At 37.9% G+C, this 122,993-nt stretch overlaps 1 protein-coding gene across 3 annotated transcripts; it reads right to left on the bottom strand.

Moving 5' to 3' along the window:
- Nucleotides 1-6,632: 6,632 nt before the first annotated feature.
- Nucleotides 6,633-122,223, bottom strand: exoc2 (exocyst complex component 2). 3 transcript variants are annotated; one of them, XM_031903541.1, is made up of 28 exons: nucleotides 122,115-122,223; nucleotides 108,043-108,199; nucleotides 103,293-103,469; nucleotides 100,573-100,699; nucleotides 94,196-94,309; nucleotides 91,303-91,427; nucleotides 88,545-88,625; nucleotides 80,107-80,252; nucleotides 78,716-78,797; nucleotides 77,553-77,655; nucleotides 75,595-75,713; nucleotides 65,455-65,580; nucleotides 63,742-63,866; nucleotides 55,194-55,262; nucleotides 43,633-43,790; nucleotides 43,335-43,456; nucleotides 41,339-41,400; nucleotides 38,157-38,237; nucleotides 36,368-36,427; nucleotides 34,426-34,487; nucleotides 33,581-33,647; nucleotides 28,865-28,981; nucleotides 26,583-26,724; nucleotides 11,744-11,799; nucleotides 10,372-10,494; nucleotides 8,970-9,031; nucleotides 7,661-7,720; nucleotides 6,633-6,924 (listed from the first exon to the last, which is right to left on the bottom strand). In XM_031903541.1, exons 2-28 carry the CDS (start codon nucleotides 108,158-108,160, stop codon nucleotides 6,831-6,833), a joined length of 2,778 nt encoding a protein of 925 aa, XP_031759401.1. In that variant the 5' UTR covers nucleotides 108,161-108,199; nucleotides 122,115-122,223; the 3' UTR covers nucleotides 6,633-6,830. The 3 variants fall into 3 exon arrangements, with proteins under 3 accessions (XP_031759401.1, XP_031759403.1, XP_031759402.1); XM_031903543.1 differs by having other exon boundaries at nucleotides 122,111-122,207; XM_031903542.1 differs by having other exon boundaries at nucleotides 122,075-122,204.
- Nucleotides 122,224-122,993: the final 770 nt, after the last annotated feature.

Genomic DNA, 122,993 nt, shown 5'->3' with positions numbered 1-122,993 from the left:
AATCATGGTAAATTTGTATGACATTTACTTCTGCCATAATAAAAATTGCAGTTTTATAGTTTATTAATTATTTTAACCATTGGTGCTACTCAGCATTCTAATATGTTTCAAAATCATTTGGCAAGTGGATAATTTAGTCCAAATATAAAGGTGACCAATTTATTCACTACCTATAATTTTTTGTCATTCAAATTTACACAGAAATAACAGATAGTCTAACACAGAGGCCCCAACCTGTTATACCCATGATTAACATGCATGGGATTATCAGTTTTTAAGCTTCACATATCGAATGTTGCCTACTTATCAATGTCGTAAACTCAGTGTGATTAAAAAACCTCAAATACCTCAAATTTTCGTAATTTACAATATCTCAAATTGAAAATATGGCTTGACTTTGCCTAGAACAATTCCCATTGACTTCTATAGAGACTCACAAGCTTTTTAGGCAAAGTTTTAAATTCGATTTTTTGGGTTTTTTTGCACTTAATAAAGGCTAAAAGACTTGTAAAAAAAAAACTCACACTGGAATGTTGATCAATCTTCACCTAAAATATAAAAAAGTTAAGAGAGCAACACAAGCGTGAGAAATGTTCCTAGGGGGTTGCTCATGAGCCACTGGTTGGGGATCTCTAATCTAACAAATGGACTAGACCAGTTTGAGAGCTAGTTAGCTGAAAGCATGGGTTTGGCAGTCTAAAACTGCCAATATCTCAGCAACCATTAAATAGCACACTGGGTAACTTTACATTAACTTTCTGTTTGGGTTTAAAGATATCCTTTAAAACAGTGCTGTCCAACTAGTACAGAGGACCTGAATTTTTCTGGCCTGCATAGTGGAGGGCTGATAATTGAAGCCAGTTTTGACCACTCCCCCTTTTTAACCACACCCACTTCAAACCACACCCATGTTATCACAAGAGCTTTTAAGACCATACTCACATTAATGCTGGTAGCACAGCAAAGACCCAAATGGTTGGTACTCACTGCAAGGATATCACACTTCATTTATATGTGAAAGAATTCATATGCCTCTTCCTCCCCTGTGGATAGCACCACAACCCCCAGCACATAATTACACACCTTAGGAACCATATAATGACTATTTGCAAATGCTAACAAACTTCCAGAACAAACCCATGCTAGGTTCACCTCCCACAGGCAGAGTAAGGCACATAGGGAGCATAGGGTAGGCAGAGTATGTCACACACAGGCAGGGTAGGGTAGGCAGAGTATGGCACACAGGCAGGGTAGGGCAGGCAGAGAATGGCACACACAGGCAGGGTAGGGCAGGCAGAGTATGGCACACTTAGGCAGGGTAGGGCAGGAAGATTATAGCACACAGACAGCATATGCTATACTCTGCCTACCTTACCTTGCCTGTGTGTGCCATACTCTCTCTGCCATATGCTGTCTGTGTGTGCCATACTCTGCCTACCCTAGGCTGCCTGTGTGTGCCATACTCTACCTGCCCTATGCTCCCTGTGTGTGCCATACTCTGCCTGCCCTATGCTGCCTGTGTGTGCCATACTCTACCTGCCCTACCCTGCCTGCATGTGCCCTACTCTGCCTGCCCTATGCTGTCTGTGTGTGCCATACTCTGCCTGCCCTATGCTGCCTGTTTGTGCCATTCTCTGCCTGCCCTACCCTGCCTATGTGGACCATATTCTGCCTGCGGGTGCCATATTCTGCCTGTCCTATGCTGCTTGTTTGTGCCATACTCTGCCTGCCCTATGCTGTCTGTGTGTGCCATACTCTGCATGCCCTTCGCTGCCTGTGTGGGCATAGGGCAGGCAGAGTATGGGACACACAGGCAACATACTGTGACAATAGCTGGCACTGGTCCTACAGTCTGCCTGAGCTGTGAACAGGTCAACAATCTGGGTGCCAGACAGGTGGGGGGCCACAGGCCGGATGCTTCCCACAGGCCGCCATTTGGACAGCCCTGCTTTAAAGAATCAAGTGGTCCCAAAGTGGCACAAGTCTTAGGTATGATGAGAGAAAAGGTAAAGCATTTACCTGGCAAATCAAACGTAACATTTGCGGGCTTATTTATCAATTTACAAGTCTGTAAATTCAAGAGTTTTTTTCTAATTTAAATAAACTTGCATTTAAAAAAAATCAAATGCTTACTTATTTATTAATATGTATAAAATCTTGAATATGGCTTGACTTTGCCTAGGACAACTCCCATTGACTTCTACATAAACTCACAAGCTTTTAGAAACTGAAGTTTTATATCTGAGCTTTCAGTTTTTTGTATTTGATAAATCTAATTCGACCATTGGTAGATCACCCACTTGACATGTCCTATACTCTTATCTATGGTGCTAACATTTGTAACTCATTTTATGTTATTTCTATCCCGAGTTCATTATAAGCTAAAAAAGGTCACATTTATTACTCAGGGAAAATAGTCCAAAAACTGGATTGATCAGTTATGTATCCTGCAAATCACGTTGGCATGCCTGATATAAAAAAACAATCTAGTCTTGGTAACACTTAGGGGCGGATATCACATCCTATCACCAAGCAAAAGGTGTTCAGTCACTACTAAAGGTGTTTTTTTTCTGTGATTGTGCACATATTGATCATTTTATCTGTTTATTAATAAGGGTTTTAAAGGCTATGGGGCGTGTATAAGTGCAGGCCAAAAAAAGTTGGTGTACATTTTTGGCATTATCACCTCCATTTTGCTTGCGATACTAATGTTGGAATCATAAAGATGGAACTATATAGGCAGAACTTCTATTACTCCTGACTCCCAGAGTCCTTTGCACTGCTGTTCTTCCCTCTACAGCCCCAATGGTCTTGCACACGCAAATAGTGAAATACAGCATAGCAAAGCCGTATATAAATAATATCCTGTGGGCCTTTAGGTCTATTTTGGTAACAGATATTTTGGAGTACAATGATTTTAGTACTTAAATAGGTGTCATTTGGCAATAATGGCTTTCTGCACACTGGGTGAGCAACCCTCTTCTACAGAAAAAGGGTAGAATGGGTGTAAAGTTGAGCATATTGACACCATTCATAAAAGTGAAACAAACTTGCTACTTGCACCTGGGCATATATGTACTGTGTCTGTTCGGCGTCTTCTGATGAACTGTGAACAATGCGCCTAGTGACACTGAAACCCAGGAGTGGCTGAATGCGGCTGTACGAATGGGCCCCCCAGACTTGAGCCCTGGGAATTATATGCTAATGGTGTTTTAAAGCTGCATGCTGGAAATCACATAAAACAAAAACACACTGTTTGATTTTATGCTTCAGCCACAATTGTAGCTGCCATCATAATGGCCACAAAATAGGATTAACATACTATGTCAGGTCTACATAAGAGTGAAAAAGCCGGTAACGATGGGGGAACCACCTTACTCAAAAAATGAAAGAGAAAAGAAGAAAACTTTGCTAGCACTTGAGAAAATGTGAGTAATATTGTAGTAGGGATTTCTCCCCTGGTATGTGTTACATTTACTGCTGAAGTGCTGCTTTTTATAAGCAGGGTTAGCTTTTATTATATTGAATTAAAGAGATATAGCCATTTGTAATTTGTCTAAAGTAAGTTACCCCACTGCCTGTCTCAGCATTAAAGGTGGCCATACACATTCAGATTTTAGTCTTCTTCCAATGAAAGTTTGGATATCAATTGTACGTTTAAATGGAACCATCTAAAACTAACATTCAAACTTAAAATGTAGGATAGAGTGTGTATGAACAAATTTACACACCATGTTATGTATGTATGTATGTGTACAGGTCCTTTTCAAAAAATTAGCATATTGTGATAAAGTTCATTATTTTCTGTAATGTACTGATAAACATTAGACTTTCATATATTTTAGATTCATTACACACAACTGAAGTAGTTCAAGCCTTTTCTTGTTTTAATATTGATGATTGTGGCATACAGCTCATGAAAACCCAAAATTCCTATCTCAAAAAATTAGCATATTTCATCCGCCCAATAAAAAAAAAGTGTTTTTAATACAAAAAAAGTCAACCTTCAAATAATTATGTTCAGTTATGCACTCAATACTTGGTCGGGAATCCTTTTGCAGAAATGACTGCTTCAATGTGGCGTGGCATGGAGGCAATCAGCCTGTGGCACTGCTCATGTGTTATGGAGGCCCAGGATGCTTCAATAGCGGCCTTAAGCTCATCCAGAGTGTTGGGTCTTGTGTCTCTCAACTTTCTCTTCACAATATCCCACAGATTCTCTATGGGGTTCAGGTCAGGAGAGTTGGCAGGCCAATTGAGCACAGTAATACCATGGTCAGTAAACCATTTACCAGTGGTTTTGGCACTGTGAGCAGGTGCCAGGTCGTGCTGAAAAATGAAATCTTCATCTCCATAAAGCTTTTCAGCAGATGGAAGCATGAAGTGCTCCAAAATCTCCTGATAGCTAGCTGCATTGACCCTGCCCTTGATAAAACACAGTGGACCAACACCAGCAGCTGACATGGCACCCCAGACCATCACTGACTGTGGGTACTTGACACTGGACTTCAGGCATTTTGGCATTTCCCTCTCCCCAGTCTTCCTCCAGACTCTGGCACCTTGATTTCCGAATGACATACTTTGGACCACTGAGCAACAGTCCAGTGCTGCTTCTCTGTAGCCCAGGTCAGGCGCTTCTGCCGCTGTTTCTGGTTCAAAAGTGGCTTGACCTGGGGAATGCAGCACCTGTAGCCCATTTCCTGCACACGCCTGTACACGGTGGCTCTGGATGTTTCTACTCCAGACTCAGTCCACTGCTTCCGCAGGTCCCCAAAGGTCAGGAATCGGTCCTTCTCCACAATCTTCCTCAGGGCCCAGTCACCTCTTCTCGTTGTGCAGCATTTTCTGCCACACTTTTTCCTTCCCACAGACTTCCCACTGAGGTGCCTTGATACAGCACTCTGGGAACAGCCTATTTGTTCAGAAATTTCTTTCTGTGTCTTACCCTCTTGCTTGAGGGTGTCAATGATGGCCTTCTGGACAGCAGTCAGGTCGGCAGTCTTACCCATGATTGCGGTTTTGAGTAATGAACCAGGCTGGGAGTTTTTAAAAGCCTCAGGAATCTTTTGCAGGTTTTTAGAGTTAATTTGTTGATTCAGATGATTAGGTTAATAGCTCGTTTAGAGAACCTTTTCATGATATGCTAATTTTTTGAGATAGGAATTTTGGGTTTTCATGAGCTGTATGCCACAATCATCAATATTAAAACAAGAAAAGGCTTGAACTACTTCAGTTGTGTGTAATGAATCTAAAATATATGAAAGTCTAATGGTTATCAGTACATTACAGAAAATAATGAACTTTATCTCAATATGCTAATTTTTTGAAAAGGACCTGTATATCTTTATAAAGCGCTACTTATGTACGCAGCGCTGTACAGTAGAATACATTAATATTAACAGGGGGTTATTAAGATAATAGATAAATACAAAGTATTACAATAAGCACAAATAAATAAAAGATACAATTGCAATAAGATAAGAGTCAAAGACACAAGAGGATGGAGGTCCCTGCCCCGTAGAGCTTACAATCTGAATAAGGTAATGAAGGTGAATGGCATTATTTTCTTTTCCTGTTTCAGCATAATAACACCTGTATAATAATGAGCAGAGTGAAGTCTGTACAAAATGGGGTTACTGAGACAAGAGAAGATGACTTGCACAGATGACTGCACAGAGCCCTGACCTCCTCCTAACTGACTACCCGTGGCATAACCTGGAACACCCGGAACTGTGAGCTAGACTTAATCCCCAACCTCAGTGCCCAATCACACTAGTGCTCATGTGGCCGAATAGAAGCAAATCCCATAACAATGTTCAAGACTAACGTCTACTAGGAAAGACCATTTTCACGCTAATGCTGAAGTAAACTTTTGGTCTCAGAATGAGATATTTTACAGGGGTTGTTGGGACACTTTTGGCCTTATAAAGTATAGCTAGAAGAGCAGGCATTATTTTAAATCAGCAAAGACTGTATTCTTCCAGAATCAAAAGGAGAAGAAATGGTAGAATCACTGGGGGAGGGGCATACCAAGTTGTTGCTTGTTTTCTGCAAAAATGACACTGACCCAAGGTACTTTCCTTTGAGTGCCATATCACCATATTGTTTCAGTGTATCAGACATCCCCTGCACCACCCAGGCAAGCGTATGCATAATACAGACCTTCTCTGCTGATTTCTGTACTGCTTATGTGGAGTGCTTCAATAAGAGCATTAGGATGCCTGGGAGACTGGAGCAAAACAGTGACATGACACTCAGAAAAAAAAAACTAACGGTGGGGTTTTTTTTTTTTTTAAATATAGGAGCACAGGCTTGTCTTAGCAAGTAAGCAATTAAAATCACTGGGAGAAGCCTAATAACTTGGAACCCCCTGGTTCCAACAATATCTAACTCTAATCTAACTATAAAACTGCCACTGACTGATATGTCAAATATGTCAAAAATGTCTAGATCAATCACATATCTAAAATGAACCTTATACTAGGAAAGAGCAGATATCAGTGTAGGGCACTGTGTGTGAGAGAGGCATGGGTAGATATTGTGCTGGGTGGGTTCTTACAGTTGCACAGAAGCGGTGAATGACGGAGGTTCATTTCATTGTACAGAGAGGCAAAGTAACAACAAACAGAGACTGCGATGAAAACTGCTGAAATTTATTTAAGCTTCCTAACAAAATATAACATGATGAGCCAATATGCACAGTAAGGTACAGTAAGGGTTAATAATAATATGTGTGTGCATATACAGGCAGGTTTAAAGCAAATGTATATGTAATGAAGATACTGGCACGGCAGTGTTAAAGCCACAGTCAAACTGAACCTCCTCATTTCTCATGTTTTCAGGCTCACAGAGGATGATGACTGAAAGCAGGTTAGCTGTAGGTGCATGCTGCTTTTGAATTCATTCAGTAGTTCTTCTAATAGCCTGTGAAGCAGAGAATTGTGTTACATATATTCTGTTGGCATTATGAATGGGATTTGTAGAAGGATGGGCTCTGAGACTGACATTACTGCTCTAACACATATGACCAGGCCCATTCAATAACTGTATTCTCCCCCAAATGAATGACTTGCCATCACACTATGTATGGGTAGAAGTAAAACTAGAGCTAAACCATGTATTTGAAATCAACTGGTTGAGCTGAGCTTTTATTAACCAAATGGGTTTGCAATTATGTAAACACAAATAAAATCCCATGTTAGACTGCAGATGTGGTGCAACCCTGAAGTAGCATGGGTTGGGCCATAGTTCCTGAATAGGGGACTCCATGGCAATGCATTGCACTAGTTTTTCCAATTAATGGGGTAAAACCCATACAATCCAGTTGTGCTTACATGCATTTTCTGGGTTTTATACAAATTCTGGATGCAAGCTAGAAGCCAGACGTGGTCCTGAAGAAGGAAAGGGATTATACAGTGTGCTAAGGTTGCCGCACAATAGCAATTCTGCAACCACCCAAGACCATATAATTACAATATATTCTAAATTAGGGATATGCACATTTTTTCACCATTTTTTTTTACACAATTTTTCACTGGCAGCAACATTTTTTTAATCCTTTTCAGTCAAGGGCTATACAAAATGCATGTCTCAAATGTTCATTTGTTCCATTTACTTGGGAGGCACTGGAGCCAATAAGGTTTATATGTGTTTGACTCACTTCTTATCACTTCCACTTGGCAGCTGCGGCAGGGCTTCCACGGCATGTTTGAAGCTGGATCTGTAAATAGAAATGGGTCCATATTACACACAGCAGAGCAATACAGTTTGTTGTGTGTCTTTCTATTCTCTTCAAATAATTCTTTATAATCATAATTTATTGGTGCACATAGCATTGAGAGACACACACACATTTATTTATTAATGCATAAGACACAGATACAAGGTTTATTGTCTTAAGAGAACAAACTGCAGAAAAACACCAAATCAGGGTTTAGTTCTCCATTGAAGAACCCCATTTTCTAGCTTCTTCTCTGAAATGGAAAACAGAAATGGAGAATAATGTATCACTATGCCCAAATGGCTTGACTGGTTTGAGCTTGAACACCTTTATTTTCAAAGGTGGATTTTTGTACAAGAACCAGCCAATTTAAATCCTTAATCCTGATGCAAATCAAATGGAGAAAGGACGGAGACATTAAGCATTAAGTTTAGAAAAAAACTGTTTATTTATCATTTAATTCTACATTAATGAACATTTTTACTTTTATTACTTTGGCCCTGTGGAATGTGCTTAACAAATTGCCACCCCTGTGATTATGCCTTTTCTTCTCCCTATAAGTGTCAGGTATGGATACTACTGATTTTATCCTCTAAAATTTGTTCATACAATTGTGAAAAATAGTGGCCTATGAAGACCTGAAGGCCTATGGACACAGCTAAAATATTCATGCTGCAATATTGAAAGAAAATGATTAACTTGGGCAAGGAGTTGGGAGGAGAGTCATGCATGTAGGAGAGGGAAAACATCGACATTGGAGAAGATGGGATGGGATGGAAGGCATGCAGGGTCAAGGTACAAAGGTGAGAGCATGAACATCAAGGAGTGGGAACGAGGTTAAAAGAATATTGAGACATTGTGTTTTTATGTTTTTTATTGAAAATTTCACAAGAAAAGATTCACATAACTCAGACCGACATGCTGGCCAATAATTCCAATTTACACTATACAATCAAAACTGGAGGGGTGTAGAGAGCAAAGACATTGCGGTAAAGTGTGTGGGAGGGGCTGAGAGCATGGATACAGAGCAGGGAGGAGAGGGTAGGAGAAAAAGTAGGAAATAGTAGATGGGAATAAATGCTTTGGCTTTGCCTAAGGAACAGGATTCATTTCCAAAGATAACAATCAGCAGCTCTTCTACTTATTGGCATACTGGTATTATTTTTTAAATACAGACGAACAAATAAAAGTTAGGATCCCCTGTCATTACTTACATGATTTAGTAATTTAATAAAGGAAAAAAACTTACTTGCTGTCATTTGTCAGGTAGATAGCAATAGCATCTCTCAGAGCATAAAGCTCAAGTCTCGCCTACAAATAAATCAAAAAAGTGACAGATATAAAAACAATTAATGTGTATTCATTTTATACGATTTCTCACCCTCTGTAATGCCACTAATAATGGTGCCACAAAATCAATGAACACACAAACAGGCTAAAAGCAATTTATTGATTTTTAGCTATTCTTAATTAAAATGTACCAAGCAATATGGCAACACGCGACCAATAGGATAAAATATTTTAGTGGTTGCCCAAATGGTTAGTGTTGAACATGGACATTCGCACAGTGGATTGGGCTGTGAGAGGCTTATAGCACCCTACAAGTGCAACTGGGTTGTAGGTGGGTGCAGGTAAATTTTTTCTGCATAGATCCCATTAGAAATTACTCTTCTTGTTTAGTCAATGACGCACTTAACAATGCATCTAACTGTAATTTTCTTTAATCCAAACAGATTTCAACAGGAAAGCATACTTCATTTTTGCTAATTAAGTTTCCAGGCATTTATTTATTACTAACACACTATGCAGTGTTGGGGCTCTAAAGAAAATCCTGTTTGCTGTCAACGATTGTGCTCGGACTACAATTATATATGTTTATACTTTTATAACATGGCCAGATTCATTTTGAGATGTTCATATTTTGATTATATATTTATATTGCACCACTGTGGTACACACTGCTTTACAAGGAGGGAGCGTAAACAGAGCTATAGGTAAAATATATACTTTAAACAATAAGAATAAAGTCAAAATATCTAGGTGTTGCAATACACTGTTTGAATATGGTCCCTGCTCTGAAGAGTAGTGATGAGCAATTTTACCCTAGGCTGAATGGGTTGGGGCTGATTCTACACACTTTCTTTGCAGGTGGTGGGCGAGTTTGGGAAGAACTATTCCTTCTTCCCACCCCCCCAGACCTTAGTATGCTCCACTTCCACCTCCTGCAACCCCTATTCATGTGTCTGCCCTTCATGAAGTCAGAGATAGGTGGGTCATGGAAGAGTCTAAAAATAGGTCTGGCATGGGATGGGAGCAGGTGGGTATGGGCTGATGCAGATCAATTTTCTTTGAACCTGCACATGACTACCGAAGAGCCTACAAGCAACGTACAATATGCTTTTCACAAATAGAGAAGCATACTATACAGATTATAAAATATTGCCCCCACCTCTATGAGGTTTGTTTTTAAAAAACTGAAACCATGTTCTAGAAAAACCTCTTGGGATAATTCAGCTTTAACTAGGAATACTGGCCAATGATGACAAAAAACATTAGGAACATACATATTGTATATGAATGGAGCTATATGATTTGATAAAGATGCAAACTAATTTTATTATTAAAGAAGAACTGATATAGCACTGATATACCTGCAAAGCCCCATTTCTGCTGAAGGAGGACACACACTGCATTAACCGGCTCAGTTCATCACCTACTGCTTCTACAATCCTTGCCATTACTCTGGGCACCAGTTCTTTGGAAACTGCAAATACCTGAAATTACCAAAACAAAATGAAGTTCTGCTTTATGGAAAACACTGGAATATCTTTACAGGGTTAAATTACAAATAGATTTATAGCTATAGAAGACTGTAAAAAAAAAAAACCCAGCTCACACATGGCAACTATTTGTTCATTAAATAAAATAGGTTGGAGAATAGTGTCAAAGATAGTGCAGGATTTTTTACATTTTTGGTGAAGTGGGTGAATATCTACAAATGTTTACACTCTTTACTGTGTATAAGTATTCTATAGCAGTTATGGCTTTTAAAATTATTTAACTTTTTCTTCAGCGATTCTCCAATATGGAGTTTGAACAGCTATTTAGTTGTTAGGGTTCAGGGTACACTACTACTAAATAGTGGTTTAAATGACAGACTGGAATATGAATAGGAAAGGGCCTGAATAACACATTCTAAATAATAAAAAGTAACAATACCAATAAAATGGTAGCTTTAGTTTTTGGCTGCAAAGTTCAGTGACCCCAGTAAGTAAATAACATGTAAACTACATAGGCAGAAGAGGAAGGCAAATAATTCTAAAGCTATAAAACAACCAAGAAAACCAAGGAAGCTGCTGATATCGGACGACTCGCCGATCGGACCAGTTTGAAAATTTTGATCGGGCGCCATAGAAGGCGCTTGACCAAAATTCTCCCTTCAGAGCTGAATCGGCAGAAGGAGGTAGAAATCCTATTGTTTCTACCTCCTTACCTGCCGATTGAGCCCTGAATTGTGTGGCGGATCTTACGATGTTTCGTGCGACCGACGGTCGTACGAAACATCGTCAGATCGCCACGTGTATGGCCACCTTAAAAAATAAAATAATTGAGATCCTATTGCTTGTTGTAGGTGTAGTTTTACTAAACTAAAACTAAAATATAAATTGTAAAACATACTTGGAGACACAAAGGGGCCGATTCATTAAAACATGAGTTCGAATCCCGAATGGGAAAAATTCGGATTGGATACGATAATTTCTGAAGATTGCAAATATCACTAGAAATGCTTACGAAAAAATCGTATTAGTCACAATAATATCTTATTGGCAATCCGAAAGTCACAAAATTTTCGTACCGAATTACTGTAAACAGCGGCAGAACCTTTCCGAAATTTTCGCGCAGGACTACGAAAAAGTCGCGCAAGCATGAAAAAATCTGCGAAAATAAGCTCGTGTCTTAATAAATCTCCCACAAAGTTTTAAATGTTTCACCAGACCGCTCAGCACTAATAGACCAACTCACCTCTGCATGTACAGCAATGATGTTCACTAGTGCCTCCTTCAAATAGTTTCTAACTCCTAGGTAATAGGGAAAAAACAGTAATTGATTTATTGACCAGCTGCACTTCTCACAATGTTATTTTATAAGCAACTAATTTTTAGGGAGTGGGATGAGAGAGTAAGGCTGTAGTAAGGATAACATGGACAGAAAAATGTCAGGGAAGAATATAAAACGTGTCTGCATGATTTTTCCTATGTGGAATAGTATGAGATATAATGCACTAGAAAAAACAGGAATGTTTGTACATTAGCATGACTTGCTGCAAATAAGTGCAGTATAATGAGGGGAAACAGGTAGCGGAGCTAAAGTTGGTGGTAAGAACTGAAGTCTCTCACTAGTATAATTATAAAATTTAGACATATTAGTGTTTAATTAAATATTTGTAGACAGCATTAAAATTGAATATTTAAAAGCTCAAGTCTGCATTATACATTATTTTAACATTTCCTGCCATTGCTATCAATACCTTCCTCACATCTAGCCCAGCTAAAAGGAACTGAAAGCAGCAGTGTGTATCAATCCAGGTTAACCTGTAGCTACCATCACACACAGATGTAACAGTAGTTACACATGGAAATATAGAAGCATTCATTCACTAAAACATATACTCAACAGTAAGCTCAAGCAATAACTAAATACAGCAATATAAACACATGAACTGTTGTATGCTAAAATACAGAGCAAAATCACCCCACATTGCATATAAAGTAAAGTAAAATATGCACTGAACTTGTATATGCTTGGGGTTGCCTTTGAGACATTTCTGTAGTACTAAAGGTTTCGGACAAACCCTAAATGTGGCTTCTTTATAGAAGCTTGTTACCAACACTTTCACATTTACAAACGCTGTAACTGTTTAAAGGAACAGTAACACAAATAAATGAAACTGTATCTAAGTATTAAAATATAATGTACTGTTGCCCTGCACTGGTAAAAGGTGTGTTTGCTTCCGGAACACAATGGTTTATATAAATAAGCTGCTGTGTAGCCAAGGGGGCAGTTATTTAAACTGATATAGAGCTAAAGGCACAAGTTACATTACAGACCAGATAACAGATAAGTTCTGTATTCTACACAGCTGATCTGTTATCTGCTTTGTGACCTGTGCCTTTTCTTCCAGCTTGAATTGCCTTTTTCTCATTAAATGGCTTCCCCTATAGCTAAACAGCAGATTATTTATATACCTATACTAATGTTTCTGAAGAAAACAAACATATTTAACAGTGTAAGGCAACAGTACATTATATTTTAATTTTTAATATAGAATAAAAAATTTTAAATTCATAATGTAATTACTTACACTTTCAAAGCACTCATTTTTTGGTGTTACTGTTCCTTTAAGAGCCCTGTCTGATATCACTATGCTCAATGTGAATTCCTCTTAAAGAAGGAGGATAGGTAAAAACTAAGTAAGCTTTATCAGAAAGGTCTATGTAAATACAGCCATAAGCACTCACAGAAATGCTGTACTGAGCTCTCTATCAAAAGAAAAAAGATTTCTTGTCTCTTTGTTTTCCTGTGCCAGAGACACACAGCACTCTCCCCTCACCTCCAAGAATGCTAAGAACTCCTCATAGTCTTACAAACTGCTCATGTACGAGTATCTTGGTCTTGGTGCAGGAGCGAGGCATTATGGGAACTTTCTTTACTGAGCTCAGCGGTTGAGGCTTTTGATCATCTGATTGGAGAAATATGGGGAGACTAAAGGGCACTATTGAGAGAACTGAAGGTATGCCTGCAGCTTGGGATTAACTCTTTATTGGCCTTTCCTTCTCCTTTAATCAATATAACAATTTGGTTTGAGTTTTAAGGAACAAAAAAAATGTTGTTATATATACACATACAACATACTGTAGTTGTTGGTATTTCTGAAAAACCTCAAAAGGTTATGTGTTGGGATAGGCATTTTTGTTAGCTGCAATTATATTGAGTCCAGAGGGAACCAGTCACTTGCAGCCACTCGATTTCTGAGTGAAACAGTCATCTTTTCAAGTACAAATGCAGGAAGCACTTTAATAAGAAAGCTTTTAGCAAAGGACTTTCTAGTAATATGAACTTCCAGCAACATGGTACCTACATCTCCAGGTATAAAGCTGCGCTAAGGCAAAAGCATGTTGTTAAGCAATGCACAGTTCATAAAACATAATAAATCTATGCCATGTACAGGGTAAAAGGAACACCAAAATTTAAAGGAATACTGTCACGAGAAAACATGTTTTTTTAAAACGTATCAGTTTTTCACAAATGCAAACAGATTTTTTTTATATTTAATTTCACATGGGGCTAGACATATTCTTCATTTCCCAGGGTGCCACAACCATGTGACCTGTGCTCTGATAAACTTCAGTCACACTTTACTGCTGAGCTGCAAGTTGGAGTGATATCATCCCCCTCCTCGCAGCCAATTAGCAGAACAATGAGAAGGGAGCAAGATAGCAGCTCCCAGTAGTTATCTGAATAGCACTCAATAGTAAAGCTGGCCATACATGCACCGATATCATATGAAACCTTTGTTTTGTTCGATATTCACTGCGTGTATGGCGGCTCGATGAGGTGACCGGTATCGCAAAAGGCTGTGGATATCGGTCGACTCGTTGATCGGGTGGGTTAAAAGATTTTGATCAGGCTCCATTGAAGGCGCCCAAACAAAATCTACGTTCAGGGCTGAATCGGCAGAAGGAGGTAGAATTCCTATTGTTTCTCCCTCCATATCTGACGATTCGGCCCTGAACGTCTGTGGAGGGTGGGAACGATCTTTCATGCGACCTTGTCCAAGTCTGACTTGGGACTCTTCCAGTTACATGGGAGTAGGAAAAACAATAGGTTACCTGAAAGCAGCTCTATTGTGTAGCACTGGCTCTTTCTGAAAGCTCAGACTCAGGCACAATGCATTGAGATGGCTGCCTAGACACCAATATTACAGCTAAAAAAGAAATATTTGTTGATTCAAGAATAAAATGGTAAATAGTAGAGAATGATATGCTATGTAAACAGTGTAATTTAGAAATAAAAAGTACACCATACAAATCATGACAGAATCCCTTTGAAATTATTTATTTGTAAATAACATACTGTTTATTGCCACCCTAAAGCCATTATCCAGAAATCTACAGGAAGGCCCATTTTTCTTAGACTCCATTTTAATGAAATAATTACAGTTTTTAAAAAACAATTTCGTTTTTCTCTGTAATAATAAAACAGTACCTTGTACTTGAACCCAGCTAAGATATAATTAACCCTTATTGGAGGCAAACATTCATATTGGGTTTATTAATGTTTAAATCCTTTTTTGGTAGACTTAAGATATGGAGATCCACATTATGGAAAGACCTCTAATCTAGAAAACCCCAGGTCCCAAGCATTCAGCTCCTATACCTGTAAATAAATTAAAGCACTTTTGTTTAAGTAAAGGTCCTGGTTTTTATTCCACCATGTTTGTTATTAACCTTGCTTTGTTTAGCCATATTTTACAAGTTAAATAAAGGTTTATTTAAAGAGGTGGTTTACCTTCAGGTTAACTTTTGATATGTTAAATAACAGCCTATTCTTAGCAACTTTTCAATTGGTATATATATATTTTTTTAATAGTTTTTGAATTATTTGCTTTCCTTCCAGCTTTCAAATGGGGGTCACTGACCCCAGCAGCAAAAACCTGTTTGGAGAGGCTAGCCGAAAAACGCTTGCCGAGAATACGCCCCGCTACGCTAGATCTACCCTACCTTATGCCTGCACCTGAATGAATGAAATACGCTGGGGTGTAGGCACACGTAGCTGATATCCGCCAAAAAACACAAGACTTCGTATCTTCGGCGGATATCGGCTTTGTGTGCCTGCACCCGAGCGTATTTCATTCATTCAGGTGCCAGCACAGGTAGGAGCGTATGGCGATATTTTTTTTTCCGCTTGCTGAAAATATACGCCATATGCTGTGTGTGACATCAGCCTAAAAGCTAAACAATTCAAAAACTGCTAGTAATAAAAAAACCCCAAAACAAATGCACATTGTTTCAGAATATCATTCTCTACACCATACTAAAAAGTAAATTTCAAGGTAAACAACCCCTTTAATTTTGTATTCTCAAGTGTCACCAAAAGCCTTACCAAATAAACTACAAGTACTTTCAAAAACCATACATTCTATATAAGCCTGTGTTTCAGATGTGCAGACTAAATGAGCATGAAAGTAAAAGCTTTTAAAAAAGTACTTTCATTTTCTGCAGTTAGTAGCACCTTAAGCACACACACTTTATACAGGGAAGTAGTGGAGGGCGTTTGCAGTCTACACCATGCATACAGACTGCCAGTAATTTCAATAAATATGCACAAGGCAGAACTTTCAAATAATAGGGGTTGGCCCAGTCCTATGCCCCCTGAGACTTCCAGGTCTTAATAGATGTTGACTAATGCCTCCCACCCTGACTTGTCATTTACTATTATTCAAGTCATCTAGTTATAGAATCTCACATTCTAGAACTATCAAAGCAAAGGTTTCCCTGAATTACAAGAGACAATCTGCCACTCCTACCCTCATATTTTTCTTGTATACAAGCCAGAATTATATATAAAAAATATATATATTAATTTCCATATTCATATCATGTAGCCTGTTGTTGTTTTACAGGTAACTGCAATGTGCTTCTCACCATTAATAAACAAACCACATTCTGAATTCTCACGACATTTTGAATGATTAGAATTCCCTAACCTTTAAAATTCTTTTACTCAACAGGTGGTCAGAGGCTTAAGCAGCTGTGCTATGCTACCTGTTGGTGACAACACCATGTCTGACTGAACTGTCCCCACCCACACATCCCATTATCAGCACTGCTCGCCCACTTGTCTGCTTACAAAGTCACACATGGGATTTCCCCAGGAGCATATAGCAAAGAAAAACAACTCTACACCGAACATTACAGCATACTCCTCCCCTCACAAGGTCTTCCAGTAAATCATAATCAATTACCAATCCAATAAACATAAATGAAATGCGCCCTGTGTTGTGGAGAAGAGCATTTCACTGCCCTTTTTCTCTCTTCTGCTCACAGTTTGCAAGCCAGCTTTACACAAACAGAAAAACCCCAAAAGGAAACATTCTGGTTGTGGCAAGGAAGTGTGACATCAAGTATTTTTAATAAACACATTTGTCACAATTTGCTATTATGCACACATGTATAGTGAATGGAACATGGAAAGGTAACATTTGTATGAAAAACAATAGTTCTGATAAAGCTATCTTGTTCCCTTTAATTACACCAACAATCAGCATTACTGAAACCAGCAGACAGAATCGGTTATTAAATACCCCGCCCCCACCCCCTTTTAAGGGATTGTATTTTATGTTAACAACAACTAGGGACAAATTCAAGAAGAGATGAAATAATTCAAATAAAAAGTGGGTGAAAAATAGTTGTGGAAAAGCTGGTGCGATGCTAATTTTACACTGATGCAGAGCCATATCTTCTGTATAGGCACCCAAAGGTCTGTGCCTAAAGCCTGGGCTGGAACCAGGGATAGGCAGAAGGTGCCTGGGGTGCAACGGTGGGCGGGGACAAGCTATGTGCCTTTTAGTCCATGCCCTCGCCCCTCCACTGCTTCTTTGTTGCTTACCTATGCCACCAATATAGGCAGGCACCCCTACATCTGCTGCTGTAGGCGGAGTTGACCCATCACCCCCACTAGACTTGTGTGCATAAGCAAGTGTTGATTATAGGAGGGGGAGTAAGGTGGCTAGTGCTGCCTACAGTGGCAAACTTGTTCAAATGGACAGCACTTTGTCTCGGCTCTTGAAACAGGTGCAAGGTAAAAGAAAAATACAGCCAAAAAAAAAAAAAGGCCCGCAACACTGGGAATTTTCTCAAAAAAAATTTACAGTTGTAACCACTTTAATGCTTGGTATTTGTAAAGTGAGCAATGGACTGTCACATTTTCTGGCTGCTCAATACACATAAGAGCTGATGAATGAAATATATTAGCACACCATTTTATTTTGTAAAAACAGCTTGCCTGCATCAAACACAGGGAGAGAGTAAATGCTAAATTCACTAGGTGGCCAGAAAATGTAACAGACAGCAGCACTTAAGTGCCCAGTTGGACATGCGAGTTCAGTTCACGTAGGTATTACAAAGCCATGACACAGATTAAATGTACGGTGGGTGTGCAGCTTGACATTATCAATTACATCATTTTAATACAGGACACATACACATACAATAAAACCACTAGAACCGAGTTAGTATTTGACCTTGCCAGCAATTTAGAATATGAACGCATTCAAGATTGCTCATTTCTATAAAAATATGGTGGATTCCAAAAAATCATAGAACAAATGTTAAAAACAATGTAGTGTAAAGGTACTACATAAAAATCTCCTAAAATGAAAATCACTGTATTGCAGTCTGGATAAAATACAGAATGTAAGGGAAGAACAGTGCCCACTGCATAATAATGACTATTTCTTTCTATTTCCTTCATGCATAAATGCAGTTAAGAACACAAAGGTAACTGAAAAACAGCTTTTACCTTACTAGCACTTTCATTCACTGTTTTTACACGACTTTATTACGTCTAAGTAAAGCCAAATTTTGGAAACACTTTTGGAACATACCCACTTGTTTAACCACATTTCCTGTTTTCAGCAATCACTTGTCAAATCCTCTGCTGAACAGAACTAAAATTAGATACATCAGCATGTTATAAATAAAAAAGGTACTTTTTTTGTTCATAAGAGACTGGTAATCTATCAGTTAATTTATTTTCCAAAACAAATGAAGCTACAGTGATGCTTTACATTTATTGTAAAAGACATCATATTTTATAAGACATCTGGAAACAGTCACAAAAATGTTTTGCACACATATACAGTCATATGAAAGAGTTTGGGAACCTATCTCAGCCTGCATAATAATTTACTCCACTTTCAACAAAAAAGATAACAGTGGTATGTCTTTCATTTCCCAGGAACATCTGAGTACTGGGGTGTTTTCTGAACAAAGATTTTTAGTGAAGCAGCGTTTAGTTGCATGAAATTAAATCAAATGTGAAAAACTGGCTGTGCAAAAATCTGGGAACCCTTGTAATTTTGGTAATTTGAATGCATGTAACTGCTTAAAGGTGACCTGCCATCCTAAGAAATAATTCGAAATTCTTTTCTATAGTGTTTGTTAAGCAAAATAAACTTCACTTATACTATATAAGTAATATAAATCTTGTTTCTTTCAGTCCTGGAATTACACAATCACATCAAGAAGGTGCTATTTTGTGGACACTGTTATGAAGGCAAACTTTGTATCACCCCAAAATCTGGTGTATGCACCAGAATGGGGACCTGATGCCCAGGCCCATGCACTGGCTACACAATTAGATGGTTAGGAGGGAGGGGGGAAGTGAGAGCTGAATTGAAAGTTTAAGTACTTGCCTGCCCCGCCTCTATGCCTAAGGCATAGAGGTGGGGCAGGCAATATATGATTGACAGCTGGGATTATTAAATGCCTTTATAAACAAAAATTGAGTTCATAAATTGAGGTCATAACAAAAAGCGCTTTGCATGGCAGAAGAAGAACACCACATTCCAAGAAAAGCACCTGCTACCTACTGTCAAATTTGGTGGAGGTTCCATCATGCTGTGGGGCTGTGTGGCTAGTTCAGGGACTGGGGCCCTAGTTAAATTCAAGGTTCAGATAAATTCAACCCAATACCAACAAATTCTTCAGGATAATGTTTAAGCATCAGTCACAAAGTTGAAGTTACGCAGGGTTTGGATATTCCAATAAGACAATGACCCTAAACACAGAAATCTACAAAGGCATTTATGCAGAGGGAGTACAATATTCTGGAATGGCAGCCACAGTCCTCCGACTTGAATATCATGGAAAATCTATGGGATTATTTGAAGCAGGATGTCCGTGCTTGGCAGCCATCAAAACTGAACTGGAGAGATTTTGTATGGATGAATGGTCAAAGATGCTGCCATCCAGAATCTCATTAAAGGCTAAAGGAGTCGTCTAGAGGCTGTTACATTTGCAAAAGGAGGCTTAACTAAGTATAGACATAATATCTCTGTTGGGGTGCCCAAACTTATGCACCTGTCTAATTTTGTTATGATGCATATTTTTTGTTAATCCAATAAACTTTATGCCACTGCTGAAATACTACTGTTTCCATAAGGCATGTTATATATTAAAAGGAAGTTGATACTGTGAAAGCTCAGCCAACGATAAACAAAACTCCAAAGAATTAAGAGGGGTTCCCAAACTTTTTAATATGACTGTACTTCTTGGTCTACAAAAAAAAAATGTTTTGCTTGTGTAACTATTACAAAAAACATCCACTTGGTAAATACTGTGGGAGGAGAAGCAGGGCTGTGGAGTCGGAGGCAATTTTGGGTACCTGGAGTCGGAAAAAAATGAACCGACTCCGACTCCTACTAAATTTAAATGGGAATAAAAAAAATAAAAAAAAAAATAAAGCAAGTTTAAATGTCCCAATTCACAAACAGTCATAATTAATTACTTCTCTGCTATAAGAATAAAGCCCAATGCAGAGCCAGTAGTTCTGTGGTTAAATGACATGTATGTCTCCTTCCTTTCCTTCAATGAATGGAATAAAATACATTAGCATATTAAAAACAGAGGAGTCGGAGTCGTGGAGTCGGAAATATCAGACACTGAGGAGTCGGAGTCAGAGAATTTATCTACCGACTCCACAGCCCTGAGGAGAAGGAAATCATTTTTCTGCTTCTGGAAAGCAGGATAATGAACTTTGTATAAAAATGGGCTTCTCCTTTTGGGGTTGTGTCTTCTGGCTGGTAAATCAGTAGAAACTCATTTTACATCATGGTAATAAACTACATGGAGAGGGATACTGAGACAAAATGGGAGATCATATTCTAATTGTGTGAAGGTTTCGTTTGGTGCCATAAATGTAGACAGCTGTTAATAAGCCCATGATTTAAAAATGAAAACATAAAATTAATGAAATGCTAAAAAGGATATCATTATTCAGTGAACAAGAGGAAAAAAATCTCTGCCCTGAACAGCTAACATACTAGCAGATAAGTAAATGTTGTAAGCGCTTAAAAAGTGTTAGGATTATTTCTTTTTAGCATTTATAGAGGTTTTGGCTAACGGGGCTCATTCTCAGATAATGCCTCAGGGGGCTGATTAGCCTCTTCACTGGTACAGGTATAGGACCCGTTATCCAGAATGCTCGGGACCAAGGGTATTCCGGATAAGGGGTCTTTCCATAATTTGGATCTCCATACCTTAAGTCTATTAAAAAAAAAAAATCAATAAAACATTAAACCCAATAGGATTGTTTTGCATCCAATAAGGATAAATTTTAAATTAGTTGTGATCGAGTACAAGGGACTGTTTTATTATTAAAGAGAAAAAGGAAATCAATTTTAAAAATCTAAATTATTCGATTAAAATGGAGTCTATAGGAGACAGGCTTTCCGTAATTTGGAGCTTTCTGGATAACGGGTTTCCGGATAAGGGATCCTACACCTGTATCACCCTTCTCCTGTAACTGCACCCGGAGCTACAGCATCAGGTTGGGCACGGGCACACTGAGTGGATTTGAGTGTCAAAATGCAAACCAATGTCTTTTGGCATCAAAATCGACTCCAATGTACCTGTACCTGGGCCAACGCATTGTCTCCAGTGGGCTGGGGTGCTGAGTTCAATCCCAGCCAAGGCACTATCTGTATGCTCCCTGGCTCTGTGTGGGTTTCCTTCGAGCACTTCATTTTCCTTTGAGACTTCAAAAACAGACAGGCAGGTTAACTGGCTTCTGACAAAACGGAACATAGTGTGTGTGAATGTGATAGGGACCTTAGATTGTAAGCTCCTTTAGGACAGGAACTGATGTGAATTATCTACAATCTCTGTTAAAGAAGAAAGAAAGGCAAAGTCACTTGGGGGTGCCAAAATGTTAGGCACCCCCAAGTGACTTAAATCGCCTACCTTTTACCCCGGGCTGGTGCCCCTGTTAGGAGAGAACAGCACCAGCCCGGGGTACCTGCAGAGCTTCCTCCTTCGCTCGCTCGCGCATGCGCGGTAGAGTGAAAAGCCGAACTTTAACAGAGAAGTCGGCTTTTCACTCTACTGCACATGTGCCTGTCGTGTAGTCCTTACAAAACGAAGCACGAAGGAAGAAAAGCGTTGCGCTATAGGTGCCCCGGGCTGGTGCTGTTTTCTCCGTACAGGGGCACCAGCCCGGGGTACAAGGTAAGTGATTAAAGTCACTTGGGGGTGCCTAACATTTTGGCACCCCCAAGTGTCCTTGTCCTTTAAGTGTTGCAGAAATGTGTTAGTGCTATATAAATGACAGTGGGGTGTTAGCAGTAGTAAATAATGTATTTAAAAACTGCACATTGCACTGGGCTGGACTGGACACTGCACTGGACGCAAAGTTTAGGTTGTTAATACTCGTGGCAGCTTTCAAAATGCATTACATCACCTGTCTAATCAGTAAGTAATCAATTTTAACACTCCATGTGACTTTTTTCTCCTCCTGCCCATTTTCTTCCAACTCACTTCTCTGACCCTGCTGATGTCAGTACGGAAACTGGCACTCCTTTATAAATGAACACTTTGTTTACGAAGTATTAATCCTTCTAAATGTACTGGATGATAAAAAAGGGGCTCCAAGAACTCAACTCTGTATATAAGTCTATTGAATCTAGAGTCTCTGCAGAGTTTGGAATATTAAAAATATAACGAAAAGTCATAAATAGATTATTCAAACTAAACACTACTTTGAAAAATGCAATAAAAAACTCCATACAAAAATACAGCTGCCTTTTACTGAAATTACAGATTTTCTGAATGTGTTTCAATATGTATTTTACTGCCTTTCCATGCTGTACAATAATGGTCTTAAGACATGTTAAAGACAAATGGCCCCACAATGTAAAGTGCTACAATTTAAAACAAAAATGGTTTTTTTATGGTTTTGCATACTGGGAAGAACAGTGTTTTTTTTTTTTTTTTTTTTAAACTGCACAGTAACCATAGCGTGAACATCTGGTATCCCACAAGAGTTCCACTTCTTTACCTCTGCACCTTAGAGAATGTAGTGGTCAATTTATTTGAACTTCAATTCCTTAACTGTGTGATAGCTCTGAATATTTCTATCTTTAACTAAATACTTTTCCATTGTTGTACCTTTAGTTACTGATCATGGTGAACTACCAGACTGATACCCACCACTGAATTTTACATCATTGTACACAATCTTGCCTTATGTATGGGCACATTATTAGAGGAAAATGCAGCAGAATCCTTCTTGGCCTGCATAATGACATTAAACTCACATGCAGATCTCCCTAAACTTCTCTGATTATACAACTACAAACAAACAAATAGTTTTAGAGGGCACACCACAATTGCTAAAGCAGAAATAGCTGGCTCTAAAACAAAGACGGCAAGAAAAAAAAAAGAAAAAGAAAAAAGGGTGCAAATAGAATATTAATACAAATCAATCAATTACTCAATGCACACCTACTAACCACAAAAAGGCAGCAAATGGTATGTTTAAAGGAACAGTAACACCAAAAAATTAAAGTGTATAAAAATAATTAATATATTATGTACTGTTGCCCTGCACTGGTAAAATGTGTGTTTGCTTCATAAACACTACTACAACACCCTGCTGTGTAGCCATGGGGGCAGCCATTTAAATTGAAAAAAGGAGAAAAGGCACAGGTTACCAAGCAGATAACAGATAAGTAGCATAGATTCCCATTGTATTCTACACAGTTTATCTGTTATCTTCTTATGTAACCTGTGCCTTTTCTCCTTTTTTCAATTTAAATGGCTGCCCCCATGGCTACACAACAGCTATTTCTATTAACTACAGTAGTCTTTCTGAAGCAAACACACAACTTTTACCAGTGCAGGGCAACAGTACATTATATTTTAATTATTTTAAAACATTTTTATTTCTTAGTGTTACTGTTCCTTTAACATATAATGCTTTTTATATGGTAAGTATTCACAAAACAGTAAATACAATTACAATGCATAATATACATACCACCAGTTGGACAAAATGTAATAAAACAGAAAAAGCAGACACGTGGATTGAGAAAACCCCAACGTTTCGAACACAGTCCTTTGTCAAGGGAATTCTGATGTGCAGACATTCTATGCAAGTTTAAATACCCATAAGACACACCTCGTTTGGTACTGCAAGCGTGCGAAAAAATTGAGTGCTGTCACTTCCGTTGTCATTTCCGCCTATTTCAGCGTTAAAGATGTGGTAAAAAACAGTCACGCGTCAGAATGGTCGCAGGCTGAGAAAACTGACGCATATCGAAAAAAGCTGAAAATATAGTTTCTAACTAACCCACAACAAGGGTGCCATACAAATACTTTATACACAAATATAACTTGAAGCAGTTACCAATAACATTAACAATACACAATGTATTTTATTCCACATAGTGAAAATGTTGGGGACAAAACATTTTCAAAACAGAGTCAAAAATCTGGTGTGCTAAACATACCATTTGCTGCCTTTTTGTGGTTAGTAGGTGTGCACGGAGTAATTGATTGATTTATAGAACTACAAACACCCAATGACAGATTAAATTATTTACAATACAATATGTACACAGTACTTAGAATGTTACGGGCATACAAAGGTTTTATTAAGTATATCACAATTGTGAAAATCTAGGAAGTGCTGCCTGGCCTGCAAAGCTTGTATATGGATATTAAAAACATTTATCATAGTTATTTTATTTTTATAATTTGAATCAGCTGTGAAGAGCCACACTGGCAGTAAAAACAATGGGGATGCTTACCTTTACATTAAGTTTTAGTATGATCAGAGAGCAATTGTTCTCTCCCTGCCCAGTTGTTTGTTCATGTTTTTCGAAAAAATTTAACAAAGTTTGTTTTACTTAATGATTATGTTTGGTTGACCACTCCATACAATCTTCCCGCTTCTTAAAAAGATTTTGTGGATATCTTTAAAAAACATCTGGCTAGACTATAGTCTCAACTCCCCTATGACCTTGCTCCTGGGACTAAGCCCCAATCCAAGACATAGCTTACCATATATTTTCTTCTAAAAACCAAACTATTAAAGGTTCAGAACAACTTTCAGTGAGAGTTTATCTGGCCACCCGCCTCTCCTTTTGGGGAAGAAGCTTCTTCACAAAGCACTGCTTATAGGGGCTTCAATTAAACCATCAAAATATGTCACCCCCTTGTCACACCTTAGAACATTTTGGTCAACTGGAAGAGGAAGGATTTTCAACAATCTCATTCTAGAGCGCATGTAACCTTATTTTTATCTGGGATGATGAAAGGAATCTTTTAACACAAGAGATGTGAACTATGAGGTCATTGGGGCTCTCCAATGCCTCTGTTGTCTTCCAAGTGTTGTTAATAGCTTATCTTCTGGGGGTGCTCAGTAGTCATCTATCTAGATCACAACACTGCAGCACTGTGACTGCATTATATGCTTAAGAAAAAGAAACCCAAAGGATAATTTGTTATCCAAATATATTCTATTCTGTTAGTTCAACTAAACTGGTAAAGGTGATGAAAGATTTAAACTATGAGGTTAGAGTTAGACTGTCATGGTTGGGGTTGTTTTCTCTGGAAAAAAAGGCACTTGCGAGGGGACATGATTGCCCTGTACAAGTACATTAGAGGGGATTAAAAGCAGATATAGTGTTCCTTTTTCCCATAAAAACGATCAGTGCACTAGAGGTCACCCCTTTAGATTAGAGGAACAGAGCTTCCATTTGAAGCAGCGTAGGTGATTTTAACGGTGAGGGCAGTGAGGTTGGGGAATGCCCTTCCTAGTGATGTGGTAATGGCAGATTCTGTTAATGTATTTAAGAGGGGCCTGGATGAGTTCTTGAACAAGCACAGAATCCAAGGCTATTGTGATAGTAATATCTACAGTAAGTAGTGATGTTGGTATATATGGGTTATGTATGTGTTTGTATGAATAGGTCGGTACAGGTTTGTGTGTGCTGAGTTTACTTAGAAGGGTTGAATTTGATGGAGTCTGGACTTATATAACTATGTTGTTCTAAGTCTGATTTTACATTTGATACCCATATTGACAAGATGACTCATGATGTGCAAAAGTGGGTTCTGCTCTTGGTTTGGTATCCTATTTCCTAATTTTAGTGTTCTTTCCCCTTGAAGATTCCTCACCCACTACTATAGACGCTATATATTTACTTGTGTCCCTATTTCTAAATAAAAAAAAAAAAAAAGGAATTTCTTCTTTGTGCTCCACAATTTGAACCTGTAAAACATCAGCATCACTAAATATTAAGACTAGCTATACAACAAATCAAACCATAAACTCAATTGTTGTCTGTATCTTAAAAAAAGCACAGTAAAGGATCATGATGGTGCTGCTTTATATTTAAAACATTTGGTATTTTATAGCTGGAACTATTTTAAAACACACTTTAAACTACTCAAAACTAAGCCTAAGTATGGAGCCAAAATGATGGTCTATCCTACTGATATCCAGTTAGGGATGGCCAAACATCTATCGGACAGATTTGAAAATCCTACCAGGAGAGGCCAACATCAGCTCTCTGTGTAGGTCCTTATTATGATGTCAAAAACAATAGAATCAGACTGATTTGGCCTACTGCCTGGGTGGCAAAGATCTGCTCATTTGGTGACCAGCTTTACAAACAATAAATAAGACATTTATTCTGGTCTGTGGTTATTTACAATAAGCTGAATCAAGTCTGAATGAGCTATAAATGAAAAAAAAACTGATAATACATTTCAAGATACCAAAACTGTGTTTTTACCTGTGGGAGTTGGGCAGTCTTTCCAATCAAAATATCCTGCATATATGCCTGGTTCTAAGGACCCAACGATGGGATCTGCTTTGTTCTCAATATAGCATTCAAACAGCCTAAAGTCAAGTTCCTTCAGGGAATCTGTGCTGGCCTTTAATCAAAAATAGCAACATGAAAAAAGGTTTATTCTTCAAATAGCAATCTGTAAAGCTATACTAATCACCCACATTTAACATTATTTAAAGGAAAAAAATCTTGCAATGTGATCTGGCCAAGTAATAGCTGGGCAGCAATGTTCCCTCTAATTTCTTCTTCACTTTGGTGTGCTCTTTTTAAAACACACATTCTCACACAAAATTTTTAGTGAGCACCATAACTGGTCTTAAAATTTGTGGGTGCACATGAGCACACAGCTTTGAGGGAACAGTGCTGGGCAGTATTCAGACCAAGGGTAACACAAGTCCAAACAAAATAAAAAAAAATACATTTTACACATATTTCTATATATAAAGTATGGTAAATAAGACAATGTGCATCAGTAAAAGCTCACACACATTTGTAGCCACAAATTGCTCAGCTATTGTGATCTTTCCTGCCATGCAATAATATGAAAAGCAACAACAGCAGCAATATTACTTTAGACCCCTTATTTTGACCACCCAGGTCCTCTTCTTTTTTGGAACTATATATTTTTATTTTCAAAATAAACAGGTTAAGACATTATACAGTCATTGTAGTGGTACATTATTCGTTCTTAAGTTTAATTAAGTACATTTGTTCTTGGAAATTATGTTAGCTATGTGCATCAGGCAGTGGGGAGAAAAAGAAGAGAAAAGCAGAATATGTACACGTTTACTTTTGTTATTTATGGGTAATGTTGCCAAGGGTTCCGCATTTTTACTTAGCACATATTCAACAGGTGGCAGTGGTCGACCTCAGGGTCTGTGATCTTGTTGATGCTAATCTATGCCCAAGCTGTAGGTCAAATTGTATCTACATGGTTGTGTAATTGTCCATAATATGAGTCCCATAGGAACCAGTGTTCTGCGAAGGGTAGTGCCTTATCATGTAATATAGCCGTGAGATAGTCCATACTCCGTATGAATTGTATCTTTTTGATCAGTTCGGGTATGGGTGGCATTGTTGGAGATTTCCAGTGTGCCGCTATGAGGCAGCGCGTTCCTAGTAGTACACTTTGTACTACTTTTTGTATCCGTTTGCCAATGCCTTGTAATGGTAGTCCTAAAAGGTAGATTAATGGATCCTTCTGTAGGGAAAGGCAAGTGATTTTGGAGAGGATTTCTGAGGTTTTGTCCCATAAGGCTGATATCACTGGGCAAGTCCAAAATATGTGGTATATCGTAGCTGGGTTATGGTTGCAGCACCAACATGCGGACGTTGTGCCCAGGTCCTCTTCTAAGAGAACCATGAAAGGCAAAACACCCCATGTTCCAAAGATCTTAAAGCAGCCTAGTAATGAACAATGTATTTTTCAAAGAACGATTACTATTGCACATAAGTATTTTAGCGACTCTGAACACATTATTAAACAAATTGTTTTTTTGTGCAATAGCCATTTAAGTAGAAGGAATGGTACGTAACTAACTTTTAGCTTTTCAGCCAGGGAACTGTATACAAAATATCTGAACCTCAATATGATGCACGTACTAAATATAATGGAAACATTTTGTCAACCTTTAAAATAGTGCAAACTAAGGAAACAACCCAGGCTTTAGAAAAAAAAAAAAAAAAAACAACCGTGTACTGTCATTGGAAATGTCACCATTTCCCATACAATTGCTGACACAAATTAACAATAACAGAAAATGGTTTAATATTACTAAAATCCACTTTAAATAATAAACAGGCCTTCTGAAAATATTAAGTGAACAATAATCATTGTTCCGGAAAATACAGACACAAATTTTTATGAAAAGGCATAAAAAGCCCTGTGATTTGTTTTTACCCACAATAACATTTTCATTTTTTGAGGTAAAAAACCTTATGTAACAGAGATCTAAGTGGTAGAATTCTGTCACCATAAAAAACTGATAGCACAAAACATTTAGTGCAGGATAATAATTATGTGCGCTTAAGTTAGCTCCCATACTTATTTATTAGGAGCATTATCTGGATCCATCCTATAAAATATCAATTTACCGTTACCTGGTGTTGCTTTTATGTATATGCTGTCTTTGTATTTCACCTGGGTCTATGGCTTTCTTTACTCAACTATAATGTATTTTGAGTATGCAACATCAATAAATAGATGTTTGAGGTATGTTACTTACCCGAGTAATTTTTTCTATTGCCTGGAAGCCATACTTCTCAAAATGCTCTGCAATATTCAGCAATGTGTGGCGTTCGATGAAGTGGCAATTACTCAGAACAATCAAGAGCCTTTTTTCCTAGAGTGAACATTTAAAAACAATAGTTAAAAAAATTAATTACTTATCAAATGCAGTGTTAAGAAAAAAGTTTTATGTTCAGCAGAATACTAATATGCATTCCTTATCATTGCTGCATGTACCCTGCAGTGTGGATTTCCAGTATATGACCACAAACTATTGCTGTTTCACCCACATCAACCACATCCCATTTAGGCAGAGTAGGTATACAATGAAAAATCATTTATGATTGAGAATTGACTGGTTTATCTTTTAATGCCTTTATATAAATTAATTTTTACAGCATATTCTATGTAAACCCTTTGCAGGGGTCATTGAGTGCTTCTGTGAAGTAAAAATACATATATATGTGCACAATTATCACAAGTGGGCGACTGTGTAGTGTTTAGTGAACAATAAAAGGCCATCTAGGCAAATAGAATTGTTCCATCTGTGGATCTTTGATGAAGTAAAATGAAGATCTGACGATTTGTTTGCCAATGTAATATTCCTTAAATCTGTTTGGTAACACTGCAATACTGTTTTTTATTTATAAATTCATCACGGATTGGATTAAAGGGCAAGAAAATTCAAATTTACTTGGGGTCCAAATTTGTTAGGCACTGCTGAGTAAAAACACTGCACCCAGGTTCATGATTGATTCATGATTGATCCTAAGATAGAAGCAGACAGAGCTGCGACTTTAGATGTTCTGGTAGATATACTGTCCTCTCTTAAGACTCACCAAAAGTCAAAGCACAATCACTGAAAATAAAAATATCTTTACAATAAGAAGACCAAAATGGAATGTTTGAGATTTATTAACAGCAAAAAAACTGAAAACCTCAGATGTAAAAATTCAGCCTCCATTTTAAGAAGTGTATTAAAATATTTAAAAACATAAAACATAGGATACGTGGGACCTTATATGGTGGGATACGCTATATACGTTTCCACGTCACTGTTTTTGAGTTTTCCTGCCAAACACTGTATATATGGTTTTCACTTGTCTCACTATGTAACTGTGACAAAGGCTGGGGTTTTAGCCAAAAGGATAGTTTGTCTATATATACAATATAAATATATATAAAGTTCTTGGGGAAAAAAAAGGTCCCAAAAGGGACAGAAACGTCAATTATACATGCAATACACTTGAGATTGTGTTTTATTTTATATTGTATATATATATTATATATATGGTTTGTCCCTGAAGAAGAACATATTTAGTGTTCAAAACGTTGGATTAACAAAGATTTTTTTTTGTCCCTGTGTGTGCGGCATTCTGTTCTTCATACATAATATATATATATATATATATATATATATATATATATATAGAAACGAGTTGCTGGAAAGCTGCACACCATAAGAACAAGATAATACCTGGGTGCTCGTGCAGGAGGTATAGATACTCAGAGTAGGATTGACAGCCTGTCCCTGATGAAAGTTCCAGATAGGAACTGAAACGTCGGACTGAATAAAGCCTCACATTTATTCATCTACACCTTTGTGATTTTTCATATGAAAACCCTGCGTGTGCTGTCAATCCTACTCTGAGTATACAGTGGAGGAAATAATTATTTGACCCCTCACTGATTTTGTAAGTTTGTCCAATGACAAAGAAATGAAAAGTCTCAGAACAGTATCATTTCAATGGTAGGTTTTTTTTTAACAGTGGCAGATAGCACATCAAAAGGAAAATCGAAAAAATAACTTTAAATAAAAGATAGCAACTGATTTGCATTTCATTGAGTGAAATAAGTTTTTGAACCCCTACCAACCATTAAGAGTTCTGGCTCCCACAGAGTGGTTAGACACTTCTACTCAATTAGTCAACCTCATTAAGGACACCTGTCTTAACTAGTCACCTGTATAAAAGACACCTGTCCACAGAATCAATCAATCAAGCAGACTCCAAACTCTCCAACATGGGAAAGACCAAAGAACTGTCCAAGGATGTCAGAGACAAAATTGTAGACCTGCACAAGGCTGGAATGGGCTACAAAACCATTAGCAAGAAGCTGGGAGAGAAGGTGACAACTGTTGGTGCGATTGTTCGAAAATGGAAGGAGCACAAAATGACCATCAATCGACCTTGCTCTGGGGCTCCACGCAAGATCTCACCTCGTGGGGTGTCAATGATTCTGAGAAAGGTGAAAAAGCATCCTAGAACTACACGGGAGGAGTTAGTTAATGACCTCAAATTAGCAGGGACCACAGTCACCAAGAAAACCATTGGAAACACATTACACCGCAATGGATTAAAATCCTGCAGGGCTCGCGAGGTCCCCCTGCTCAAGAAGGCACATGTGCAGGCCCGTCTGAAGTTTGCCAATGAACACCTGAATGATTCTGTGAGTGACTGAGAGAAGGTGCTGTGGTCTGATGAGACCAAAATAGAGCTCTTTGGCATTAACTCAACTCGCTGTGTTTGGAGGAAGAAAAATGCTGCCTATGACCCCCAAAACACCGTCCCCACCGTCAAGCATGGGGGTGGAAACATTTTGCTTTGGGGGTGTTTTTCTGCTAAGGGCACAGGACAACTTATTCGCATTAACGGGAAAATGGACGGAGCCATGTATCGTGAAATCCTGAACGACAACCTCCTCCTCTGCCAGGAAACTGAAAATGGGTCGTGGATGGGTGTTCCAGCACGACAATGACCCAAAACATACAGCAAAGGCAACAAAGGAGTGGCTCAAGAAGAAGCACATTAAGGTCACGGAGTGGCCTAGTCAGTCTCCGGACCTTAATCCAATAGAAAACCTATGGAGGGAGCTCAAGCTCAGAGTTGCACAGAGACAGCCTCGAAACCTTAGGGATTTAGAGATGATCTGCATAGAGGAGTGGACCAACATTCCTCCTAAAATGTGCGCAAACTTGGTCATCAATTACAAGAAACGTTTGACCTCTGTGCTTGCAAACAAGGGTTTTTCCACTAAGTATTAAGTCTTTTTTTGTTAGAAGGTTCAAAAACTTATTTCACTCAATGAAATGCAAATCAGTTGCTATCTTTTATTTAAAGTTATTTTTTCGATTTTCCTTTTGATGTGCTATCTGCCACTGTTAAAATAAACCTACCATTGAAATGATACTGTTCTGAGACTTTTCATTTCTTTGTCATTGGACAAACTTACAAAATCAGTGAGGGGTCAAATAATTATTTCCTCCACTGTGTATATATATATATATATGTATATATGTATATATATATATATATATATATATATATATATATATATATATATACATACATACATACATATATGTCTAAAAGCCATTTTGCTTGGTTGCGATTTTCAGTTGATGGGTGCATTTTTGAGGAGTAAAAATCAACTGCAAATTACAGGAATGTTTTCTTTAAAAATGTGAAGATAACTTCTAGGAAATAGATTTCTCAGTGAAATGATTCACAGCACAGTCTATTTCTTATAACTAAGTACTGCTGTCTGGAATATCCCAACCTATTGTCAAACAGTCTAATTGCCCTAGTCTTTTCTTTTTTAGGTAAGAATTACTGGTAGAAATCTAGACATCATACTTTGTAGATACAGTGCAGCTTAAAATAGAAATGAAATGCTTGCCATACAAGTACAAGTTTTGAGATCATAGTAAGACAATAACCATATCAACCAATAGCCAGTTTATTGTACAGGTATAGGACCCGTTATCCAGAATGCTCGGGACCAAGGGTATTCCGGATAAGGGGTCTTTCCGTAATTTGGATCTTCATACCTTAAGTCTACTAAAAAAAATCTATAAAACATTAATTAAACCCAATAGGATTATTTTGCATCCAGTAAAGATGAATTATATCTTAGTTGGGATCAAATACAAAGCACTGTTTTATTTTTACAGAGAAAAAGGAAATCAATTTTAAAAATCTGAATTATTTGATTAAAATGGAGTCTATGGGAGATGGCTTTCCGTAATTCGAAGCTTTCTGGATATCGGGTTTCCGCATAAGGGATCCCTTACCTGTACTATACAAGTATTTTGTTTTATATAAATCTGAACATCAGCTAGATTTCAGGAGCAAGAGAAGAGGACAGATTAATAACAACAGATTAAGGGATATTAATAATAGCAATTATACAAATAAATAAAGAAGACGATTAATCTAAAACTCTTTTGCTGGGAAGTAACATCTTTTGAACTTCATTTAGAAAATATACAAATCTACACAATTCTGTGTGTTTGTTTCACTGCTATGGGGAGAATAGTTTTATACAAACTGGGTCACAGACTGCGAAGAGTTTAGGGAACTGTAGTAATAACTGGATAGCCACATATTGGCATATTTTAATTAAGGGAGATATGAAGTTATAAAAAGTAAATTGTCTATAAAAGTTTAATGATGCAGTATGAGATTCCCTACTGTAAATGAATACATCCCCTCTTCTTTCACTAGGTCTCTTTATCCATTAAAAAATGGATGCTGAAACTGACCTGCACCTTGTGCTGATTTTTTTTATCTGGTGCAGAGTGCTCCATGAATGAACACTACGGAACATGCTCTTGCACTTCTGCCTGGGGACATAGTAAACATTCCCCATAATGAAAACACATATATGCATGCACTTGTATTGTACAGCTTACAGAAGTGTAAGACCAACTTACAGGTGAGACAGTAGTATCTTCATGTATGCTCCCAAATAAATCTGGTGAAGAAACATCAGCTGAAATGCTAAAAAATGAAGCCAAACATCAAGTTATGTATTAAATTTGTACATCTACATACGGTCATACTGATTATGCTAATGGTATTTCTATGAACTACTTAATTCTTAGAATCTTCTTCCTACCATGAAATAACTTATCTAAAAGATATGAAAGGCACCAATGTAATAATTATTGAGAATTTGCTGAACTATGCATTAAAACCTTAGTTACAAAGAAATTCAGACTTGCTGATATTTATTTCAGTGAGTTTTGTTTTTTTTTTTTAAAAAAAAACCTTCTACATGCAAGTTTAAGAGATTAATTTCTCTTGAAATTAATGTGGTCTGTGCAGAAAAGTGGCAACTAATGGAATTCTATTGATTAACCACAGTTCTTTGCTTCCTCTCCTCTAAAAGCAAGCATAAATGCTGGGAACTGTAGAGCACTTTGCAGTAGTTGAAGCCCTTTCACACTCCATCAATTTTCTTTATAAAGAATAGAAAATGAACTGTATATAAAGTAAAAAAAGGTTTACGTAAGAACCCAGAAAAGGTCTAGTTCATAAAAAGTAACAGCATTATCTAAATATCTATATAGCAGAATATCTAGTGATATCAAAAACACAGACATTCATAGGTACTGCTGCTCCCTTTAGCACTTGGATATTTTTAGGTATTCCTGCTACATTTTTTTCTTTTTAAAAATAAATTTAGCCTGTCTTTAGTGACAAAATCACCATATAAAAATCACATATCGTCACTAAATTATTTCAAAAATGCAATAATGAAATCTGGCATACTTACTGCATTATATCCACACCCCCTGCAGGTTTTGTGCTTAGGTATTCTAGGCTTGTTATAAACACCTGTTGCAGATAATACAGAATTATACAAAATTACTGAGGTGAAACAATGTTACATGTTAAAAAAAATGCTAGCAGTACCCCTCAAGAGGCTCCTTTAACCGTGGGCAAAGCCTGCACTTGGGCAGAAATCCATAGTAATTGATCAATGATTCATTTTATTATAGCTAGCTGGATGAACAATGAGTTAAAATATGTCTGCTTTCTTTTTTGAGTAGCACCATCAGTGGATCATTATGCCAATAAAACTGCATAACTCTTTTTCAAAATCAATTCCTAAAGCTGGCCATACACGCACCGATAATATTGTACGAAACCTCGTTTCGTACGATATTCGGTGCGTGTATGACATGTCGGCGAGTCGACCGAAATCTCAGGAGGCTGCTGATATCGGTCGACTCGCCGATCGGACTGGTTTAAAGATTTTGATCGGGCGCCATAGAAGGCGCCTGAACAAAATCTGCCATCAGGGCTGAATCGGCAGGAGGTAGAAATCCTATTGTTTCTACCTCCTTATCTGCTGTTTCAGCCCTGAACAGTGTGTGGCGGATCTGACTATGTTTCGTGCGATCGCCACGTGTGTGGCCACCTTTATTCCTTTGCGCCAACAAAGCCCCAGGGCTGTTTTGGAAACACCAATTGATAAGAGTGGATAAGAACTTCCCCATCTATTTTTCTACTTCTGGCCAACTGTGCCATATTTACACATGGATTCATCTCAAAGAAAAGAACCCTGGCCTCAAACCATTGATAAGACATTACAACTTAGATACCTGCCATATTGGAGACTCTGTGACTTCCACAATTGCCCAGTGACAGCACACCCTATCATGCATGGAGAGTAGTTTGGAAAAGGTCGGTGTGTAATCACCAACAGTCTCACCATTCCTACCCCACTACATGAACATGACTGAATTCAAAATCAAATAATCAGGTGATCTTTATAGTGACTTGATATCAATAAGAGACAGAGTCATTTAAATTTTCCGACCAAATACATATCACTCCTTTCAAATGAGAAAATGAGATGTAACCCTGGGGCAGTGGATCCTAAGTGTGGGGATGAAGGTGGCTCTTTTCTCCACATGACTTGGAGTTCCCCTAAAATTAATGTTTACCGGGAAAGGTTGTGGAATATACAGGCCAAAATTTGGCCTTCCCCATCTCTGTTCTGCAGAGGGTGGCTTAGTAGACAACTTACTGCCATTAAATAAAAGAATATTAATCTGATACTTGGTACCGTATATACTCGAGTAAAAGCCAATCCGAATATAAGCTGAGGTACCTAATTTTACTACAGGACACTCAGCGTGACCCCATGTGAACTCTTCATAAATATAAAATGTTGGCAGCTGCAGATTAGGGAAAGGTGGATGGAGCCTAAAATAATTTTACTCACTCCCATTTGGAAAGCTCAGGAATTAATACCATGAAGATGGCTCAAACCCTGAGAGTTATATAATGAGGTAGGGAGAATGGTCCATGTTTAGAACTAGCTAGTGACACGGTACCTGTAATAGCTCATTTAGAGGTGAGAAGCAGCCAATTAAAAATGGCCACCTGTAGCCCCATCTATAAGGTTAGTGGGGGAGTGAAAATATCAGCTGCACTAATAGGCTCCACTGATAGGCTGCGCTGGCATTTGGCGTGCAGTAGTGACAACAAAGGGACATTCATATAGCAGAGAAGCCAGAGGCTTATTACAAGCATAGGTACTCGTTGGTAGTAGCAGGGGCCTTCAATGTTTTTTTGTTTGTACGTGATGGCTCCTGTGAAAGAATGACTGATCTGGCATATAAAAGGAACAGCATATTAATTTTCATTCATGTGGAAAGATTCGGCAAACGTTCAACAATTTTATCTAATCTTAATTGGTAACATACCTGAATAAGGTTAATGCACAGATAGCACAAATCATCTTGTATTCTCTGCTGCTGGAAAATCTGTGTCAAGGATAAAAACAACAATCACTACCAATGCTCCTATATACAGTTAGAAAATAATTTGAGATAAGAATTAATAAAAAGCAAATAACTAGGGAAAGTAAAGGCAAAAACATACATTCATCTATAACAGTATAACTGGATCTACTGTGCATCATACAAAACATTAATTGACATTTTTGCTGGTGGTTGCAACACTGATAAAGACATCAACAACAAATGAAAAGTGAGAAGTACATTTGTTAATTTATACTGGTAGAGAGCAAAGATTATTGTGCCAGCCCCTAAAAAGACTGGAGGAAATTGTAAAAAGCAGTTAGGAAAATGTGGAACTCAAAGCTGAATATAACATTTGGAAAGCATTGCCATTTTGCCTTGAAGGAGAAGGAAAGGTAAAAACTAAGTTAGCTTTATCAGAAAGGTCTATGTAAATACAGCCATAAGCACTCACAGAAAAGCTGCCTCTATCAAAAGAAACACAGGATTTCTTGTCTCCTTTTTTGTAAACATGTTCTTAGGGTATCTGACTTTCTCAGAAAAATCCTTCATTCCTGGGGCCAGAGTCTGCGCAGTTCCCTCCTCCCTCCTGCTCCCCCCCACCCATAGGAATTCATAAAACTTGCTCCACCCACCCTTAGGAATGTGTAATCTGAGCTATAGGCTAGACTGCAAGCAGGAAGCTATTAAGACCAAGCTAAAATGGCAGTTGCAATCTTACACAAACAGAGAAAGCTTCTAGGGCTCTTAACTCAGGTATGATAAAGCTTTCTGCAGAATAAATATAGTGTTCTAGGAAGCACTAATGTGGCGAATCGAACTTTTGCAACAGTATATATACTTCAACTGCGAGACATGATAATCAATATTGCTAAAAGCATGAGGAATGCAGTTGCTGATAGATGAATGACATATTATTGTTCTCAAAGATACATGGCATTCTGGCATATGGAATGCATTTCTTCCCTATTCATTTAAAGGGCACTGAAAGGGATTTGAATAGACAATCGACCTTGTTAAAAAGTTATTGATTCAAAATAGCTCACATTTTATTTTTCTCTCCAGGATATGCTATTAAATGTATATTCTAAAGTTTGTAAAAGTTTTTAGTAGACTGTTCAGTCAAATTTTCCATAATATAAAAAAACTTTCATCGCTAATAAACAAACAGCTGTGCTAAGGATTGTAATCTCACTTTACCTGGGGTGAAGGTTACCAAATACACTATAACACTTCAATTTTTATTATACAGTACGTGTTCTTATTTATTGTTAGTTTAGAAAAAGTTGTTATACATTACACCAAAATTATTGGTAAAATTAAACACACACTTAGGAAAGCATCCTTACAGGAAAGTGTTTTAACAAACTTAAGGTGGCCATACAAGGTCGCCAAGCGAGCAGATCTTCTTCTCTCACCTACGGGTGGCCGATATCAGGCTAATTCGGTCACTTTACCCCAGGGCCAAACGATTTAATTAGAACGGCGGGTATAGGTGCTGGTCTGACGAAAAATCAAACCTGCCCAGTCGAGATCTGCCTGATTTCAGGCCAGATGCCAGTTGGGCAGGTTTATCGTTCGTGCCCATACACGGCCCGATAAGCTGACGAAATGGTCTAAGGGACCGATATCGGCACCTTTAAGAAATGAACTAAGAAATGCTTTGTGAATTAAAATTTTTGGTTTAACCACCTTCCACTATTTATTGATGACAAGAAAGAGCAATACTTACACTTGTTTCCCCTGGCTTACATTCTATGACTCCTTTCAGTGACTGCAGAGCTTGTATGATACACTGTTCAAACTGGGATGGCTAAAAGATAAAATATATTGAACTGTAAATCTAGGATGTTCATGGAATGTATGCATTATGAGGAAAACAGCAACATGATTTGAAACAGAGAATAGAAAACTAAAAGTTTCCAAAAAAAATTAGAACAAGACCGCTCTCCTGTTCTTTATGATTTTAGAATATATCACCCTTCATTACTGGCCAAGCAAAGCAAAATATGATGATCTGAATAAGTGGTACAGGTATGGGACCAGTTATCCAGAATGCTGGGGACCTGGGGCTTTCCGGTTAAGGGGTCTTTCCGTAATTCAGATCTCCTACCTTATGTCTATTAAAGAAATTATTTAAACATTAATTAAACCCAATAGGATTGTTTTGGCTCCAATAAGGATAAATTATAACTTAGTTGGGATCAAGTACAAGCTGCTGTTTTATTATAACAGAGAAAAATTTAACTATTTTTAAAAATGTGAATTATTTGATTAAAATGGAGTTTATGGGAGATGGCCTTTCCGTAATTCAGAATTTTTTGGATAATGGGTTTCCGTATAAAGGGTCTGATACCTGTATTCTGTAAAATGTAGCTTGTTCTAAATGTTTCCACTGCAAAATAAAGAATTCATTAAACACATATCAAATTTCAAACTGGGGAATCCTAAGGCTACTTACCAGACTGGGCTGTCTTCAGCCCTTTGGCGTGTATGTCACCACACTGTCAGGCACTGCATCAACCTGGGTGCAGACACACAAGCAGATTTTGATGCAAAAATGCATCACACATTTCTGCAGCAAAATCTGCTCCATGTGTCAGTGTGGAGACACACACGGGAGGAGGGGCTGTTTCTGCACCTGTGACTACTTTGACAACTTTTACAATTACTGCTCCTGTTTAAGACATCTGGCATCATATTGTAGCTTTTGGCATCCCTGCCCAGGACATAAGGTTTGTGCACAAAAAGCAATCTTTTTTTAAAGTTACCAAAAAAGCTACTTTCACAATTTGATCATTTTGCAGACACTTTTAGTCATTGCTACTCTTTTCCAGAAAGCTTTGGTGGTTTATCTGAATGTGGTTTTCATGCAATTTATTTGTATGACAAACACATAAAAGGGACAGCCTTTAGAAAAATCATTTAATAAGAGTAACAACTTTTAGTTGTCAACAGAAGCATTGCAAGATTGCCTGATAAGAACTAAACAAGACAAATATAGCAAGACATCCAGTAGTCAGACTGCCCCCTGAATGTAAGATTAGTAGCTGAACAGTGAAAGTGTTAATAGTTATCTTGCAAACTACATTTTTTTCTCCAGAAAGGAAGTGGTTAAATGCACTCAATTTGGAAGTCTTTGTTTTTAGTCACATCTACACATTTATTTCGCGCCAATCAAGAGTTCACACAGTTTCAGGTACAAAAATGGAATATGCATGGTGACATATTTTATCTTTAGTGTTTATGGAAAATGCATTGGCTTTCATAATATGGCACATAACATAAAAAATATTCTGTGTACTTAGCTTGGCTAGCATACTTTAGAATTAAAGGAAACAAAATCACCTGTTAGAAATAATATTATGTTATTTTCTTCAACCTGTTTTACCCATGCAAACCCTCTTGTCAACATGTCTGACATTTTTATGTGACTTTTGCCTCGCAAACAAGGCAAGTTTTAGTACTCTTATTTAAAAGATAAAGAAGTGCAGTAGCTAACGACTATTTAGAGACAGTGTTTAAACGGAGTTCTGTCTACTTGGGTTTAAGTAAAGCGTTATTAGAATAGCTACCCACCATTCATTTATGGTCTGCAGCAGACTTCATGTTTTAATAGTATAACTGCCTATCATGAAATTATGTGCGGCTGCAGTGTTCTATTCAGAACATTTATTTAGTAAGGGGAAAAATATATAATATAAAATTATAAAATCATTGAGTGAGTTAGTAAAAGTAAATGAACTATTATCTGCTGTTTTAGTCTCCTTACTATCTCTTGGCCTTCGGCTTTCCGCTCCCACATCTTTCCTTTTACTATTTGATTTCTACCCCCTTTCTTTTACACTTCCCATTCATCTCTCCAGTAGCTGGCCCCAAAAAAACATTAAAAGGTGGCCATACACAGGCCTCCGCAACGGACATCTGGCCTGAAATCGGCCAGACCTTGATCGGACACGTTTCATTTTTCCATTGTATAGGGGGCTGCATCGGCTTGTTGATGCAGTCCCCAAACTGATGGCGCCTATGCCCACTGTTTTAATATGATTGTTTGGCCCTGGGGCCAAACGACCGAATTAGCCCGATATCGCCCACTCACAGGCAGGTATATTGGAAGAAGATCCACTCACTTGGCGACCTCGTCAAACAAGCGGATCTTACAGTGTATGGCCACCATAAGACATTTTGTAAAGATACAAAAAATGCCCGTCCCATTAAGCAAAACATGGATTATTTGTTCATATGTTGCAATATATTTAAACTGGCCAATTATGTTAAACTCATCCCTGGCCAGTCCTAAACTCACTTTCACAATCTGATAATGATTCAGATTAAAGTGTGTGTAGGATTAACCAGAGATGACTTTAAATATACTGCATCATATGAACAAACAATCCCTGTTTTGTTTAAAGCAGGCGATTTGGTAGCTTAAAGGAATACTGTAATGGAAAAACATTTTTTTTTTTTTAAAACGCATCAGTTAATAGAGCTTCTTCAGCAGAATCCTGCATTTTAAAATTTCACATGGGGCTAGCCATATTCTTCATTTCCCAAGGTGCTACAGCCATTATACGTGTGCTCTGATAAACTTCAGTCACACTTTACTGCCGAGCTGCAAGTTGGAGTGATATCACCCCCCTCCCCCCCCCAGCAGTCGATCAGCAGATCAATGGAAAGATAGCAAGATAGCAGCGCCCAGTAGATATCAGAATAGCACTCAATAGTAAGAGATCCAAGTCTGGCTTGGGACTCCTCCAGTTATACGAGAGTATAAGAAACAATAGGTTACCTGAAAGCAGTTCTAATGTGACAGCTTTTTGACCAACTTCTATTTATCAGAGAGGGAAGGCTCAGTATACTAAAATGGAGCGAGAATCCCTACTCATGTAAACCAATATTTCTACATTGACTTACCAAAGAAGTTAACCCTTCATTGTCAACAATCCAATCTTCTTTATCTGCTAACCGCTTTACTTCTGAAAAAACAATAAACAAGAAAGTAGTGTTAGCATGTTAACATCAATATTCATGTTTTAACATACATCAAAATACATCAGACCTTCTTTGTAGTAAAACACTATATTTGGTCAGACCCTCTCAGGGTCACAGACTTATAAAAGCATGAACCTAACAGACACATGCCAACCAATCATTTTTTGCTTCATTGTTCTACCTGCAGGTGGATGAAAAAAAGCTAATCGCTTATTAGTTGCTATGGGTTACTGCCCAGGTGCAAATTTACCCAGTGTTGATTGATGATCCCTCATATCTTTTAGTTCTAGGGGTAACCAAAACTAACAAAAACCCTCAAATTTCAGTTGTCTTACACCACTTTTCCTCTCCCCCAAAAGACCAATACTACAATCTCAGACATGCCAAACTAGCGGGAATCAATATGCCATTGACTAATCAACGGTTAATAGATATTATTAACAGGAATTTATTAATAGATACTATTATTAATAGATATTATAATCAATTCATTGAGCAAAATGATGAACCAGCATTTGCTTGGTTTTCTTGGCCAAAGGAAACGTACATATTTTGTATTTCATATATGGTGCATGACACCATCATTAAAAATTAATTTGCCCCACAAACATATGGAAATCAGATAATCACCCCACCAGATGGAAATGTTTGGGCAGTCCTGTGCTAGTTTAACTCATTTTATGCATGAGAATATATATATATATATATCTATAGACAAACACAAACATAGAATTTGAAAAAATACAACTAAATTATTCATTTTTGTAAAAAGCCTAATGGTACGCGGTCCTATATGCAGACCGTAATCAGGGGCATATGGGGCTAATTAACAAACACAGCCACACAGTCATCACTATAGCTCTGTTTGTTCATTTTCCCCTGATAAAAGTCTGTGTATAGGCACAATACATGACTAACCAAAACTAATATATTTAATTTGACATTTCCTTTATTTAATTTTTATTTCACAAGTATAGGATCTGTTATCCAGAATATTGGGGCCGGGGGTTCCCAGAATCAAGTCTACTACTAAAAAAATCATTCAAACATTAAATAAACCCAATGGGACATACGCCTATATGGATTCATCAAGTACAAGGTACTGTTATTATTTCAGAAAAAAAACAAAAAAAATGGAATTATTTATTATGAAAGTATTTACATGTAACATTATTATTATGAAATTATTAAAATGTAGATGGCTTTCCTGTTTATACAGAATTTTCTCAATAAAGAATTTCCAAATAAGGGATCCCAATCCTATACAACATAAAATATACCCTCTATTGTAAAATATAAGGATATTTGAAGTTGCCTTGGAGTTCCTTGACCTGTGTACAAGCATTCAGCCTTAAGCAATATAATGTGGGGCAGATTAATTATGCAACATAAAATACAGCGCCAAAATTACCACCATTGCCAGGCTTCGCTGCATAAAAACTGCATCAATTTTTCTTAGAGCAACTTTCGCCAAAACTTATTTAAACAAGATCTGAAGTGGTGTAAAATAACAGTGTCAAATCTGGCATTTGGACGGTGTAAAATAAATCACACTTTAATAAATGTGCTATTTATTTAACACAGCTTTTTACATAATTTTTCTGCAAATTTCGTTTTACATGGCAAAATAAATAGGCTCCTGCGAGTATGATAAAAGGAATAGAATTATAAAAATTTCCATTTGGCTTAACTGATCTATATCTGGTGAATAGGCGGACTCACTGGGTGTGTGGTAAAGGAGAGATCATACAAGTGCACAAGTCACTATAAATGGATTCTATTGGTCACTTTTCACTTATATCTATACAAAAACACATTTTGTATTAACTTACTACACTATATAGTTTTTATTCAATGTGCTCTTCCTTGTAGTTTTACTACCTTTGTATCAGAATTATAGAAAGATTTGCTTTCTCACCTTCAGTAGCATGCTGTAAGGTGACCATAACACAACGCACTCTCAAGTCGAGTATTAAATCTTGGATAGTTTGTAGCATATCATTTGGTATCTCAAGGGCAGTCAAAGACTCATGACTAAGCCTGTAAAAATATTCAGCATCATTAGTATAACATTTTGTTGTTACAGGTAAGGAAAGAAGCTTGATTTTTTTTGCAAGATACAAAGACATTATTGATTAAAGAAGTCAATTATGTTATAAATATATATTTTAATATATTCCCCCCAGTACCCCCATCTTAGTAATTTTTCTACTTACCGAACTGTTTGGACAACATGCATAAGCCAAGGTCCAAATAGCTCACTCTTCACTTCCCAGCCCCCAAAATGTTTTAGTTCCTCTTCTTCAAGGCTAAATGGGAGCAGAGCACCACGGATAAGCTTGACCAAAGTCTGCATTACATCTTGGATCATTTTCTGAAATACAAAATATACTCTGTAACATTTCAGTTTTACATATTTATTATAAAGAAAGCCATTAAGATGCATGTATGACCAAGAAAACAAGGTTTAAAACGACACACATGTTTCGGTCACGTTTTAGCCAGATAAAAAGGGGGTAGTATTAATGGTTTGTGTTTTATTTTGCACATTAAGTATTTTTTGCATACTAAAGGGCTCATTTACAAGTCCAGTGTGCACAGTGCAATTTTGGAAGCAAGCCGATATGGTTTTTACCCACAATGCAGACCACCCCATTTCTCCAGGGGAGTTGCACTTGGAGAAAGTCTGATACGCACCAAAACACATAAAAAATGTCTAATAATCTTTGATTTAGGGATGCTGTAATTTACAGTGCTATGCATCTAGTACACTGCATCTAATGTAGCCCTATGGTTCCCCAGCATCAATAGGTGCAACAGGCTGACAGGTCACTTTGGCATTTGGTACCAAAACTAGTGAATGCAAGGAGCAGCTTGGACTCTTACTTGCGGATTATAAATGAGCCCTTAAAAAAACATATACTTTCAGAATAAACATTAACCAACAGTAAGTTTAGATTATAATAAGTGCTCTAGTAAAGATTCTTACGAAACTTAACATTCACATTTCATTAAAGAACTCCCACTGACTTGTATAGAACCTCGCAAACTTTTAGATGGCACTTTTTACATTCAAATTTTTGGGTTTTTTGGACTTAATAAATACCAGACATTTGAGTTTTTGAACCATAACTGAAATTTAAGTTTTTTTAGCGCAAAAAAACTCGAACTGTGAAAAAAAAAAATCAAACTCGAACGTTGATAAATCTCCCCCTAAGTGTAACAGGAAGAAGCGTGGGCGTAAAAAACAGCTGTACCACTGGCTAATATAACTTAGCAGGTATGTATAAAATTGGTTTGTGTAAAAACAGAGTCCAGAGGGTGGAGTTTAGGGATTATCCAATGGCAGTTTTTAAATTTGGGATTATCCAATGGCACTTACTATTAGAAAAGTATATTTTTCAATGCTTTCTTTATATAAAACTGTGTTTTACATATGGACTGTTATGTGATTTATATAGAATTGTAAAGTTTATATGTAAAGGTTCCCTTTAAATTTGCTTCTCGGTCCTGTAGAATGTAGAGATAGAAATCTCTGAGTAATAAAAGATAATAAGCTATGCACTATGAAAACGTTTCCTCTTTATTTTGTGTATGATTTCAGAAATAATTAATGGGGGCAGCATCAATATATTAAGAGTGTGATTCGATAATTCTTTCTTTTAAAATAATTATACAGTGAGGAACAAAAGTATTTGAACACCCTGCGATTTTGCAAGTTCTTCCACTTCCAAATCATGGAGGGGTCTGAAATTTACAGCATTTACAAAAAAAATTCAGGAAATTACATTGTATGATTTTTAAAGAATGTATTTGTGTTGCACTGCTGCACATAAGTATTTGAACACCTGGCAATCAGCAAGAATTCTGGCTCTCAAAGACCTGTTACTCTGCCTTTAGGCTGATGCCACACGTGGCGTTTTTACGCTGCGTATTTTCTAATTCTCTCAGCGGCTGAAAAACGCCTGATATCATCATCCATAGAAATAACTTGAAAAGACTTGAAGCAAACCACACAATGCGGAAATACACTAGAAAACGCCTTAGCACGGATTTTTCAAGCGTTGGCTGAAATACGCCAATATTTGCAAAGCAAGCTATTCCTATGTATACACAAAGGCAGCTGCCAGACCTAGCTGAAATACACAGCGTTTTTTACTATTTTGCACTATTAGCACCATGGAAACGGGATTTGCTACGTCACCAGTACTAGGCTGAAAAACGCCATAGTCAGGGGCTGCGTGGCTTGTGCTGCGTTTTTAGGCTGAGAAAAAATGCAGCGTAAAAACGCCACGTGTGGCATCAGCCTTAAAAAGTCCACCTCTACTCCACTCATTAATCTAAATTAGTAGCACCTGTCTGAGCTCTTTAAAGACACCTGTCCACCCCACAGTCAGTCAGACTCCAACTACTACCATGGGCAAGACCAAAGCTGTCAAAAGACACCAGAGACAAAATTGTGGACCTCCACAAGGCTGGAAAGGGCTACGGGGCAATTGCCAAGCAGCTTGGTGAAAATAGATGAACTGTTGGAGCAATTGTTAGAAAATGGAAGAGGCTAAAGAAGACTGTCAGTCTCCTTAGGACTGGGGCTCCATGCAAGATCTCACCTTGTGAGGTATCACTGATGATAAGAAAGGTGAGGAATCAGCTCAGAACTACAAGGGAGGAGCTGCTCAATGACATGAAGAGAGCTGGGACCACAGTTTCAAAGGTCACTGTCGGTAGAACACTACGCCGTCATAGTTTCAAATGATGCATTGCACGACCAAAATAGAACTTCATGCCATGTTTGGAGGAAAAATAAGGATGAGTTGCATCCCAAGAACACCATCCCTACTGTGAAGGAAGGGGGTTAACATCATGCTTTGGTGGTGCTTTTCTGTGAAGGGGACAGGACGACTGCACTGTATTAAGGAGAGGATGAATGGGGCGATGTATTGTGAGATTTTGAGCAACAACCTCCTTCCCTCAGTCAGAGCATTGAAGATGGGTCGTGGCTGGGTCTTCCAACATGACAATGACCGGAAGCACACAGCCAGGATAACCAAGGAGTGGCTCCGTAAGAGGCATATCAAGGCACTGGAGTGGCCTAGCCAGTCTCCAGCCCTAAGTCCAATAGAAAATCTTTGGAGGGAGCTCTCTAACCGTTCCTTCTCTGTCGCTCTTACTAACAAATCCTCTACCCTGGTTCCGCTTAGTGTGGGGGTGCCTCAGGGCTCTGTGCTTGGTCCCCTGCTGTTCTCCCTGTACACTCTCTCTCTAGGAGACCTTATTTCTTCTTTTGGTCTTAAATACCACTTATATGCAGATGACATCCAGATATATTTAACCACCCCTTCACTAACCACTGATGTTCAAAACCCAGATTGGTAACTGCCTCCTGGCTATCTCCTCCTGGATGAACAGACGCCAGCTCAAACTTAACCTAGCTAAAACAGAGCTCATGGTCTTCCCGCCCAAACCTGGCCCTCCTCCTCCTTTCACCATTACTACTGATGGCATGACCATCAACCCTGTAAATTCTGCACGCTGCCTTGGGGTTATTTTGACCAGTCTCTCTCCTTCTCTAACCATATTAATAACACTGCCAAAACCTGCCGCTTTTTCCTCTGCAATATTGCCAAGATACGCCCCCTTCTTTCACAAGTAACAGCTAAAACACTAATCTATGCCCTTATCCTTTCCCGCTTAGATTACTGCAATCTCCTACTAACCGGCCTCCCAGACTCCCACCTCTCTCCCCTGCAATCAATCTTAAACTCTGCTGCCAGGATCCTCCTGCTCTCTCCTAAGAGGGATCCTGCTCAGCCTCAATTAAGCTCACTAGCATGGCTGCCTGTCAAGCAAAGGATAGCTTACAAAATCCTTCTGCTGACATTCAAAGCCCTTCACTCCTCTGCTCCTCACTACTTTTCTTCACTGGTCTCCCTACATGTTCCTGGTCGTCTCCTCCGCTCCTCTCAGAGCCTCCGTCTCTTTACACCATCCACACCCACTGCGCTCTCTCGTCTTAAACCTTTCTATCTCGCTGCTCCTTACCTCTGGAACTCTATCCCTGAATCCCTCCGTAGGGAACACTCACTAACTCTCTTTAAGAAAAAACTCAGCTGTTACCTTCTGGAGCACTAAGACATTATTTTGCCCAGTCCTGCGCTTAAGGGCAAATGCCCATACCTGATGCACTCTTACCTTCCAGTTTGTGCCTGTATGTTACCCAACCACTCAGATTGTAAGCTCTACGGGACAGGGACCTCCTTCCTACTGTGTCTCATACCACATGGCACTTATATATATACATATATGTATTTATTGTATTTATTTATTATATCGCTCATCCTCCCTGTGTGTAATTTTGTATTCTGTAAGACTGTACAGCGCTGCGTACCCTTGTGGCGCTTTATAAATAAAGTTATACATACATACATACAACTCCATGTTGCTCAGTGACAGCCCCGAAACCTGACAGATCTAGAGGAGGTCTGTGTGGAGGAGTGGGCCAAAATCCCTGTTGCAGTGTGTGCAAACCTGGTCAAGAACATAGCCCAAGGAGAAGGCATTTTATAAAATAATAATTACTATATTTGTATAGGTCCCAGGTAGTAAACTTTTGATATTGTCAAAATGTGACCAACACATTTAGCCCTTTGCCAACACACAGTGCATTACTGCTTGGCAAGCAAAGAATTCAAACTGCCAGCAATGGGGAATTTATATAGTGCATCTCTCTGATGGCATTAGTCACTGCTACAACACAATGTACTGCTGCCCAGCACTCTTGGTAATGGGGCTGTATGATCGATCCAGAAATCTACTATCCCAGGAGCACTTAAGAGCAAGAGCACTTAAAAAAAGTCTGCTGTTTGAACATTTCCTGTAGCCCCCACATTTCCTGCTGTAACAACTCTGATGGATGGATCCCTCCTGCCAGTAGCCCTGAACAACTTTTTTTAAATGTCGATTTGTGTGAAAATGTTGTTGTGCATGTTTTGGTCCATACTCCTGCAACTGATGTGTAACTAGAAAGGGAAGTTTGAGAACAAACTTCATGTTGGGTTGAAAAACGTAAAGTCACTGAATGAAATCTGATCTGTTGTTGGCTCTGCCCACTTTTTCTAACCTTGGACAAAAGTTACATAGTAAAAACCACTGTGCAAAGTTTGGGGACCCTGGTTTTAATAGTGTCTGAATGGCAGCAATTTAAATTTCCTCACTGAAAGTCAATGACATCTGATTGGCCCTTGGTGGCACTGCCCCCTTTTTCTAACCTTGGACCACAGTTATATAGTAAAAACCACTGTGCAAAGTTTGGGGACCCCCGGTTTTAATAGTGGTTGAATGGCAGCAATTTATATTTCCCCACTGCAAGGCAACGAGTGACTTCTGATTGGCGGTTGGTGGCTCCACCCCCATTTTCTAACCTGGAACTGCAGTTACCCAGTGACTAACTCTGCAAAGTTTAGGGATCCTAGGATTAATAGTTAAAGAACAGCAGCAGTTTAAAATTAAACCAATAAAAGTCAATAAAAAACCAATAAAAAAAACCAATAAAAGTCAATAGGTTTGTGATTGGTGGTTGGTGGGTGTGCCACCAGTCACCCAGTGAAAAACAGTGGGCACCCTGGCATAAATAGTGTGAGAATGACAGCATTTTAAGTTTAAACCAATAAAATTCAATGGATGAAATCTGATTGGTTGTTAGTGGCCCAACCCACTTTTCCTAACTTTGAATGGCAAATACCCAGTGACTAACTCTGGAAAGTTTAACAACCCTGGGATTAATACTTAAATAATGGCATTAGTTTAAATATTAACCAATGAAATTTAATGGGTGGAAAAGGATTGGCTGTTGGTGGCTCCGCCCACATTTTCTAACCCTGAATATGTGGTCAGCCAGTGACAGTCAGTGCAAAGTTTGGGAGCCCTGACATAAATAGCGTGAGAAAGGCAGCATTTTAAATTTAAACCAAACAAATTCAATAGGTGAAGTCTGATTGGCTGTTGGTGGCTTCACCCACTTTTTAAAACCTAAAAATGCAGTCCCCTGGTGTCAATACTGTGAGAATGGCAGCAGGTTGAATTTCACCATTCAAAATCAATAGTTCTGCTTTGTTCTATACATTGCTGGGGCGCTGCCATATGTCTAGGAGACTTTGCACCAAAGACAATTGCCTAAAGTGACTGCAGCTGTGAATTGGTCCCACCCACTTTTCTAAACTTGGAACATAGTAACCCAGTGACAAACTGTGCAGTTTGGGGACCCTGACATTAAACATGTGAGAATAGCAGCAATTAAAATTTCCCCACTGATAACCTTGAAAGAAATGCGATTTGCTTTTGTTGGCTCCGCCCACTTTTTCTAACCTTGAGTACTTAGTCAACCAGTGACTGACTGTGCAAAGTTTGGAAACCCTGGCATCAAACCAATAAAATTCATTTGGTGAAATCTGATTGGCTGTTGGTGGCTCCACCCACTTTTTTTAAAACCCAAAAATGCAGTCCCCAAGTAACCCTGGTGTTAATACTGTGAGAATGACAGCAGGCTGAATTTCCTCCATTGAACGTCAATAGGTAAAAAAAAAATCTGATTTGCTGTTGGTGGCTCCACCCATTTTCCTTAATCTAAACTGCAGTTACCTGGTGACTAGCTCTTTGGGGACCTTAGTATTAATATTTAAAGAATGGCAGCAATTTAAATTTAAACATATGAAGTCTACAGATGAAATCTGATTGGCTGTTGGTGGCTCCACCCACTTTTTCAATACTAAAACTGCAGTCCCCTAGTGACCAACTGTGAAAAGTTTGGGGACCCTGGTGTTAATACTGTGAGAATGGCAACAGGTTAAATTTCCCCCATTGAACGTCAATAGGTAAAATCTGATTGGCTGCTGGTGGCCCCACCCACTTTAAAAAAATTGAATACGTTTGAGGGAAGGAGTGAAAGGAAAATCAGGAAAACACTGGCTCATTAACTAAGCATCTTCTTATCAGAATTGTCAAACCAAAAGCACTTTCCCACCTCCAAGGCTTGTGTTGGACTGAGCCACCATTTTGTTCCTGAGGCAGGGTCTGTGGTTGGCCTGAGTTGCTTGGAGTCAACACTGTGTGTGTATTCGGCTGTAGTTTTGTATACCATAAAAGTCTTTAGCAAATACAAGGCCGTAAACTGGGCAATTTTGAATGTTAAAAATGCTGAACTTCTTTTCACAATTTTATTAAATTCATTAACTTTAGCAAAGCTTTGCAGTGTGACAACTTTGACATTTTACCCCTCAGAATACATGGTGTGTTTGCTCACTTCACTGTTGGGGGCTATTGCGACATACAAAACGCCAGGAGTGTGCTTTATTTCCATGAGCTGGAGTATACAATGCAGACATTAATTATCCGACAGCATCAGTAGTCCCTTTTTTGAGGACTTAAGGGATATTTAGGGGCACCAGCTGTATAGGAAGCATGATTAAGAATGTCAGACATCCTAAACAGTAATTAATCTCCGTATATTCACTATGAATTATACACAGTAGAACCATATAGCATCTGCTTATACTTAAGTATGGAACTATGGGGAAAATGAGCCAAATAAACATTCAGATGCTGATGCCTGAATGATGCAATTTGCCTGGCAGACCAATCCAAACCCCACAGGATTTTACTCCAGACTTCTGCCATATGTGCAGTATACAAGTTGTGACCTTTCCAGACTATACATCTTAGTGCTGTTTGTCAGTTGTCTGTCTTTACAGGCAGTGTGCTTGGGCCAAATAGCAATGGGCATTCAAAGTAAAATTCTTAATCCTTCCACTGCAAGTCACTTTTGGCAACAATTGATTTTAAACGACAGCCATCACCACCCCCCCCCTCCCAAATAAAACCCCCATAGGCTGAGACACAGCTGATACCATTGTGACTAATAGTTAGAGCCCACAGAGTCTGAGAACACACCAGGCTACACAGGACTGATAAATATAAATAAGTGCAATTTTCAGTGTATGCTCCTAACTTCAGATACCTCGTGTCCCAGGTCAAATAAAGTTGAATAAACTACTCCAAAGTGCCCTCTTCTGCTTTAGACTTAGCGATGAGGTCTTATGAGGAAAAGAAGAAAAAAAATATAGTGTAATACTTTTATTGCTTCACAATGTGCACTCTCAAGTGCGTTTCGCCACTTCCGCCACTGCGCTCAGGAGGAACCTGGAAATGGCGAAACGCGTCAGCAGTGAGAGAGGACGCAGAAGAGGAGCACTATACAGGGCAGGACTGCTGAACCCAGGAGTGACACTGCAGGTCGTGAACAGGGAAAGAAAAAGGAGCAGCCACCTGATCCATACCAGTGACTCCTGACACGCGCATTCTATACTCTGTTTGTGAGTGTATTGGGAAGTTTTATTTATATTAAAGTATTTAAGTTTTTACACATATGGCGTATGCATTTATCCCTCAGTAAATGCACAGAAGGGGAAGGTAAACGGAAAGGTCGTGGAATTAACCTAAAGTTGCTAAAGTTGGAAATTTACCTATGTGAAGTGGTTCCTAAAACTGCCTGAAATTAAGAGGTGGGAAAGCAGAGAGCCGTGAGCTACAAGCAAACCAATTGGATGGCATATAAACCCAAGGGGGTCTGTAAGTAGATTGGCAATCGGAAAGGGATATCACAACTGGGCACAAAAGGGTGATATAAGTAAAAGTCATCACTGGTGTTAAAAAGCACATGAGAGTGCACATTGTGAAGCAATAACAGTATTACACTATATTTTTTTTTTTTTCTTTTCTTTTTTTCTTCTTTTCCTCATAAGACCTCATCCCTAAGTCTAAATCAGAAGAGGGCACTTTGGAGTAATTTATTGAACAGGACTGATAAACCAAGAAATAAAAGCAAACATTCACCCCTCACAATTACTTTAATTTATTTTTAATTTGTTTTATTTGACCAAGGTCCTGATCACAAAGTTTCTTTAAGCTTCTTTTATGTTACTGGAAAAAAAAAACAAAAAAAAACAAGTCATGGCCTAAGGTTAATGCCACTTGGGGCAGACTCTCAACCTGCACTTATTCCGCCCTTACGCTTCAAAAATTCAGTTGTTCTGCTCGCTCCCTGAGCCATTGCGTTGGCATCAGCACATTACATGGAATATGGCGTGGCTAGTCAAAACAGGTCAGTTTTTCCCTTAAAAAATACTGCCTCAGGTTTATCTGTAATGGGAGGTACCATAAACCAAGGAGACCTAAATTATTAGCTTTTATTAATTATCCCTGTATCTTTTGGCAAATCTGCACATATAGAGAAGATTCAGTATTCTATCTATTTGTTACTTATTAGGCACTAATAATAATGTTTTTATACTATATAAATTTAAAGGGGATATTCACAGCTATGGTATTTTTTAACATGTTTTAGATGGGCATATCCTATGCTACTTTTCAGCTTATTTATCTTGTTTGTTTTTGAATTATAAGCATTCCTACTCTGCCAGTTTCTAGCCTAAAAATCCTATCTAGGTGCCACTGTCACTGACCCCAGCAACCAAAACCAGATTGTCTGGGAAGGTTCAGATTTATTTTTGTCTTTATTTGTTTAGCTTTCTTTTCACATCCTTTCCTATTAATCTTCCATTCTGACTTCAAAACTGCCACTTCAACAACAGCTGAAAGTCAGAGAGCTTGGAAATAGCAGCTTCAGTCAGCCAGAAGCTGCAAATGACTACATTAAACTAAAAGTTTATTGTTTCAGTAAAGGAACTGCTCTAACACACTATTGCAGCAAAAATGTTTAATAAATTGTATTAATTTACAAATGTCAAAAATGTGGTTTACTACTACTAGTTAGTATTGATGTTGGTATATATGGTATATGTATGTGAGTGCAGGGGAGCGTTTTTGGCTGCTGGGATGTCTGAGGCGGCTCCTCCAATAAAGCCGCCGCCGCCGCCCCCCCCCCCTCGCCTTTACAGGGCTGGAGGGGGGTCCAAAAAGGGGCACATCGCTAGTGTAGAGAGTGCCTCAGAAGATTCCCCTATTACAGAAGGGGCCACCCTTTGATGCTACTCCCAGTGGTCTCAAAGCAGGTTATCATTTTGGAATTTCTTACTTGGAGGCAAGTTTTGTACTGCCTAAGAGCCTCCTGTAGTCTGCCAGTCCACATGAGGCTTCCAAATAGCCAATCACAGTCCTTATTAAGCACTCCCTAGGAACTTTTATCATGCTTGTATTGCTCACCAACTTTTTTATGTTTAAATGTGGCTCACAGATAAAAAGGGATGGGAGAACTCTGCCCTAGTAGCTCACTGTTATTTATGCCGATTCACAGCACATGCACTAGACTGCAAACAATTATCCGAGTTAAGGGGCCAACTCCAACTGAATTATCAGAGAAGTAAATCAGGGCAGTTTTGCTTATCACTACTGATAATTAAAACTTGAAATTACATGGCAGCATACAGACTAATGTAGGTCTGCTTCTATGACTGCTGTAACCTCTCCTAAAGTTTTGTAGGTATATACAACACAATTTATAGTCAAATATTTTAAGGTTTTTTTCTCCTTATAATTAAAATGTTCAGAACTTAATGGAGTAACATAAAAGTTTCAACTTTGACCACATTTAGTAACCCAGAAAACCCAATCAGACCTATTGTTTTGCTTGCAAGCAGCTCACCAGTAAATGTTGCTCGCTGATTGGTTGCTATGAATTACTAAAAATTAAAGTAAAAGGTAAAAGTAAAAAGTAGAAAACTTAAGTTTATTACATTACTCCCTAAGTGTATTTTTTTAAAGTTATACACCAGTGCTGTCCAACACCCTGGCTGGTGTGACTGCTTACATTTGTTTAAATGGTATCAATATTGATATGCTCCCCCTGCATTGTTTACACCTCAGATTAGGCTGTAAACCCTTGTATTGTTCACACCTGTAAGACCATGTATTGTTCATGCCTGTAAGCCCTTGTATTATCCACGCCTGTAAGATCCTGTATTGTTTACCTCTGTAAGCCCCTGCAATAATCACACCTCAGACAAAGTCCCAGTATTGTGTCATTGTACATAGAATAGTACCAACTGTTCATATTGGTCATGGTCAGTTACTTGAATAGTCAAGATAGACTTCCCTACTCTGCCTACCCTGCATGTGTGCCATACTCTGCCTGTCCTATGCTGCCTGTGTGTTGCATACTCTGCCTGCCCTACCCTCCCTGTGTTCCATACTCTGCCTGGCCTGTGCTACCTGTAAGTACCATACTCTGCCTGCACTATCCTGCCTGTGTGTCATACTCTGCCTGCCCTATGATGCTTGTGGGAAGTTAACCTGGTGGGGGGGGGGGTCTGTACTGGTAGTTTGTCAGCATTTGGAAATAGTTGTTAAGATGGTCCCTAAGGGGTTTCATTATGTGCTTGGGGTGGCTGTGCTATCCACTTTCACATATGAATGAAGGGTGATATTCCTGTATGGCATTTGTCTTTCTGTTGGTGTACTACCTCCATTAATGTGGGTATGGTCTTGAATGCACTTGTGATGGGTGTGGTTTTAAAAAATGGGAGTTGTCAAAACTGGCTTCCATTATCGGCTCTCCAGCACATAGGCCAGAAAAATTCCGCCCCACCCTATTACAGAAGTTGGACAGCACTGTTACACGGTGTTTGTTTTCAAGAACATAATGTCAGCAGGAATAGCCAGGAAGCTTTGAATTAAACAAATATAAGTTTTTTTTGGTAAAAAAAAAAAAAAAAAAAAAAACGCCACTTGCCCTTTATTCAACATCTAATTTCAATATATAACTCACTTTAAAGTCATTTTGTCTTTGTCTTGCATTCTTCTTGGATTTTTCCATTTGTCCCGATTTTTCTGCTGTCTAAAAGAAAAAAAAATAGCTATAATCAGTTTCAATAAAAATACTTCAATATTTTTCCAAATTATTTAAAAAAAATGTATGCCAGTCACAACTGATAACAAACACCAAAAGAAAGATTTACTATTATAATTATTGCACTGATTAATAAAATAACTACAGCAAGTTATTGAACAAATTAATTCAGATAAATGAAAAAATGAGCAGTTGATGTGAATAAAATATAACGTATAGTGAAATAGCAAGTTTTTTTATAGCAATTGTTTCATTAACATGTATAGTAAGGTAAAGTGCCACCATATTCCGAATGGCTGTACAACAAGTGGGTACATACATTAAATAGGTTTTACAAACAAAAGACAATCGATAAAAGAGGGCCCTGCACAAGAGAACTCTTATGCTCAGTTTCAGACCACATGCACAAAAAAATTCATAAATCTAAAACCTATTAAAATGTATTTGCTGCTAGGCCAATTGCTACATTTTGCACGTTAGTAAGCCTTGTTGAACTAACATAAAAACCTAATGTTCAGTGCTTTTAATCCTGAAAATTGAATGTTGTCAATGACCAGTATGGGTTCTGTCTGTAACACTATTACAGTGACACAATACTGCAACAAGTGAATCATAACAAAAACCTGGGAGACTAAGTGGGTTATATAATAAAAGAATAATTTTATTACAGGTCTAGTCACTAAACACAAGTCATTTACTGGTTATCTGTTTCAAAACAAACAATTTGGTTGGGTAAAGGTGGTAAATAAAGTGAAGGGAGTGCACCATAAATGTAAATATGCATAAAAATTACTCAGGGCAGCAATTGCAATATGCTAGGTACTATCCCAGAGTGTAAATAAAAAACACCCAGTAACGCAAAATCAAGACAGACATAATTGTGCCCAATCTCTGATATGATTTTCTGTGAACTCAAATATGTTTTTTTGCCACAATTCAAAATGCTCTTCAGATAAATGTCTGATATATTCAAAATATAATGTTTCCACATATTTTTAAGTACAAAAAAGTGGCCTCTATGGACCCCCAAATTTTTTTTTGTACACATTCTGACAATTGGATAAAAATTCTATCTTTCAAACTCTCCCACTACCAATATTTGCTAAATGTAGCCATTATTAGATCATTTATAAACCTGCTGATCCTTTACAGCATCTTATCTCCCACATTTTAGCGTACAGACACAAAAAACATCATAAATATGCGGTGGTTAACTGGCCCTCTCTTGCCTTATTGATAGTAGCCAAGAAATAGGTTTGTGGAGAGGGTTATTGATCAGGGGGTTTAGCTAGGAGCTCAAATGGTGCCCAGATTGCTAGAAACTATAAACTATCCTTTTAACCACAGTTTGTACTAAATGGGTTAAATCCAAATAAGAAACTTAAAGGGTGTAGTTAATTCGCTACCAATACACTGATATTCCAGGAATTTAAGACTATTTAATCATATAATTTTTTAGAAAAGCGTGCAATACTATGGGCAAAGATTTAAAACCTTTATATACTTTCTAAACTATTAAATAAGTTTTGCTTCTTTAACTGCATTGCTATTGTCAAAGGTCCTGTAAACAGCAAAATAAAATATTGCAATAAAATTGCAATTCTAAACAACTTTCCAGTGTACATTAAACACATATTTTAAATAGTTTTAATCTGTAAATAAAATTGCTATTGAAAGCAGTATTTATCCCTTTCTGTTTTTTGGTCCCAACTCTTGAAACAATGTAGAAGAACTCCAGCTCATTTATTTAGTTGGCTTGTGTTACATTGTTTACACCTACTGGTTTGTGCTATATAGTTTCTGTTTGTGCTTTTTGCTCTATGCCCTCGAGGTTCTCACTTTTAAAATTGCTCCAAAAGCCATCTGATTAACAGACCTGTAAAGAAGCATGCAACAGTGACTTTTGGTAGATTGTTTCAAAACAAAAGTACCAAAACTGTAGAAAGGGACAGAAAAAGTATGCCTCCGATTGTATTTACCAAATAACTTTAAAAAAAACAAATGTGTTTAATAAATGTATAATGACATACTTTTTATTTCTAAGTTACACTGTTTACAAATAATTCACTATTTATAATGTTATTCTTGAACCAAATGTATTTTTTTTTAGTTGTAATATTGGTGTGTAGGCAGCCATCTCAGTGCATTGTGCCTGTACCTGGGGTTTCAGAAGAAGCCAGTGCTACGCGTCAGAACTGCTTTCAGGTAACCTATTGTTTCTCCTACTCCCATGTAACTGGCAGAGTCCCAAGCCAGACTTGAATTTCTTACTATTGAGTGCTATTTTAATAACTACTGGGAGCTGCTATCTTGCTTACAAGAAAAAGGTGATAGATTGCCTACAACAACTTGAAAAGGAGGAAGCCATTGATCGAGCTGGGGGGTGGGGGGAGATATTAATCCAACTTACAGCTCAGCAGTAAAGTGTAATTGAAGTTTATGAGAGCAGAGGTCATAAGGCTGTGGCATCCTGGGAAATGAAGAATATGACTAGCCCCATGTGAAATTTCAAAATTAAAATAAAACATTTTTTTTTGAAAAATGGATTTCAATGCAGGATTCTGCTAAAGAAGCTTTATTAACTGATGCGTTTTGAAAAAAACATTTTCCCATGACAGTATTCCTTCAAATTTTCTTTAATGACAGGAAACTGTATTTTTGGAATTACATCCCCTTTAATCCAAGAAATAAAAACATTTAATGAAATAAACTGCACTAATTTTGTTGAACAGAACAAGAAGTGTGACTATATTCTGTACAGAAAAGAAAATATGCATCACGCATCTTAGCAGCGACACCATGTGGAAATCTTACAGATACTCAATCTGAGTATAATTGAGATAAAACGGATATGAAAGGGTGGGGGGTATGTCCATGTCTTTTCCATTTATTTAATTTTTTCTTAATACGCTTTGTCTCCTTTTTGCTGGACTATTGTTGTATGAAATTTTTGTTGACAAACCAGCAGCCACATACGGCATCTTTAGTAAATATGCAAAATGTATTACACCAAAAAAACATATTAAAATCTGGTGTGAAATCAATGGCATACCTATAAAGCAGTTTTGCACTTGAGTGTAAATTAATGCCATTCCACATACAGCTGTATATACACATACCATATTAATATACAATACTATAGCTGATAACGCGATTATATTTCAGCACTCTAAACAATGAGACCAAGTCAGCCAACAAAGAATGTTGGTATAAAGAGTGGTATAAATATGGTGATTAAACAATGGCAGTCAAATTTAGTTTTTATGTCATTTTTAGGCAATTTTTCCCCCCAACAGACTGTACCCCATATGTATTATAAGGCAGTGAGTTTGCCCATGAGCTGTAACCCATAGCAACCAATAAGATGCTTGCATTTAAAAGGTGACCACTAAATACTACTTGTGGATTGGCTGATATGGGTTACTGCACCTTGGCAAACTTAGTGGGGCTCTTTTATAAACATTGGGCAAATCTGCATGTGGGAAGTAACCCAGAGCAACCAATCAGCAGCTGAATTTTTTCAGGAAGCTGTTCCCAGCAGTGGGAACAAACTTTTGATTGGTTGCCATAGGTTACTATCGAACAGTTAATTTGCCCAGTATTTATAAATGAGCACCAATATTGCATTTTATTATATAAACTCTTTTTATACTCTGCTACACAGTCCCATAAAATAGACACCAACTTTCTAAATAAGTGTGATTTTACACAGCTTACTATTATGGCAAATTGGTAATGTTGGATGGTGATGTTTGTAATAATTAATGTAGGGTACTTACAGTGGATTAAAAGAATGCCAAGAAAGAAAATAAATCGTTGATCAGCGGTTAATACTTTCTCAGTGAGTATGGACTACAAAATTAGTAACAAAAATAAATAAATGAGCATCACACCTCTCATCTCATTTGGGAAAGTCTTTATGTCGATTAAACCTGCAAGTAGACAATGTCTGTCCTTCTATAAAAATGGGAACCCGTTAGCCAGAAAGCTCAGAATTGTGGGAAGACCATCTTCCAGAGAGTCAGTTTTAATCAATAATTCAAAATGTAAAAAATGTTTTCCTTTTTATCTGGTATTAATAAAACAGTAGCTATTACTTAATGGTAACTAAGCTCTATGAATCCATATTTGTGGTAACCTATTGGTTAAGACACTAGTGATGCGGGGGGCCTCCCCCCCCCGACCCAAAAGGGGGAAGCCAGGACCCCTGAGGCAGCACTGCCTATTGGGTTTATTTTTATTTATTTATTTTTTAGTAAATGTAAAGTACAGTGATCCAAATTACTGAAAGAGCCCTTATCCGGAAAACCACTGGTTCCAGGTATTCCACATAATAAATTTAATATATGTACAAAATATTATATTATTTATCCAGATGTGTGTTCTGAAAAATGGGACTGTAATGTGTACAAATAAAAAAAGGTAGGTTATGGACTAACTAGCCAGATAAATGGTAGAAACTTTAAGTTTCACACTACATGTATATATAAGAATAAATATACATATTTACATAAATATATCCTTGGGCAACATGCACATTATCTGCAGTTTTTAATTAAATAAACATGCATTTAGCAACATGGGAAAGCAAACCAAGAAGCCCCAGGTTGCTATTGCGTTTGGTTTGCTTATTCAGCCATAGTCTTTGGACCTAATTGTACTTAAGACATATGTAGCAAGACAAACAGGGGAGAAACTGACACCAGTGCTTAAGAAAAGGAAAAGACTTGTGGTTAAGCTTAAATGAATGTAGAGTCTAGGTGTGGTTTTTCTAACTACGGGTATCTGATTTTAAACACAACTACATACTTAACTGCTTTTATGGTTGACAATTGTGGGTGCATTTTACAACTTCATTTTTGCAAACAATACAGTAGTTTATACATATGCTTCTTCTACTGGTAGAGACATTTTGAGACATGTAAAATCACATGTAAAAGTATAGCAGATTACCCCTGGCTTAACCCAAATACAGAAAGTTTACAAATATGTCCAATATGGCTAGTTCAACTAACTTAATTTTTATTTTACTCATTTACTTTTTCTGTGTAATTACCTCTTGAAAGAACCCATCCTTAAACACATCCTATTGTTTTTTTATTGATAAATGTTTTTCATAGCCTATAGGAATTGGTAATTTAAATTAAACCCCTTATGCAAAACACTCAGGTCCCAAGTATGTGCAACTGAACACCAATAGATCATAGATTTTAAGAAAAAAACACAGGTTGCTCGGTAAAAGCAATGCTATCCCACCAGCTAGAATGTAAATCGCCGGTGGGATGGCATACTTGTCGCTGCGATGTCCGGCAGTCACCTGAAGTTGTCTTCAGAGGAAACTTCGGGCGACTGTGGGACATCGCTTCGACACGTATGCCATACCACTGGCGATTTACATTCTAGCCAGTGGGATAGCATTGCAGGAAGATTAGTTGCCCGCGACAACGAAGATTTGTCATGGGTCGGCTTATCTTCCCGTATACCACTGCCCTAACAGTCTGAGGAGCATCTCTAGCTTATCCACCACTGTACAGTCTAATGGTGCTAAGGAGAATGGAAAGAAACTAGAAATCTGCAGGATTGCCTGCAACCACTGGACTGGACGGCTTTCACTCGAGATTTGTGAGTCACAGGTGGGTTCAGGCTGAGCTCTTTCTTCCACACTCCGTGCCTGTGGCTCTATTGTGCCCGGAGCATGTGCCATAAACAGAGGCTGCCAGAGGTGGGAGCCGGGCACAGTAAGTTTGTGGGGAGTGCTGAAGGAAGAGCTCAGTCCAATCCCACCAGTGGCCCACAAATCTTGTGCAAATGTCGTTCCAAACCCGCGGGTAAACCCAGATGCAGGTCTATAAACAGAGGTGGTTTGCCTAGTTGGGCTGGGTGCACGGGGTTAGGATCAGGTGCTGGTTGACTTTTTGTCGACCCGCACATCACTAAAAGAAGCAGTAACACTTCATTATTAAATTACCCAAAAAGCAATATTGTTACACGGTGAATATAAAAAGTCTATACACCCCAGCTATTCATGATTCCATCCACCTTGACTACAGCACCAGCTGACAAAAAGCAGCCCCATAGCATGATGCTGCCTCCAGCTGTGTTATCTTTGCTTCAAACATACCTTTTGGAATTATGGCCAAATAGTTAAACCATGGTCTCATCATATCACAATACATTTTTCCCTCATGGTTTTGGGAGACTGAGTGTAGGCTTGGATGTTTTTCTTTGTGAGTAAAGGCTTTGCTACCCTACTCCACAAATGAAGAATACGACTGATATGCAGGAAATAACAAGTACTTGCCAAGATATCCTGCAGCTCCTTTAATGTTGCTTTAGGCCTCTTGGTGGCCACCCTCACCAGTTGTCCCCTTGTTTTCTCATCAATGTTGGAGGGATGTCCTGATCTTGGTAGTCATTGCTAAACCATATTTTCTCCACAAGTTAATGACTTCACTGTGCTTTATAGAATGTTTAATAATCTGGATACTTTTTTTTACCCCTGTCCTGATTGATACCTTTTAATCATGAGATCCCTTTCATGTTCTGAAATTTCTTTGCGGACCATGGTTTTTGGAGTATGAGACCAAGAGGAATAATTCTACAGGAGCAGGCAAACTTTTTATTTCAGGTGTATACTAACTACTATTTGAGATAAGAGTAAATGTGATTGGTTTCTAAATGCAGCCAAACCCTTGATCATTAAAGTTTGTGCACAGTAATGTAACCATGTTTGTGTATAACATTTGCTTTTCCTTTTTTCGCTCAAATGTTTCTGATTTATTTTCAACTTCTTTGTATAGATGGCAATTTTGCAGTATAGCTTTATTATCCACTGTATTAGAATACTAAAAATATCTAAATAATATTTAATAATATTTAGGGTCAGCCTTCCAATATCTAGGAGAACCAGAATTCATGATAAACATGCCCTCAAAGTGGGCTTTGAACAGTTCAGCTTCATAGCACCCTGGATAGTGCAAGAAACATACATTACAACAGTGTTCTTTTTTTCAGTCTGAAAGTTTAGAGTTTGAAACTAGGCTGTAAACAGAACCCAAAACCTACAGATTTCATGAATTAAGATTAAATTTCTTTAGTAATGTAACCCTTTCCTGCACAGACAAAACTAAACCTTTTTGTGGTAAAACTAACGGATTCACTTTTCGACTTGGCAGTTTTGATGACTGAAAAGTTTCATCTCAGTTACCAGTTTCAACGGCCATACCGCTTACTATCAAGGCCAATTGACAGCTTTTTACCACATTTTGAAATGTATTGCTAATCTGACATAGGTAAGCCTAAATTGTAGTGCATTTTGGGCCGCAATGCTCTGTAAAGCTAAACAAGTAATGACTGCAAGGTGCAAAGACTAGAATTCATTAATGCCCATGATAGGTCAGGCATAAGCTCAACCAGTCTGTTAAAAGGACAAATGGTCCAGTAAAATACATAGTTACATAGGGTTGAAAAAAGACCAGAGTGCATCAAGTTCAACACATCCAAGTAAACCCAGCACACACTACCCACACCTACCAATCTATACATAAACTATATATATACAACCACTAGTACTAACTGTAGATATTAGTATCACAATAGCCTTGGATATTCTGATCGTTCACGAACTCATCCAGGCCCCTCTTAAAGGCATTAACAGAATTTGCCATTACCACATCACTAGGAAGGGCATTCCACAACCTCACTGCTCTCACCGTGAAAAACCACCTACGCTGCTTCAAATGGAAGCTCCGTTCCTCTTATCTAAAGGGGTGACCTTTTGTGGAAATATATTAAGATGCAAAGTTTGCTAATGGTCTAATTGCCTATAGCAACAAATCAGCAGGGAGCATTGGGTCAATGATACATGGCATCAGAACAGGGATTGCTGCATAAAAAAAAACTCTTCACATGCTGTGATCCAGTTTAATCACAGGAACATGAAGCATATTTTGTACACTATATTATTAGAGAAGTTACAGGAAAACTATACCCCAAACAATGCAGGTCTCTATAAAAATATATTGCATAAACAAGCTAATATGTAAAACCCTGCTTCATCTAAATAAACCATTTTCTGAAAAATATACTTTTTTTTTAGTAGTATGTGCAACTGGGTACTCCTAAATAGAAAACTGCAAAGACACACATACATGCTAGGCCACATCAGCCAATTAATGAACAGAGTTCTGCCTTTTGCTTCTATACTACTTTCTGTTACAGTTAGAGCTGCTTTATTTCTGGCCATGGGCACACAGCCCATCACTTAATGGTGGATCAAGGGAAATAATGTAAAAGGGCAATATTTACTGATATATATTTATATTACAGTTTTGCAAGATTCTTTAATAGGTCACTTAACATAATATAAACTATTGGTTAAGTATTCATTCTGGGGGGTATAGTTTTCCTTTAAGAGCTTTTTGTGGCAAACATGCCCATACAGTTAAAACAAGCTTCACAGGTATACCTCACTAAATAGGCTTCCATTCACATATGAAATCCAGAGTTTCCAGAAGTTGGGAAGCTGCCCAACAACAACTTTTGTTAATTTATCGACAAAGGACACTTGATGGGGTGTCTTGTATCTCCATGCTAGAAAGAAACAATAAGAACAAGGATAGCATTATTCTACAGCTTATTGAGAAAGTAACAACATATATGCAGCAGATAACAAATGTATACAGTTGATCAGATAGATCCTGTTAATTTTGTTAGAGCTACAAAATGGCAGTAAAAAATATATGATCAACAGTGGGAGGAAAACACTACAGAAACATGGACATGTGCTCTAATTCACACTAATACAGTGACAGGAAGAGAATGAAGAATACATCAATTTTACTAAAGACTGAAAAAATAAAGTCTCTCTTAAGCTTTATCACATGGCTTAGCAAGACATAATGGTATGTAAAAGGCATCATATTTTTAATCAGATTTTAATTTATACATGTGTGAACACTAGCTGAATCATAGCAAGTGTCAAGTGTTGCATAACGACCATTGGGCACATAGATATCATTAAAAGCAGGCATTAAATAGTGATAAGGTTCTAGCAATAATAAATAAATTGTTCATTATTATTTTTTTAAAGCTTGGAATGTTTGTGCTGTTTCTGTTGTTGTACAAATGTTCTGCTAGGAAGCAACACAAATGGATGTTAAAAGGTCTACAAGCTTTAAATGCAATGCAAAACAAATACCAGTGGCTGAGCATAAAAAAAATTAAAAAGCTACCATTTAACGAGAATGAGTGAATGATAAAATATTAATTAGCCTTATATTGAGGCTTTGATATTCTAAAGCAGGGGTCCCCAACCTTTTTAGCACCACGGCCCGGTAGGAGGCAAAATTTTTTTCCCACGGACCAGGAGGAGAGGGGCGGGGCGCGGTGTGAACTTCAGGTGCGTTATACATGCCACGCGCTGGGGGGGTTGCACTGCGGCCCACTGCCATGCCGTCCGTGGCCCGGCGGTTGGGGACCCCTGTTCTTAAGTACTGTATGTTGTAAATTGGTCACTAAGCTCAGGCAGCTGATAGCAGCTCACAGCATGCAATGTAAAATCAGCATGGAGAGCTACTGGAGGCATCTTATCAAACACAGATCTTCAGTGCTAAAGGGCACCTTGGGAAACTACCAAAGCCCAAAACATAATGCTTAGCATTCCTAGCCAACTGTGTTAAGCTTTAGTCCTCTAAGAGTTTTTAGATACATAATCAACCATTGCACTGCTTGAAGTACGTTTTTTTGGCAATAAGTAATCGAGCATGGCTGCTTAAAATGGAAAGGAACTTACTGTAATACAATTAACAGCATGCTATATGTAAGAAATCAGGTCAGTGTGAAGTGAGGATGTTGGGGCTATGCCACTACATGAATTATTGAGCAAATCATTACACACAAGTTCCTTTTTATAGGAGTAATTAAGAACTTTAACCACTAAATATCTCTTATCAGAGAACAAACTGCTATTTCTAGCTTACTTACAGGGCCCCAAATGCTAGGATAGAATAGGTTTATTGAATAAAGACAAACAGGAAACCCTCCTTTCTCTTTCCTGGCATGTCACTGTACAATAATTTACCTTGTTATGCTTGTCTATAAATATATTATTTATGCATACCTACCCACAAAATAACATTTTAGGAAAAAAAGATTTATTTAATGTATCTTGGATTCTTACTATCATTCCGTCCAGATTGAAAACTACTGCCCCTCTGCAATGATGTGTTTTGGCTAAGTCTACCAAGAGGTGATGGACGTCCATCGCTGTCAATGTCAAGTAATGGGCTCTGGAGGACTGGTGTTCCTAAAAAGAAAAAATGGAAATATTATAAGAGAAGGAAAGGTAAAAACTAAGTAAGCTTTATCAGAAAGGTCTATGTAAATACAGCCATAAGCACACAGAAACGCTGCATTAAGTCCTCTGCCAAAAGAAACACAGGATGTCTAGTCTCCTTTTTTGTAAACATCTGTCTGACTTCCTCTCTCAGACAAATCCTTAATTCCCATGGCCAGAGTCTGCACAGTTCTCTCCTCTCTCCTGCTCCCCCCTCCCTTAGGAATGTGTGATCTGACCTATAACTACTAGACTGCAAACAGGAAGCTATTTAAAATGGCAGCTGCTGTCTTAAGCAAACAGAGAAAGCTTCTAGGGCTCTTTAATTAGGTATGGTAATCCTTTCTGCAGAATAAATTTATTGTTCTGGGTGGCACTAATGTGGCGAATCTATTGGCAGTAAAATTACAAGATGATTTTCCTTTTCCTTTCATAGATTTCTAAGCTCACCTGCATTTCCCAGTCATCACTAGTACTGCCTTAGACTTGTGATTGCACAGTAGAGTAAAATCTGAAATGTGCAGGTAAAAATGGTCCCAAATTGAACCTTATATTAGCTGACTAATGCTGCTTCATATCCCTACATGGGACCCCTGGTTTTTTTTTAAATTGGTTTGTGTACCTTAAAGGAAAAAGAAAGGTAAAGTCACTTGGGGGTGCCAAAATGTTAGGCACCCCCAAGTGACTTTAACCGCCTACCTTTTACCCCGGGCTGGTGCCGCTGTCAGGAGAAAACAGCACCAGCCCGGGGTAGCTGCCGGCGCTTCCTCCTTCCGGCTTCGCTGCGCGCGCATGCGCAGTAGAGTGAAAAGCCGAACTTAAACATTTAAGTCGGCTTTTTCGCTCTACTGTGCATGCCCGGCCACCGGCAGTTTAGGAAGTGGAAGGCGGAAGGAGGAAGTGCTGCGCTCCAGGTGCCCCGGGCTGGTGCTATTTTCTCCTAACAGGGGCACCAGCCCGGGGTACAAGGTAAGCGGTTAAAGTCACTTGGGGGTGCTTAACATTTTGGCACCCCCAAGTGACTTTGCCTTTCCTTCCCCTTTAAGTTTCTGATGTTAACTTTAAGCATGTTGTAAAATGTCCCAATTCCTTATCTGCCTTGTTCTAGCTTTTTTGCAGCCAAAAAAATGTGCGGTCGTAATTATATTGTTACATTTTATTAGTTATCTTTCTGTTAAAGCCTCTCATTTGTATCTTCATGTCTTTAATTTAAACCACTGCTGGTTGTTTGGATTACTGGCCCCTAACAACCAGATTGCTGCTAAAATAGCTACTGAGCAAAAAAAGAAAACTAAAGGTATGCCTGTAGCTTGAGATTAACACTTTATTAGCCTTTCCTTCGCCTTTAACGGTCAAAAACAGAATGTGACCCCAACTACTGGGTACTTGCCATATTTAATCCATGCAAGTAGTTGAAGACAGTAGTGGCTTATCTAAGGAAGGCCAGGTCTGGCATGCAGTCTTTCCTGACTGGAGCTGACCACAAGATTAAAGGCCCCATCCCCTACTTGGTTGTGGTGTCCATTATGCTAGTTATGCCACTGATGATGTGACATATACCCAATTATGGAGCTTAAAATAATCAGCTGTCTGTCATTGCTTTAAGGAAACAAAACTATGTTTATTGCTGTCGATACAGTTGCCACCTGAGGAGGTGCTCTGAAGCAGAGAAGGTGGCAGGCTGGCTGGTTGCCACTGCTTAAGTCTTGGGCCTGTTGATTGCTAGTGACTGCTTAAAAATGCAGCCAGAAGAGACTCTCTACCCAATGGATTGAATGCTCAAAAGAAACGGTACGCAATCATAGGCAGTTAAAGGCCATTGGGCCAGGTGCTTAAATGTCCTTATAGAAAAAAAGATTCAAGTTTTTATTCTACTATGAGATGAATAGATTTACATATAAATGCTCTTTACAACAGTGAAGTACAAACTAATCTAAATCACTGAATGTCATTTGTGTAACTAGGACTCAGAAAAGCCTTCACATTCAAAAACACACACAAGTTAAACACATTTACTTGGTTAGCATTTACATGGTAAATAAAAAGAATGTTGGCCCCACTTCTTGTGTAAAATGTACTGTATAGTAAAAACGTCAAACGGTACAGATGTCAGATTATGTCGACAGAACGTTCTTTCACACAGAGAAAATATATTATGAGCCAGTGCCAGTTCCCGGAAGAGAGGTTAACTAGAACTAATTTCTTAATTGGTTGTCTAGTGATTTGAGGGACCCAAATGTAGCAGCAGGGAACTGAGACAACATTTGTTCCCCTCAGGACTCATCAAACATCTGGAGCGGATTAGCATAAATGAATGTAATGCCTTCAAAGGCCACAAGAGGATACTACAGCATAAGATTTGAATCACAGCATACAATATTAATTTGAAAGCTTCTTCTGCTTAAAATTAAAATACTCCACCCCCACATACTACTTAATTGTTACGAGACTTCCTTCAACGTATATTCTAGTCAAGCAATGTTAAAGTATTATTAAAAGGTATCCACTACATGTTTATTCATTTAAGACAAAGCTATGTTGTATGTGTAAAAAAAAATCCTATTTAATGCTTTAGTACTAGATGTAAATGGCGGTCTGGGCATGTATTTTCCAGTAAGCATAAATTCCAGTATTATGGATACAGCCTGCTTTAGTATGTATTAGGTTATAGAATACCTAAAGCAGTGAAGAGAGAAATAAACAATGAGGGATACAGTGAAGAAAAAACGGTCTATAACCAACTGTTCACTACAGTCTCACGGGTGTTTAAAATAAAGCTTATATTTAAGATCAATATTTATTTAATTACACAGCCTACCAACAGTCACAGTAATTCAGTGGACAATTTCTAATGGCACTGCACTATAGAATATTTGAATACTAATAAGTGCCTACAATTGTATCTGTGCAACAGTGTCTTGCCAGATGTGAAACCAGGTGAAGATGTGCCTTCTCGCCATGAAGTGTCCCATGCTGGGCTTTCTCACAGCTCACAATAGTGTGGGGGAACTCTAAAACGTAGCCTTGGGACATTCTGAAACCATTCTGACTTCCTACCACCCTTAAACACCTTTGAATATTTTTCCTGTGCACAGCAGGTCCTTGTCCTTTGGTGCAGCCTGACCACCCACTGTAGCTTGTTGATCAAACATACAGTACTAGTTATTGTGTGGATACAGCAAGGCTACAGAATTCCTTCATACCGAAAGTGAATCTTTTGCATGCATTCCACTCTTCTAAAGTTAGGAAAAAACTGTCTAATACTAAAATAAAACAAGCATGTCAATACACAGAAATATTATTCAGTTGTCCCTTTACCATAGATGTGCCATCATTGTCTGGCCTTAAGGAATAAACATGGCAAACAATGGGTTTAACTGTAGTTTACAACAACAGATCCTATCATCAAAAATATATTTAAAAAAAAAACTATTCAAAAAAATTCTGACCAATTTAAAAACTTGAAATAAAAAAGGTTGGGGTGGTTCACCTTAAAGTTCAGTTATGTATGTTACAGAATGGTCAATTCTAAGCAACTTTTCATTGTTTATTTGTTATAGATTTTTATTTATTTGCCTTCTTCTTCCAACTCTTTGCAGTTTGTAAACAGGGGGTCACTGACCCCAGCAGCCAAAAAACGATTGCTCCATGAGGCTATAGTTTTATTGTTATTCTTACTTTTTGCAACTTTTTTTATTCAGGCCCTCTTTTATTCACATACCAGTCTCTTATCCAAACTACTGCCTGGTTGCTAAGGTAACTTGGACCATAACAACTAAATATCTGCTGAAACTCCAAACTGGAGAGCTGCTGAACTGAAAATGAAATAACAAAAAAATTGTAATATTCTGAGACAATTGGCGATTGGTTTTCTTGTTTTATTGTCTACATCATACTAAAAATGAACTCAAAGGTGAACAACCCCTTTAATAAAAGGAACATTTTACATTTAAGATGAACTGCATGATACTAATTAACAAATAATAATGCATCCTTGTATTTAGAATAAATTATATACAAGTAAAACAGGTTTTATTTTATATTATCATTACTCTTTTATTGAGCCACTAATATACCTCTGTATTTCAGACTTTGTGTAACCCTACAAAATGGTGCCCTTTCCTTCACTGCAGTTCTGGACTGATGTGGGCTTTTTATTCTAAGTGCTATTGAATGATTTTAACTTTGCAAGTGCAAGATTTGTTTTTATATATCTAGTAAAGAAAGATTTTACCCTATGTGGCGCTTCTGCTCTCTATATTTATAGCAAGGGATGGTGTATGGCATGCTGTATGGATTCTGCAAAAGAAGGTCTTGAGTACATTTTGTGAAGTGCCTAATTTCTACATAGGGTCTGTGAGTACCCATCCATACTTTAATTGTGAAAATCAACTGAGAGTTGTATTTTAGCAAGAACACTGTTACACATTCAATTTTGTAAGTTTGTATTGGTGTTTATGTCCAAGAAAATGGTTAATTTGTTCCTAAAATGGTGTATTAGATCATTTCCTACTGCACTGGATATAATTTTAATTTTTAAACTACTACACAATATAAATATAATTTTGTGCTTCTATCCTATAGCCATTGGCACTGGAATTATGGTTCCCTTATGGTTTGGGACAAAGACACATTTTTCTTTGATTTATCCCTCTGCTCCTCGGTGTAAAGTTTTAAATCAAACAATTCAGATGTGCACATCCCAGACTTTAATTTAAAGTTATTTGCATACTTTTCAGTTTCACCATGTAGAAATTTGAACACCTTTATTCATAGTCCCCCTCATTTCAGGGCACCATATTTGGGACAAATTTCATTATGCAAATGCTATCAGCAGTTACATCATCAATGAAGATAAGTGTCTTTGTCTCAAACATGGAGGGCACTGTATAATTTCTTTATCTACTATGCATTAACCCATGCCAAATTAAAAACATTCACCATGAAGCAAGTGCTGGAGTACTAAGCGTTTCAAATTGCTCAAGGTGCTCAATCAAGATGCACACGTCCAGGGTCATGCTGTGCTCCGCACCTCGTGACACAGAGATGTAGAGCTCAGTCTCAATGGTGTTGGGTGCAAGTAGGTATGGGCCCCTTGTCAGACCGCACTCCCTAACCTATGCCTGATAAATAAATCACTGATGAATGCCAACAGTACTGTATTTATGAGGGAAATGCAGGTCCTCCTGTTCTATGGCCAGTGACGTTGACAGATGGCTGAGTGCAAAGTAAGGAAACCCGCTTGCACCTGGTTTTTGCACTTTGTACCTGGCCAATATGGTAATTTGAGGGTGCCTGTAATTATGTATGCAGTAGGGATGCACCAAATCCAGGATTCGGCTTTGGCTGAATCCATGCCTCTGGCCAAAACTAATGGGAATCCTAAAAATCACGTGACTTTTTGTCACGTAGACATAGAAGTTGAAACTTTTTCCCAGATGTAACCGTTTCAAAACCTAATTAGCATATGCTAATTCGGATTCGGTTTGGGATTCAGCCGAATCCTTTACGAAGGGTTCGGGGGTTCAGCCAAATCAAAAAAAGTGGATTTGGTGCATCCCTATTATGCAAACCATGCTACTGATTCTAGATGTTGATGTATGTGGCCAACACACACTAGACATACAGAGGTGCATCATACCTAGAAATCATTAGTTTTATGGCATCCCCATAATGGTTCTTTTATACTATTGAGGTGCCCTCTATGTTGGATGGCACTTAAAGGGTTAAGAATCATTTTGCAGGATTAAACATGTGTTTTGAGGAGATTTTCGTTCTGACAGGGTGGTCAGTCACTTCAGCTAAATGGGCATTTTACATTTAAACGTATTTTAAATGTTTTTTTTAGCTATATGGTCATATGAAAATTATAATTGCAGGACCTTAAAAGTTTAAATCATCCTTTACTTTTAGAATCTGCTAATGCTGCACCAGAAATCTAACACAATTATCCAAACAGGCATTTGAAACTGTGAAACAGAATTTCAAGCACCAATTTTGTTTTTCACATATAAAAGAAGCAGTGTTATGCAATTTACACAATTACATTTTAACTTGCATTAACTTATTAGGGCCAATCGTAGCTTGCACTGTCAGAAGGATTTTTCTCGCTAAGCCTAGGGGATGTGGTTAAGACATGAAATGACTCCCAGCTGGGAGAAGCCTTTTTCCAGATGTACAGTAAGTGAGGCCGAGTGAAAGCAAGCCAGCTGCATGGATAACATGCTAAAAAGGTCTCTTTGACATCAGTTTAACTGCCTGTGTCTAATGTAACAAATATATCACTATTCAAGGCAACCTGAGCTGGACTGTATGGTCTGTGCACACCGTTAGCACCATTCCTCAGTGTTTTCCATTGAAGGGAATCGTGGTTCTACTAACAATGCCATAGAAGCTTAAGAGAACTTTTAAAAATTATTTTATATTTAATTAAACTCAAATTCCATATTTTACACAAATATTTGTAAAATAAGCTTGAATGTCTCCCTTGAAGGATTTTTTAAAAAAAAATACAGAAAGAGAATTTGGATACATAATTCAGCACATTTAAAATTTATATTCGCCTAAGCTTTAACAGAAACAGGAAGAAATATGGTGAACATTTGATCACTTGTGTCGCACATATATATGGTTGACTCTGTGAAGATCATTAAACAATGTGGCTGATTTACTAACATAGCTGTCAGAGTGTGGGTAACCAATGGCTGCTACATGGAACTGCACTAGTGCAATTTAACACCTATTTATTAAATAAATGGCCAAAAGCTAGGACTTCATTTAGTTTAAGTGATGGTTAGCTAACCATTTGATCGGTTTGCTAGAAATACGAGTTCTAATTGGCAGATGACGCTGACGATAGTAAAAACCTGTTGTGAATTCTGATAGCGGATGTTGATAGGGGGTTAACATGGAGCCTTTTTCCTGGCAGGAAAAAGCATGTCTAATTTTAGATGAGGTTTAAAAGGTGAACATACAAGTAAAAAATATTCTACACTTAATAGCAACATTTTAGCCATACACAGAAAATCCCTGCCCTTTGCTTTTCTTATGATAAAGCAGTTGATGTTGGTACAGCTATTTTTTAAAAAGCTGGAGTTCGCCTTTATTGCAGACGATATAGCCTTTTTATGCACAGCAGTTCAGTCACATTGTTAAAGGGGAAGCACATCTTTAATTAAAAAGTGCAAAAATCTGCATTGAAGCCCCCCACATGAAGCTAGTGAACAGCAACATTTGCAAAGAGATGCAAATTTAATAAATACATGCAAATATCTGAAATGTATTCTGATTTCAAAGTAACACAGTTTCTCTCTCCCTAACGTTTGTATGTGTGTGTGTGTATTTATATATATATATATATATATAAAATGAATATAGGGTTCATTTATGAGCACAAGTGAAGGGTGTACAGGGCAATTTTGTTTGCAAGTCGCCATGTTTGTTACCCAAAATGTAGCGTATTTCCCCACAATTCTACCATAACTGCAACCACAAGGTGGCAATGCACTAATAGTTACCAGTATTCGGATGCCGTCATTTCCAGCACACTGCATCAAAATAACACGTGTCTGATTCTTTAGGCACTTGTTGGATAGCCCAACAGGTTGTGAGCCATTTATAACTGAGGGTGACTTGTGGGATTTTGCAAACAAAAAGGTCCCATGCACTCATGTGACCTGCTGTCTGTACCTGCATAGGCTCTACAGAATGCAATTTTACACCTCAAGCACTCCAGTACTTGTGCCACTGGTAGCACTGACAAATAAGCCCTTTTTGTACAAAATGTCTCATATTTCTTTGTGTGCCTACAGAGTGATATATATATATATATATATATATATATATATATATATATATATATATATATATATATATATATATATATATATATATATGCCAAATTTTGCTAAGAGTGGCTGCACCTGAGCAGACACAATGGCTCCAGTTGCTGCCACAACTATCCGATTTTTTAAGCATAGTGGTGGATTTAACCGCACACCGAGTATCTGCACAGTGCAGCACCAGCCTAACTGTAATAATACTGTAAGTGAAATGCAAAGGTGAAAATAATAATATTAAAAAATAACTGTTTTGAATAAATGCATTTTGACTGATACCCAACGTTTTTATATGCAAGACATAGAATTTCTAGCACTTTTATTGGCAGAGGGCCTAAATCCCATAATACTTTTCATTCAGTTAAAGCCTAATGTTTACAAGAAAGAAACAGAAAAACAAACTTTTAAAATGGATTCCTTAATTCAGTCAAACAACCAACAAATCTCCTGTCAATAATTGCAATTTTAAGTGGTTTCTTTTCCTACTCTAGCTCTAGCTTGCAACTATCATCTTGATTGTGAGTGTGTTTGTTTGAACAGACTGGCTTCTAATGCTCCTTTTCTCTTTGTTCTCCTTCCCAGACCACCATAGAGTTTCTGTAATTTGGTGAGTTGCTCCAGCCTATAGACACACGTTACTCTGTACTGCATTCCCGAAAGTCAGAATCAGCACATGCTTAGATTGCTGCTCTGCTTTAACTTGCGCTATAGATCACTAAGCTGTCCAATAAAACTAGATAAGGGAATTTTAGTACAAATGATATGCCAAAGACTAGACCTGAAGTAATAATCCCATGCATTAGTGTTCCATAGAAATGAATGCCAGGACATACTGACAGCAAGAATTTAGTAGATACAGCAGGTTAAGCTGCCCTGCTCTGCTACATGCCCTCTTGATTCTTAACACTAAACATCTCAGTCATAAAAATAGGATATTAGCAGTACACCAGAGCATGAGAATTTTGAAGATAAGGAACATCCAGTTGTATCCTGAACACCAAGTTTAAAATTGTGGTGCCTGCACATTTTAACAAATGGGGTAATGAAATCATATTGGAGATGATGATTCAAAAGTAATAGCAATAATTAAAATCTTCAGTTTAATCTTTTAACCCTTTTAGTGGTAAACAACTTAGACTCTAGAGTGCCCACATAAAAAGACCACCGTGCATAGATAAAAGAGCTGACTGCTATACATGAAAGTGTAATTGCTTTTGCTTTGTGGCCAGGCTTAAGGAGAAGGAAAGGCTAATAAAGAGTTAATCTCAAGCTACAGGATACCTTCAGTTCTTTCAATTGTGCCCTTAAGTCTTCTCATATTTCTTCTGTTCAGATGATCAGAAGCCCCATAAGAAAAAAAACCGCTGAGCCCTGTAATGAAAATTCCCATAATGCCATGCTCCTGCACTAAGACCAACACCCCTGTACATGCCCAGTTTGTAAGACTATGAGGAAGCTTCCTGCTAAATGGCGTAGATCACATGTTCCTAAGGGGGGGGGGGGGGGGGGGGAGTTCTTTGGCAAGTTAGTGGATACTTCCCCTGATATGCCCATCTAAGGTGGGCGATATCGTGTTAATCTGATTGTTTGGCCCTAGGATAAGGGGAATAGTAGCTGTTGGATAGAGGACCACCTCAATGAGCCAATGCAGTCCTTGATCCAATGGGAAAATCAAACCTTCCAGATTGACATTTGGCATTTCGGAATTGGTCTGGAGGGCTTGAATCGGCAGCTTATTTCTGCCCGTTACTGGACAGGTTAATGCATACCTATAAGCTAAGACTGCTGTAGCATCCCCCCTTTCCCCCCAAAAATCAAACTCTACAGAAATAGTGACAGCAATAATAATCTCAATAATTTGGCCACTCCAACCACATGGATAAGGTGAAAATTCCTGTCACCATACTTTTAAAAGTTAATGTTTTACCTTTCTCACCTTTGCAGCTAACACAAAATGTGATGTATGGTATTTCATGCAAGCTGCTGAATTTTTCATAAAACATTTGTACTATTTAACAACCATGATTAAAACTCTCATATTTTTATGATGTTTCCCTCTGAGGGCACAATTGGAGACATTTAGCTATTAAAGGGTTAGAAATAACAAGTTGGGCGCACGTGTGTGTATAAACATAACTGTCCTTGCCTTTCAGTTCTTTCACATAACCCTCTTTACAGCTGTGCATGAGTTGAACAATCCATTTATGCTGTGCTCCAATACATTGCCAAGCAGGGTCACCAGGAGCGTGGAGATCGGAAAGATATCTGTAACAGCAAAAACCAAAGATCAGAGATCAATCAGAGCCTACAACAACAAAACTAAACAGAAGCAAGCTGCAACATTTTTTTCATCTATCTTGTGATCTTTATCTGGTTTTTACTGTATAGTCTTCAGTCCTCTGTGCATGGATATGGTTGCAGAACTGCATTACACATATTTAGCAGTTGCTTACTTGCCAGCTTAGTTCAAATAATGAGTAGACTGGATGATTTATAAGAATGATGTCCTGAAAAATGACAACTATTTATTTTTGTTGCGAGTGTCAGAGCATATCTTCCAGCAGCAGGATCTATTTATTTCAGTGCATACGCCTAATTTATGTGAGATTTCAAACAGAAGCTCAGAACACTTTACTTCAAACACCAGAAAGAACAACTGAGGGCTTCAAATGCCCAGTTAAAAATATCTTAAAATAGCAAATACAGAAACCAATTAGTTACAGGTGTCAAAGGATATGTTTTGCTGCCCAAAACAAAGAAAACGATGAGAGAATGGAAATGGAATGTATGCAGATACACTGAAAACTGTAAAGGGTATTTGCATAGGATGTTAACACTACCTTAACAGGGTAATCTCACCAGAGGAAGATGCAGGTGTTTTACAAAAAAAAAATCTGACTTAAGTAGAATTATAGAACTGCACTGGAGCAACTTAAAAACGGTGTACAGTTTAAATCCTTAAATTCACAGATTTTTTTCAATGTCAGCACAGCAGCAACAACTAGCATACTATTAGCAGACATTGTAAAAAGGAGGGGTGAATATAAGAAACAAAACGTAAACACAGGTTTAAGTAATAGATCATAAAAAGGGTTTCTGTTCAGGGTGTTTACAGAAAAAACACAGGGTGACATACTGAGCTGAAAGGACAAAACGCCTTGTTAACTATGCTATGATTAGAAAAGAGGAATTTATTTAGAGGGTAGTATAAAAGATAATAGTATAATATTAGACTGATGTATGCAAAGTTATAGAGGTGAACTCAAAAAAGGACTAATTCAACTGCTCAAATGTTTAAAAGTGATCCTGCTATGATTTTTATGGTGTACGTTTTATTTCTAAATTACACTGTTTACATAGCAAATAATTCATTTTACCATTTAAAATTGTATTTTTGAACCAACAAATGTATTTTTTTAGTTATAATATTGGTGTGTAGGCAGCCATCTCAGTGGATTGTGCCCAATTCAGAACTTTCAGAAGGAGCCAGAACTACATGTTAGAATTGCTTTAAAGCAGCTATTCAAACAAACTGCTGTTTCTCCTACTCTATGTAACTAGAGGAGTCATGGATATTTTACTATTAAGTGCTATTCTGATATTTACCACTTTTAGGAATAGAGGTGTCAGGGAGCTGCTATCTTGCTACCTTCCCATTATTGTGCTGATTGGCTCCTGGGGGAAAAAGGAAGGGGGGTGATATCGCTCCAACTTGCAGTGCAGCAGTAAAGTGTGACTGAAGTTTATCAGAGAACTAGTCCCATGGCTGTGGCACCTTGGGACATAAAGAAAATGGCTAGGTCTTTATTATAATCCCCATGACATCAATTAGGAATACTGTACTTTCAGGGGTCTCTTTCTACTTTATAATATACGTGTGATAGCAAAAGAAGATTTGGACAGGACTACCAAGGCAGTCACTAGTTGAAAAGCAGAAGAGTTGCGATTAACCTTATTTAAAAATAACAGTGCAGTAAATAATAATGGCAATATAATATTCAGCATTCAAAATAAGGGCAACTTGGCCAGTAACAAAAAAAAACTCCTGGTTCCCCAAGACCCAAATTAAATCTATTGTGCAAATACTGGAACAGTCTATCTCACCTGATGTAGCGTTTTTGATCATGCAAAGTGGATGGAGTTTCCAACAACTTGTCCAATAGTAAATTTCGTAAAGATTCAATACGGGTTTCCACTTCAGCATACACTAAAAGATGAACATAGACTTACAATTCTGTAAAATGTGATATTATATATCATATCAAATGAATGGAATTAGTGTACCGAAGGACTTTACTTACATTGTAAGCTCTATGGGGACAGTTAGCTTAATCTTCAGTGTAACTGAACTTCGCATTTATTTGTGTTTATTATAATTATTGTTTGAGTTATTATTATAATATTATTATTGAGTTTATTATTATAATATCATTATTGAGTTATTATTGTGTGTTCCAGTCTTTTTTTGCCAAAACCCTGCTTGTGCAAAAAACATTTTAGTTTTTATTTAAAACCAATTCAGCAAGCCAAAAAAAAAAATCACTTTAAAGAAAATAAGATTGAGTTCAGAAACTCGCTTGCAGTTTCTGCAATCCCAAAAATGTATGTGCCAGCCAGGGAGCTTGTCATTGAAAATTATTAAGGAAGGGTGACAGACAGAGCAACAGAGAAGCAGGAATATTGATCCGTGGCACTTGCTGAAAAGCAAGCTCTGGCCATATGGAAAAATACTGTACAAGGGGCCACAAACAGTATAGCCACCTTTATATTTTTCGTTTCTGTTCCTTCAAACTGACAGCTCCTCTTCCCTTCTTATTCTGTCAATGCAACACTGCCCAACTTTAAAATCACTTTGAAGAAATTAAAAGTTTCAGTGTGGATGATAGTGATTTTTTTAGATAAAGCTCTTGAGAAAGTGCAGCAACTGAATATGCAGGCAGTACACTGTCATTTAGGGTCGCTAAAACTCTAACTTTCAAAGACAGCTGATGAGTAGATAGTCTGGCATTAGTATTTTAAAACTGTAAATATCTCAGAAATCACTACAAATAGAAAATTTATGTAAATTCAGAAGTGCTCCAAGAGCATTCACAACCCTTACAAAAATGGATTTTTCAGCCTTTAGAATCAATATACAACCAATAACTTATTAGATATTTGTGGTTCTATAAAACTTTTGAAGAAAATTTCTGCTAGTACCAGAGATAAATATATTCTCACCTTTTTTGTGTGTTTTACAATTCTCAATTAGGCAAGTTTATTCTCACCTTTTTTAAAAACCTGGACTTCAGTCTTCCCAAACAAGGATTTTGCTTTCTCATAGTCATTAATGACAACATCATAGTCACCCTTCGTAAAAATAACGGGGAAAAAAAACACAGCTTTACTGGTAGATAAATATATTGTATTGTATATATATTTATATTGTATTAAAGCTAGACATTTTGTGGCAATACCTCATCCCTTTACTATGTAAAACTATAGAATATGAACATGGAAGTAAAGTATAAAACTAGCAATATACCATAAGAAATAATTTAGCCATACATTTATTGGCAAGTGAAGAAATATGTTAAATACAGTGTAAATATCTTTTAAAAAGAGAGTACACTTTTTAGAGAGGTACTGGACAGAGGTACTGAAGTGAATTTTTTTTCTAGAGAACATACAAAGAGTAAGAAACAAACAAGAAAAATAGCAAGAACCATCAGAATACCAGAAAACAAACACTTCCATATGCATCATGCAATGTTTAACGTGGTGCACTGGCATATAATATATTCAAACTTGCCCAATGGTCTAACTGATAAATATCCACAACAGATCGATACTGGTAGAGACTGGTGGGCCTCAATACCAATAACCACATGAAACTTTGTTTTGTACGTCATTATTACAGGTATGCAATCCCTTATCTAAATAAAGGTACAAATAACAGTAAGGCCATATTCCATTGAGTCCATTTTAAGCAAATAATTCTAATTTTTAAAAATGATTTCCTTTCTCTCTGTAAAAATAAAACTGTAGTTTGTACTTGATGGTAACTGCAAGAATCCATATTGGCGGGAAAACAATCTCATTGTGGTTTATTTAATATCTAAATTTATTTTAGCAGATTTAAGATATGGTGATTCAACTCACGGAAAGATTCCTCATCCAGGTCTCAAGCATTCTGCATAAAAAATCCTATACATTTATAATTATGTATATGGCCAGTTTGAGCGTGCCTTAGATGAGTAATGAGCAGGTTTACTGGTTGTGCTAAATGCACTGGAGTCAACAGGCACCAACATTTTGCCATGGTTTCACAAAATAAATTCTGTGATAACAAAAATTTGCTTCAAATGTATGTCTGGCAAAAAAATTCACTCATCACTATGAACAGCCATACTTGTAGAATGAGAGACTTTTGTTAAAAAAATACAGTTGCCACTGCCATGAGCAGGAAAGGGTCATCAAGAGCATTCTTTCAACTCTCTTATCAGTTCAGGCAACAAAATGCTCAAGGCAACAACAATGTCTGCCATTGCCCTCAAGTTTCTAGGTACAGGCAGAATTAATGGCAAGCAATAAAAAAAAAAGAAAAAAAAAAAGCAAAAACAAAATGAAGGGAACAAGTTGCAAATTGGTTTGGTGACATTGTTCAGCAGGGGATTACCTTTTGAATGTTCTTTTCAATATTAAGTGGAAGGTTAAAGAGAAATTTAAATCTCTGAAGCACATTCAAGGCATTTCTTGTAGAGTCTGCTTTATCCTTGCGACCAAGTACTTCCTGGAACAGGGTGTCAGCTGTTGTACTTGCACCTAGAGACAAGCAGATGTTCTAACTGATGAGATTTGCCTAAGGCTTGTACCACCACCAAAATCATTTTAAACCACTCCTGGATATGAAGTACACCTTGTGATCATACACATAGAAATATATTAGAGCAGTGCTGCCCAACTTCTGCGGTGCCGAGGGCCAGAATTTCTCTAGCATACATGGTGGAGGGCCGCTAATGGAAGCCAGTTTTGACCACTCCCCTTTTTTAAACCACACCCACTTCAGACCACATCTATTTTATCACAATAGTGGTAGTGCAGCAAAAACCCAATTGCTTGGTCCTTACTGCGGGGATATCAACCATCATATGTGAAAGAATTATATTATATCATATTAAGATATACCCTTAAATCCATATGCGTCCTCATCCCCTGTGGATAGCACAGCAACCCTCAGCACATAATAACACACCTTAGGGACCATTTAATGACTATTTCCAACTGCTAACAAACCCCTGTAAGGTTCACCTCCCACAGGCAGCAAAAGGAAGGCAGAGTATGGCACACACAGGCAGCACTCTGCCTGTCCTATGCTGCCTGTGTGTGCCATACTCTGCCTGCACTACCCTGCCTGTGTGTGCCATACTCTGCCTGCACTACCCTGCCTGTGTGTGCCATACTCTGCCTGCACTACCCTGCCTTTGTGTGCCATACCCTCTCTGACATATGCTGCCTGTGTGTGCCATACTCTGCCTGCACTACCCTGCCTGTGTGTGCCATACTCTGCCTGCACTACCCTGCCTGTGTGTGCCATACTCCGCCTGCCCTATGCTGCCTGTGTGTGCCATACTCTGCCTGCCCTTAGCTGCCTGTGTGTGCCATGCTCTGCCTGTCCTACCCTGCCTTTGTGCCATACCCTCCCTGCCCTATGCTGCCTTTGTGCCATAATGTGCCTACCCTATGCTCCGTGTGTGTGCCATACACACAGGCAGCATAGTCCAGGCAGTCCCTACAATGTCTAAGGTGCGAACAGGTGAACAATGTGGGTGATTACAGCCTGAGGTGTGAACACTGCAGGGGATATACAATGCAGAGATTAAAAGGTGTGAACAGTACAGGGGATTACATTTTTAAACAATACAGAGGGATTACAGCCTGAATCTGAGGTGAGAACCATGCAGGGAGCCAGTTAATCTCAGTACTGATACAATTTAAAGCTTACTCAAAGGTAACCCATCAAAGCAGCCAGACAGGTGGGGGGCCACCCAGAGGGGGGTTGTGGGACGCCAGTTGGACAGCACTGTATTAGAGGAAACATTTTGCAAAACTAACTGAATATTATGCAAAAGGAAACATTCACTACTGTATGTGGCTTATCAACTGTGATGCCTTTATGCAAAACTTAAACATTTCATAAAAAACGTGTAGGACATAAATATAAATGAAACATTATTAAAAGCTAATGCGTTTCCTATAAACAGGCCTTTAATGTGTAACTTAATAACAGACTTTAAATGTGCCGATTACGTTTTCTTAAAACTAATTTGAAGTCTATTTTTTTAGTAAACAAGCATTTTCTTTGTGATTATTTGTATTTTAGAATTCAGATTTTTGGTTTAGAATACAGACTCGCTGTAAAATTACAAAGTGCTATTGTGATCACTCAGTACAGGAGACCATTTATTTAGCTTGTAAATAGCTTGCATATTTTTACCCGTGAATTACCTAATTATTCCTTTACCAAAAACTAAAGAAAATAAAAGAAAACTGGAACCATTTTGGGCAGTTTTGATCACTGCCTGTAGAAATGCTCTACATTATCTGGTCTAGTGACCATACTTTAAGCAAAGATGAAAAAAATTACATCAGACTCTCTGGGTGGTTTGCGTGCCATATTCTCTCGTCAGCACTGTGGGTGGCCCACAGAATCTGAGCACCGCTGAGTTACAATAATTGTTTAATACAAATAATGTTACAACTCAGCTGGAATTTTAGAGCTCTGATGTAAAAACTCTGGCTTGTGTGAAACTGCTTTTCTCTTTTGCAAAACAAGATGGAAGGGGAAATTATGATTTGCATATTTGGCAGGTGGCATTCAAAAACAGTATTACATCAAGTGTAAAATGAGTTATATCTAGATTAATACTACAAGGAATTTTGTACACATTTATGGATGTTCCTAATTACAAGGGCCTAGACAAAAACCCTGTTTTGCATGAACCCCCCAAATGTATCACCTTGGGATTGAATAGATGTGGTAAACAATTTTTCATGATATTAGGCAACTATATTAACAGAAGGGTTATCACTTCAGTTAATTTAGTAATTTCAGGTTCTAAAAGTTAATGGGTTACTAAACAACACACTTTCCCTTAATTAAGTAGTATGATCACATAGATTACCTTGTTCACAGAAGATTCCTGTTACCATATTTTTGTCATAACTATCCAGGGATTTCAACAAACCCAATGTCATTAGTGTGCTAATGATCCAATATTGGATTCCTTTTAAACCTTATTCCACTTCATTATAATTGGTAAATTGATAATGAGGGGCTACAGAGTTAGTTGATATCAACATGTTAGTTTTTTGAGCACATAGCATTCTTCAAAAGAAGTATAACTCAGCGTTTCACTACAATGCTATTATATATTCAAGAATACATCAGTACCAATTCAAATGTGCATGAATGTACATAGCCAAGGGAGCAGCCCTTTGGCTTCAGGATAGTTTCATTATATTTTGAGCACAATTCTAACAGTTTTAAACAAATAGGCTAATAAATTAGTCACTGCAATTCTTGCAGGTAAACATCTACTTTGCTTTGTTTATTCTAGAAAATCACAAAGATGAAATAATGTTTTGATCAGGTAATCAATGAACTTATGAAAGCATCCTGGGCCCATTTAGTTGTTAGATAATGGTTAGAAAAAATGCCCATGGTCTCAGTACATATTTACATTGTTGACCATGGTAGATGATATGACAATAATTTTAACATATAAACTACCAGACACATCGAATGATCTTTCATGAGTTAACAAAATCCAGTTCTTAATAACAATGGGTTTTATTTTCCTTTATCTTTAACCAAAAGGAGGCAAAACAGAAGACTTAGTCCACAGTACCGAATAAATACAACTTATCTGACAGACGCACATTTGCAAAATAATGCAGCAGGCGATGTAATACATTTAAGTAGCAGTGTGTAGCATAATTAAAGATCCTAATTGGAGAACTAATGACCTTATAATCCACCAGTGTTAAAAATCTGCCACAGATCTAGTTGCCTATATCAAGTAATTATAACAATAGACAATTACTGTCCCCCTGTTTAAATACAAAAATCATACTAGATATTAAGTTTACTACACCTGGGCAACCTTTGCGCTTTTTACTACATTCACTTAATTTTGAGCCTTATGTCAGACAGAAGGGACAGAAAACCAATGATAAATAACAAGGTCAAAGATCTCAGTCTAAAAATCTGACTTTACTCTATACATCTCTTTACCTTTTGGTGCATTTTGTCCAACCACCACTGCTGACATCACCAAGCATTTATATTAACCCTTTCACAGACAACCAAATTTGGCCTTCTGGAACTTTTATTGCTAGACAGTTTTTTTTAACATTTTGTGCTATTTCACTTTAGGGGCCTTTTCTTGGGGGAACTTTTAGTTTAGTCAGGAAAACAATATATTGTTTTTTTTCAGGACAACCTTAGCTTTCAAAATATGCTATTTTTGTTTAATTCCACTTCTGTAACAATATATAGGCTTCTAAATGTCTAAAAAATGAATAAAAAAAATAAAAATATTCTCCATAATATAAACACATATATCAGAACCATTATATTATGCATGTAAATATAGCGGATTTGAAAAGCCCCATGTCTCCTGAATGTGCCAATACCAAATATATATAGTTCTATGGAGATTTCTCACTTGTATAGGTCAAAAACTACCAGCAGTACACTACCAAATTTCCAAAGCACTGCTTCAGAAAGCTGCACAGTTTAGATTTTAAGGCCAAAAATTCTACTACCAGAAGGTTTAGAACCATATACATTTTTGGAAAGAATAGATTCTGATAAATCCAGAATAGATAAAACTGTCTGTCTACTCCAACCTACCAAGTTGCAATGCTTTCCAAAAGTTATTGGTTTTTATAAAAATGTATTAAATTTTTGTGAAATTTAAGAAAATAATTGCTTGAATTCTATAGCATCTTATCTCCTACAGGTCATAAGGTAACCAGATAAAACATCCTAAATATGAACACCAGGGGTGTCCACTGAACAGTTTGATGCCCAATGTGCATAGGTTTATCTAAGTATGTGGCTTTTAGGAGGAACAAGGTGAAGATATCCCATATGATCTATAATTTCTGTCAACACTGAACAGTTTAATGCCCAATGTGTATAGGTTTATCAAAGTAAGGAAGCAAGTAAGGTATCAAATAAAAAGTAAGGTGACACCTGGAAACCATATATTTGTGGAAGGTCCACCATGCATACAAATCCAAAATGGGTAAATATTTCTTTCTACCCCAAACTACCAAACAGCAAAGCTTTTCTAAAGTTAGCAGTTTTGATGGCATTTCTGAAAATCGCAGAAAATATTGCAATTTGCCTCATTTATGTCGAACAATTTCATACATACAAAGGCACAATCACACCATATATGAAGGCTAAAGGTTGAATGAACAGTTTGATGCCCAATATGCATAGATGTACCAAATTATGTGGTATACAGGGACCCCCCCAAATAAGAATAGTGCATATGAATTTTTCTCTCCTTCCAAATCACTTTCTGCAAAGAGAGTCCCATGGGCACATATTATGTGTTGTGAGACCCCCAGAAAACCATATATTTTTGAAAAGTACACATTAAGACAATTCCAACACCTTTATACACCAAAGTATCAATCTGCAAAGCTTTCCTAACTTTAGCAGTTTTTATGACTTCTCTAAAAGTTTTTATGACTTCTCTAAAAATTGTGAATTGAATTTCTTACATACAATGACACATCACCCTAAATATGAACACCAGAGGTTTACTAAACAGTTTGATGCTCAATATGAATAGATTTACCAAAGTATGTGATATGTAGGAACTCCAAATAAAAAAATAGCGCATACAAATTTTCTTGGCTGCCAACTCAGCTTCTGCAAACAAGTTTTGGGGACATTTCGGAAAATCGCTTAAAAACGTTTAAATTTGCCTCAATTTATCTTACACAATTTCTTACATACAAAGGCACATCACCCAACATATGAATGCCAGGTCTAATGAAAAGTTTGATGCCCAATATAGATGGCCCAAATTGTTGGCACCCCAGAATTTTTTCCAGAAAATCAAGTATTTCTCACAGAAAAGTATTGCAGTAACACATGTTTTGCTATACATGTGTTTATTCCCTTTGTGTGTATTGGAAAAGAACAAAAGGGAGGAAAAAAAGCAAATTGAACATAATGTCACACAAAACTCCAAAAATGGGCTGGACAAAATTATTGGCACCCTTAACTTAATATTTGGTTGCACACCCATTGGAAAAAATAACTGAAATCAGTCACTTCCTATAACCATCAATAAGCTTCTTACACCTCTCACCGGGAATTTTAGACCACTCTTCCTTTGCAAACTGCTCCAGGTCTCTCTTATCGGAATGTCGCCTTTTCCCCAACAGCAATTTTAAGATCTCTCCACAGATGTTCAATGGGATTTAGATCTGGACTCATTGCTGGCCACTTCAGAACTCTCCAGTGCTTTGTTGCCATCCATTTCTGGGTGCTTTTTGACGTATGTTTGGGGTCATTGTCCTGCTGGAAGATCTCGGACGCAAACCCAGCTTTCTGACACTGGGCTCTACAGTGCGACCCAAAATCCTTTGGTAATCCTCAGATTTCATGATGCCTTGCAAGGCATTCAAGGCATTCAAGACACCCAGTGCCAGAGGCAGCAAAACAACCCCAAAACATCATTGAACCTCCACCATATTTCACTGTAGGTACTGTGTTCTTTTCTTTGTAGGCCTCATTCCATTTTTGGTAAACAGTAGAATGATGTGCTTTACCAAAAAGCTCTATCTTGGTCTCATCTGTCCACAAGACGTTTGCCCAGAAGGATTGTGGCTTACTCAAGTACATTTTGGTAGACTGTAGTCTTGCTTTTTTTATGTCTCTGTGTCAGCAGTGGGGTCCTCCTGGGTCTCCTGCCATAGCGTTTCATTTCATTTAAATGTTGGCGGATAGTTTGCGCCGACACTGATGCTCCCTGAGCCTGCAGGACAGCTTGAATTTCTTTTGGAACTTGTTTGGGGCTGCTTATCCACCATCTAGACTATCCTGCATTGCAACCTTTCATCAATTTTTCTCTTCTGTCCATGCCCAGGAAGATTAGCTACAGTGCCATGGGCTGTAAACTTCTTGATAATGTTGCGCACTGTGGACAAATCTAGATCTCTGGAGATGGACTTGACCTTGAGATTGTTGATATTTTTCCACAATTTTGGTTCTTAAGTCTGTTCCAATACACACAAAGGGAATAAACATTTGTATAGCAAAACATGTGTTACTGCAATACTTGTCTGTGAGAAATACTTGATTTTCTGGAAAAATTTCTGGGGTGCCAACAATTTGGGTGGGCCATGACTGTATACCAATGTATGTGTTATATACAGACCCCATATTAGACTAGTGCATATAAATTTTTTCACCTGCTAACTTAGCTTTGCAAACAGGCCCCCCCGAAAGTGTATAATATGCTGTAAGACCCCCTAATTGTACACAGACCCTCAGAAAAGTATATATTTTTGAAAAGTACACATTCAGATGATTTCAAAACAGGTAAAGACATTTTTACACCAAACGGCAAAGCTTTCCTAAAGGTATCAGTTTTGATCACATTTCTGAAAACCACCTAAAAACATTGCATTTATCTCACCCAATTTTTTACATACAAGCCAAATCACCCTAAATCGGAACACTTTAATGCATATTATGTGTTGTAAGACCCCCTAATTGTACAAACACCCCCCGAAAACCATATATTTTTGGAAAGTACACATTCTGATAAATTCAAAATAGGTATTTCTACACCAAACGGCAAAGCTACGCTAAAAAAACTGAAGCAATAATACAAGCATAAAACTAAAAGAAAATCAAATAACAATTAGGCAAATCAATTAAATAACAAAATAACTGATTTGACAGCGTGGTTATTGGTCAGAATATCTGATCCAATAGTCACACTGTAAAAAATAGTTTTTAGGAGAAAAACCAATGACAAAATGATAAGATAAAGAACTAAAAAAAAAAAAAAAGTACACGTGTGTGTTTGTGTATGCATGTGTACACACATCTAAGAAGTGTATAAATGTGTGTATGTGAGTGTATATGTGTGTATACATAAATATGTACAAAAGTGTGCAAAAGTTGAAAAAATAAAAAAAGCAGAAAAAGCTACAGTTAGTAAAAGGTGTATTATGTGTGTAAATGTATGTAAATGCGTGTATGTGTGAATATGTGTGCATACAGGTTTAAAAAAAAAAAAAAAAAAGGCCACTTTTGTGAGCAGAGGGTCCTTGGAAGCGATGGGGGTCTCAGGATCACAGAGTCTTCGCAGTATAAGTGCGTGGGCAGGTAAAGACCTTTCTGGAAGATCGTAGTACCTATGTTCTTGGCAGGGAAAGGGTTAAGGGAGAACTAAACCCTAAAGATGAATATGCCTAGATTTCAATTAGCAAAAAAGGCAATTTTTCTTCCTACTTCTTTAGTTAAGCTCTAGTTCTCTTTCACGTGCTGCATTGCAATGTAATACGTTTATTATGGATTTATAGTGGTCCAGAGCTCACACAACAAGCTTGGTTGTCAGCACTTGGAAGGGGGCCCAATTAAGACAATAGCGAGGTTACAGAAAATAAATTCAAAGCCTGGTACAGTGTCCATATGCATATGCTAATTATTGATGGGCATTATTTACTCTTAGGAAAGATGCTGCACAATTCTTTTTCACTAATGCCAAAGATTCAAACTGAAAAAGCACAAAAAAAAAAAAAAGTGGAAGATGCGTCAAAACCCCCCCCCCCCACAAACCTATAAAACTACAAAGCAAAGAAAGATCTTCTAGTTGTAAAAGTGACATTGGCTTTTAACTTTTATATAATCTTGACAGGTTTAGATGCACATTTTTGGATCTAGCTGCATTGAGTTGAGTCAGATACGAAATGATGTTTTGTTCAAAAGTAATTGCGTCAGCATTAGCAGGATAGGAATAAAAAGAAAGCACTTCAGCTGTTAAAATATGTTTAGCTTGGGAATAGAAAACTTACTTTTAAGGACTTTTTCCAATACTTGTGTCATTGACCCTTCCACTTTTTCTGTTCCATCCGCCTCCAATTTTTGATGGATTGCTGAAAAGAAAAGTCATCAGTCAGTAATTTAACTTATGTGTTGCACAAAAAGTGTTCAGGGTTGCTTATTTTCCAGATGTGCTCATCTTACTTGAGAAGGTGCTTCTGAAGCTCAAAAACTGTTGTGTCATTAAATGGACCTTAAGAAGCAAAGTCTTCCATATTGCTTTCTTTACAAACTCTTGCCTTAAATGCCTGCTCATCTTTGACTGTATATATATAAGTGCAATCTAAATATGTCAGTGTTAGCACCCCACATATTAAAAAAACATCTTGTGTGCTGGTGACAGCCAGAAAACTTTTAGACACTTGATTAAAGGGGACCTGTCACCCTAAGAAATAACTCCAAATTATTTTCTATATTGTTAGTTGAGCAAAATAAACTTTATTTACTCTATATAAATAATATAAATCTTGTTTCCTTCCATCTTGGAATTACTCAATCAAAGCAAACAGGCAGGCACCATTTTGTGGACACTGTTATTAAGGCAAGCTTTGTATCATGCCAAAATCTTGTTTATGTGCCAGAACGGGGGACCATATGCCTATACCCATGCACTGGCTACACAGTTAGATGATGAGGAGGAGGGAGGGGAAAAGTGAGATGTGCAGTGACATCTAGGAAGTGCTGAATGGAAAGCTAAAGTTATTGTCTGCCCCACCTCTATGCCTAAGGCATAGAGGTGGGGCAAGCAATATATGATTGACAGCTGGGATTTTTAAATGCCTTTATAATAGGTTTGGATGTGTTAATATAAAAATTAATTTGGGTTTCACGTTTTATTTGAAAAGGACTTTTATTATACAGCTTTTTATGTCTGGGTGATAGGTCCCCTTTAAGATAAAGGAGAACTTCACCAAACAATAAAAAAAATAACATTTGCATAAAACAAAATCTATACTAAGCAACTTCCCAAAATATATTAAAGGACAAGGCAACACAAAATATAATTTTTTGCCTTATAAAAGAAAACAAAATTCTAAGCAAGCAATATACATTTATTACAAATTTGTAATGCTTTTTGTGTTATTTGTATGTATAATTGCTATTAAAAGCAGTGTTTGCCTGTCCTTTTCTATTCTCTGCCCTACTGGCTCGGACTGTTGAAACAATGTAACACAAGGCAGCAGATTGACAGACCTGACTTGCTGGAGAAGCCTGACAGTTGCAACGTTGTTTAAAAAGTAACAATCAGGAGTTCAGCAAATGCTGCTTTCAATAGCAGTTACATTTACAAATAACTTTTAAAGTGCTACAATTTTTTTTAATTATTTCATATTGGAAAATTGCTTAGAATTATGTTTTCTTTTATTATGCAAAAAAATATTTTTGGGGTTGACATGCCCTTTAAAAACCTCTCTATTCTCTACAATTCTGACTTGAAACAATGCACCAGCTCTCCTCCAGCCAAGACTCCAGTTCTTGCAATGCTTTACATGTTTTGTAAATAATAGACTTATCAAGGCATTGTCATACTACTTTTAATGAAATACAATTTACAAATAAGTTTAAAAACATGAATGGTTAATCAACGTATATTAGAAAACTGTTTAGAACAACATTTTCACTTTAGAATAATGGGAAGGCCATCTCTCAGACTTAATTTTAATCAAATCATTCAATGTTGTAAAAACGACTTCCTTTTTCTCAGTAATAATAAAACACTACCTTGTACATGACCTCAACTAAGATATAATGGATCCTTATTGGAGGTAAAACAATCTTATTGGGTTAATTAATGTTAAAATTGATTTTTAAGTTGACTTAAGATATGGAGTTTAAAATTACAGAAAGATCCCTTATCTGAAAAAGCCAAGGTCCTAAGCAATTCTAAAGCTAAGGTCCCATATCAATACATTCATTACTTGAAAAAAAATGTAGAGGCTAATTTATCATGATAAATGACAAGTAGTAACCAATTTTTTCAATTTTAACAATTTCCTGCATGTGATATGTATTGTGGAAAAAGAAGTTGGATGGGTTATCACTCTTTCAAGCAAAATGACATTGGCAAAGCAGTCTAACACATTCTGCTGAAATGACACAGCTATTAGTTTTGATGAACGAATTAACTATTTTCCGGACTGTCAACAACATTTTTGATAATTAGGGAATTTGATGAATAAGCTCATACGTTGGATAAAATACATGCTACAAAAACTGAGAAACTGCTTCCCTTGTAGTATGAAATTACTGTAATAACTATTTACACTACAAAATATACAATATTACATTATATTTGGAAACTATACTACTAATATAGTTAGTTAGGCAAAAATGTCATCTGTAAAGGCCGGAGTGAGCAGATGTTTAATATAATAGGCAGAACTCTGCTTCCTCCTTTCAGCTCTCTAACCTCTTAGTTAGTCAGTGACTCTGGGGGGGTCACATGGGACATAACTCTTCAGTTTGCTTTTGAGCAGGCAGGTCTGATTTGAAAGCAAACTAATTGAACAGTTTTGTCCCATATGGCCCCCCTAAAGTCATTGATTGGAGAGCTGAAAGCCGAAAACAGTGTTCTGGCCATTATGTTAGATATCTGCCCACTCAAGTCTTTATAGATTACATTTTTGGCTATCTATCTATATTGGAAACATTTTTTATTTTGCGCACTCCATCTATTTTACCCAATTTTTATAATGAAATATTCCTTTAAAATGATATAGTATTTCTTACCTGCCAAAGCATCCTGAGCTTCAAAAAACGTACTAAGTCCCCCTTTCACATAAGCTACATTGCCTTCATTCTTTTTGCTTGCTTGTTTTCTTAGATTGTTTGCTGCTGTTTTAAGCTGCTCAAAGCTGTAAATAAAAAAAGAAATATAGACTGATGAGAATATATCACAACATAATAATGCTGGCACAAGCAAACAACAATCTGATTCCTTAACTAGTTATGTGGGTATAAAAGTTTTTCAAGGTCAAATAATTCTATGGCACATTAGACGCTGTAAACTAAGATTATTTATACGGTTGGTTGCAATACTTTCAACATAGTAGAAAGTATGGCTGTATACTAGTGTTACTACAGATGTAAATAACTGATTTAATTTGTCTTAAGGTACCATCAGTGTTTGATCATTCCATGTTACATATATCTGTGAAAAATGCACCAACACAGCCTGCTTTCATGAAAGGTGTCTTAGGTCAGTGCTGCCAACTTCTGTTGTACCGAGGGCCGGAATTTTTCCGACCTACGTGGTGGAGGGCCGATAATGGAAGCAAGTTTTGACCACCCCCCTTTTTGAAACCGCACCTACTTGAAACCACACCCATGTTATCACATGACCATACCCATTTTAATGGTTGTAGTACAGCAAAAACCTGCCATACTCTGCCTGCCCTACCCTGCCTGTGTGCCATACTCTGCCTTCCCTACCCAGCCTGCATGTGCCATACTTTCACTGTGTGTGCCATTCTTGGCTGTGTGTGCCATACTCTGCCTGCCCTACTGTGCCTGTGTGTGCCATACTCTGCCTTCCCTACCCTGCCTGTGTGTGTGTGCCATACTCTGCTTGCCCTATGCTGCCTGTGTGTATGGCACACACAGGCAGCCTAAAGTGACACAATGCTGGCACTGCTCCTACAGTCTGAACAATAACTATATATTAAAAAACATTTTAATTGCAGTACCACCTCAGTATATGTTCTTTTTGTAGTATGCAGGGATTATTTGTGGGTTTCTACTGCTCCTGAGGTGTGAACAGGGGAACAATGTGGGTGATTACAGCCTGAGGTGTGAACAATGCAGGGGGTGAACAATGCAGAGATTAAAAGGTGTGAACAACACAGGGGATTACATATTTAAACAATACAGCCTGATTACAGCCTGAATCTGAGGTGAGAACCATGCAGGGGGGGCAGTTAATCACAGTACTGATACCATTTAAAGCTTACACAAGAGTAAGCCATCAAAGCAGCCAGACAGGTGGGGGCCACACAGAGGGCCGCCAGTTGGACAGCACTGTCTTAGGTAAAGGACAGTGGCTTTTATTTTTTAAATTAAACCTTTATATGTACCAGCATTAGAAAGGGGGAGGGGAGAGGACCATAGGCAGGGACTTGATAGTGCATATAGCTGTATAGATACAAAAAGGCAGACAAATTAGATTGCTCAATCTGTGCATAATTGCTTATGCACAGAATAAGCATTCTGATTCAATATTGTGGATTAGCCATAGAAATCAGTATGCTATTTACTTAAAAATGAAAATATTGTGGGGTCAGGAAAGCAGCATTTTGCTTGTGAAGTCAGACACTTCCTAGAAGGAAAAAACAAATTTTGCACTAACCAAAACATTAGTGCTCAAAATACTCTCAAGTTCCCCTTTTCCTAGGTTAAGCAGAGTGCAATCAATCTAAAAGATTTACTTTGTTATTATGCCAAAATATTATGGAGAACTGGAAACTACAGTTGCCTAAATAAATCCTTAACTGAAATAAAAATTTATAGTTAGAGTTTTGTGACTGCAAGTCATGGAGTCATGATGACAAGTCCATTAAATACTCTGACGAATATGCCAGTTGTAAAAATCTGATCTTATTGTTTTAGAAGGGCTAGAGAAATCTAAGCTACTTACATACAACAGTATATCAAGTCCATAAGTCAATCAACCCCCAGAGTGCATATATATATAATTTTATAGCAGTGAGGCTATGACCATAAAATTCATATACACAGCAACAAGAGATCCTCTGCAACATGCTTTCCCACCAGGAACCATGTAAATCGCCGGTGAGAAAACATGTGTGTCACTTTGTTTTTCCAAAGTTGAGGAAACTTCTGGCAGCTTAGTGATGTCTATGTTTCGTTGCTGATTTATATTATTACCTGCAAGAAAGATTTTGTGGAGATAAGTTGCCCAAGGTAGGGCAGATTTATCGCAGGTGACTAATCTCCCCACGGGCCATGGGTCTTAAAGGGACTTATTAGATTGCCACTGTAGAATTTAAGGGCCATGACCCTTGGGGAGATTAGGTGATCCTGGTCAATCTTGGCAACCGCAGGTGACTAATCTCCTCAAAATGCCTTTTCACCAGCAATAAAGTAAACCATCAGTGGGAAGGCAAATGCATTGCTTTGTTTTCCAAAGTTGTGCGGAGTTTCCTCCTGCAGTAGCGGAGAGTAACCACAAGAGACTTATATCCCAGTGGGTCATGGCCCTAAAATTTTCTTCCTTTTGAGTTATATGGGAAACTGATAAGAGTGGGTTCTTTTCCTTTCACTGAAATGGAACAGCTGCATTTCTATTAACACCCATAAATATATTAACAGAGCCTTTGCTATTATGAAACAATGCATATTTTTTGTATTGCAAATTGTTCAAGAATATACACCAAAAAAAATCTTCCACCTAATGAATTCCATTTTTCTCAGTGGGGAAGGTTAAGAGGTTTATTACAAAAGGTGGTATAACTACTTTATTTGCTTTGCCAAATAAAGTGTATTTCAAGCAATTTGTGATGAAAAGTATTAAAAAGGTATTCTGTAGAATTACAAAATGAGGCAGAATAAATGCAAAACTTTGTTAATGAACCTATAAAAATGTATATTGACATGAATAACATACCTTGCAGTAGAATGATTTGTTATAAGATACGATGTTGCACTAAAATTTTCACAATTGAAATCTCCACTCATGCCAGGAAATAAAGACTCAATGGCCTGGCTTTGAATTTTTTGCCTAAAATAAGAAAGAGCGCAAGAAATTAAAAGAGAAAGTACAAAAAAAAAAAAAAAGTTTTATTCTGTGGAGACAAACTGGCCTACAATACTTGTGGCATGAAATTCTATTTTTGTTTTGCAACAGTTGCTTCTGGACATGGCCCAATTGAAGTGCAGGTTCAAAGGTGTAAATCTTTGCTTTTTGACAAATAAAAACAAAAACAACTGGTTATTCACTTAGCGTTACTAAACATGTGCAATCTTGTTAATAAACAGACCACTGCTGAGATGCAAAAGCATTCTCCGTGAGCTCTGGGCTGCCATAACAGAGCAAAGAGAGAAATAAAGAAATCTTACTTTACATCAGAGTCCCCCCCCCCCTCCCAAACTTTTGTACCCATGATCCACATTTTTAATATAAAATAAGTAGGGAAGCAACAAAAGCATAAAAAAAGTTCCTGAAGGGTGTGTCAAATATGGCCTGTGATTAGCTATTTGCAAGACTGGCTACCTACAGGAGGTTCTGTTTATCAATACAGCTGGTTTTTCTGCAACAAAAACGTGCCTTCAAGCCAGAAATTCAAAAATAAGCACCTGGCTTTGAAGCTGCCAGATGAAACAGCATGCCTGCACTGAAAATTACAGGAAAGTGTAGTGGGGCGGAGTGTAGGTCTGCTTGTAAAACACAAAACCAGGCGTTTTCGGTACGGAGGTGGATACTTTAGTTCAGGGGTCCTCAAAATTTTTAAACAGGGGGCCAGTTCACGGTCCCTCAGACTGTTGGGGGGCCGGACTATAGTTAGTCCTTATACTACAGCCCGCCCCCTGCCTCAACCCTGGCTACACCACAATGCAGTGACTTGATGCGCTAGGACGGAGGACCACGTTGTGGCAGACAGGTAATAGCCAGGGGTGAGGACGCAGCATGGGCAAGGGCCGGGTAAATAACCTTGGGGGGCCGTATCCCACCCGCGGGCCGTAGTTTGAGGATCCCTGCTTTAGTTATTACTGCAGGGACTAGGAGCAGCATAGGATAACTGGTCTGCTTCTCTCAGCCTGATGAAAAAACAGCTCAGTTTAGAAGTGCAATTGACTAGGGAACAGATACTTTGTTTTGGCATCTTTATTTTACACAGGGTGCTTGAACAGAACCCGTTTACCAGGACAGAAAAAGAGTTTATTATGATGCTGCAAATACAGTTCTCAGCAACTTGTATGGTGTGCTCCTGTTACAGAACCAGATGGCACATATCAAATAAACACATTTTTATAGCAAGTCTTGAGTTCCGCAGCAGCTTGGTTACCTGCTGAAGACCCAACATCATAGTGTGTGAGCAGGATAAACTACATTTATCTGGTGGTAGGGACATGGTCACAGTCATTTCACTACCTGACTCCTGAAGGTAGTAGGCAACGAGTAGGGGCTCTGAGAAAGACTCCTACAGAATTACCAGGGTTACCAGATTACTTAAAAATCCAGCACGCATCTAGAAAAGCTAGAAGGGTTGCTATAAGTGCAATTTCATTTAAATTCAATCAGTTCAGCCCAGCAACATGCATTACCAGGTATATCTCTTTTCAAGCAGTAATCCTTGTGTGTACATGTTTTTCCATACCAAATCAAAAATTGTAATTACTTATTCTAGCATGGAAATGGTGTACAATACATATATATTCATTAAAAAAAAACACACATGCAAATGTGAAATAATCTTAGCAAGCATGCAGGTTAAGTAGGCTTATATGAAACTCCTCTACTGATACATGTCAATCAGTTTATGCTCTTACTATAAACCAAACACAATTAGGTGGCAAAGTTAATGACTGAACTGCAGTTTTCACAGTTCTCACAAGAGATTTAGTCACATGCAGAATTGCTGCTGCTAATAGTGCAGTTCAGCCGTACAAAGAAAGATTAGAAGAATGCATCAAAATATAACCAAATAATCCAGCAGGTGGCATTGTGATACCAGATAGCAAAAATGAACTGGGGCCGTGGGAATATCTTTTAGAAACCACTGAGAAGGTGGTTGGTGAATGACTTGAAGCATATTTACAGTTTCATTTTTATTTCTGGGCTTGATCTCTAGTGATGACCCAGTGCGGCATGCAAAACAATAAACACTAAACTTCAGAAAACAGGCTAACCACATTCCTTAAAATAAGAGCGGGAAATGAAGTTGGATTGCTTTGGATCTTATTACATATTCAAACTTTGCCTTAAGTACTATAGCAACCAGTTGTACATCTGTTCAAATACACAATATACTTTTCCACTGAAGCATTAAGGATAGAAATCTTGCACACAATAAAACTAAAAAATGATATACATAAAATATATTTGTATATGTAAACAAATACAAATTGTAAATGTGCATGCCTTAAGTACTAATTATATACATATATACTCGTCATGTTTGTATATACCAGATACATAAACATTTTCTAACTACATGTGTGCCAATGTGCACATTTACATAGATACATATGTTCCAGTAATGACTTTCTAATGCAATGACTATAAATACAACAATCAACAATAAGTTTTGGTTGTTCGAGTTAAGTGCAAAAGTATCATTTACAGGCAGTACCCAGTAGTAATCTGATATTTGCTTATGTTTGTAAATATGAACTATACTTCTGTGCTTTCTGTATATCTATTTGTGAATTGGAAATAAGAAAACGTTGCATATTTATTGACTATTAAACAATAAAATGAATATACCTTGAGTCAGTGATTCATGTTACTGCAGTAAGCAAAATACAATATACAGGTATAGGACCCCTAAGGGTTCTTTCTGTAATTTAGATCTTCATATCTTTAGCCTACTACAATAAAACATTAATTAAATCCAATCGGATTGTTTTGCATCCAATAAGGCTTAATAATATCTTAGTTGGGACCAAATCCAAGGTCCTGTTTTATTATTACGGAGAAAAAGGAAATACATTTTAAAAATCTGAATTATTTGATTAAAATGGTATCTATGGGAGATGGCCTTTCTGTAATTCAGAGCTTTCTGGATAATGGGTTTCCGGATAAAGGATCCCATACCGGAAATATGAAAATATCTAAGCTGCGCTACTTCACTGGTAGTTTGTACAGTTTACTAGAAGTTGAAAAGGGTATTTTCCCTTTAAATGTGGTCTACCCTTTTGTACAAGAAAATGTAAAAGCCACTTACAAATATAAATTTCAATATTACAAGAGATGATTAAATGCTTTATGCATTTATACTGTTGTTCATTTGTGCTGCAACTAATTTATGAAGCACTAATATGTACATTGCAAACAAAAGTTAAATAACTTGTAATAAACAGAGGCAAACAAGGATCCATTTTGACTTCTCTATATATATTTGTATTGAAATAATACACTTTTATTTACAAAATGTAAAATTCATAGATATTGTGAGTAAGGACATTTTTCCTCTGTATTAAAGGATTAATTAAAGGTCTTTTCTTCACCATTGTTAGCTATAATAGATGACTGAACAACTGTTTTTTTTTTTTAGATATACTTTTATATATCTATCTAACACGGTATGCACTTAAAATTGAAAAAAAAGTATAATTTCTTTAGGTATGCTGAAAAGAGATTCTATCCATGTAAAAAATATATGAAAAAAACAAGATATAACATTCCAGGTCAAGGCAGTGCAACCATTAACTCATAGCAAAGGGATTCATTATCTGATTTAAAATATAATTTGCAATTATAAAATATACTGTTTAAAATAACTGCAGAGTTACACTGAGTGTGCTGGAGAATTTAATTACTAGTAAGGTACTAAAAGTATTTATATTTATATAGAAAATAAGGAGAATCGTGCTGGAAAACTGAAATAACAATAAATAGAACACAGAATTAAGGCCGAGATCCATAGGCTCAGGCCACCCAGCTAGTCGACAAAAATACTGTCCTACATTCCCAATGGATTTCCTATCAGTCAGCTATGGGACACATTACATAAACATTCTCCCTGAAATGACTGAGGCAGGCTTCTTTACCTTCAGCAGGGCGTTTCCTAGGCTTTCATTTAAAGCATTCATCACTCGAATATCTGTGCATTTGATTACACACACCCTCATTGGGAGAAACCACACTTATTTTCAAACTATTTCACTTCATCAGTTTCAAAGAAGGGAATAAGAAAATAGACGCTCTGACTGTTCTTTCTTTGGCTCAGTGTAAGCAAAATCAAAAAGAGATTAGGAGTTTGTTTTATGTATACAAATTCTTAAAAGCCATAAATATAGCTATGGAAATCTAAGCCATGTATAAAAGACAAAAAAGGCACCTTGGAATGAGGTGATTTTGCGTTATTTCTGTGCTGGGCTTTTATAATCCGTTATGCGCCCTTGAAAATGTATCAGACAAATTTTGTTAACCTCCTGGGTATTATGAGATGCTATTACCCAGACAAAAAAGCTAAATGTAGACAGGGGTGATGAAAACATGATTTACCTAAACTATGTGTTCCTGTGACTTCTTAAACTTTGTATATTTACATAGTTGTTAATATAGGCCCTGGTATGAACGGCAATTTAGAAACATAGGGCCTGCAATGTACAATAAAGAATTTTCAGTTTCATGCGGCTAACAATGTAATGCAATCAACAATAATCAATTCTGGCTAGAGAATAAAATAGAAGAAAATGCTCTAATCTACTTTTTTGTCAAGCCTGGCAGCTGTCAAATGGAAAGTAAATCTTTTCCTTCTTAATCTGAATGTAATTATAAAGTGGCAGTTTCATCAGCACTCATTAAACTGGATTTAACCAAATGGTTTATTTCTCATATGTATTATTAACACAACACCTTACTGTACAATACTGAAGGTTTATTGATCTATTGTACTATTCAAGATAACAAGAAACAAACCAGCTAACCAATTACTAAATCAAATCAAAATGAAAAGACTACAGTGTTTGCCAGTATCCAAATTAACAAGCACCCACCCAAAATGCTTCTCTTTATTTGTGTATATTTCCAGATTAAAAAAAAAAAATTATAGTTTATGTGTTATCATAGATTTCAGTTATTATCTGCAAAGTCCTGCAACCATCTAAGTGACCAGAAAGGCAGCAAAATACAATGTAGGTATGGGTATGTACTGTATCCTAAATTCGGTTGAAACTGAGCCTTGATTTGGCCCAATCCAATCAAGAACCTTAAAATCACATAACTTTTGACACAAACAAGAAAATATCACACATTTTTAAGGCTTTCTTAGGCTATTTTAACATACAAATTAGGGCTTGGATTTGGTTTGGATTCAACCAAATCCTTCATGAAAGATTCCCGATTTGGTCGAATCCCAAAATAGAGAATTTGGTCCATCACTAATACAATGCTCATTTAAGAAGATAGGTGCAAATTTGATCCACTGTTGTAACCAAAGGCAAATGCTAATTTGCTTGTATTATTCAGACAGCACTAGACTGAACAAAGATAACTACTAATTTGTCACAGTGGTTACTGCTGGGGCACATTCATTCTATAATAGTATAGGAGAGCTTTTCATTGCTCAGTGTAGGCAGAACAACACATTTAAATATTGCACTGTGCAGGAAAAAATATTTTATCCCCTCACCTGTTCTATTGTGACTTCTTGGGTATCCAATCCCATACTTTTGGATTATCTCACTATTATTACATAAAGTAGGTATTGTATTATAAATCTAAGAAAACTCATATTTTGCCAGCAGGCTATGAGTTTAACTAGATATTTATATTATATATCCCCATATAACTAGCAGTAATCACATTTTTGCTATATGATATAAGCAAACTGCTACCTTAGCTATTACATAAAATCATCTCATAAGAATTCACCCTAGTTTTCTTATATGTTACCAATAGGTTATGCTATTCCGTCATATAAAACTATGAAATGATAGTAGGTAAATAAAATGTTTTTGAACATGCTTGTCTGAAAAAGAAACGGAAGCCGATTATAAACCCCCAAAACATCACTGCCACTATAGCTGCACGGAAATTACACACTTGCATCTGTTTATTACTATCTCTAAACTTAAACACAACATGGATCATTAGTATAGGCAATCAGTATTTGACTGAAGGAGACCACTGATATATGTGCTTGTGTAAAGAGAAAATAAATTAAACGTAATAAGCTGCACATGTTTCAATGTTGGTTTTGCTAGGCACTGCCTGCACTGGGTGATTTGGTACTCCAGTGTTCCCTCTGTACACAGATAACCACAACTATTACAGTAAGGTAGGCAGAGGTGGAACAATTTAGACACAATTCTTACTTGTCAATCTCTATACCCAAAGGATTAGCAGTTCTTTGAGACAGAGGGGAAATCCCTTTATTTCTGTCGGTACGGGTATCATAATAATTCATTTCCTCCACCCATACAGCAGACTGGTCCAAAATACCTAACAAAAAAATGAATACATATAAATATGCATACACTGAATATATTTTCTGGCAAATGATTACAATAATATTATTAATAAAACAATGTTAGGAAAATTTCTCCTTAAAATTTAAAGGAAATCGGAAATCTGATTTTTATTTTAAAACAGACAGTATACCACCTAGTAGGCTATATCCCTCTTTTAGCCAGAATGGCAGATTCGGCAACATTTTTTTTTTTCAAGTTAAAAATCACAAGTCTGAATTACATAAATATTCGAGATTTATTATGTGTAGAAGACTCGAATAAAAAAAAAAAATTGCATCTAAAAGCTGGCAAGTTCATGTAGAACTCAGTGGAAGCTGCATTCCAAAGCTATTTTGCTATTCGAGATTATTTTAAAAATTTGTCAGACATATTGAGAATGAAGGGTAGAATGTGATTTCACTGTATTTGAGTTGTTTTTCACATTTTTAAGTGTTTTCATTTTTCAGTTTATTCTTTCTTAAACATTTGAAATTACTGAGATTTTTTTTAATTATAAAAAAATTATGAAAATTCAAATTCTGATAAACTGTCTTATACCTTCATAACACAAAGATCTCCAAATCTAGACCTGTTCCAAGTACATGTGCAAACTCAATGAAATTTAAGAGAATAGAAATATAATCTAAACATAATACATAATACAATACCCTAACCTGCCCACTGGATCTACGCCTATTTATAGACCTGTGCCTGCCCCACCCATCTCTTGACACCACTTAGTGGGCAGGCAAATGTGCCACTAAAAACAGAAGCTCCTGTAGGTGGAAAGGGGGCTCAGTTAGGTTGCAGGCAGGGAGAATGCCAGAAAGAGCTCAGCACAAACCCAAAGAAACTCAAGTCACATTTGTGACTTTTTTTTTTTTTTTTTTAAATTGCTCTTTAAATATTTCCTTTCTGAAACAAATTTAGAACAGCTTTGCATTCATGGCATTTCAGTAGATAAATTAGTTGCTTTTTAACCCATAATAACTTCGCAAAAGTTATTGGCTGTAAAGCCAGCCAACATAACACAGTCCTGTATACTGTGACCAAGTGCTGCATCTATAAATATTTACATTCCATTAGGTGCATAAGGGCTCTGGCACACGGGGAGATTAGTCGCCCGCGGCAAAACTCCCTGTTCGCGGGCGACTAATCTCCCCGAGTTGCCTTCCCCTGCCATCCCATCAGCAACAATGTAAGTCGCTGGCGGGATGGCAGACGCGGTGCGGCGATTTCGGGAAATCGTCGAAAAAGACTCGCGAGTCTTTTTCGCCAATTTGCGCGAAATTGCGCCGTCGCGTGTGCCATCCCGCGAGCGACTTACATTGGGAGATTGGTCGCCCGCGAACAGGGAGTTTTGCCGCGGGCGACTAATCTCCCCGTGTGCCAGAGCCCTAAGACATTTGTTAAAGACAGTCCTTTCCTAAACCAGTCCTGAAGGGATTCTACTTCAACAAATGGTTGGAACCCTTCATCTGTCACCTCTGTTAGTTAAACATCAATATCCATTCAATGAACACAGCCCGAAAAAGTTTATCTGTTTGCATTCTGCGCAAATATTAAACAAAGAGAACAAGACATATGTGTGGAGTCAAACTGTGGCAGAAAAAAAAAACAGTGTTTAAGAGTAAATCTGAAATATCCAATCCAAACAACAGCACATAATAGGAAGGAGCTCCTGTTTATTAATCCGAGCATGTAAACTCTGGGACACAGCATTTGTCAAATTAAGTCTTTCCTGACTCTCCTTATGAATGGTGCACAAGGACATCTATTGATGCTGGGGAACATTAGAACTACTGTCACCATGTCCATGGTGGTGGTACGGTTTTCTACTGTGAGTTGAACCTGACTTGGGCCCAGAAAATTGAAAGCAAATGCAATTTTAAATTTGCTCCAGAAGTGATGCAACCATTTCTCTTGAAATTTAAGATGCAACTTGCTCCCATTTAACATTAAAATCCAGGAGCGATGGGAATTGCAATTTTGACACAATGATGGAAACAACTCTGTACTTGACCACAATAATGCTGGAACTGTGGCAAACAGCATCGAAATAGCATCTGGAGCTGCACTTTGAGCACTGCATTTGTGTGTAAATGACCCCCTTAGCATGTTTTTCTCAGTTAAACCATTTGTAGATGGGCAGGCACTGAATGAGCGATCCAACAAAAGCAGAGTGTAAGAACTGCCTGCCCATCTACATAGTTTGACTGCGCTTCCCTAGCTGAAGGCTCAGGGCCTGGGCCTCCTAGGTAAGTTGTGGATAAGAAATGTATTTTTTCTACAGTGTTTTCCTCTAATATTGTATTCCCCTTTTACATTTAACCCTTATACAGGTATGTATAGGACCAAAATGCTGGAGGCCCTCTTTAAAGAAACATGCAAAGCACCTCTTAACAATATAAAGACAAAAATAAGAGAGTAACTCACTGAGGATGGAGTCTGTTTGTATATTTGCCAATTATGTTTACAAAAATGAACAATTGTGCAGTGTGTTTCAATTGTGATTCGAAGACAGCTATCCAACTGGTAAAACTTACAACATGCATAATTTAATATCACATAACATGATAAATTACCTATTTTATCAGGTTTGAGCAATTTAAAGAAGACAGTAGAGGTCCCCTTTCCTCCTGATTTTGTAGTAACTATGATGTCCCCTTTGTCATTCTTGTCTTGTCCAACACGGCAAACTATTTTGCTGGCTGATATCCATTCTGCTGTTAGGAGGCAGTTATGGCCACAGATTGTTAAACCTATAAGCAAGAAAAAAAAAAAAAAATTAAAAATGTGCATACACTATACATAAATAATACTGTGAGGCATCTCTCGTGGTTAGAATACTTTAGATAAAATCCTGGGCTCTCAAATGGGGATGGGCTGATTACAGCGCAATCCAACTATGCAAAGATTTGACCACAAGTGTGGTTGTCCAGGTTGACCAGGAAAAATAGCATAAATCAGTGAAAATGTAAAATCAGAGAAATGTGTTAAAAGAGAAGGAAAGGTAAAAACTAAGTAATCTTTATCAGAAAGGTCTATGTAAATACAGCCATAGGCATCTAAAATCTTTGGGCCAGAGTCTGCAGAGTGCCCCTCTCTCCACTCCCTCAAGAATGCTAAGAACTCCCTCCCACCTCCCTTAGGAATGTGTGATCTGAGCTATAACAGTCTAGAGCTCTACAGCTACAGCTGTGAAGACCAAGCTAAAATGACAGCTGCAATCTTAAGCAAACAGAGAAAGCTTCTAGGGCTCTTTACTCAGGTATGGTAATGCTTTCTGCAGAATAAATATAGTGTTCTAGGTGGCACTATTGTGACAAATCTATTGGCAGTAAAATGCCAAAATGACTTTCCTTCTCCTTTAAGACAACTTCTTCTTCAAGTACTCAAAGGATATAAGCTCAGAAGTCAGGGTTAAGCAGTGCAACAATAATCGTGGGGCAGCTAATCTCCTTGTGTGTCATCAGCCTTTTAATACTAGCTACTGGCACTATATAACTGATAGGTAAATGTGCACAGTAAAATATGTACATTTTATCTGGTGGTGCTCATTAGAAAACTGAATAAAAATGCTGCCAGCTTCTGCATAAGCACAAATATATTAACAGGAAAATAAACTATGCACTCATTATCTAAAGACCATGTGGTTTACTAGCATAATAGTTGTCAAATGACTTCCATTTGCCATTGCCTGATGAGAGATTGCTGCATTAATTAGTGGAAAGACATTGTAATTGTATAATTTATATAACATGGCTGACCAGACTCTTAAATGTTTTAGGAAAATGCGCAAGCAATACATGAAACACTGGAAAGGAAACTGGCAGCAGAAGCATCCGCTCAAGTGTGAATTCCGGAGTCACTGTGGGAGCTGGCTGTCAGTATGCAACTTTATTTTACTAAACCACTGAAATTATGCTGTTGGCGATAGTACATATTTCTGCAAATACTTACATAGCATGGAAGTTACAAAAGCATATGAAAATTGTACAAACCTATTAAAATATTCAGGATAAAAACATGAAGCTTGTGAAATCTAGCTTAATGTTAATAATGAGTGAAAAGTATGCATTTAAAAAAAAAAAAAAAATTCTTTGGTTCTATGCTATTTCCTAAATAAGGACTTTATTTTAGACAATAAGCAACTTCATTCATACATTAGGGCAAAGTCACACTGGGCAGATTATCAGCCTGCAGATAAGTGCAAACTGACTATCCGCCTGTATGCTTAAAAATTCTTCTAGTTGTGCCTGCAGCCAGAAGTACTGAATCTGTCTGGCGTGGTCAGCTTTAGTTTTAAAGGGACAGTAACACCAAAGAATGAAAGTGTATAAAAGTAATTACTATATAATGTAATGCTGCCCTGCACTGGTACACTGGTGTGTTTTCCTTAGAAAGACTACTATAGTTTATATAATAAAGCTTCTGTGTAGCCACGGGGGCAGCCATTTACAGGAGAAAAGGCACAGGTTACTTAGCAGATAACAGATAAAACCCCATTATATTCTACAAAGCTTATCTGTTATCTGCTATGTGCCTGTGCCTTTTCTCCTTTTTCCCAGCTTCAATGGCTGCCCCCGTGTTGACATAGCAGCTCATTTATATAAACTATAGTAGCGTTTCTGTTGCAAACTTACCAGTTTTACCAGCGCAGAGCAACTATACATTATATTTTAATTACTTTAAAACACTTTAATTTTTTGGTGTTACTGTTCCTTTAAGGGCAATGTCACACTGGGCAGATTGTTAGCCTGTGCATAAGCACAGACTGATAATCCGCCCCTACACTTAAAAATTCTTCTAGTTGTGTCTGCACCTGTAAATTGATAAACTTAGCAAAGTTTATTACTAGATGCCAATTGAAAAATAAAAGGGTGTATTAATACATTCAAATTAATTAGTTAAATAACTCATTTAGTAAAAAATTAGTAAATTTGCAACTATATGCAAACCTAAACAGTACTCAATCAGGTTTGGAATTTTTCTTTTATACCAGCACCAACCTCCCAATAGTCTCCAACACTTTAAACCACAAGAAAGCAGACCTCAAAGATGAATTCTTTAAAGGAGGTTCCAAAATAGAAACCAAACATAAGTAGTAAATTGCCAATAATAATATAATAATCTTATCATCAGTAAGTTAAAGGGGTTTTGCTTCATATACTGTAGTTACCCATATATTTAAACACATTTTGTATACAAAATAAAACCATATTTTCATTCTCTCATTTGTTCTTAAACATGATATTGTAATTTAATTTTCTGGTCTTGCTCTGCAGAGAGATTTTAGGTGCCAATCAAAGCTGTTTGTATACAGGATATGTCATATTCAGAATACTTCATATCCATTTTTGCAGCCAAAAGTAAAACTTGTGTGAAAAACAGGGTAGGCAGAAGCTAGCAGCAAGGGAAAATATTTTCCTGCTTTGAGGCTTTTTATCAAGTGTGAACATCTAAACAAAACACAAGCATATAAGCCACAGTCACATGTGGTGTACAATCTGCTTCTCTTCGCCTGCCCATCACAGGTCATATTAAATCTAATTAAGGCCACGTGTGGGCCTACTTGTCTTTTGTCACAAGGGCTCTTGGGTAAGGCCCTCATAGGCAGTACTAGGCTAATAAGAGTTTAGGCTAGTCCCACGCATATCGTATTCTCGGCAACATGAAAAACGTTTGCCGATAATACGCCCAGCTGTTAAAATCCTCCTACTTGTGCCTGCACAGGGAAGCACTGAATACATGTGCCTACACAATGCAGGCACATGTAGCCAATATCCACCAAAAATGCAAAGTATCATGTTTTTTGTCTATACCCGATCATATTCAATGCTTCAAGATGCAGGCAGAAGTAGAAATTTTTTCAGGCTTAGGGGCGTATTCTCGGCAGCCCTTCCGAAAACCAGGCTGTCTGGGTCAAAACTGGACAGGTGGCAACCCTATATACACAGCAGTTGCTAAAATACAAAAATATTATGTGGCCTAATGACAATGTTATGGCCATTGTTACTTTTTATTAATTATCTTTCTATTTAGGTCATCCTTTATTAATATTCATGTCTCTTTTTTCCTGCTTGCTTGTTTAAATTTAACTCTAGCTACCAAATAGCTACTGAAATTCTAAACTGTAAAGCTGCTGAACAAAAGGTTAAAAATTTAAAAACTAGCAAATAAAAAAAGAAGACCATTTGCAAATTGTTAATTTAAGGTGAACAGCCCCTTTAGGTAAGTTAGTAAGCTTCAAGGAAGAGGTGAGTTTAAAATAGGGGTGCACGGAATCCAAATCCTTGAAACCACATGACTTTTTGTCACAAACACGGAAGTTAAAAAATTTTCACCACGCAGATTCTGCAACAATACTCCTCAATCTTTGTTAATCATCGGTTTGGTGCTATAAAGAATGCTTGGAATAGGCGGTACACAAGTGTAACTTAGAGCCAAAGACTTCTGTGTGCTTATGGTATTTACAATAACCCCTGTTTTGTATCTTAACAGATTATCCCTATCATAGACTATAGCTTTATCAAAGGCCTCCTACAGATAACCCTGTTTCACAAACCCAAAGTTCCATTGCCTTAGATTGAAAATCAACCCAAGTACAGCAGATCCGCCTAAGGTGCATGAACTGCCCCATTGGGATGCCTTTTTTACAGAATTTTGGGTGACCATGTGTTGTTAAATGTTTGATTTACGATACAGGGTGGTAAAAATAACACATCCCTCTACATAAAACACTATATCCAAGAATTAAATACTTGTCATACGCGTTTCATAGGTAAAGGTATTAACCTTCTATCGCTTGATTGCAATACTCAACAAAATATTGGAGCGTTCATCCCTGCCCCATATGCCAATGTAATGGTCTATGTACTGATAAAATTAAACTAAATTTAATTTAAACAGGTTTCAACCACCGCTCCCACCAATCAATGAATTGGCTGGTATGTAGGGCAGAATAAAGCCCCTACACATCACTGCTGGCTGAAGGTGTAATTTGGGCACTAGAAACCAGAAAAATGCTAAAATTCCAAACCGGAGAAAAAAATAGTTCAATAACTGCAAACAATAAAAATGAAGACCAATTACAAACCGTCTCAAAATAGCACTGCCTAAATAATACTAATAGTTGATTTAAAGGTGGACTTCCCCCTTAATGTGTAAAAAGACATTATTTCAGATTATACTTATTTCAAGAATGCAACTGTTTACAACTGTTATGCAAGTTGAAAATACTCTGACTACAACTTCAAGAGGAGGCTATAATATCAGAAAAATACTGAAGGAGTCTAAGGATGGAAACAACCACCTTCAGCATCATTGTTTTACCTATTAGATCAGACGGTCCAGTACCCAGATTTTCTCCTCGGATGGTCACCTTTGTCCATGAAGTACCTTCTTTTGGTGAGATGCCAGTGACAAGAGGAGGCTGCCTTGCTTTAGACATTATTCAAATACCAGATTTTTTGGTAGTTACGTGAAAAGTCTGTTACACAAATAAAAACAGATTGATTAATCAGAATAATAATTACAAATTCAGCAAGATACCTAAACTGACCACACACAGCAATTATACTTGGCTAAATATTTGGCACTAACAATAAGCTTAACTCTTACAATTTAAACGGAAGTGACTTGCCTCTTTGTAAAAAAAAAAAAAAAAAATAATAATACAAATAAAGGTTCTTTTGTGCGGCAAAATCCAGACTTTGTTTATTATGTTTATGGTAGACGAATGTGTGAGGTGAGTTTCTAAGACACACACACACAGAGCATTTTCTACGACGTGGAGAAAAGCCTGATTCATCTTGCATCCATCCCGTGACAGGATTGAATAAGATCCACCTTTGACTGGGCATACAGAGCAGAATATGCCCCAAAATGCTTGTGTCTGCATTTTACACCTGAAATCCACCTTGAGCAGTGACAAAAAGCATTGTGTGCTTAAGTAGCATATGAAATTAACCATTCAGACCATAACCCTCTGTGGGGTGAAAGAAGGTATACTGTTAGTAACTTCTGGTTGCTATTTCTTGATAAGCTCAATAAAAACATTAAATAAAAGTGAATTTTTTAATTTAGTTATTTTATTAACCTAACATTTTTACTGCTATAAACTGCTTACTCGTTGAGCTATTCTTAAACTAACAGCAGAAGTAACTACTTAGTGGATGTGAAAATTCAGCAATTTATAAGCTGAACTATCAAAACACTTTAGCAAGTTGAAAAACTGGGACATCAATGAAGAACCTGCATAGTGGGGCCCCTGGTATATTAATGGGTCTGTTACACAGAACCATTGTTTTACCTCAAAGATTCTCTATGGTTTAAAAAACAAAAAATCAGATATGACAAATGTACGGTACAAGCATGCTACTTTTCTTTGCAAAGATATGGTGACAATTGGTAAAATGACTTAACAAATCTTAGAGAAAATGAAATGTAAAGTTATGAAAAATTAATTTAACACCACAGCAGATGTGGGCAAGTTACTCCATGATGCAATACCTCTTTCAGCGCTTTAATAATATGATTTTCAGCACCTAATGAATACATTGTGATTGAAAGCTAATGAAAGCCACTACCAATCCTAATGCAAACACATCAAAACTCGTCTTGTTCAATTATAAAGCAAAGTTGTCTCAATGCTTTAGTTTATAAAGAACAAAAAAGGGTTGCCCTGCACTTATTCAGCTTTGAAGCACACCCCTGAATGGGTTAATATTTTCAATATCACTACTTTTTGCATCATTCCCTCTGGAATTTCACTGCCCAAAGCCTTCTTTAACACATCACATCAACAGCATCAAGCGTATTCCTAAAATCTGTGCCAGAAAATACTGGGAAAAGAACAAGCTAAACAATGGTGAAATTCCAGCCGATATTAGAGCAGGCACAAGTTTATTTTAATAACAATAAAAAGTCGACTTGTCAGTTAATGAAAAAAAATGATGCTAAAAAAGAAATCTTTCAAACACTAGAAACCACTTGCAATAAATGATATTTTAGGTGAAAAGCCTTATCTTTTTTGCAACAATAACTTTCACTATATTATACAAATATGGGTACATTATATATATCCCGTATATACTCGAGTATAAGCTGATCCGAGTATAAGCCGAGGTACCTAATTTTACCTAAGAAAACTGGAAAAACTTATTGACTCGAGTATAAGCCTAGGGTGGGAAATGCAGCAGCTATTGTTACGTTTCAATAATCAAAATAAATACCAATACAATTACATTAAATGAGGCATCAGTGGGGTATATGTTTTTAAATATTTATTTCAAAGAAAAACAGTAAATTAGCTCTGTAAGTGGAGAAGAGGGTCAACAAAAACAATATGGTATCAACAATGATACCTTAAGAGTACTACCCCCTTAGCTCAATCAGCAACCCAGCTAAAACACAAAGAGTTAAACATAAGAGCAATACATCATAGTGCATGTAGATGTATAAAACTTGAATTCCAAATAGATGGTGCAAGTAAATTAAAATGCAGTCCATTGTGGTGCATACAGATAAAAGCACATCCGGAGGGGTAAGAAGCTTTCGCGGACCTCTGCCCAAGTTTCCCAAATGAGGTCTGATCTACAACCTGTCGCATCATACTTTATCTCAAGCAAACACCTCTCTTCTGAGTAAGGGCTCTGGCACACGGGGGAGATTAGTCGCCCGCGAACAGGGAGTTTTATCACGGGCGACTAATCTCCCCCGTGTGCCAGAGCCCTAAAGGTACTTCTTTTGTTCCAACTGTGCCGTTGGGAAGTTGACTGTTTTAAGATGGGTAGAAAATTGAAGCTGTTAGAACAGTTTGGGGAGAATGAACAAAAGGAGCCCCAGTCTAGATGGAAACTTAAAAGTACCCTGGATCCGGCTTCAAATAATGTAAATATTAAAGTGTTCTTACAGACTGTATCCCATGAAGTAAATGCACTCCCACCTAGTGAACTAGTACATCCTAATCTAACAACAGAGAAGAGACAGGCCTTAAAGACTTTAAACGCTGACAATACTATCATAATCAGGCCTGCTGATAAAGGACTACCGGGGGGGAGGTATTGAGACAGTTGGATCATATATCTGTGTATTCAAAACTAAATTTTAATCCAGTACTTAGATTTAAAAATGAAATTGAGGTTGTTTTGAGTGAAGCCTTGCAAAAGAAATAGATAACAGAAACTGAAAAACAATTTCTTACACAAGATTTTTTTGCCCTTTTTCAGTAAAGTCATAAAACCATTAACTTTAGGAAAGCTTTCCAAATTAGTACTCTGGCGAAGAAAGTCTTCTTTACCTATGTTGGATTTGTCAGAATGGGTACTTTCCAAAACGATATGGCTTTTAGGGGTAACCCTACATTTCTGCAGCTTCTACCCCTCATAAAACTGCCATGTGTTTATGAATTAGGCAAATGTAAACCATGAAATTAGTGTTCCCAAGGTAGTGCTGGGCGGTATATCGGTTTTTAAAAAAAAAACGGTATGAGTTTTAAACATACCGCTATACCGGTATGCGCGCCTCCTGCTGTTTTTCTCCTATTACTTCCGGGTTGCGCCCGTGCGTACGTGACGTCGGCGCGCATGTGACGTCAGCGCGCACGCGCCGTCGCTAGGATGCATCGCTGGAGCTGGAGGAACCACAAGTTGGGTAAGTTCTGCTGGGGGGTTGTGGCTGGGGTTGGGGTTGTGGTTGGGGGGCTGGGGGGGTTGTGGCTGGGGTTGGGGGGGCTGGGGGGGTTGTGGCTGGGGGGGCTGGGGTTGGGGGGGGGCTGGGGTTGTTGGGGGGGGGCTGGGGTTGGGGTTGGGGGGGTGGGGGGCCACCAATATTTATTATTTATTTTTTTATTTATATACCGTCAAATACCGTGATACCGATATAATTTTGAAAAATACTGTGATATAAATTTTTGGTCATACCGCCCAGCTCTATCACAAGGTATATTTTGGGGTTTCTAAGCGCCATGTGCTTTGATAAACCTATATACAGTGGGTATCAAACTCTTCAGTAAACCTCCGGGAATCATATTTAGGGTGTTTAATCTTGGTACCTAATGACCTGTAGAAAATAAGATGCTGTAATATGGAAGTTTTGAGGTGATTTTTGGAAATGTCATAAAAATCGTCAAACTTAGGAAAGCTTTGCAGCTTGGTGTTTTGGAGTAAAAAGAAATGGGTACCCATTTTAGATTCAGGGGAATGTGTACTTTCCAAAAATATATAGCTTCCTGTGGTGAGCGTACTTTTTTGCAGCGTTATCCCACATAAAGCATGTAAATGTGTTGATTTTGCAGGAGCTGAAATGAAAGAAATGACAGTACATATGGGGGTATAATCACATTGGGGCCCCTACATACCTATACATATTAAGCATCAAACTGTTCAGTGGACCCCTGCTATTCAAATGCGGGGAGTTTTACCTAGGTACCTAATGCTGCGTGGGAGATAAGATGCTGCAAACTGGAAGCTTTGACAGGATTTTTGGAAATGTTATCAAAATTGCCAAATTTAGGAAAGCTTTGCGGCTAGGTAATTTGGAGTAGAAAGACAAAAGTACCCGTTTTAGATTCGGGGGAATGTGTACTTTCCAAAAATATATGACTTTCTGGGGTGAGTGTACTTTTTACTAGCTTTATCTCACACAAAATGATGTAAATGTGTTGATTTTGCAGAAGCGGAAATAACAGAAATGATAGATCATATGGGGGTATGTTCACATTGGGACCCCTATATGCCACATATTTAGGTAAATCTATACATATTGGGCATCAAATTGTTCAGTGGACCCCTGGCGTTCAAATTTATGGTGTTTTATCTTGGTACCTAATGCTATGTGGTAGACAAGATACTGTAAAGTGGAATCTTTGAGGGGATTTTTGGAAATGTCATCAAAATTGCCAACTTTAGAAAAGCTTTGCGGCTTGGTACTTTGGAGTAGAAAGACATGGGTACTCATTTTAGATTCGGGGGAATGTGTACTTTCCAAAAATATATGACTTTCTGGGATGAGTGTACTTTATACTAGCTTTATTCCACATATAATGATGTAAATGAGTTGATTCTGCAGGAGCTGAAATGACAGTACACATGGGGGTATGTTCAAATTGGGGCCCCTACATGCCACATACTTAGGTAAACCTATACATATTGGGCATCAAACTGTTCAGTGGACCCCTGGCGTTCAAATTCAGGGAGTTTTCAGGTTGGTACCTAATGATATGTGGGAGATAAGATGCTGCAAACTGGAAGCTTTGAGAGGATTTTTGGAAATGTTTTCAAAATTGCCAACTTTAGGAAAGCTTTGCAGCTTGGCATTTTGGAGTAGAAAGACATGGGTACCTATTTTGAATTCAGGGGAATATGTACTTTCCACAAATATATGGCTTTCTGGGGTGAGCGTACTTTTTGTAGCTTTATTCTAGATAAAATGACGTACATTGTGTTGATTTTGCAGAAGCTGAAATTACAGAAATTACAGTACATATGGTGGTATGTTCACATCGGGGCCCCTACATGTCACATACTTAGGTAAACCTATACATATTGGGCATCAAACTGTTCAGTGGACCCCTGGCATTCACATTTAGGGTGTTTTATTTGGTTACTTTATGACCTGTAGGAGATAAGATACTATAGACTGGAAGCTTTGAAGTGATTTTTAAAAAATTTCACAAATTTTGAAAAACCAATAATTTTAGGAAAGCATTGCGACTTGGTAGTTTGGAGTAGACAGACAGTTCTACCTTTTATGGATTCCTCAGAATCTGTTCTTTTCAAAAAAATGTATAATTTTCTGGGATAAACCTTCTGTTAGTGGAATTTTTGGCCTTGAAATCTTAAGTATGCAGCTTTCTGAAGCAATGCTTTTGGAAATTTGGTAGTGTACTGCTGGTAGTTTTTGACCTATACAAGTGAGAAATCTCCATAAAACTATACATATTTGGTATTGGCACGTTCAGGAGACATGGGACTTTCCAAATCAGTTGTTATTTCATGCATAAACTAATTTTTGTTTCTGGTGCATGTGTTTATATTATGGAAAATGATTTTTTTTATCATTTTTTAGACATTTAGAAGCCTATATCTTGTTACAGAATTGGAATTACACAAAAAATTATTTTTTTTAAAAGCTTAGGTTGTCCTGAAAAAAAAAAAATATTGTTTTCCTGGGTAAACTAAAAGTCCCCCCGAGGAAAGGCCCCTAAAGTGAAACAGTTTTGCTTCACCCTATTGGATTATACTTGGATTACCATCTACAAAGTACTGTGCAGTCACTCCCTTTTTACCTTAGGGATACACAGGACCTACTAAATATTTTATCGAATTTGGTACTCCCAGATGAGCCCACAATTTTGGCTAGCATCGATGTGTGCAGCTTGTATACCATAATACCCCATTGTGAAGGTATTGAGGCAGTGAGTTGGGCATTACAAAATTCTGAGGTATATAGGGGCCCACCCATTGACTTTTTGTGCCAATTATTGGAACTCACATTGAAGTGCAATTATTTTCGGTTTGAAAAACAATTCTATTTACAGAAGGAAGGCACGTCAATGGGGGCATCAATGGCTCCTTTGTATGCCAATTGTTACATGGCCCATTACAAACAGAAACACATTATCCCCAAATACAAAGACTCACTGTTTTTATACCTTCTCTACATCGATGATGTACTGATTGGTTGGAGAGGTAATGAAACAGGGTTGCTTAATATGGTGGATGATCTTAACGGTTTGGATAGCCCAGTGAAATTCACGATTTCCAACAACGAGCGATGTATCCAGTTTTTGGATGTTGAAATTTTAAAAAAAAAAGTAATTCTCTGGGATTTAAACTGTTTAGAAAATCCACAGACAGAAATACACTGTTATACTCTACTAGTTTTCATCCTCCTAGCTCTAAAAAAGCGGTAGCCTTTTCACAATTTATACGCACAATACGCAACAATTCTGATAAAGAGATTTGTGAAGTTCAACTACAGGAGACTTTTAATCGTTTTAGGCAGAGGGGTTACCAGCAGTCAACATTAAATAGAGCCCGCAAGCACAGTAAACAAAAATCAAGTCTCAGTTGTAAAGAGGTTACTGACAAACAAAATAGGTTTATTATTACATCTAAATACACAACCGGTTCAGCTTCTGTTTACTCTATTGTCGAGAAACATTGTCCCGTAATACAAAGTGACAAGAAGCTGTCTAAAGTTGCAACTCAAAAGCCTAAGTAAGGATACAAATGGTGGCCTAATTTAAAAGATCTTTTAATGAAAACAGACCCCATTAAATGTTATGACTCTAGTTTTTGTCTGTTAAATAAATTGAAAAAGGGTTGCTATAAATGTGCAGGGTGCACAACATGTAGATACATGGCACCAGGTAAATCACTTAAACATCCCCACTCAAAAGAAATTAACATAAGGCACCGTATTTCCTGTACATCAACCCATGTGATTTATATAATTACTTGTCCCTGTGGCTTAACGTATGTGGGCAAAACACTTTACGTGAGCAAATGGGAATTCACAGGTCTACTATTAAGAAAGCCTTTGAAACCGGCTAATCTGATTTACCCCTACCTAAGCATTTTTTAACGATGGGGGACAGGTTACCAGCTTTTAAGTTCATGGGAATAGATTTGATCCCAGAGCCCAACAGGGGGGGTGATTGGGATCGTATGCTGCTTCAGAAGCAGATGTTTTGGATCAAAACTCTGGATACTCTTTCCCCCCGGGGTCTTAATGAGTATTGTTCCTTTGCCTCTTATTTAGATACCAGGTAATATTTGGGTTTTACCTAGTACGTTTCAATTTCCGGTTCTATTATTCCAAGTGCCATTTTACTCTAGGTATTTTTAAGTAATATTTTTGCAATGCTTTTACTATTATGTGTTAACATTGTGTATTTGTATTTGGTATTTAAGTCCTTTCATCTGTATGCACCACAACGGACTGCATTTTAATTTACCTTGCACCATCTATTTGGAATTCAAGTTTTATACATCTACATGCACTATGATGTATTGCACTTTATCTTATGTTGCACTTTATAGAATTTTATGCATTATGCACTTTGTTTTACAGATTACCTGGAATTGTGATTGGAACTGACATCTTTTTTAAGGGTTAACACAGCCACTCCAGAGAGGGGTGTGGTTTGGTGGTGGTTAATTGGTGGGTGAGTCTTTTTAAACACCGTTTGTTTGCTCATTTTGTATCTTGATAAAGGTCCCGGGTGAGGACCGAAACGTTGAACTAAATAAAATAAGTATCTCTTTTTGATTAAATTTTCCTGGTGTGCATCAGCACAGCCCACAGGAATTATCCTTTGTAAGATTATGCTACATAATCCAAAAGTTTTAATTTGTGACAATTTAAGAGCTTAAAATTTAGGACTGTCCTCTCCACATCCCCTCCAACAAGCCTGCTCAAGTTTCATTACCCATTTTGCACTGTCTCCAGACAAGTAACCAACTCCTCTGCTATCACCTTTACACTCATCCACAACTCCCAGCACCTTCACTATTATGCATTACTCTCTGCACTATCCCATTCTTTGATTTTCACACACACATTTTCCTGGCTTCTCTGCCTCTTCCCAGTATATTCAACCAGCTTCTCTTTCACAACTCACAGACCATGAACTGTAATTTCCAGGACTATTATTACATACATTTGCACAAGTATCACTGCTTGCACCTTCCTTTACTAGATGCACCTGTTTTTACAGTACAGGCTTTATTCTGATGTTTGTGTATTGGACAGCATTATATCCACTTTCCTTACACTGAAGGTGCATATGCTGCTACCCATTAAAGGAGAATGCAAGTCAAAATTTAAAAAGCATACTGCCCAATAGTCCTCCTATTGTTTAGTAAAAACGCCACACTTTTGGCTCACCTAATCAAATATTTACTCAGTCACACTTACTTCACATTTTCTGTTTTCTTGAAAAGGCAGCCATCTTTAAAAAGGTATTCTCCCTTCTTTTCCCTCCTTGCTTCATACTGCACATGTGTTTCATTCCCTTCCCCTCTATGGCAGATCCGCTTCTGATTGGCTGGTGGGCATGTGTAGCTCAGAACAGGAGAAAGGATCAAGTTACACACATGTGCAGTGCTACTGAAGGCTGCCGCTGGCAGCCTGCAGGAAGGGGAGAGAGATTTCAGCGATATCACTGTAGTCTTCACACTGCTGTAGGCTGCCAGCACCATATCTCAGAGAAGCAAGCAGGGATCTGGGAATTTAGATATGCAGTAAGTACTTAAAAAGAATGCCTTTAGACTTCCTTTTAATTTATATTAACCTTTCCTTGTTCTTTAAACGCGCAACTTTTTCCCTATGTTAGTTTTACTGACAGGCACAAGGGAGAGGGCTAGTTCTCCTCTGCCCCTGACTTTTTGTACTCACTGATAGACTGTCTTCCTCCTCTGCTCTCCCCTTGTAATAGTTAGCTGTCCTTCCTTCCTTTCTGTAATACTGTTAGGCCTGTTCCTCTCACCACTATTATGCATTTACCTTTCAATAACTCACAACTAGTTCTAACTGGGCCACTCATGGATCAGCAATTGGGTGATTTTGACCATGTTATTTCTTCCACCATAGGACACAGAGATGATGCCTGATGGAGGAACGGTAATAACCCTTTAATTATTTATGTCAGTGACGTATGCATCATCAGGAACATAGACATCCTATGTCTGTATCCTTATCTCAATAAGTTATAAACGGCATGTTCTGGTCAAGTGGCGAGAGCCATTAAAAGGTTAGAATTTACAAATTGGTCAATTCTAAAAAAGGAAAATTATGGAAAAGGCATTCCCATAGAGTTATTTTTAAGCAAGCAGTTCTAATTTTAAAAATATTTATTTTCCTCTGTAACAAAACAGTACAATGAACTGGATTATAACTGATATATGAATCCGTATCGGTGGCAAAACAATCTTGTTGGGTTTATTTAATGTTTTAATGAGCAGATTTATTGTATGGTGATCCAAATTATGAAAAGATCCTTTATCTGGAAAAACCTAGGTCCCAAGCATTCCAGATAACAAATCCTCTACCTGTATTAGGAATAAAAGGAAATATAGATTTATAGTGAATAAAGTATTCCCTATTGTAAAATATAAGGATATTATAAGGCACCAAGGAGTTTCATTACCATATAAAGAGCCTGAAGCCTGAGTGCTATTATTTAGGTTATATAACTCCAAGGCAACGTCTAATATCCTCATATTTTTCAACAGGGGTACAATATTTATTATAATACACAAGTTTCAGCAAGTAATGTGAAAGAAATTACATAACAAAGCCCCGATTATAACCGAGTACATTACTAATCAACAATTATAAGGATATAACTTGTATATATACAATTGTGTGTGTGTATGTACAGTGGTGTGAAAAACTATTTGCCCCCTTCCTGATTTCTTATTCTTTTGCATGTTTGTCACACCTTAATGTTTCTGCTCATCAAAAACCGTTAACTATTAGTCAAAGATAACATAATTGAACACAAAATGCAGTTTTTAAATGAAGGTTTACGTTATTAAGGGATAAAAAAAACTCCAAATCTACATGGCCCTGTGTGAAAAAGTGATGTTAAAAAATAACTTAACTGTGGTTTATCAATTTCAATTTTCAATTTCAATATCAATTTCTGTAGTCACCCCCAGGCCTGATTACTGCCACACCTGTTTCAATCAAGAAATCACTTAAATAGGAGCTACCTGACACAGAGAAGTAGACCAAAAGCACCTCAAAAGCTAGACATCATGCCAAGATCCAAAGAAATTCAGGAACAAATGAGATCAAAAGTAATTGAGATCTATCAGTCTGGTAAAGGTTATAAAGCCATTTCTAAAGCTTTGGGACTCCAGCGAACCACAGTGAGAGCCATTATCCACAAATGGCAAAAACATGAAACAGTGGTGAACCTTCCCAGGAGTGGCCGGCCGACCAAAATTACCCCAAGAGCGCAGAGACAACTCATCCGAGAGGCCACAAAAGACCCCAGGACAACATCTAAAGAACTGCAGGCCTCACTTGACTCAATTAAGGTCAGTGTTCACGACTCCACCATAAGAAAGAGACTGGGCAAAAACGGCCTGCATGGCAGATTTCCAAGGCGCAAACCACTTTTAAGCAAAAAGAACAATATGGCTCGTCTCAATTTTGCTAAAAAACATCTCAATGATTGCCAAGACTTTTGAGAAAATACCTTGTGGACCGACGAGACAAAAGTTGAACTTTTTGGAAGGTGCGTGCCCTGTTACATCTGGCGTAAAAGTAACACAGCATTTCAGAAAAAGAACATCATACCAACAGTAAAATATGGTGGTGGTAGTGTGATGGTCTGGGGTTGTTTTGCTGCTTCAGGACCTGGAAGGCTTGCTGTGATAAATGGAACCATGAATTCTACTGTCTACCAAAAAATCCTGAAGGAGAATGTCCGGCCATCTGTTCGTCAACTCAAGCTGAAGCGATCTTGGGTGCTGCAGCAGGACAATGACCCAAAACACACCAGCAAATCCACCTCTGAATGGCTGAAGAAAAACAAAATGAAGACTTTGGAGTGGCCTAGTCAAAGTCCTGACCTGAATCCTATTGAGATGTTGTGGCATGACCTTAAAAAGGCGGTTCATGCTAGAAAACCCTCAAATAAAGCTGAATTACAACAATTCTGCAAAGATGAATGGGCCAAAATTCCTCCAGAGCGCTGTAAAAGACTCGTTGCAAGTTATCGCAAACGCTTGATTGCAGTTATTGCTGCTAAGGGTGGCCCAACCAGTTATTAGGTTCAGGGGGCAATTACTTTTTCACACAGGGCCATGTAGGTTTGGATTTTTTTTCTCCCTAAATAATAAAAACCCTCATTTAAAAACTGCATTTTGTGTTCACTTGTGTTATCTTTGACTAATAGTTAAATGTGTTTGATGATCAGAAACATTTTGTGTGACAAACCTGCAAAAGAATAAGAAATCAGGAAGGGGGCAAATAGTTTTTCACACCACTGTATATATATATATATATATATATATATATTTATTACACACACACACAAACTATTTAAGGGGGTACTATCACTATAAAAGCTGGAAAGCTGCAGAAGATGAAGGCAAATTATTAAAAAAAACAAAAAACTAACAAATAATTTAGATCAATTGCAAAGTTGCAAGGAATAGGGCATTCTATACCATATTAAAAGCTAACTTAAAGGTGAACGACCCCTTTAAAATATTCCCCTTACCATCACAGCCACCTAGTTAAAGCTTCTGCACCATACACTTGTATATTACTTTGTAAGAGATACACTCAAAACACACAAACTGCTGTGTACAGTGAAGTCTGTATGTTATATGCTACACCCACACAGCTAACAGTTTGGCCAATCAATCACTGACTGCACTAAAAATTAAAGAAGGAAAGGTAAAAACTAAGTAAGCATTATCATAAAGGTCTATGTAAATACAGCCATAAGCACTTACAGAAACGCTACACTGAGTTCTCTTTCAAAAGAAACACAGGATTTCTAGTCTTTGTTTTCCTGTGCCAGAGACACGCAGCTCTCTCCTCTCTCCTGCTCCCGCCTCCCTCAAGAATGCTAAGAACTCCCTCCCCCCCATAGGAATGTGGATCTGAGCCAATCAGCAGGAAGCTTCCTCATAGGTCTTACACACTAAGCATGTACACCAATCTTGGTGCAGGAGCAAGGCATTATGGGAAGTTAGCAAGCGCACAAAGACTGAAGAGGAGACACTCGCTCGCAGCTACCCCGGGCTGGTGCACTTTTCTTCTCACAGGAGCACCAGCCTGGGGTAAAAGGTAAGCGATTAAAGTCACTGGGGGTGCCTAACATTTTGGCACCCCCCAGTGAGTTAGCCTTTCCTTCTCCTTTAAATTAAGACATCTATACCTGTCATGAACTAAGTCCAAAATCTCAGCTGTCAATTATATTTGCCTCAGGCATACAGGTGGGACAGGCAGTCACTTTATATTCTGCATTTCCTAGATGTCACTGCACTCCTCTCATTCCCCCTACCTCCCCCATGGTCCATAACTGTATGCTGTGCATATGCAGGGCCCTCCCCCCTAGAACATTGGTAGTGAGGGGTTACGTTTTGCATTGGTAGCCAGGGGTTACGTTTTGCATTGGTAGCCAGGGCAGGGACCCCCTAAAACATTGCTGGTCCTCCCCCAGCGTCCCCATACTATGGGCCACTGCCCACTGCAGCATCCTCCCCAACATCATCCTTCAGCTCCCCCCAGCGTCCTCCCCAACATCCTTCAGCTCCCCCCAGCGTCCTCCCCAACATCCTCCAGCTCCTCTCAGCATCCTCCCCAACATCTTCCAGCTCACCCCAGCGTACTCCCCAACATCAATCAACTCCTCCCAGCATACTCCCCAACATCAATCAACTCCTCCCAGCATACTCCCCAACATCAATCAGCTCCCCCCAGCATACTCCCCAACATCAATCAGCTCCCCCCAGCATACTCCCCAACATCAATCAGCTCCCCCCAGCATACTCCCCAACATCAATCAGCTCCCCCCAGCATACTCCCCAACATCAATCAGCTCCCCCCAGCATACTCCCCAACATCAATCAGCTCCCCCCAGCATACTCCCCAACATCAATCAGCTCCCCCCAGCATACTCCCCAACATCAATCAGCTCCCCCCAGCATACTCCCCAACATCTTCCAGCTCACCCCAGCGTACTCCCCAACATCAATCAACTCCTCCCAGCATACTCCCCAACATCAATCAGCTCCCCCAGCATACTCCCCAACATCAATCAGCTCCCCCCAGCATACTCCCCAACATCAATCAGCTCCCCCCAGCATACTCCCCAACATCAATCAGCTCCCCCCAGCATACTCCCCAACATCAATCAGCTCCCCCCAGCATACTCCCCAACATCAATCAGCTCCCCCAGCGTACTCCCCAACATCAATCAGCTCCCCCCAGCGTACTCCCCAACATCTTCCAGCTCCCCCCAGCATACTCCCCAACATCAATCAGCTCCCCCCAGCATACTCCCCAACATCAATCAGCTCCCCCCAGCATACTCCCCAACATCAATCAGCTCCCCCCAGCATACTCCCCAACATCAATCAGCTCCTCCCAGCGTACTCCCCAACATCTTCCAGCTCACCCCAGCATACTCCCCAACATCTTCCAGCTCCCCCCAGCATACTCCCCAACATCAATCAGCTCCCCCCAGCATACTCCCCAACATCAATCAGCTCCCCCAGCATACTCCCCAACATCAATCAGCTCCCCCCAGCATACTCCCCAACAACTTCCAGCTCACCCCTGCGTACTCCCCAACATCCTTCAGCTCCCCCCAGCGTCCTCCCCAACATACTCCAACTCCCCCGCAATGTTCTCCCCCACCGCTCGCCTACTTCTTCCGGCTGCGTCCGCCTGTTTTCCCCCGGCTGCCTCCCCCGTCTCTTCTTACGTTCCCCGGCTCGCCGCTGCAGCTACTCTATGATAAGGTTGCGCCCCGTGCGTGCTGACGTCACGCGTACGCACGGGGCGCAACCAATCAAATTACCCGCTGACCACCAATGCACTAAGGCCTGGAACTCTTTAAAGGGGGCCCGTGCTTATAACTGTATCGCGGCCGGGCCCGGGACAACTGTGCCCCCCTGATGGCGGCCCTGCATACAACTTTTACATTGTTACTGTGTACTCAGCTGTAGCCCCTAATTCCTATGGTTTATGGATCACACAAATTTTTTTTTGTATGTGACATTAAAAATAACTCACACTGCCACGTCTGACAGAGTCTATGCAATGATTAGTGAGTTTTTTTTTTATATATAAGATCCTCCATTCAGAACCCGCTTGAACTAGCCAAGTGAAGCACAGGAGTGAAGGTGGGACAATTGTAAAGCACTCTTTTAACCTCAGAGGAGAAAATGAATGGCATGTCAGCTGAAGTGCATCAATCTTTTTATTGCATGGAATGGGCCTCTGTAAATATGGGGCCCACAAGAGGGGTCATTTAAGTCTTTTACCACCTGCCAGCTGCTGCCTTGGTCCCGACACTTGCTGCTGATGCCTACATCATACTATCACAGCCTGCCCTAAAAGTGATGAGCCTAACTGTGGGGGGAATGATTTTTAACGCCGTGTCAGTCCCTGCTGGTGGTTAATATTAGGGTTGTCTGTAGCAATTTTGTGATGGGGTGAATTTCAGGCTTAATGGGTCACAGTACCAATTTATACTAGGGTATTATTTGTTGCTGAGGCTTATTGTACCATTTTATGTGGGTTTA

The sequence above is a fragment of the Xenopus tropicalis genome, chromosome 6 (genome assembly GCF_000004195.4).
Source record: "Xenopus tropicalis strain Nigerian chromosome 6, UCB_Xtro_10.0, whole genome shotgun sequence".
NCBI classification, from domain to species: domain Eukaryota; kingdom Metazoa; phylum Chordata; class Amphibia; order Anura; family Pipidae; genus Xenopus; species Xenopus tropicalis.
This window is presented reverse-complemented; position numbering and strand designations above follow the sequence as displayed.

Coding starts and splice junctions, on each gene's coding strand:
- exoc2 (XM_031903541.1), bottom strand. CDS start 108,160: ATGTCTAAAGCAAGGCAGCCTCCTCTTGTCACTGGCATCTCACCAAAA. Junction 91,428..94,195: donor ACAAATCATTCTACTGCAAG/GTATGTTATTCA, acceptor TTTTATTTACAG/CTTTGAGCAGCTTAAAACAG. Junction 33,648..34,425: donor GGGGGTGTGGATATAATGCA/GTAAGTATGCCA, acceptor TTCATTTTTTAG/CATTTCAGCTGATGTTTCTT.